Source organism: Excalfactoria chinensis, chromosome 18, assembly GCF_039878825.1.
Source record: "Excalfactoria chinensis isolate bCotChi1 chromosome 18, bCotChi1.hap2, whole genome shotgun sequence".
NCBI lineage: Eukaryota > Metazoa > Chordata > Aves > Galliformes > Phasianidae > Excalfactoria > Excalfactoria chinensis.
This window is the reverse complement of record NC_092842.1, coordinates 2,873,405-3,017,583: the sequence shown is the minus strand read 5'-3', so window position 1 is coordinate 3,017,583 and position 144,179 is coordinate 2,873,405. Positions and strand designations below refer to the sequence as shown.

Below are 144,179 nucleotides of genomic sequence, written 5' to 3'. Positions count from 1 at the left end.
AACTTGTATTAGTCCTTCAAAGTGACACAGCAATAAGAAGTATTGAATAAATTTGGCATGCAAGACAGAGAGCACCTGTTAACTCCCTGGTACCATACTGCGTTTGCAGAGGTGGCTGTTAAGAAAACAAATTTCTTTTTTGATTTGTAGACTGAACAAATTTAAATTGGAGTCCTTGAACACAGTCAGTGAACCTCATTGTGCTTTTTGTTTAAAGATCAGAAAAGGAGACACTCTTCTCAAGAAGATGTTTTAAATACATTGAACTCCGCAATTCGACAGTTCCGTCAGGCCCAAGCATATCACAAAAATACTATTAAATTCACATAATCACACAGTATTGCAGATTGAGGAGTCAGGTCTTGGTATACCTGTTCACTTTGAGGTAAACCAAGGGAAAGGAATATCTAGATAGAAATGAAAAACAATACCACGTGACAGTGCCAGAAATGCTCCGAGACAGGCTATTCACATAAGGGCTCCTTCTCCTTCAGTGGTTTGGATGGGCATTTGCATTTAAAACTAAATCAAATTAAGGACCTTCAGTAAGCCTCCTATATCAATGGCAATTATGGTCTCCAGTGCCTTCCATGTCTGTCTGTGTTGCAGTCACAGAGTATGACCATAACTAGATGTTCCAAGGAAGAAATGCAGCAAAAAAAATATATGTGCAGAGGCGGTGAGCAAGGAATTCTCCTCAGGGGAGTATTTACAACCCCAAATCAAAGTAACTGACTTGCACACTAAAACTCCCCAAGCTCCAGCTTCACCTTCAACCCTGCCTATGCTAAAGGTGGCAAATGATGAATTTCCCACTCTCCCTCTTTCAGATAATCCGTTTAAGATACTTTTTTTAATAAACATCCAAAGAGAGGATATATGAGGAACATTTAACTCTTTGTGTACTGTGATACCAGTTACTCCACAAAGCGGTCTTACCCTACTTGTGATCATGAGCACCGGATTGTACCTTTCTGATAACCTGCTCCAAAACAGCCTCCTAAGAGCCTGTTTGCTCAGAGTCTCATACACAAATCCCCAGTTTATCCACAAAATCACAATGATGAGCTGGTGAAAAGAAATTGAATTTTTAAGCCCCCCTTCCCCCTCCCCAGTCTTAATATTTCAGTTTGTCACTTTGCACAGGCTTGCCTTCACACACAGGAGCTATAAATCCAGCATGTCACTTTTATGATTATTAGTGGTTAGGCCTGATGAATATTGATATGTGGCAAGCGTTCTTTCGACATTAAATACATTTGCCAATTTTCCTCCTGCAAACTCCACCCGTTAATGCTTCATCCAATATGAATCAATATTGGTTTAATAATTAACATGTTTAAACATTTTTTAATGTATATTTCATGATGAGAAGATCTATGTTTATTTTATGATGATAAAATATTTAGGGCCCAGGAAATTTTACTGTGCTGTCATCACAGCGTTAGTTGGGTCCTTTTCATTGTGCCTAAGGGGCATCTCTCTGTCTTTCCTAGGCAAAGCCAAGGCAGAAAGGTTTCATCCCGTTTGCACAGAAGAGTTGTTTGTGTGGATCTGGAGCTATCTGAATCATAGAATCATTAAGGTTAGAAAAGACCTCTACGATAATCGAGTCCAACCATCCACCTACCATCAATATTGCCCACTAGACCATGTCCCTAAGTACTACATGTACCCTTTCCTTAAACACCTCCAGGGATGGCGACTTCAGGACTCCCCAGTGCCTAACTGCTCTTTACAAGCAGAAATTCTTCCTAACATCTATCCTGAACTTCCCCTGGCACAAGTTGAGGCCCCTCCTTCTTGTCCTATCATTGTTACCTGGGAGAGGTGGTTGATTCTCACCTCACCACAACCTCCTTTCAGGGAATTAGTATGTGATGGGGCTGGAAAGGAACTGGCATTGCCTTTGCTGCAGAAGGACAGTACCCACCATTGGCACAAGCTCAAAACAAGAGCAAAGGGATCTTACAAGTAGGAGGGGGACTGACTTTTTATACAGTCTATTAGTGATAGGACAAGGGGGATGGCTTTAAACTAAAAGAGAAAAGATTCAGGTTAGATGTTAAGAGTTTTTCTTTACTCAAGGGTGAGGCTCTGCCACAGGCAGCCAGGGAATCTGTGGGTGTTCCATCTCTGGAGGCATTCAAGGCCAGGTTGGATGGGCCCTGAGCAGCCTGATCTGATGGTTGGCAACCAGGCAGGGGGGCTGGAACTACATGATCTTTAAGGTCCCGTCCAATCTGAGCCATTCCATAGTTCTATGATTCAATGAGATGAACCAGGAGCTGATCTACAGAATTGTAACAGGTTTGGCTTCAAAAGTAATTCAAAATAGAAGTTCAGGTCTATGAAAACATGCACAAAGCGATCAAGGAAAGAAAGAGAGACTAACTCCTGCTCTGGGAAGACTTTAAAGAGCCCATGGTGCTTGCTGCAGAACGAAGGCTTATTCTTCCTCTTGAAGCCAGCAGGCTTGGCTTTCTACTGCAGCTTCTGTACTGGTGAAAGCAAGTGTTAAAACAAGTTTCCTGGAGTGGGAAATGTTTTGTGGGAGTTGAAAATCTTCCTATTTAACTGAAGGGGTTATTCCTTAGTACCTATGTAACAAGCAAAGGGTCTTGACAGCCAGAGAGAGAAGGAGAAGACCTGTAGGGTGGGAAAGACTTCAGAAGCACAGGTTTGTTACCGCATGGCCTTCGCTGTGTGTAGCTCCTCAGATCCTACAAGGCCTCACCACCACATCACCTTGCAGAGGTCAAAAGCACAGAGCCGTGCAAACAGCATGCAGGTGATGCATTGGCCTTGTGCTGGATTTTATACAAGGGTGAATTTTGTTCTGGCTGCCCAGGGCTACCAGAGAATGAGAGATAATGAACAGACTGGCTCTGAATTCACTGAAACCCATGAAGGTTTCCTGTGAGACTGTGATTAACGTGATGAAGATGATTATGTTTATTTCCATGTATTTGTTGAGAATTACTCAACTGGTCACAGTCCAGCAGCTCCTGATGTTCCACTTCTGGGCAGCAGGACAAATACGTTGTAGTACATCTGATCTGTCTCTAATCAGGTACCAGCACTGAAAACAGCCCTCATGGCAATAGATTGGAGTACTGTGAGCCATTTTCAAGGGGGTATTGATTGCAAGGAAATGCTTTTTTTGCAATATTTGCTACAGAATATTTTTATTCCAGAAATACATATATATGTTTAAAAAAACAACAACCCTATGTATCTATATGATAACTGGTAAGTCATGGCCTGAAACACTGATTGAACACTTAGGGAAAGGACTCAGCCCTGGGAGCATAGGTGAGGGCAATTCAGCTGTGCGACCCAAAGGAGTAGAGCCTGGCTACACCTCTCTTAGACCCCATTTAAGGCTGACTGCCCTGCTAGAAGGTTATCTGGTTCTGGTTGGAGTTCCTTCCCTTGTGGAGTCTTTCCTGTGAGCTGAGATCTTCAAAGACAGCTGAGCACCTTTACTTTTCCCTTTAAATATCATCCTATCCATGCTGGTCCCTTTGCTGTTACATTCCTGTATCACACTTCCACCAAGTTAATCCTTCTGATTGTAACAGTATCAAAATCCTATCATCTCCTGAAAAGAGAGATACGTATTTTTTTTTTTCTTATTTCCTTGTCAAGTTGTGTTTGTTTGGTAGTACATCCAGAGATGGAAATGTGGTGTGGTTTCACGCTTTGCTTTTGGAACCTATGTAAACTTCTGGCACTCACAAGAAACACAGCTCTACAACTTGACTATGCGTTTTGTGAAGCTGTTAGAACCTTCAGAGAAGGAAAAAAAAATCTATCAAGGGCACAGAAACCAAAGGAAGATAACACCTCTGGCTCAGGGAGTCCCTGAGCTGCTGCTTGCTGGAGCTTGAGAAAGAGTAAAAGGAAAATACAGCTACACTTACACTGGTATAGTCCTAGTGACAGTTTTTTGCCACTACTGAATAGAAGATACTGAGCTAGATGACACAGATCTCTTCATTTTGTTCTTATGGAATGATCTGGTATATTGGGGGGCTGGAATAGTTGTTCTCCAGTTTTCCCTTCCAACCCTGACAGTTCTGTGATATGTGGATCTGGGCTGAGAAAGGTCAGCTTGGATGTTATTCTTTTTGACCTGACCATAAAAACCTCCCTGACAAGTAAGGAGTAGAAAGGGAATGCTTCCACATCCTGTTTGACATCAGAGAACTTCCTGAAAGATATTCACAGACTAAAATAGTGCAAAACAACCCCTGACAGGTTTCGAAGGTTTTATTTAACTTCATTGTGATTATTTTCTGTGGTTGTGGTTAGGAGTAGCAATTATATTAATCCTTCTCCTCCAGGTTGTTAATCCGAGCAAAGCAACCTGTTGTGTGGAAGATTGCATGTTGTTAAGGAGCACCCTGAGAACATTTATTCATGCTTGGGGAGCACGTTCCTAATGCATGCACTTTTCATTTAGGCTGAAATTCACCCCTAGGAGGGGGGGGCTGTGCTCAAAAGCAAGGTATCACTTAATTCCCACTTAAGCCCTTCAAATCAGGGGATAAGATGAAAACCAATGGAAAAATCTACTGTTGCAGTTAGGAAGCCCCAGCACAGAAATCAGTAGGGCTTTGGGTGAGAAAAGATCGCTGAAATTGAAGTCTCTACCTCTGAATTTGATGGATCTGGGCTGTGTGAGAGATGGGAGAGAGGAAAAGGGGAGGAAAAAAAAAAGATGCTTGCATAGTTATGAGCTTGTATATTTATGCTCCAAACCTGAGTGCATAGTGTAAATCGGATAAGACAAGTAAATTGCACCCAACGAGCAGTGAAAGCAGGCAACAGCATTCATGCGGAATCTCAATTTACACCGCAGCTGGGGTCCGGAGGAGCTTCACTGCAAAAGCAGGGGGCTGAATTGCAATCTGCTTTTTTTTTTTCCCCCTTCCTTTTCTTCTTCTTTCTTCTCCCCCAGTGATTCGACATAGCAGGTTTGCTTCAGAGCAGCCACACAGCACCGCGAGGCTGCGAACCAGTCACCCGGTACCTGCACGATAGAGTCCCACATCAGAGGACGCGTTCCACATACTGCTAATAGCCTAAGAAAGATTTGCATGGGCACCGTGCTCTGACATGGATTGCTGTCATTTCCATGTTAATACGCTGCTGCTCACCAGCCAGCAACCTTTGTCCTTGTAAAATGCTCCTGTGGCTTTGTCACAGCAGAGCGGCTCAGGGGGCGAGCCGAGCAGCCTTGCTGCTTAATGCTAATGGTGAGATTTTTCCATCAGAAAACTTCCATGACTTATGACTTTTTTTTTTCCCCCTTTCAAATCCATCTGGGGCAAATTTCATCTCTCTGGGCTTGTTTGAAATTTCTGATGCATTGGCTGCACCTCACAGCATGGTGGACCACCCCATGAGATGCACACCCTGTGCATCACTGCCTCTCATGCCAGCAGATGCAGAGGTGGTCTTACAGGGTTGTGGGCAGATAACATGGGATGGCCTACCTGCACATCAGGGCTGAGGCTCATCTCTTCTCCCTTCCAACCGCCTTCAGCCAAGTGATCTGTCTAGACTCCCTTCACAGTAGGGAAAGAGGAACAAGCAATTCCACAGCACAATTCATATGACTTGCTTTAGACGTCTGCCTTACAGATGGATTGGGCTCTTGAAGTGACAGCTTCTCTGCTTTGATCACAAAGGGAGGCTCTCTGAGCTGTGGGGAAGTAGGACTGTACTCTCCACACATCTATACACAATCCCAGCATTGACAACTTGTACCCATGTAGCCCAGGGACCCTCTGCTCCCACAGCAGTTCCCACAGTTGTGCTCTCCAATGGAACAAGATCTCCTTTCCCTAAAATAACGTGAGGTCCCAGCTTGGAGGAGCAGAGCCTCATTTCTCTTGATCACGGTGGTTTGCTATGACAGATATTCCGATCTGTCCTTGTATAAATCTCTTCTGAAAAGCTGTCAGGCCATGTAAGAAAGAAAGATGGAGCTCCTTCTCACGATGTGCTGACAGGGTGCTGCCAGCTCTGGCACAACAGGGCACTGCGTGAGCATGTCTCGCCCCTTGCTCCTCTCCTCCTGTCCCAGCTGGAGCATGAGAAAGGCTTTTTTTGCTGCTTTGTCTTATTTTTCACTCCAGCAATAAAATACAATTAATATATATATATTTTTTTTTCCTCCTAGTTTTCTTACTGCATTTAAATCAGTGCTTGATTCCATTCTGTTCTTGCCAGGTGTTTGTTTACAAAGCCACTGCAGTTTGCAGACACATTTCCAGGGGAGATTTTATTCATATGGCAGCAGGCGTCCTCCCTGGAATGCACTGATCCAGACACTGAGTACTGACTCTCCTCCTGCATATAGAAGCATTATAACTCAGTTCTTTGCAGCCCACTGCTCAGAAGGGTCTTGGCAAGCTCTGCTCCCTGTGGTTGCTGCAGATCTCATAGAATCATAGGGACCATAAAGATTATCTAGTTTACCCTAAGATTACCCTACCATGGACTGGTTGCCCCTCTCCAGATTGTATTGCCAAGGGCACATCCATGGCTTTAGGCACCTCCAGGGATGGGGCACCCACAGCTGGCCTAGCATCATGCATGCTGACCCTTCACCAATTGTTTCACATCTGACAGCATACCCTGGAAGGAAGAAGCAGGAGATGCCCAGGAGAAAATTACTTTTAAATCTACTTTGGTGCATTTTCCATGTATGTCTCTCTCTGCGTGCTTCCAAGGTGCTCAGGTGTCACTGAGGGCACAAAGGTGTAAGAGAAAAGGTAAAACTGTGGAATCACAGTACGTGGATCATGTTGACCTCAAGGTAGTCATAGAATCATTAAGGTTGGAAAAGACCTCTAAGATCACCAGGCTCAACCCCAACACAAGCATATGTGTGTGGAGCACGTGTACGTAGTTCAGAGATGCACAAAAATGGGGGTGTTCTATATAACAACCAGAGCACACATCCACCTACAAAAGCAATGTGAGCAACCACAGGGTGTTTATTTTCTGGGAAATAGCCATCTAAAGATCTACAGCAACCTACCCTCTGTGCACAAATGTTCACGCAGAAACTCTTTCCCCTGGATTTTCTTGCAGTCTCTGGGGGTGGTTGGATGTGCCTGGTCTGCCTCTCAGATCTATCACATTCCAAGGCTTTATCCAGACCCTTTCAATGAGGTTTCAAATGTTTCTGTGCATGTTTCAATCAGTTCGGGCATGTCAGACAAGTAAGTGCTGTGGAGGTACCTGCAAATTACACCATCTGGCTGCCTCGGTGAGCCAGACGAGAACAGACTGCAGGGAGAGGGAGAACCCAGACCTTCAAGGAAAGCAGGGAGTGGAAAACTAATCATTTGCCAAGCAGGATCAACTAAAAATCACTCCAAATAATCTTACAGTGAAGATTTACCCGTTTCATTTTATTAACCAAATCTGGTAAGTGTGAAATAATTTCTTTTGGAGGGAACCCAGTCCACTGGAAGATCATTTCCAGCATAACCATCCTGCATTGGATGCCAGGAAAGGTCCCATGCAGCAGAATCTGCATGTTCCCAAGTCACCAGGGGAAGAAGCAATCCATAATGAGATAATAGTGGGTTCAGCCCAGCTGTTACAAATAGACAGCTCTATGGATAGATAACAGCTGACAGGGTCTTTTGTTTCCAAACCAGTTTAAAAAAGAATATAGGTAAATTTTCATGCATGAGTCTGCATGAAGTAATGTCATTTCCAGCTGAAGAATGGGCTGGTCAGGATTTCTGTCTTGCGTAGAGCATTTCAAGTTCTCATTAAAGACAAAATCACCTTTGCAGGTAGCTTTAAATCAAAACCGTAGGGTTATTATGGGGGAAGGGATATTTTCAGGGGGAAATGAATTATTTTCAGACAAAGCAGGCCTTTTCTTTCCAAAAGCTTAAAAGGAGCAGAAAAAAAATAAATTGTTTTCTATTAGAAAAAGACATAAAACCAGTTAAACAGGCTCAGAGTGTGTTCCCAGGCTGGGATGGATGGATGGATAGATGGATGGATGCCTTAAGCTGGGGGCAAGTGATTGGAGGAAGACTTTCTTGGTCAAGTTGAGGAGCAGGAATAGGGACCAACACAACAGGAGACCAACCACCCCTACCCAGAGCCAAAGCAAAGGTACTCATCTCTTGTGATACCCATCCAGCAATTTGCCCTCACACAAAACTCCTAGCAGGGAAAGCAAGGAGGAGGAACAAAAGCATTCATTTGTTGAGAAGAGAATGTTTTTATTGACTCAGCCTTCATTAAACGGCTCTCATTATTGCTTCAGTGTGAGCTGTAGGCACTGCTCTGTCTCTAAACCCTAATACCATCTGGGAAAGGCAAAGGGAGCCCGAGCAGCCCCTTGCTCCATCCCAAGCCGTGTTGCTGGGCTGGGAGGTGCTGGAAGCCCCGTGGCAGGGCCATAAATCTCACTCTGTCAGAAGGGAAGATTTATGCTCACAGCTTGGAAACGACGCCCGTAGCGTGTGCACATACACACACTCACATTCCCTCATGGCAAAAAGAAAATAATAAAATAATAATAATAAATACAGCAGCTTTGCCAGAAGTGAGGCTCGAGACAAGGTGCAGTCCCAGGAACAGCTAAATTGCTTTCATGACTTTCCAGCGGCGTTTGGAAGACAAATTGGGGGCTCATGTTTTAAATGTATCCCCAATTTGCATTTTGATTGGCTAACAGGCCATGCAAATTCCACGGTAAGGTATTGATCTGTCAAAGGCATCTGACAGTTTTCAACAATTGCTGAAATGGCTTTAAAACAGACCAGGGAGATCTGGGGAGGGAAAAAAAAAAAAAGAAAAGAAAAAAGATATATCAAAAAAACTCTGCCTGATGAGTGAGTTCTTTCATCTGCTAAAAGCTCTCCAAGCTCACAAGCCTGAGGCTGACTTTAAATAGAGTCAATGGAGAAATATCTTCTAGACAGGGGAATGACGAAACCCTCCCGCAGTCTTTCTGCCCCTTGGTTGCACACTCTCTGTATTTACCTCTCGTCTCTCTGTCCCTCTGGAAAAATGCCGTCTCCAGGCTGCTGCTGGGTTCCCTTGTTTGTGGAAGGTAGTTATACAGCATCATACAAGGTTGGGTTTCACGATGGTCTTCTACCCATATGGGATCTTTTCCAGATCGGACTCTAAGGCACTTTTGCTATGAAAGAAAGGGACTCTTCCATTCTAGGATGCTTAAATGAGTCATAAGGAGTATGGTTGCCAATCAGACACTGTTTTTTTGGATTCAACCAGGAAATGAAATATTTTCTGAGGACATGCCATAGGGAGGCATTGACTACCCTTAAATACAACATGGCAGTATTAAATGAAGCTGTTCACAGGCATCACAATGGACCACCACATAAACACCTTATCCAGAGCAAAAGAGGTTTTGAGAGGCAGTGGGAAGAGCACATTCACCTTTCACCAGTTTGTCACAATGCTTTGGGGACATGTAAGGCAACAGAGAGGGCCTCTCATTTTCCAGGGTAGCGCAGCTGTGCTGGGTTATCTGTCTCCAAACATTTTTTGTAGGTTTGAAAAATGGTCGTATCCCGAAGCAAGTTGCAAGGCTGAAATTTCAAGCCCTCTGCAAAGTCAGAATAAGTAAAATACATATAGAAAACCAATCTCTTTCAATCAAGTGAAACTTGCTCTTTAAACCTTTCTCTTTCTTTTTGTCATATATTGACATAGCAAACAAAAAACCTTTGAGTCCCATAATTTGCTAAGCTACAGAATGACAAAAGACATTACAAACTAGAGAGCTGTCATTTTCCATCTCATACTGGTGATAGCTTTTGAACAGTGTCCAAAAACTCCCTTCCCCAAAAAATTTCGAGTGAAGAAGATACTGAAACTGGCTGCAGCTCCTTCTGTGAAAAAGAGTTCTCAATGAATTTTCAGTTTTGATTGAGGGAACCCTGAGTGAAGCCATATCAAATAGGTCCTGAGAAACTGTTAGAAAAATGATGGATACCGAAAACTGAAGTTTCAGGCTACGAAGAGTCCAAGCAGTTTCTGATTCCAGAGTTTTAAAGATCTCACCCATTCCTTTCCTGTGCACAACAAAGTCAGCTGATTGTTGGGTGCCTTTTTATAGATCAGCTTGCTGACCTCTGCAGAGCCCTTAGGCCATCCCTATGCACAGTGACATAATAATGATGGATAAGAATCATTTACAGTTCGGGGGGAGAGGCAGAGCAAAAACAACATTTCCCAAGCCTGCCCCAAACCATGGAGCCCAGCTCTGCTCTGACCTGCTTCTTTTCCCAGAGCTCTGCATCACAGCACATTCCTCTCCCTGCCCTACAGCTTAGCTCACAGTTCACATCCTTTTGACCTCACAAGCATTGTGCAATCTGCCTAAGAGCCTGTTCCTCCTGCTGCAACTCTATGCTTTCCTTCTGTGCACACTCTGCTGAACGCTGCCATGTGTCAAAAGGTGGTCCATGTGTCAGGTGGTGGGATTGGCAGTGGTAAATTGACACTGATCAGGCATGGGCTGGCAGAGATCATGTGTACCTTTGGATTAGCCACGTGGAGAAAAAATAAGGTAATACATGTGGGGTGCATGAGTGTGAATTACGGGGCTGTGAAGACAACGCGTTGTTTACAGCAAGGTGCAATATCCACATACTTAGGATGTGGAACCTCTGGGGATGGTGAACATTCCCTCCATTCTTATTCCAGGTGAGATGATCCCACCAGGTGACAGCTGAGCCTGGTTTCTAAGTGCAGATGAGAAAGATCTGCAGTTGAGGAGCTCTGTCTCCAAGACATCCCTGAAGCCTCTGAGCCAGCTCTGCACAATGATGTATGGCTTTCACAGTTTGCATTAGCCTTGCATTAGTAATGACTGATGAATCTCTGCAATACTTGTCTTTGCATGCTCTGGATGGCCTCAGCAAAGAGCCTCAGTGCTCCACTTCTCCTCTACATGGCTCTGGTCTCACTGGATCTCTACTGTTAGCTCTTCCGCTGCTCTGCTTAACATTCAGTCCCCAGTCTTACCTCAGTGGCTCCCTCCCTGTGTTCTCTACCCATTTAACCCAAGGACATTAATGATTTCATCATCCACTTCTTCCTTAGCTAAGGCCAGTGGCATTGTATTCTTGAGAGAGGAAAGGCAAGCAAGGTATTTTACACTATTTTCCTTCTTTTCCCATGCCATCTCCTGGCCAGATTTCCCTTTGGCCTTAGCTAATCAGAAGATCCAGCTCAGAGAGTGGGGACAGCTGCCTCAAGGCACAGTTCAGGCCTCTTTCTCCTCAGCAGGTTCTTTGTAGCCGATTACACTCAGCCTTTAGCATCAGGTTCTTAGTTTTTTATTGCCCACCTCTATCAGGTGAATGGTGCATGCATGTCACTGCTTTTGCAACTCATAGGAGTTTTCCACTCGGTAATGATTTTTTTTTCCTTCCTTTTCCTAAATGTGTTGCCCCCAGCACAGGCTTGACATCTTGGTGGGTCAAAGATACAGAGGACGATATATAAGACAATGTGATTCCCACATGTAACTGTGCAATCGGAGCTGAACTTTTCTTTTCCTCGCCCATTCTCCCCTCGTCCCTTGTGATGGTCATTGGTAGCAACTTGTGTCATGTCATCCTGGACTTTAAGAATCTGCAAATCTATTCATTACAGCCCCCAGGAACAAATCCCATCAAATCACCAGTTTATAAACCACGTTTCAGATATGTTACACGAGCACTGATTGCAAAGCTGAAGACATTTCCATTTTGCCTGAGGCCAAGATTTTTAATTTAAAAAAAAAAAAAAAGAAAAAGAAAAAAAAGGACCCTGTCAGGGTCTGTGCAAAGGCTCTTTAGATATTACAACCAGCACAGTTTATTTAAAAATTCAATAAGGCAATTTTCATGGCACCGAGGAAGAAGAAGCAGTTCCGGTCTCTGCACACCCAGTAAAAAGGAAGAAGCAGCCGGTCTCCCAGATCCCTTCAACCTCCCTTCAGCTCTCCCCAGCCTATAGCCCAACAACTGAGGTACCCCTTTGGTTTGACTGGAACAAGGATATGGGAGCTGGAAATAGAAAAGGTCCTTTTAGAATAATCTGCTGCCCCAGCAGTCCCATTATCTAACACAGACCAAGTGTAAATGGTCAAATCTACCTCTGGACTTTGTGAGCCTGATAGCAACATTTAAAGGAAAGGAGTGGATAGCTTTGCAGGACATATCTATAAAAAGTAGACACAAGGCAAGCGGGATGCATATCCAAAGTGGCTATTCTCTGCTTTCTAAGCCCCATAAGCAAGTCCTTAGGATGCAGAAGTAAAATAGGTTTGCCTTGCTTAGACTAGTAGCCAATGAACACCCCCTATATGCTCTAAACAAGGAATGGAAGTATTTTCTGCTACCACATAGCAGTCACTATTTGTTTCTTAGCTTGGCGTAAACAACCTAGATATCCTTTAAGGCATTAGGATGCGCTCTTTGGAGTTTCAGGATATCCAATGCCATGGAAGAAAGGGGAAGCCAGAAGCAAGGTTTGCATGAAACAGAAGATGAAGACACCTCGTCCACCCATCCAGCCCAAAACCTCAGCCCACATACTCCTGCCCCAGAGGCAGAGGTGTGACTTCTCAACTGATGCTCATCCAGGTCTCAGCCCATCAGCAGAGGTGCTGAAAGACTTTCTGATCCTTCTACTAATGAGACCATTAAGATAAACACAGCGATTACATGTACCATTCCAGTCAGAAAGATGAGGTGGGTTTTTAATTAAGGTAATTACACTCAGCTGGAAAGGCTATTTACAAAGGCATTTAACGTCTCTATGCTGGCACATTGGGTTTAAAGATAGTACTATAGATAGGACCTGGAGCAAGTGCAATGTACTGTCCATGGGGACTACCAGACTCAAACTGCTGGTAGCAATGGTGTTTGCTGGAGAATCCTGATGCTACACATGTATGACAGACAATGTCCTGCCAATGGAATTGCTGAGGATAAGTTCATACTGCAGCATGTCCATCACAGCAGAGGATGCTGCTCTGCTCTCCCACTTGGGAGTTTTCAGAGTGTCAGAACATTCCTAAAGAGGATGAAGGCTTCGAACTTTAGAAGTGTTCCTAGGTCAGTAATTTGTAGGAAGTGGACAGTTAGTTGCTTTAGATCAGCTGGCATTTTGTGTTGGTATTGTTTTGGGTTTTTTTTCTTCTTATTGTACTTATATACAATTTCTATATGAAAAGTGATTCCAGCTTGAAATTGGGAATTTGACATTCTGTCAGTGTCATATTTCTGTCAATTCAGGACTTCTGTGAATCACAGAAGATGGGTTGGAACTGACCCTGGCCTGCAAGAACGTGAGGTTTTGACAAATCAATATTTTCCTACATGAGTTTCCAAAGAAGACTTCTAACCAGCTCTCGTTGTGTCCACTTCACTCCCTTTCCTTCCTCCTCTTTCTGACTGAAAGCTACTTACAAACTCAAACCCTCCCCCCCCTTTGTTGGAGACTTGTCCTTCACTTTTTTATAACAGCTTTGCTGAGTGCTGAGGGTCCACGGTAAGGACATCTCATTGTTTCCTTATCTGCAAGAAAGAACAAATCAACGTGACTTACACTTCACCCTTTCCCATTCAGCGCTGCTTCTCATTTTGTTCTGCTTTTAATATCATCTTTATTGCAAGTCTGTTCTAATGCTGCCTGTTTATTTATGGCTATTACTGAGACGATGCTTTAATTGTCGGATCAGCACCTCCAGTCCATCAGCAAAGAAGCAGGCAGCTCTCTATAAACATCGTTTTTATTTTGCTATGCCACATGCGCACACAACACACGCACACAATTAGGAACAACAATGGTGTTATTCCCGAAGAACCCTCGTTCCATTCTTTGTAATTTTACCCCCTCTTGAATAGGACGGCTTTTGTGCCTGTTTACTGTTCTTTCTGCGCTGAGCATTTTGCTTTGCAGATCTGGAAAGAGGAAATTTAATTAGAGTAGTATTCAGGATGTTTTTTATATATATTTTCTACCAATTAGCATTTCATTAAGGCAGTTAAATTGCATTTGCTAGAGACAGACACAACCCATTGCAGAGTATTATTTTAAGATCTCATTTCTTTTTCTCATCTTGCAAGCTGAAAATGAAATCAGGTAGTGATTGATTAATTATTAATTCATTACTAGTGATTGGGTTGGGATGGAGCTGGTGGGGAGTGTGAGAGAAAGTGCTAAGACACAATCTTGTTTTATTTCTTTGGACATCTCTGCAGGAGCTGCCTGAGATGGGCAGACTCATCCATCCTAAAGCCAAGTGTAGATGCTGGGCTGCCTTGGATGCCTGGCACTGACTTTGAGTACTCCATCCCTGAAGCATGGAGATGAGAAATAAGGAGTGGTGATGTATCAGTATCATTTCTAATGTATTTTTGGGTAAGAATCATCCCATCCTGTGGTTAAACCCTCTTTCTCATGATGCAGATGGTTAGTGGGGTGATCACACTGCTCTTTCTGGAGGGCTGGTGGAAGAATGCATCCCTATGTGCAGCATGCTTCCCCAGCTGATACCACACAACTGCGACGTGCATCTGCTTTGCTCTAGAAGGCTATGCTCTACATTCCCTTTAATGTCTGCTTGCTCCCAAGGCTCACTCTGTCCCTCCTACAGTTTGCAGTGTGGCTTTGTCTCTCTTCATTGCTCTCAAGGTCACCATTGATCAGATTGTGAGTGCTTTACAGCTGCAGCCTTGGATGGGCAGAAAGAGAAATTGATTGCAGTCAATTCAGCAGCAGATTGAACTGTATTGACTCGTCCACTGTTCATGCAGACGAGGAGCTTCGCTACCTTTTAATTACCATGGCTATCCCTTCTTGGCATCAGTGGGACAGCCGCACAGAAGTTGGGGGAAGGTGTTAATAAAGATTCAGGTAAAGGCTCTAGGGTGTGCAAGGATTTATCCAGACCCACTGGGACTGCAGGGGATAGGAGGACAGATTGCTGCTGGTGAGGGAGTCTGAGTGATCCGGTCTTTTTGTCTTTGTGCAGTGCTTCTTCCCAGTGGAATCTCTGCTACTGGGAGTGACTTCTATTTATTTTCCGTGTTGGAAACCAGCCATTTCCAAGCAAGTGGCACTCTGCTGCAGAAACAGCAGCTGCAGGTGGTGTAAGGGGTGTATCCCTTCGAGGCGGGCACATTTGGCAGGAAAGACAGAAGTTTGTTTGGCAGAAGTTGCGTTGAAAAACATTGCTCCCACTCTCCCTGCCTTTGTCTCAGAACACAGAGGAGGGAAGGGAATGCTGCTCCAAGCTCTCTCCAACAGCTGGATGAGGCAGGCTCCTGATGAACAAAGTCCTTGGGCCAAATGATGTGGCCTGTACTTGCATCTAGGGATCAGGAGGGGCTGGGGTGAGTTCAACTGATCCCAGTGGAAAGCAAGGTGGACGTGACTGATTTCCAGAGAGCTGCTCAGGCTTCTCACCCTGGATTCTGCTTCTGGCACAGTCAGTGGGCTCTGCCATCACCAGCTCAGGGATTCATTGCTATCATAGAAAGTGCAGTTGGCGTTTTTGAAAGGTGCAGGATTGGCAGCTTTCGATGATTGAAATCCTCTGTTCATCTGCTGAATTGATGCCAATAGTACCAGAAGCAGGAATGAGAGGAGAGCAGCAATTCCAACGGCTGGCAAATAACCCACTTTTTTTTTTTTTTTTTCTTTTTTAATAGTTAAATGGAAACCAGAACAACAAACTGACTTTCATTTAGGGCCAGAGAAAGAGTAGCTTTTTTGACTACTAAAACTGGTCTGAGTAAGAACAAAGATATTAAAGGGAATTTCAGATGAGTCATTTCAAGCCATGTCTAAAAGCAACATTTAAAAGACAAGTGGGTTAAAATGCTGGTTCCCCCCATTCTGACTGCGTTTGTCTTTTCCCCGTTTCCTTTTCCTAGAGAGCAGCTCAGACATTCAAATTGTTCCAAGCGTTTTTCAGTGACCAAATGCTGGTTTATCTTCCCACCCAAAAATAATATCCAAAATTGTTACTTCCTCTCTAGTCTTCAGCACTACTTGAGCTTAGATGTGGCACTTGAAAAGTGGCAAACACCAGCTGTGGTGTCTGCATTGCATGTCCAGACATGGGAAGATGAGCAAGGACAACAATTAGCGTTATACAAGTGCTGCAAAATTAGAATTTATCAATTCTTGTATAGAAGAGTGGAGTTGCACGGGACCTTCAGAAAGCATCCAGTCCAGCTGTCTGGTCACCTCCGGGCTAAACAAAGTTGAAGTGTATTATTGAGAGCATTATCCAAATGCTCCTTGAATACTGACATGAGGCATTAGCTGCTTCTTTCCGAATGATCATTAAGTGGAAGTTATCCCTTGTCTTAACAAAATGACAGATCCTCTGGATTGTGCAAAATGGGCTCAGCCCTGTACTCCAGCTTTCTTGGTGGAGAGTTTCTGTTGTCACCCTTAACTTATCAAGGATATCCATCAACTTCTGTAATCCATACTGAAAGCTAACACAGAGCTTGGCTTTATAGAGCAAAAGCCCTTCCTCCTGCCCTTGTAGAGGGACCTTTCCTCTCTTCTGTTCATCCCAAAGGGCAGACGTGAATTCCAGCAGTTTACAGCTCCCAGGGAGAGAATGTATAGTGATAATCTCCCCCAGATTCTAGCTGTTAAAATAAATTCTTCCCATGTTAGTAAGGCTCCCTGAGGCCTTGGGAGAACAGGTGCTCACTTGACCCACGTGTCACCTCCACCTAATATATCACATCAGCCTCAGGGGGAAAAATGCAGCCAAAGCTTCCTTCCCCACACCCATTCAGGGGAGGGCTGGCTCAGCACGGCTGCAGATGGAGACCTGCATGTGTGCTGGAAGCTGCACAGAATATACCTCTCAAGAGACAGGATTTGCTTATTGTGCCACTTAGCCAGGTTGCCTGCTGTCCTGCCTCCCGTGATGAATGGTTCTTTGGAAGGCTAGAAGAAGGTGTGTAAGGCATCAGTTCATCAGTGAGTTTGGAGGTGAGGCGTAACAGTAAATGTCCTTCTACCAGGTGGCCATCTGCTGACGTCTTGAAGAAGGCTTTTGGATTCTCACGGCTTTATCTCACAGAGCTAGCACTGCTGGTCTTCATCAGGGGCACGAACAGCTTCCTCTCATTTTGATTAATGAGCATTTTCTTGCACAACTCTGAGAAGTGAAAATAAGTGAGTTCAAGAAAAAAGAAGTCTTCAGGGAATATGTTCTTCCTAATTTAGAGAACCCCAGGTTATCCAGTGCTAACAACTCTTAGAATCACAGAATCATTCAAGATGGAAGGGACCCTTAAAAGTCAACTGGTCCAATTCCCTGACGATGGAAAGGGATACCTACAGGTAGATCAGGTTGCTCAGATTCTGGTCCAACCTGACCTAGAATGTCTCCAGTGATGGGGCATCCACCCATCTCTTGGCAACCTGTGCCAATGCTTCCCTACGCTTATTGAAAACAAACTTGCTGAGGTGCTCTTGATGCAACCATTGATGTTATTAATAAAGATATTAAAGAGCATTGGTCCCAGCCCGAGATGAGGGACACTGCTCATCCCTGATCTCCATCTGGGCATTGAGCCATTGACCCATTACACTGCCCTGTCCCATAGCAAACTTAAGAAGAAAAGTCTTGCTTGAAATAGAAAAGCCACTCCAAAGCCACACCAGCCAGAATATGCAATTATGGGCTTAAAATATAGTTTGCATTCTGATCTTTTTTGGTACAACTCAAACTCAAGGAGCACATACTTAATTAGGCACTTGATTTTTGTCCACACCTAATTGTGTGCTAATTATTTAGCAGATTATTAATTATTTGGCTAATTACTTAGACTAGAATCTGCACACAAGTGGTTATTCCAGATGATGTACAACATGGGTTAATTTCACGCTTCATGCCATGTTTATACCAAAGTCAAAAGGGCTTTTATTTATTCCATGACTAAAGAGCCATGTGGAGGTGACTGTGAAACCATTGTGCAACACAGGGTTCCTGGGAACCTCAGCTGGGAATTCTAAGTCAGCCAGCTCTATTCTCTTCCAGTCTTTACAAATTTGAAGTATGTACGTGGAAATCTTTGGCAGTAGGAAGGACCTTGCATGGCTTGTAAGTTTTTCAAGCTCTAGGAATAACGAATTGCAGGAAAAGCACATGCAGAGATGCAAGTGAAAAGGAATTGCTGCATTTGCTTGTTGTGAAATGATGAGCAAATGGAAACAGATAAGAAATACAGTGATGCTCTGAAAAGATTTCTGTCAGTTTCCCTGTTAGTGATTTACTTCTCTTTCTCCCTTCTCATGTCTGTAAATGTCGGATAATATTGATACTCCTTCAAGGACTGCTGTAGGTCAAGGGGGAAAGGAAAAGAAGAAAGACAAAGCATGGGAAGAGCAATGCCTGTGTCATGTCCTTTCAGTTCATGCCGAGGAACTGGAGAAGAAAAGACAGCCAGCTCTGCAATGTGAATTGAAAAGGCAGAAATAAAATTTTCATACAATTCTTACTTCATTCCCCTTACTCAAGTACAGGAGAAATGCAGTCCTCTGTAGTGGAGCTGGAAGTCTGTGTGCTTTTTCCCTCATAGCAGGCTTGCAAACTTTTCCTGAGGGCTGCTTGTAGAGCAAAGCTTGCTCACCATGGCCATCTGGGAGTCACTAGAGACAGACTGAGTATTGGTGTTATTTATTTCCCTGTTTGCTGTAACCAATTAAACAAAAGCTCGGTTCATAAACAGCAATAGCCTGGGGAGAGTGGGAGGGAGAGGCTTTGCAAAGAGGCATTTTATCTTTGACACGTGCTCCTGGGATTGAAGGTCGATGCGTATACGCCGTACCAGGCTGATTAGTCTTGACAACCATTCACTTAGTTTTATGAAATTATCAATTGATCTGTGATTGCAAAATCTAATCAATGCTTAAGAAATACAGTGGGTGGAAAAGCGAGTCAGGTTAGATCATCCTATATCTGGCTGTGCAGGATGGGGGCTATCCAGGAATGGCACAGCTTCCTGGAACAGAGATTGTCACTTCCCCCTTCACAGATTGGTGGGAGGACAGCTTTTGCTGTCATCCTGCTTATTTTCTGGATCTCAGGTCATCCTGTCCCTTTGTGATGTTTTCATACTGAGGCAAGGAGCACAGATTTACTCACTACTAAACTGACAGAGTTGTGGCAATGAGATTAATATTATGAAGATACTCATTTGGATTTGGCATTTGGGTGAATAGCTGCATTTGGCAACATTTTAAAGTTATGATAGATCTCTGTGTGTTGACTGTGCCATATCACCAGGAAAAAGATATAATGTTTATAGAATGACAGAATGGCTTGGGTTGGGAGGGAGCTCAGAGATCATCTAGTTCCAGCACCTCTGCCATGGGCAGCTGGATCAAGATAGTAATTATTGAAGGTACTTCAACGAATGCCGCAGAAAATGAAATCATCAGCTTGGAAAAGAGGAAACTCCTGGAGCAGAGCTCAGTATTTGAGCTGGAGCCTGAGGAGTGGTATCGGAAAGGAGAAGGGACCATATACACAGGGGAAAATCTAATAATCTGGTTTATTTGCAATAGGATGCAAGGCATCCTGAGAAAGTAATGGGAAAAGAAAAAAAAAAAGAAGGACTTCATCAGTAATGTGCACTGGTATCATTTTAATCAGATTATTGTGAACCTCATAATATCAATTCTATTCTGAAAGACGTATTCTGGTGACATATAATTATTGGATAGTTCATCTGTTAGCTAATTGATACAAACATCAAGCTTCCAATCTTCATAATAGAAAATAAAAGCTAGAAAATCCTACGTGAACACTTTGGAGGATCAGAAAATAGAAGGAACATAAAATATCCTTTCCCATTTCATGTTTTCTATTTGATAGAAAATATCCTGCAGATTGTAGAGAAAAATGTTGTGGGATTTTTGTTTGTTTGTTTGTTTGTTGAATGCTTGAACTTATCATGGACACTGTGTCAATACATGGATTTTTTCCTGGAGCTCTCCAATCTGAAACTGAACAGATCTGCTATATCACCATTCCGTTTCTAGCAGGATGCACTATTTTCTAGATATCTGCACTATTTTGTTGTGCTTTCTTTTCCTATTCTGTTTCTACCACAAACACCCAGCTCTGTCCTTTCAACTTCTTTGTGCTGTTACTGGAAGCGCCACGGTCAGAGAAATTATCTGAAAGTTGGAGTTCAGCATAAACCAATCATTAATTACAAGAATAACGGCCAGAAAAATGTTGCTGCTACACTTCTGTAAGCATTCCTGCTTACGGATTAGCCTCCCATTGCTGGCGAGGATGACAAGATCAGCACTGCAGGTGGGGTGATATTGATGAGTTTTGCCTGCTCTGACGAACCTCCAGAAGGCAGAAGTAACAGCCATTAAGAAGCCTTAGCGATATTATTGTTTCAGATGGGAACTGATGAAATTACTCAAATGGAAACTTGTTGGGGGGGGGGGGCTGGGGGGGTGGGTGCGGAGGTGAATTATCAGACTGCAATCTAGGAGCAATTCAGAGCTCTTGCAAAGATCAAGGTGATGTTGTACCATGAGTTGTTCAGACATGTATGTAGAGACATATGTGGATGAAGGATTTTCCAACCTAAATATGTAGATTTTTCAGAATCTAAAAGATTCCAAAATGAAAGTTCTTAAACTCTTTTCTCCAAGGTAACAATATTGACTGAAGAACACATGGCTTTAAGTGAAAAAATAACAAAAGAATTTGGAGAGGTGGAGTGTGCCTTCTTTTGCTGAGTAAGGAAGATTCATATTCGTTATCTCTCTTTCTGCTGGCTTAAGGAGGTATGAATGTACTGCTTATTTCTTTCCAAATGAAGGAAGCATCTATTCAAAGCAAATGGACAAAACCTTGACATTCTGGAGCTCCGTTAAAAGTGTTGGTTATAATGACAAGTCAGACTATAACAGAATCTTTTCTCTAAAACAAACAACAGGAAAAAATAAGTCCCATTTTGCAGAAGGGTTCAGAGTCACACTGGGGACTGTTCAAGTGGTACAATGGTGATAATTGAAATTGGTAGCTGTGATCTGCCAGTGCTGTTTTCCACCTTCACATCCTGGCTTTTCAACCTCTCTGGTACTCTACCAGCAGTTGGCAGAAAATATCTGTATCACTTAAATCCCACACCTTTATTTCCAATTTCCAGGTCTGCATTTCTTTTCACAAGGTAGAAGAGAAATTGGAGGGATGATCCCATGCCCTCTCCTGATCTGATTGAGGTGGCTCCAGCAAGCAAATGTATTTCCACTCTCCTTTTAACATGCTTTATACTTTAATAAAATGGAAAATCAAATTGCAAGAGAACAAAATGATTTTCATAAACACTGTTCTGGGCAAAGGGGTCCCTTAGATAATAGCACTTTTATCTCTGTTTTTGAATCTTTGGGCTGCCCTAAATGCATGTAATAACAGTAAGTCATTCACAACATGTACATTCTCACAGAATTACTGTATTAAACAACTATGTTAAACTGGTGGGAAGCCAAAGTATATTTTCTTTTATTACCTCTACAGACAGAACAGAAGTCCATTGGTAGAAAGTCGCCTTGCAGCTGCAGATAGAGATCTAAGCCTGTGGAGGGCAGCTTGGACAGTCATCACTAACTCAAAGGTACTGTGCAGTGGTCACAAAACCACAGTGGAGGGATGGGAATAAGAGGTGAAACTTGAGGTGCGGTAGCAGAAGGGGCTTTCTTCTATGGAGGAGGCTTATATTTACAGAGAGCAAGTCAGGCTGGAGAAATGGGGAGATGATGTTTCCTTCTTACTCCATAGGAGATATCAAAACACATTTCCAGACAACAGCCACTGCCCACACAGTATTGTGGCTAAGGTCAGACTTGGTCTCCAGCTGAATGAATTTTATCCTCAAGACTGAAGAGCAGCATCAATAGAGTTGTTGGGTCTCAAATTTCTTCTGCAATATGTTATCAGCAGGAGAAGCTGTAGATGAAGATGCATTCCAAGAGCAAAATTTGGTCTTTCTGCAGCACTACTGTGGGTTTTATGCAGAGGAGCTGGAAAGAAATCCCATTATCAGCACTGCACTCTGTGCCAGAGAGTACAGGGACTGCCATTTCTGCCTGTCTCTATGACTTATTTAGTATTAGTTAAGAGGACAAAAGAGTGAGCACAGAAGATGGAAGGGACAGGCAAACTATAAGGTGGATCCACCATGCCCTGTCCTACAGGCTCGATGTGAGGGAGAACTCTGTCTGGTACTTGGGTACAGACAGATCATGCAAGAATGAAGTAAAGACTGAATTAGAATCCCAGGATCTGGCCTTCTGGACATACCTGCACATCCCATGTTGCCAGGCTGAAAGTTTCCCTTTGTTTTTACTGCAGGTTATACCCATTGACTGAGAAGGTTTACTGAAGAAAACCTTTCCCCTGTAAAGTTTGGTGTTTTAAAAAAACCTTAACATTCTTGAATGAAAACCAACAAGCCCATTTTATCAGGAAATGTACATCCAGCTCTATTCTGTAGGTACTGATCAATTTGTATGTTTGTAACAAGTGCTGAGATGGAACATTTTGTCTCTGGTGAACATGGCTTGTTTGGGGAAACCATGTGTTTGATGGATTGCTCTCAGAGCCTTCTGTTATTAGAAATGTTTCCCCATTTGGACTCTAAGGGGTAGAAAAGGTTATCTTTAGTAGCAGGAAGCAGATAGATCACTGTGTGGTGGAAATACGTCCCTTCATGCTGAGACCTCTGTTAACTTTTTTTCCTGGGTACACTTTTTTATTACTCTGTGGATAAGACCCCTCAGTCTGTCAGATTCTAGTCTATAGAAATAAGAGTATTTCCACCTCTTTCTAATGGTATTAAGAAATAAATACATGAGGCTGAAGTTTTCTGTCTACCTGTGTGCACACAGACATATACCTACACTCCTTGCTCCCTTTCTGCAGAGGCGTTACTTCATTCTCACAGCAGATTCACAGCTTCTAGAAGGCAAAAGTGTTGCCTTGTCCCTGAACCTTCTCTCTTTGCTATTCAAAATTGCATTCTAAAATGACACACAACATTCTGCCACCAGATGTCAATTTCAGGATGCTCTCTGTAGCTGAGGCACGTCCTGGTTGAATGTTATTGTGAGTAAGCTCATATAAAGAGGAATTTGTCTACTGAGAACTGAATCAAGTGGTACTCACTATAGCAGTGTGGAGGAAACCCATTAACACCTTAACTAGCTATAATTATGTATCATGTATAAATAACATTTAAATATTCATCTAATTATGAATTATTAGTTGTCATTCTTGTTTATCTGATGTACTGTAATACATTTTGAATTTAAAATTCTTGGGTTTTTTCTATTTCTTAGTTTGAACAACCAAATATTCCTCTTTTGTGTGTAGAACCCAACCTAAGATTACAGAACTGGTCTGGGAGAGCTAAAATCTGTTCTGCTGATCGGTGGGGCCATTCTGATCAATGCTCTGACATTCTTGCTTGGATTTCCTTACATGCAAACAAACAACAACAGCAACAAATATGAATGCGATGGTTTGTGACACTGCTTGGCTCTCACTGGGATGAAAGACACTGTACTGAAATTCAAATATATTAATAAGAAATTCCTTCTTCCACACATTACACGAATATTGGTACTGAGAGGCAGCAAAAAGAATTAAACTCAACAGATGAAGAGAGAGACTCATTAAAAAGAGTTATAACAAATCAGTTATCAGGCATTTAAAGAAAAAACTTGTTAGAATAAACCTGTTAAATAAATCCTCAGCAAAGCTAATTAGGTCAGCGTTGCACTGTCACAATGGCTCCATTACTCCATAGAAGACTTGTATAAGCCTGTTAAAGGAATACACTAAGTATACAATAAGCCAGCTATTTAAAGGATACCTCCATCAGTTCATCCTCTAAATCTGACCTACCTACAGATTGTCACCGGTGAGGAATATCTCCTAGACTCCAAATGCCTATTGAAAACTGAGACCTGTGTGCTGTGCCATTTGTGAAAGAGATATCCATGGATGTGCCCCTTTTTCTGAACAAAGGGGCTGATGATGATGGAAGAACTATGTGATCGAGGGGTTTTTGTTTTCCTTTGTTTTCCTGTGTGGTACTCAAGGTGTAGATTAACCAACAGAACCTATTCTTGGAGCTTTAATGACAATATTGATCAGCTATTGGTGAAGCAGAAAGGAAAGAAAGAGAATAAAAATAATTACTTCACCCACCTATGGTGGCTTTTGTCAGCAGATGTGTAAAGATGGATGATTTGGAGATTAACAGCGCTTAACAGAAGCTGGAGATATCTGAGTTTATCCCTGCTTCTGATTTTGTGCAAAACACGTTCTTTCTCATAAACTGCAGGGGAAACAACAGGGTGACTAGCAGCTCCTTTTGATTTCACCTGTTGTGATATTGAGGTCTGTGAAGCAAGCCCTGCATCTCCCCTTGGGAAAGTCTACAAAGCCAGATGACGCTTTGGTAGTGCATGTTAGCATTCCTCTATTGTCTTAGTCTTGCTGGTGTGGGTAACTGCAGGAGTGGAGACGTGAGTGCAAACCATGATGCTTTCAGCACCGACATTTCCCGCACCAGCTGGGTAAAGCCAGTACAAATACATTAATGTCTGCTGCCGTTGTGCTCCACTCTGCTTGTAAACAAAAAGCTGGGTGTATAACTGCACTTAGCTCAGTTCTGGCTTCTGGGTGACAGTTGTAGAAACAACTATAACTCTGACAAGATGACAGAATTAGAGTGATGTGTTACCTCTTGTATTGCATAGATGGAAGCAAGAGTGAAATGATCCCCCTGAGGTAATATGGCCATACAACAGCAGAGCTAGAAATAGATTTCTGGTGTCCGAGTTGGTCCTGTGCTTCCTGTGCAATAGGTCACTCCCTCCAGAGGTGAACAGGTTGATTTTCCTCAAGAGATGTGGGAAGAATTAAATGCTGAGTGGCTTGGAGGAAAGTGGCCTAAAACTAGCAGGGAAAGAACTGTTTGTTTCTGGAGATGTTGCAAGCAAAAGAAAAGCTGGAAAAAAAGAACTGTCCACCTCAACTTTTTCTTAACAAAATGAAAATTCACTTTTGTAAGTGAGGAATGATACTGTTCAAGGCATCTGGCTACTGTATGATAACAATAATCCCACTCCTCAGGGTGCCAGTATGCACTAGCTCTCAACCTTGTGACTCACTGCATACCTGAGGCAAAGTGTGACTCCAACAGAGTAGCTTGCCAGGTATATTGGTTTGTGAGAAGACGCTGGAGATAGTTCTTTCTGGCCTGGACTTGTGTTGATGAAAAAGTGCAATTTGGATGCATGAAGCTGTTGCAAGTTGCTGAACTGCCTTGCCTGCCCCAATGTTATGGATCCTTTTCAATGGGAATGAAACAATGAACATTTTTGGCAATGAACATTTTTGGGTCTCCCAAAGAAATGAAACAAGTGTAAGAACATAGATACATTGGAGTGAAGAATAAGACAAAAAAGCTCCACTGAACATTCTAGTCCTTGCATTTGACTGCATGTAGGTTTCATCTACCAACACTTTTTTTTTTGAGTGGTTGAAGTGCTAAGTGATTGCAGATAGAAGAAGAGTGAGGCTTGAAGCCTTCTATGCAGTGTGCAGCTCGTGATGGTTTGGGAGTTACAAGTAGTTCGATTTCAAAAGCCTTAGTCCAAGTTCAGAAGGAAGCTAAGCTGCAGGTGATGAATACTGATGGCTTGTACTTGTTACTACACAATAGTAACAATGGTGAATATGAAAGAGTGCTAATAAAAAGGATAGATTTGTGACTAAGATGGGAAAGTCAGCAGATATGGATTCATTTGCTTGCATTCCCATGAACATCAGCAAGCTCCAGAGGATGAGACTCAACTCTTCTGACTTCACCCAACTAAAATTTCACAATTCAGTCTAAGCTGCTGATTATTTTCCCCTTAGAGACAACAGAGAGCTAGTTTCAGAAGGAAATTCATCTTATATCTAAGACAGTGTCTAAGATAACAGGATAATACCTCTTTCCAGTGACTGAGGAAAATATTTAGACAAATATCTGAAACCAAACATCTGTTCTGTTATAATTCCATGTTAATCCAGTGAATCATATCATTAATTTTGCTTCAGTTAACCCTGGCTAAGGACTTTCATATCAGCATGTCTTCTGAGCTGGTAAGTGATCTGTTCTTACTCTTTCCTGCCCACTGTGTCTTCCTAGAATTGACCTTATAGAGATCTCTGTCTTATTTTAAGCTTCAATGACAAACTACTATCACTTTGTTTCTTTTTTTTTTCACAAACCATCTGCTTTCTACCCAAGACCAGTAGTAAAAATACAAAAAAAAAAAAAAAGCAGCTCATCAGAAAGCTAAATCTCAGGAGATTGAAAATCTCATTCTGCAGCTCCAGAGGCTCCCAGTGCTCAGAACAAGCATCCTGAAAGATGAGTGCCTAGGACAGCAAGTTCAATTTTAAAGCTGTGGTATCTCTCTCCATTTGCTGATTTGAAACTGGAAAGTGATTTATCTCAATAGATAATTTGGGGATATGTTAATTTAGGTGCAGTGCAAAGATGGAACAGCACCCACTTGGAAAATTCAGTAAGTTCCGTGCCTTTCAGGCTTCTAGAACTGCAATGAGGATGATTCAGTTTAATGCAGAGGAGCCAGCTATTCAGAACTCCTTTCAGAAAAAACTAAGTTCTCAACCATTTCTTCCCACTCTCCTGGGACCTGTCAACATTTTTGCTTAGCTTTGACTATAAAGCTTTAATTCTACACTGGGCATGGTGCAAACAAGTCTCTGCCAGCTTCTTGCCTCTTAAACCTGACCTTTTGAGTCCACTCCCAGATTTTTTCCATCATCCATCAAACCAGCCTGGTATTCATCTAGCCACACAGCCCCCTGTATCACCCATCCAACTTTGTGAAAGTGAGGCACCTGCCAACCTGTTAAGGTATACCAACAGCAAATTAATATGGTTAGTGTTTAGGAGCTGAATATCTATGCAACAAACACAGAACATGGTCTAAATAAGATCAGTACTTATTGTGGTATTGTTTACAGGGGAGATAGGAAATATATTTCATAAGACACTAGAAGAGCACCAGAATGCCAATACCATGCTCACAGAGCAGGTTTAATCCATTTTTAGCCTGTAATAAACAAGGAAGTCTGCAAACATTGACCAGAATACATTCTGCATCCTCAAGGAGGGTAACACAAGAGGATACGTTGCAAGAAGTCTGCTGGTAGCACAAGAAACTCAAGAGTAGCATCTGATTATTATCAGGGACTCTGAAGTGAGTTTTTGCCCTAGAATCATAAATAGCACTGAAGTACCCACCATGTGCACTTGGCACATGCAGATACTTTTGCACCAGGAAATAACACTCGAAACATCCAGTGGAAGCTCACCTGAACATGGACACTTATTTCTGCTTTTCAGATCTCTCTGTTTCATGTAATGTCTTGCTAGGCTTTTGACAGTCCAAATTACTGTTTCTCTATCCTCACCACCATTTCTTTTTGCCTACTATTTGCAAACGGGAGACTATTTTTTTTTTACACCACATGTTACGAATTTCTATTCTCCTTCATATCCTCTCTTGATTGACTAGTTTCTATTTTCTTCATGGGAAGAATATTGTAATTTAAAAAACCCTAATCATTGCTTTCAAGAAGACTGGTGGAAGAGAAGAAGTGAGAATTGGACACGCTAAAATTGTTAACAACTCAGAAAAACTCCTCACTGGAAAAAGAAATAAAGATTCTTGTTCAATGGAGCTTTGCTGATCTGGGGTGAAGATCCAGGCTTCGTTCATTGCAGACAGACGGCGAGTTGAAATATCCAAGACTAAAAAGAAGAGATGACTGAAAAGAGAAAGCTACTGGAGTGAAATAATTTTGTTTTTAAAAATGGCATCCAGAAGCCTTATCTTTGACACATAAGAACAGACACATAGCTAAATATGCTGTAACCTGCTTAGGTTTCCAAAGCAGCAAATTAAACCAGTGGACTATGCAGTGAGTGTCCATTCAGATGAGCAAAGCTCATTGAACACAACAATACTGTAAGAGAACATGTTGAATACTCAATGCACCAAATAATCCTCTTTTGATAGAGAGACAGTAAAAGCTTTTGGAAAAGAGGAGGGAATAGTGTGTTTATGAACTGGGGTGGAAGAGAGACAAGAGTCTGGGGCAGGAAAATTATGAGCAAAACTTCTCTTTCCATTTTGCTTTGTTCTCTTCTTATAAGTTTATGATAGTGATGGTAATTCTTCTTTTCAGGCAGGACACTGATCAGAGGCTTTTGTTGACTCTGACCTTGTGGAAGAAGGTGTTACAGTGTAGGGAATTTTTGAGTTGTTATTTAGATCCTTGAGACATTTGGGATCACCTGCTTTCTCTCACTGACTTCTCACTGGAATATGAAATATTCATCTGAGTTGTCCCAAGTCTTGCTAGACCTAATCACACAGTAACCTTCCCTGGGGCAACTAGGAAAGATACCCAGTATTGTTCTGTGAGATGAATTTGTAAATCTCATGTGACAACAGCAGTTGTTCCTGGAGATTTTGCTTTGATTTTAAACATCCTCAACATCTCTCTCTAAGATCTAGGATCTCCCTCTCATTTCTGGTAAATGCCGTGATCAACAATGAAAATACACACTAGCGATAACCCCAGGCACTATTTATTTGTTTAAACAAATGCCTTGCAGATTTATGGTCTATATAAGAGCTAATCTCTCAAACCTCTCTGTCATGGTGTATGCCATTCCCCTGAGGCCTTGTACCAGGAAGATCCGTGAGAATTATTTCATTATTTTTTACATGAGCCAATATGATAAAATCAGAGGTGGTTTGCCAAGAAGCATGCTTTGCAGCTGAACTTTGCCAGGAAAAAAAGTAAAACTCAAAAGCTTTGGGTACACTGTAACTGAGATAAGCTAAGCCTCAACCCTATCAGAGCAGCCTGGATTTTAAGCAAACAGCTTCTAATTCTGCTTAGGAAAGATTTGCTGAAGATTTAGCTTAAGACAATGTTCTGCAGCCACAGGGGAAGGGCAGAACTGACAGTCCTTGCAGGCCAGAGAAAGGAGGTGGGAGGAGGGTATCTTCCATTGTCCTTCTTGCCCCATATACACCGCATAAAGTGGCTGAATGTTTTCCCCTCTGGCAACGTAGCACAGCTAATGATTTGTCTGAGAGGTCTCTGGCTAGAAACCTCACACAATGGTAGGGAATGTTAAATGCTCTTTCTGCACTGGGCTTTGCTGAGCTGCGGAGATTTGTCTGGGTGAGCGATGCCCTTGAGGCACCTCCGTCTCCAACTCGTTCCTCCCTTGTCTTTCTTGTATTTTTTGAAGCACTCAGGCAGTTGCCGAGGCCCATCCTGTTAATGTAAACCAAAGGCAAGCTGCGGAATAGTGGGAGATCCCATTCCCACATCACCTCCAGCTGTGCATTGGGATTTTCACCCACTCTGCCAGGCGAATCCAGCCCAGAAACGGAGTGAGGAGGCTCGGGGGAGAGCAGTTGGCTGCTCGGTGCCTCCTGAGGAGACTCAGCTCGGCTCGGCTCTGTTTGGCTACGTTGGGTTCCTCTCGCCCACTGCTGCCCGGGGAAGGCTCGGGGGGTTCGGGGCGGTCCCCGGGCGCCGCCGCCCTGCCGGGACGGAGCTGTCCATGGTGCTGAACCGCACCCGGCCGGCTCCTTCCGCCCTCCCCGAGAGGCGGAGGCAGCACAGAGCGGAGCCGGGGCTGGGGAAGCAGCCCCTGGGTCCTCCCTCCCTCCTTCCTTCCTTTCATCCAGCATGCTCGGATAATCGAGCCCTGCACTGTCTGGCTCCGGTAAGGAGAAAACGAGGAAAGGAAGAGAAAGGAGAGGAAAAGGAAAAAATATATATTTAAAATATTTAATGGATGGGGGCTGCCTGGAATCGTAATCAGCTCCTCTGCATCTTCCTCTCCAAAAACGGGAGGTAGGCAAGTTTAGATCCCCCCTCAAGCCCCGTCCAGCGGCCCTTCACCGTCTCATCCTCCCTTCCCACGGCCCGGGCTCCGTCTGGACGGAGCTTAAGCCCCTCCTTTTTGCCCCCCCCCCCCCCCCCCACCTCCCCCTCTCCCTCCTTCCCCGCCCCTTTCCTAATTATGTACAAAACACTTCTTAGAATAAAATGGCCAGGCTGGGGCTCCTCCCTGCTTTCCTCTTCCCCATTCATCCTCTCCAGGCCTCTCCAAGCCCCTCCCCTTGTGGCAAGCCCTGCCTCTCGCTTCCCTCCTGGAGCCCTTTTCATTTTTATTTCTAACCCCCTCTCCATTCTCCCTGCTGCCTCTGCTCCTTCCCCCTATGGCCACGAACTGAGCAGCAGAGGAGAGGGGAGGGGGGGGGGCACAGGAATAAGGAAAGGGGGGAAAAAAGAAATCAAGAATAAAAGAAAAAGCAAAAAGAAAGAGGGAAGAATAAAACGGGGATTTTTGTTTCCTCTGCCCTTAATGCCCGCGATCTGGATCAAGGAGAGGGATTTTCTGTCTGAGCATGAAAAGGACTGCTAGAGCCCCAGGATTTTCACGCCTGCATTATCAACCCAGCACCCAGTATGCAAGCTGGACAGAGAAGCTCTCCCACAAGTTCCTACCGAGCCGAATAAAACCCACGGGCGAGCAGATCTCCGCCAGAGAGGGACATTAGCATCAGGTAAGGCGAGCGCGGCTCTGCGGCTGCAGCGATGCCACTACCCCGGCGTCCCAGTCCTGCCTCGGCCGCGTTGTGTAACGCCCGCGGCACCTCCGCCCCCAGCCCCGCATATAAGTGTGCCTCTGCTCCGCACCCCACCTTGGGCAGAACGGAGTTCCCGGGGGGCTGGATGGCACGGGTCCTGTGTAGTGCTTGGTGGGGGGGGGGGAGGAAAGGAGCGTGGGGCCGAGCTTTGTCGGCACATGGGAGCACAAGGGAAGGACGCAGCCCTTGGAGGATGCCCGGCAATGGGGGTGCTCAGCTCCGGCTGTGTTGGCAGCGAGCCGGGGGTGGGAGGCAGCCAGGCTCCATCTGTATTCTGAGTATCGATACATCCCGGAGAGAAGGGGGGGGGGGGGACCGTCCCCAAGGAGATGGTGTCATCTCCACTTAATCCACAGCTCCGTTTTAGCAAGTGACAAGCAAATCGCGGAGGAAAAGGAAAGTCTGTCGCCTCGAATCTCACACTGGGCTGATTGCCTCTACTTGGAGTGGGGAACTGGGAGACAGCGGCTGAGCCGGGGGAGGGCAACGATGGCGGAGGGGCCGCATCCCACAGCGCAGGAGATTGGATTCTCCCAGCTCAGTGCTGTCGTGGAGCACAAGTTTGCCTTTTTCTGCCCATGGGGAATAGGATGACAGAGGGCATCTGCCCACCATGACATCATTCCCGGGGTCCGGCACAGCCTGGGGTTAAAATCCAGCTATGACCAAAAGAGTGTGGTGCTGTAGGTGTGAGCGTATCTTCTGGCTTGAGAGAGTCCCTCTGTGCTTTACTTGAGGGACGAGTAGGGACAGAGGGGTCCCTTCTTATATACGGTTCTCTTTTTGTGGAGAGAAATCAAGCAGCAGATGAAGCCCTGGCAGCGTTAATGTGTGGCTTTAGCCTTGTGATTGACATCTGCACTAGGTAGGACAGAAGGATCCTTCGTGCTTTACTCTGGCTGCTCATCTGGGTGCATAACAATAATTTGTTAATGGCAGTTAAGCGGCTTTTCTGGGAGTTGTAAAGAAGTATTTGAGGGTTATTGAGAAGCAGAGAAGCCAAGTCAAAAGGAGGTGATGCTCTGCTGCAAGAAATATAAAAGGAAATGTATGTTTTATGCCTTGAAAAAGAAAAAAAGATTGATCAGACCTTCCCGTGAGTGACAGCCAGACAAACCCAGGCTCTCTCACTCCCACACCGCACGCAGACAAGCAGTCGGGTTTTCCTTGCACGTTTGCACACGCTAAGCGCATAAAACACGCGTTGTGAACTCACCCCATCCACCCCAAGCTAAGCACAGCACCTCGGTCTCACCCTCGCATAGAAGCTTCACAGCCCCACATCTCCCCTGCACCCAGACACACGGTGCTGATCTACACATGAACACCGTAATGTGCAGGATTGAGCCGAGACTCTCATTATGTGAACCAAGGATTCAGGCGTTCACACAAGCATGCACACGCTGCCTTCCTTGCAGGTCTCCTGGTAGGTGATTTACTCCTTCACTATCGTCTTCTCCTTTGTAGCTGATTGCAGGCATTGATTTGGGGTTTGTCTGCCTCCAAAGCCCTTTGCCACTCAGCAGAAAAAGCGTTTTGTGAGTCTACGTTTGTTTTAGTGCTCTTTGCATGTTCCCAGGAACTCAGCACAGATTTCACTGCTGGAAGAGCAGAGCAGCAGCCAGGGACCAGGAAATGGCTTGGGGGAGCAGTGGCAATCCCACAGCCGTCATTCCCTCTCTGTTCAAGGACCACTCTGTGAGAACGTGAAGAGCTCTGCTAGAGTCGCATTGCTTTTTCCATCTGTGAGCAAAACCACACATGGATCTATAGCTAAATGCACGCAGTGCAGACTCTGCTTCAGTCTCACCCAGGTTCAGAGCAATTCCCATCCGTAGAGAGCAAATACAAGTCTATCTTTGCAAGCCCCCCCCCCCCCGAGTCAGAGCAGGCACAGTGCACACAGGGGAGGTGATGTCAGTGCATTAGAGGTATTTAAGCAGCATTCCCCTCTGACCTTCCTCCCCTTCCCCTTTCCATAGGGCCTAGGAAGGAGGCTGCGCTGTTCTCCCAAAGCAGGATTGTGATGAGGCCAACTGGAGTCTATGGTGAAACTTTGGAGAGGAGGAACACGGGGTGAAAAGGTGTGCTGTAGGTAAAAGGGTGTCCCAAAGGAGATGAACACAGAATCCTGATGGAGAGTGTAGCCCTGTTCCCTCCTCACCCGCACTGTTTACTATACTGGAAGTATGTGTGAGGCTGATGCTGCACACTCCCATGGAGCTCTGAATGCTGCTGTCTGTGCAGTAGAAATACCTCAGAGCCTCCTGATCTGCTTGGGCACAGTCCCAGTGCCTGCTCTGAGCTCTGCTCGGGGAAGGGCTGCACAAAGCAGCACTAGCCAAGCCCCTTCCATATCATCTCCCTGCCCGCCTTATGAGTTGGATGTGGATTTTTGGAGTTTACACCCAGGGTGTGGAGCAGCTGATGGTTTACTCCATCCTCCCTCCACCCCCCCAAAAAAAAAACCCAACAAAAATTAGCATTGCCAAAGATCAGGAAACGGTACTGCAAAACTCACGGCATGCTGCTCTTGGACTGGGCAACACGCAGGAACCTCTCTCGTGTTATCTTGATGGCAGAGTTCCATCCGCAGCCACGCAGCTCCTCGTACCGCTGCGCCCGTGCGGAGCCGGTCCGCGACCGCGGGGCGGGCGGCGCTGCTTTGGCCCAGGAGGGGGCGCTGTGGCTCCACGCAGCTGTTGTGAGCGGAGCAGAACGGGACTGAGTGGGGGCCGAGAGGAACCGAGCCGGACCGAGCAGGGCGTACCGCCCCCCCTGCCCAGACTGGGGGCCAGGGATGCTAATAAGTTGGGGGCGAGGGTGGGGGAAGTGATAAATAACAACAGGATTCTCTTCTCCTTCTCCGAGGAGTCCAGGTGCAAATGAATGAGTTTGGGCTGGATCCTGGCAAGTGCAGGAGTCCTGCTGAGGATCTGGCCCCAAGCATGCAGGAATCCTTTACCCGGTGATGAAATGCAGCTACGTCTGGGACAGAGCCCAGCAGCTTCTCCGTGCCAGCAAATACTATAGGGGAAGTGAAAAATCGCTTCACGCATTGAAAGTGCAGAGATGAACTTAGTGAGGCAGAATATAAATTACCCTGAGTTGGGTAGCTGCTGTCCTACGCTTTGATTTACGCCGTCCCTCTCACAAAACTACCATGAGATTTTAACAACCGTAAGGACCTTGGCCCATTTCCTCCCAGGGAGGACATCCATGCATGGAGGGAACTGGCTTCTGGTAGACCCATGGTGCTACTCTGATGGCTGCCCTATGGGGCAGGGATGGGGCAGAGTATCTTGGCTCTGTGGGTCAGCACAGAGTGCTCTGGATTTTTCCCTGCTCGGTGCTGCCATGCGGAGATGCAGAGCTTGATATGATGAGGCTGCAGCCTGAGGTCAGTGTGGGAATGGGAAATGGGGTACAGCTGCTGGGTTTGTATGTCCAGAGGGAGTCAAGCATGGGCAAGGATGGACTCGATGAACGAGGTGATCTTCAGCAGGGTTTGAGAGTAGGCATGAGACAGCTGTGATGAGCTGAATTGTTCCTTTTTGGGGAAGAAAAAGTGCTAGGACTGATGGATGGGAGGAGTGCAAGAAAGAGCAGAAATCAGAGAGGCAGGGGATGCAGGATGAGATGAAGAAAGTCTAAAGACTGAAGTTGACTTCGGGGATGCCAGATCAGATCCTAAGTAAAGGTGGCATGAAGATGTCCCTTTGGAAAGAAGCTGAGCATCAAGGTCTGTGTTCCCTCAGTGCTTGGGCTGGGGATTCAGCATGTCCACATGTTTGCAGACCTCTGCATGGTGAGCTGTTTGCTTGCAGCCTGGATGCAGGAAGGCCTGTGAGCAGCATCACAGGAGAGAAAGAGAGAAAGATGCTTACTTATTTTTTCTATTCGTTCTTCTAAAGTCATGTGCTCTACATCCATCTTACTGTTGCCTACAAGGCATAGCTTACCTACTCTCAGCACTGTTGCCATGTCTGTCACCAGGCCTGCTTGGGTGCTGGATCCCCATGGTGGCACCAAGCCCCAGCACCCTGCTGATGGCACGTTTCTGCATGTTAACACGACAAGCTGCAATGCTCTCACTTGCACCATTTCCCCTCCTATGTTGCTGTGCTGCTGATGCTTTGCCCTGTGCAGTGGGAATAGCTGTAAGTTGAAGCAGCAGAAGCTGAGCAGAGCAAGGAATCTAAATGGACTTCCTCAAATGGTGGCCTCCAGAGGAGGACAGGGTGAGCAGCCTTGGCCAGACGCTCTGTCATTGTGCAATATTGGTGTTAGTGATAGAAATGCTGGGAAGTAGCTCAAGTACCAGGAGCACCAACACAGCTTTCAATCCCTGCAATTTTTTCCTGTGTGCATTAGCAGCGAGCACTTTTGAACAGAATAACACCATCACAGTGACATCTTTCCTCTCCCAGGTTAACAAATCACAACAAAGCCAACTCTCTGCTGATACATACCAAGCAGTGACACAAAGCCTTGCAAACCAACCTGTAAGGGGCTCTCACACAAAAGGGCAGCTCCAAAAAAAAAAGAAGAGAGAAATTTGCTCCAGGGCATTTTGTTGGAAATGAAAACACAACTCGGGAGCAGAGGGAGCTCTCACACTCCCCTTTGCTCTCTTGTTTTGCATGACTTCCAGCAGAGCAAGGGGACCTTAAGACCACAGAGTAGCTCAGGTTCTTGCATTCCCTTCATGCCTGTGACCTGTCTTGTGGCTCTCTTGAGAGGAAGCGTGCTTTCTGACCATGTTTATAGAAGAGAAAACCTGGAGCCTTATGGCGGGTGTTCTTGTAGCTGGGACTTTTTGTCTCTATGCATATTGCAGCTGAAATGCACAGTGCAGTGAGTGCCTGTGAAAAGCCAGGAACTGCTTGCTGTAAGTCAGCACAGCCTGCCGAAGCTGGGGGAGTTAACTGGCTTCGTGGTGAGTGAGGATCTCTATCGCGGGGTTTGATTTAGAGTGTGATTTAGAATCTGGCCTGCTCTCTAGATTCTGCCATGTCTGTCATGGTTTTGGATGCAGTTTTGGCCAGAATTACTGAGTCGGCACAACTGATCCCATTTAGCCATCTCTTTACCTGCTGGAGCAATGTATGAGGTTGTCAGATACACTGCAAACATTGGAGACCTTTGTGATAATTTATCCTTGCGGTTGTGGATGCTGACTTGCTAAGCAGAATGGAAGACGGGGAGGGCAAGCTTTAGAACCATTGCCTGGTGTAAGCAATACATTCCAGACATGCTGCCAGGACCGGGAGAATAAATAAAAGATGTTTGTTGAGAGCAATAGTTGGAAAAGTGCAAAGAAGGACCATGGAAGGACAGGAGGAACTGAACTGTGACCCTGGGGAGGAAACCAGTGCATCAAGACAAGCAGGAGAATCGAGACAAGCAGGTGTGGATCTCTAGCTGGGCTTTTGGGATGGGTGGAATACGCAGCAGCCAGGCAGACTCTGAGTGCTGAAGCAGCCTGACTGCTTTCTGCATGTGGCTGCTCTTCAGGCAGGTACAGATGGTGAGCAGGTAGAAAAAGCCTCGGACATATGCTGGGGTATAAATGTGGCTTTAGGTCCTTCCTGGCTCAGGCCACCTCCTTGCCTACAGTATGAGGATGGTAGAGTTGTTCCAGGCATTTCTTGCACTGCTCAGTGCAGGGGGAGACTTGTACCTGTAATGTAGCCTTAAGACCAGCAGCTATTTCTAGAATTGCTTATGTCATGCCATCCAAATTCGGGGTTGTTTCTGCAAAACCACTCCAGGCTTCACTGTTTTGTGCCTATATATATAGTGCATTTACAGATAGATGTATCAGTAGCTTCCTTTGCTTTTAGAGGAGGAAAGTTAATGGTAAAACGTAGCGATCAGAAGTGAGTGTGCTGCTCAGGATGTATGGTGGTGAAATGGAGGAAGGAGTGGAACATCTGGGCAGTGGAGCTGGGTCGGACGGTGTTAAAAATGAGAGCAGCTCAGAAGTGATCTCACCAAAACAGTGGGAGGAAGCAACATGTGTTGGAATTGCTGCAACAGGGCGGGGGTGAAAAAAACACATCAGGGGCCAATGGAAGTCCTTCAGTTAAGAGGCTGAGACAGTGGAAGAGCTGTATGAGAGCTGCCACTCTGGGTGACATGAAGGGTCAATCCAGTGATGGCTTTGTGTCCCATGGCTGAATGGTTGGCCCTGAAGGGACTGGGGAAGCCTGGAGGAGAACTGTGTGCATCTGGCTGGGGATGTGCAGTCACCAGTTGTCTCACGACAGCTGCATGCAGTATCACTGGGAGCCCAGCTCTTGCGACCGTAGCATGCAGGCCACGTTTCTGCAGGATACATTACTGAGGGTTTAAGTATTGCTCAAGGAATATTGAACATGGGCTTTTAAATATGTGCTGAACTGTCACCAACCCAGAGCCATCATGTCTGCTGAGGGCCTGATCCTGCAGCCTGAATCACACAGACACATTTCCAATTACCGTGGGCATAATGAAATCTGATTCCAAGATCAAAGTCGAAGCAACTGCAAATCCATACGCGTGTAGAGTGCAGAGTGAATCATGTTTATGATCCGATGGAGTTCAGTGTCTTTGTTCCAAAATGCTGGTCAGGAAGGCAGAAGAAATATTCCCCAGGATATTATAAAGACTAACATATCATCAGAAGGAGAATCAATGGAGATTGATGGCAAATTAAATGGATACTTGAGACATTAAAAGGAAGGATGAAAAATAGAAACGATATTATAATTGAACTATATTAATATATTTTAAATTGCTTTACAAATATTAACAAGTTCAATGAGGAAAGACCGGAAAGGATAGTTTATTTAGTCTGGGGAAGCTTAGGACTAAGAAGGTACATTTGGGTTCCAGCACAAAAGTATCTGAAGGTTAGAGAGAAAAGCGATCAGAAACATTTTAACGCTTTGATGATACAAGAACAAGGGACGCATCAAAATTAAAGGGCACAACTTTTAAAGCAAATTAAAAGGAAATAGTCCTTTCTTCAGCCTATAGTGAAGCTACACAATTCCCTGCTGCAGGATGTCGCTGAGATGAAAGTCTGGGTGGATTTGAAGTGTAAAAGGGCTACACAACTTTGTAGCAATTAATAGCATTTGCAGCTCTGCAATCTAGGACGATGGTAATCAGATCTTATGCTTCAAAGCAAAGGCTGACCATCTTCTGGGGTTGGGAAGGACATTTTCTCTTTGCCTAGTAAGAGTATAATATGGTTGGCCTGGTAATATGGTTGGTTGTGGTAATATGACTGGTCGTGGTAATATGACTGATTGAAGCTAAGTCAGCAAAGAGATTAGCAAATTGCTTCTGTGGGTGCTGGATTAAGGTAGTATTCCTTAAAAAGGTTTTCATCATTGCCAAACAGAATATCAATCCAACAGTCTCTTCTCCTGTGTCAACTCCCACGTAAGTAATTGCAAAGATTACAGCAGATACTGAAACAGCACATAAAATGGGCGGTTGTAAGCAGCTGCAATGACCCTGAGCTGAACATTTCAGCTTCCCCTATTGCTGCTGTTATCTGCAGGACAGCACGGAGCCCTGAGGAGCCTGCAGTCTCCTGTGCAAGGTACTGTATGGGTGCGAGCTCTCTGCCCTTGAGGGCTTGCAGTCCAGACAGAGGAGTAGGAAAAGAAGGCAGGAAATGCTGTCACTACTGCTCTGTAGCAGGGGAAGTGCAGCACAAAGCTCAGGGATCAATTCAAATCCTATTACAGTCAGTGGAAGCATTTCAGTTTGTAGGAACAAGAGCTCATTCTTAGCCTTCACTCATTTTGAAGGTATTCAGTGGCAAAACAACAGAACGTATGAGAAAATGGGGCCTTAAATATTGCAGTAGGGTATGTTGAACACTTGGAAAATCAGCCTTTAAGGTGTGTGTGTGAATTATCACCTGGGCTCACAGGGAAAAGCTGCGGCAGAGAGAAATGACTTGGCACATCTGGACTTCCAACCAAACTGCTCTGGTAGGGGAGATAGCATTGACAGAGCCCTTTTGCATCCCATCTCATCCATCCCATATTACAGCCCTGTGCATCAGGGGTGGCAGGGGATGCTTTCTGAAGACCACATGTCTTGTGGCCATAAGCATCCCCAGGTGTGCAAAGAGATTGCTCTTCCTCAACCAGCTGCTCTAGGACAGGTAACTAAAGTGTGTTTCCTTTGAAAAGGTGGGAAGGAAGAAAAGCTGATGGCTGTGAGGAGAGCACATGCTGTAGGTGGAATAAAGCTCCAGGAGAGGTATATGGCTGGAGCTGGGAGGGAGAGGAGAGCTGGTAGGCAGGAAAACAAAGTTCACTGGTGCAAGTGCTAAGACAAATTGCCACGTCAAGGAAAAATGATTCTTTTACTTCCTGGCTTGCAAACAATATAGTGATGTGACAAGCAGGTGCAAATCTGCTTGCAAGGTGTTCTGTAGGTGTGATGATTGCTGTGCTTATAGGTTTGGCTGCAAAGGAGAAGGATGGACAACAGAGTTTTCATCCTGCAAAATGCATGAGAAAGATGCAAGCTGAAGAGTAGCTGTGGGTTGGATTGCAGTTTACCTGCATTATTGGAAGATTCATTTCTGATGAAGGGAGCGGAAAAGAGGGGGGAAGTAATATTTAAAGACAGCACGAATTGGAATCAGAGCTTTAAAATGGCAGTTGTGAGTTAGTATTCTTGAAGGACTTGTTCGAATGTGACTGCAGAGACCAGTGCTAGGTTCTGGTTTCCAACCATTTGCATGACAAATAGAGAAAAGGTAGAAAGGAACCAGCAGGTTTGGCTATGGTGAAATTCTGCTGGATTTGCCCCAGGGAATGAGAATTGTCCCTGCATTTCAAGTACCTGAAAGGCTTAAAACACTGACAAGGCTGAAAGGTGAGGTGCGGGTTGGAAAGGAGAATGGCTGGTAGGAATAAGCGGATTGTAAGCTAGGCTGGATAACTCAGGGATCTGCAATAAAACTGCACAGTGACGGATAGTGAATAAAAGACTATGGGTATATTATGGTTTACGGAGCACAGGACAGATGTGTCTCTAAGGAGACTGCGATAAGGAGTGGAAGGCAGCAGCGGATCGGGAGCAGCGGCTGTTTTGGGATGCAACAGTGCTGTGTGAATAAAGCAGCGCCGTGCCGAGATAGTTCAATTCTGATGCTGTCACCGACGTGTTATATATGACCTTGGGCAGGTCACTTAGGTTGGTACCTTCCAGAAGAGCTTTTGAAATGCGTGTGTTTCCGTACATAGGAGCTGAATTTCTTCATTCGAAGCTGCAGTTCCGAGCCCTCCGGCTCACACGGTGAATATGAACCACTCAGGGAACTCGGCTCCACATTTGGCATGAGGAAAAATCTGGATTTTTTGAAGAATTCAGCAACCCGTGTCCTCAGGAAATATAGTCCCCCAAAGACTGGTGTTAAGCAGTGCTGAGTCTTTACATTTCCAGTGCAGGGCAAAAAGCAGCTCTGGTTTGCATCTGACTCCCTACCACCTCAGCAAATTGGCTCTGTGTTTAGAAGCCTGACCTGCATTTACTTATCTTCTCATTACCTAAGAGCGCTAATGAAGTTAGCCTTTTGCTGGAATATATAAAGGAAGAATATGTTGATTTTACCTCTTTCCCTTTCCTGCACACAGATGTGGGCTTTTTGCTTGCACAGTGTGCGCAAGGAAGTATGCAAGTGCACGGATCCATGCATGCACATACATACTGTTCTTTGAGACACCTGAATGAAGATTGCTATTTCAGTGCAGTGTATTAGCTTTTTTACCAACTCCAACATGGGCAGTAAATAGCAATTAATGATAAAATTGCTTACATTAAAAAGAAGAGCAGAAGTCCTTCCTAGCAGTGGATTCTCCTGCAGTGCTTCTCATTACTTTGTTTGTTTTTAATTTTGAAAACAGTCAGTATGTTTTTCCATTGCTTTTTTTTTTTTTCTTCTTCTCACTTCTGCTCCTCCAGGCTGCTCATGGTGGAAGAAATCACTGTGTTAGGAAGGATGCAGCTCTGAGTTTGTCTCTGCCTTTGCAGCTCATGTCAAGGTAATGTGCAGTCGCATCTTCTCTGTTAATACAACAGGCTCTGAGAGGAAGGGAGGAAGCACAGAGCCTTGAGACCAGCAAAGAGCAGCCCCCAAACCCATCTTGTCATGGAGGTCAAGGATTGACCTCCATGTTGCTGGGGCATGATCCTGCCTCAGGTGCTATAGCAGACTTGGCCAGAAGGGCTGGGGACAAACACGCTCTGCTGTGCTTGCACAGCATTCCAGTTTGTCTGCAGATATCTGTGAATACAATTCAGTGTTAAATCCACTGGCTGCAGGAAACTAAACAGGTGATGCTTCCCTCAGTACTTCTAGGACGGAGACTGACACTGGGTGGCTGGGAGCAGAGCAGCATGCTTGAGAGCTCGGGAGTGGGAATGGAAGGCAGAGGATACACAAGGAATAGGAGAGCAGGATCCCCTGTACATGCTTCTACTGTTCCTGCAGTCTACACCTCATTCAAAGCACTCTTTGGTGGGTTAGATTAGGGATTGCTGATAGTGGTGAGCTGTGTGTTTTGTTTGAAGACATGCATTTGGATATCGCTCATTCAATTTTTCTGCAGAGACCTTATGCCTCTGGTTACATGTTAGAGGGGGCTGTGCTTAAAAAAACTCTTCAAAAGAAGAGAAAAGCAAGAATTCAGAGAAACAAGAGGTAAAAAGGGATGCTGTGACTGCCTCGAAACACAACAGCTGTACGTGGCAATTTCTAATGGAAAAAGTAAATCCAATCTCTCTGAGATTATTTCCTGGGAACTGTTCTCACATACTGGAAACAAGGATTAGCTCACTCGTTTTCCTGTAAATCCAACTGTTTTACTTTAAATTTTCTGTTAAATGTAGGTTTAGACTAGAGGAGAGTAAGGTACAATGAAATCAACAGCACAACGTGAGAGTTTAGAAATAACTCAGTTGTACTTCGACTCATTTAGACTTCTCCCATCCTGGTTTTTTTTCTGACAACCTCTATCTAATGGATTCAGCCTGAATTAATAAGCGTTGTCAGTCGATCCCATAGCACTTTTTTTTGTGCCTGATTTTAGTGCGTGTTAAAAATAACGTCTCGCGTCTTCGGTGCCTATGATTGCAGTTTCCTTTGTGCTACACACTGTTTAAAACAATTCATACCTCAAATAACTTATACTCAGAGGGTACAGAGCAGTGGGAGATAAAAGAGAAAAGAAGAAGATTAGTCTGGAGTCACAGAGTAAATCAGTAGTAGAAGCCTTTGGAGAAGCATACAGTCTTGACTTCCATTCCCCTGCTCTCTCACTAGACTGCAGATTAATTACAAATCTCTTTCTCACCCATTAGGTTTTTCTTATATTTCTTCTTCTCCAGCACTTTCTCATTCACACCTTCAATTCTTTGTCATTTTTCCTCGAATTCAGCTTTCCTTCCTCTCCCTTTCTGCACACTTTCCTTCTTTCTCCTCCTCTGTTCCTCCTGCAGAAGATGACTAATGAAGTGGCAAGTGTTAATAGTGTGTCCTGTCTGTGCCTGCTGCAAGGGTTGAACAAGGAGCAGGATGGGCAAAAGAGAAGAGAAGCAAAGAAGGGGGGAAGGGACAGATGTGAATAGATGTCAGCTGAAGGTGTGCAGGGATTGGAAGCCTTGGTTGATTGAAAGCTGGGATCTGTATCCTAAAGGCCCAAAAATAGAGCAAAGACTTACAGGGCAGAGAGATATGTGGGCGAAGAGGAACAAACAGCTTTTTCCTCTTTGCTGTGGCAGGACCTGAAGTCTGGATGTCTCGCATTCGATTTGTCTGGATGAGTTAGTGCACAGGGACTACTAGTGCTCGAGTAAAATCAGATGTGAGTATGCATATTTGATCAGACAGGGGTTACGGGTGCTCTCTGCGCGCTGGGCATTGCGTGCTGGCAGGGATTAGGCTGCCATCTGCTTGGTACAATGCACAGTATGGGGTCAGTACCTGAATCCGGGATGTTGCTGGAACTCCTGCCGATGTCCTCAAGTTGTGCAGAATAACATTTTTTGTCTCTGGAGTCTCTGTTGTGTGGTTAATGGACTGATGTGAACAGAGTGCATGGATTTAGGGAGGAGAAGCATTTAAGGACCAGATAGGAGATGAGACTGAAGAATCCATATCTGGGCTGGTACCTATAGCTCCCTGGAGAATAGAGGCCAAGCACTCAGCAGCTGGTGGGGGGGGACTGTACTGATACTCTGGGAATAAAGCCTGCAATCCAGGCAGGGGAAGGAAGAAAAGTGAGATGTAAATTAGGAAGACGCTTCCTTGAGCTACTTCGAGCCAAGAATATTATATCAAGAATAAAATGACCAAGAATAGTTGGCTGTCTTTGTAAACAGTCACATTAGACATGATAGATGACTTCGGGCTTATGCCTTCACAAGCACAGTAGACTTTAAATATCCTTCTTTGGAAACTCCTTCCAAACACCTTCGATCTCACAGGGATAAGCCAGCTAGCCATCCTTGTTCTTGTTCTGCATTTGATTTGCCACTCATAGAAAATTATTTATCTATCTAGTTATTTATTATCTAATTCTATGGCTGCAGTTGAGGAAAATCTATTTATTCCTTTTTCCACAGCAGTGTCTCTTTCTCCAGCAGCTCATACTAGCTGGTAGGTGCCCTGGGGAATGTCGAAGCAGAATTAATTAGTCATGACCAGTGATGGAGGTGTTTTTTTACATTTGGTTTTGGCTAGCTGATTGCACAGAGTCTTCCTGGGAGTCAGGCTGTTAGAGAAACAAATGTGATGCCTGCTCTGGATTGTTGTCAGGCAGTCACTTGGGAAGGATGCAGAGGTATGTGGGATCTATCAAGCAGTGGGGAACTCAGCTGTGTGCATGCTGGTGCAGGGAACCTGGCTCTTGCTTTGGTAGGACACTGTGCAGAATGATAGGCTACTTCAGCATGTCCTGTCCTGTTCCCAGCCTGCAAAGGTGTGTATCTGTTGGCATCCACAAGGGATCTTCTGGGTAGACCCTCATTCTAAATGTCCCCGTTTGGAACAGGAGGAGCTGTGATGCCATCTGACACAAGCCAAACTGAAAGTCACCCCTCCAGCATGCCCTCAACTGCAGCACTGGCCAACTGCACAGGTTGTGCTGAAGCTGCAGTGTTTGTTTTACAAATAGCTCCATATTCTTCCAGACCTTCTTCCCTCCCCTTGTAGAGATGAGCAGAGCATGTGCTATTCTTTCTGGTCAATGATTTCCTCCTGGCAATGGAGAAAGGTCAAGTGTCCATGCCAATTCTTTTCGATCTGTCAGCAGCCTTCAAATCCCCTGGCAATGAAGGGCTAATGATTTCCAGTACCTGGCTTGGATGGGCAATCTCTCCCTGCAGGAGCATCCTTCCTCTCCAAAGAGACTCCACAGTGCAGCTTGGCATCACGAAGCATTTCTCTCAAGGACTCTTCCAGGGTATAATTCAGTGCTCAGTGGTACTGATGCTGTCAAAGGGATGGGGCTGCAAAAGGGATGTGCAGGTGACAAGGGATGAGGTCACCCTTCAGGCTACTAAGTCCCAATTTTCAAATTTCTTCATCCTCTGTCATCTTTTTCTGCCTCCGACTTGTTCCACTGTTGTCTAACATGGAAACAAATGGAGGCACTTTGCTCCTCTTGCACTGTGGCAATGAGGCCAAGCGTACAGAAGCATTGGCTGGGAGGGAGCAGCCATTTGTGGGGCAGGGAGGTGGGAACATCAGCCCTTAATGGAAGTCTCAGACTTGAGCAGTGCCTTGCTATTAGCAAAAAAGCTGTAATCTATAGTGACAGACCAGCTGGAGCAACTGTAGACGACCAGGTGAATCTGCATGCGAAGATGCACGCTGAGCATCTGCATGGGGGGGATTCAGCATTTCAGTAGTAGAGCCTGGCTATAGGGACACATCCCTTAAAGAGGGAAAGCAGGCAGAAAAGCCCCTGCTACTTCAAATAAGCCTCCAAAGACAGGGGATGCTCATTCTTCAGCCTCTTGCCTCCCAGACCACAGGCAGCAGCAGGCGGTGCAGCCTAGTGCAGGGCCAAGCATGGAGCACCGAGCCTCTCTGCACTCCATCTCCAATTGAACAGCAGCAAATGTGCAGGGGCTATCAGGGACATTTTCACCCATAACATGAAGAATCGATAGAGCTGCTTCATTGCAGGCTGTGCTCTGTGTGGCCATTTTTGCTTCTCTTTTGCCCTTTTTTTTTTCAACCCACTTCCACCGCCTCCTGCACTGGCTTGATGGCACAAAGGCATGGGGAGCAATTCCCCTCTGCTATGCATGGAGGAGCAAAAATGGGCTCTAAAAGAGGGAGACTTCCAAGGAGGAGGAGGGATATATCTTTTAAAAGCCCGTTAGTGGTTTAGAAGCCAAAGGCCCCAAGGAGGTCAGTGTTCTTGACCTGTAACATTTAAGGCCCTGATGGTCGTGAAAACCACATATAAACCAAACAGAGAAGTTGGCTTTCCTATGTGTAGAAGAGACCTGAGTTGTGCTTTGCAATGACCGAGCTGACAGAGCTGCTCAGAAAATGGACAAATTATTTCCTCACAAAAATCTTACCTTTAGATTTCTGCTGTTTGTGTTTATGTTGCTTGTGTGGCTTTACGTATTCATTTATTTGCTTATTTAAAACTCCATTTTGAATCAGAACTTTGCTCTTGTGAACACAAATTTCTTCAGGCAGAAAAAAAGAAGTAATAATAATTTGAGACCATCAATATCTTCTGCTTCTGCAGCATTAAAATGCTACAGGAAATACTTGGCATGGTGTTAATAAATGTTACAACTAAAACACTATCAAATGCTCCGTGCACTATATAATGTATTTTAAACATATTAAGCATATATCAACACCGTACAGAATAAGTAAAAATGTCACAGCAAATTAATTGAAACAACGTAAAAATAATGTGTTTGTCTCCTCAAAATGAAACATTTTCAGTACAACTGAAGTGAAGAGAGAGAATCAAAATGATTTGTTTTGACACTTGGAACATAAAAAAGTTTGTCAGGATTGACACGTTCCCATGTAATGTTTCGATTTCAAGAGGACTGCTTTTTCCTGCGAAAAACTGTTCTGTCATAATTTTTTGACCAGCTCTACTTGCAGTCTATCTAAACAGACAAGCATCGCAGCCAAGACTCTCAAACGCTCCAGGTGGTCACAAGATAGATTTAGCACAGAGCAGAACAGTCTCGGAGAAGGAAATAAATAAAACTCACAGCTAGAAGTGGCCTTACACTTGGGTACCAAACTGCTTTAATGTTTGAGATGCTCAGAACGGAGTGATTCTGGAATCAAATCCTAGTGGTGGCTGTGGTTCTTTAGTTTATAGGGAAGTTCTATAGCAGGAATGATGCAATGATGGAAGAGGCTATTATCTGTGATGGTCAGATGCCAGTGCAGATTCTCAGTATCCTCTGGGATGTTTCAACTCTTGGCATTGGTTAGGATCTAGATACTAACAACCCTTCTGTGCTTCCTACATTAATATTTGGAAGTATGAGATGGCTTTATTATCCATTCATCCTTCCTTCTCAGTTCAATTCCCAGTATGGGCTCCTATGGAGTAGGTTGAAATGTAGCACTGCAGATAGATTGGCTCTGGGATTCAGAACTGGTAAAGAGAGTGTTGGCTAGGAATTCTCCCACTCTCTTGATGCACAGATTTTAAATCTTCTCATTATATAAAAGCAGTTTCAGGTTAATTTGTGCTTCTAATTTAATATGCTGTTCCAAATTAAGAGTTAATATGATATTTGATTATCTTTTTGCAATGAGATTCAACCTAAGGCTCATTGACTTCAATAGACCTTCCAGTAGAACCTGCAACTTCTGAGTGCTGCATGGATGCACGCCTGCTGCAGGAGATCTGCATTCAAAGGTTTCTGACTAATATTCCAGCAGCTGCTAAAAATAGAGTTATTTGGGGCTATTATTACATATTTTAGCTCACATTTATGGTCTGAATTTAAACTCTTGTGTATGAGTATGCTTTTAACTTCCCCTATAAGGGGAGGCAGGGCAATAGGAGCTGAATTTGAAGCTGAACCCACCTCAAGGCAGTGTCCTATGGACTAAAGAATCCTTCTTAAAGCCTTATGTTGGTGACTGAGTCATGTGGCACACTTCTCACTGAATAGTAGCCATCATGTAACTACCGAGGCTTCAAGCCCACCTCAGTAGCCATTTATCTAAACTCTGGTTCCAGATACAGCTCTGTTCAGCTCTGTTCCCCCACAAAAGTCCAAGCTATGCCAGCCTTATGAGGTCTCAGCCTGGCAGGACTCAGCCAGGGCTGAGAGATGCAAAAGATCCAAGTCAGGAAATGACTGAGGGGTAAAAAAAAAACCACCAAGGAGATCTATAAGTTGCAAGGATCATTAGGTAACCTCAGCTTCCTAGCATGCCAAAAACAGGCATTGTTTGCTTGCATTTCCAAGGGATCACTCTATGTGGCTGCGGTGGCATGGTGCCTGCCCAGGAATGAACTTCAGAACAACAGAAATATCACAAAGAATGTCAGGTGTGGGATAACAGTTGACCTTTTGGTTTGAACATTTTATTTTTCACTCTTCAAGGCAGTTTTTGGCATCGATTTTTGCTTACAGGTCCAAATTGTTGCAATGAATATATTAGAAAGGAAAGACCAGCACACTGACTGTAGTAGGCATGACGGCAAGAATCAGGGTTTAGACTCTGATCCAAGCATCTTGGAACTCAGTTTTCAGATTACTGTCTTTCTCAGTTTTAATGAGAAGGAAGGGTGATGTTGTTTAGTTTATTTCGTGGTGTTTTCAGGTGTTTCTACAAAGCTTTATTCCAAAATGCAACAGAAGTAAGAATTGCATTTGGACATTTCCTTTGTACATCATTACAGAAGTTGTTTTTGTTCGCTCACGACGTGCTGTTTAAGAAAACACATCATTTTGATTTTGGATATATATTACTCAACATGTAATGAAAAACAAAACACAGTCTTGAACCAATCCTTTCCAAATAGAAAACTCAACATTTTCTGTTCCAAAGAAAAGCTGACTTTATCAAAATGCTTTTTTTTTTCCCCCCTGTAAATCAACAAATTCCTACAAAGCGTTTTGCCTCTGATGAATTGGCATTTTTCTGACATAAAAATGAGCAATCCAAAAAAATTCTAAGCGGCTCTGTGGAAAGTCTTAGCTAATTCTGGAACAGTAGCATGAAGGTGCGTAGGAAGGGTATTGCAAGGAGATGTAGTGTTGAGCCGCGACTTAAAAAGATTTGGGTTGAATTCCTGGAGCACTTATGAAATGATTTGGGGCAAGCCATTAATCTGCCCCGTGTCTCAATTCCCATTCTGCAGAATGGGAAAAACAGCATTTCCCAACCTCAAGCTACTGCAAGGATAAAAACCTATTAACACTTATGAGATTGCTGGACTTTGATATAAGGTGTATAAATACTGAGGAAGACAGAAAGCAGAGCTGCATTTTTGTGTAGCTTTAGAATGAAATTATGGGGAAGTGGACTAGCTTGGACAATAATTTAATAATAGTAGAAATAATTTCAAGTTCGGGGCAGTGTTTAATAGAAATCACTGCTCACCACCCACCATATTTTTTTTTTCCTAATAAGCAGCTCAGAAAAGTGCGATTTATCATTATTATTATCATCTATATTCATTCTATCTCTGCCACTTCACAAATGAGAGGAGTTCCTCACAAACATCTACAAAGCTAGCTCATTATCCAGCCTCCCTATTTATAACTCTCATTTATGACAATAGCTATCAAAATCTTGCCAACAGTAGGGCTGCTGGTGTGCTGACACCACTGCTCCGCAGCACGCTGAGCGGTATTATCTCACTGTTCCCTTGCGTTTCCCCATCTGTCCCTGACCATCTGGTGTCCTTGGTCTTCTAATTAGATTGTAAGCTTTTGGGGGCATGGACCGCCTTCCTGGTTGTGCAGCACCTATCATGATGTTGTGCCAGTCCCAGATTCAGCAAGAATGGGGTTCTTCCTTCCATGTCAGTGTGCACGTGCAGAAGATAGCGTCCAGCTCCAGCTGATGGTGTGACTTGGGGGAGGTTGAACCCATAGCACTCTTCGGTTTCAAGCCGTCTCTGAACCTCATCATAATAACAATAGTAGTTGAAGTACAGGGACAGATGAACTCAAATAAGGTATGTAGTTGTTAGCAGCGTGATTCTCTGCTCATTCTAGGCAGGGAGCAATTAGTGGCTTTGCACAAAAGCTTTGCTTCCTTTCGACTGCTGGTTGTACTGCATTAATAAAGAAGGATACATAGGGTGATCTTTTGGTTCACTGAGTATTCTGACAAGTCGTAAGCAAAGTGTTGACAAACTGAAAAGAAAAGGACCTTTCTTCCTCTAAGTTATTAGGGGTCAAAAGAAATACTTTTTCTTAACTGTTCTCTCTTTAAGAGTCTGAAAGGACAAATCAAAAGGGGAAAAATCTATTCTTAGTAGTTGCAAACAGAAATTTGGAAACGCGTTCCCTTGGTGCTCTGAAAACCAGAACTGACGTTGCTCAATCATTATTTTTTTCAGCATGAACAATTTGGCAAAACAGAAGTGCATTCTTCAACTGTGATGTTATTACTAGAGAAGTATTTCTCATCACCTCTTCTTGCCATCCTTCACCCCTAAATTTCCCAGCTGATGAATGTCCCCCAGGTGTAACTGCTCAAACATATTTCCAACTGAAATGGGTAAAGAGTAAGCGAACATTTAGGCACTGATCAGAAACTCAGAGCAACCACTGACTTGCAGCTGCACTGCTGACTCCAGCTGGATATCAGCCATTGCAGTTTGAGCTATAATTTCTCAAGGGCAGAAATGGCCAAATTCTGTGTTCCCAGGGCTCAGACTTATCCTCAGAACTTTGTATGACTTAACAAACCTTGACAGATTGGCTTCCCCATCCCTTTCTGTCCATGATCCCTGTTTTCCCCTGGCCCTGACACGAGGGATGTCCTCAGATTAGTTGGACTGCTGGCCAGTGTTTCCAGGGACAGCTAATGCTGCCTCGTGGGCAGTAAATGCCTTCCAGCACTTTCATCTCTGAGTGGTGTGCAGGACATACATGTTGCTCTGTTTACAACCAATACAAAACCCTAAAGATGAAGGGCAGTGGGTATCTGTCTAGCAGGAGAGTGTGCAAGTTACCTTAAAGCAGGAATTGCTGAATAAAACCTAGAAGATCTCCCCTACTTAAAATTAAGTGTACACTTAAGCTGTTTGCTGAAATGAGGTCAGATGTTCCTCACTTTGCAGGGTCGAGCTCTAAACTAACATAAGCTGTTTCATCTCTCCCTTGACACTTCAGTCTTTTACTAATTTATCAGCATCCTAAAGCAGTGTGTGAAGTTGCTGCAGAACAGAAGTGTTTCGGATACAAATAGCAATTGTTAGCCTCTTCCCTCTGGTAAATGGCAGCAGGCAGAAACCTCTCTCAACCTGCCAAGAACGAAATGTGGGACACAAGAATGAATTATTGGTGCATGAAGCTTAAAGAGATAGGGAACTTATTTCTTCACTACGAATACTGTGTTTGGTAATTTCCTGAGTCTGCATTTCTGATGGAGAATAGTTTACAGCGATGAGCATGAGAAAACAGAAGGGATGTGTGCAAGATCAGTTTGACTCTAATAGAAGGGATAAGTGAAAGGTACAGAGGTTAGAAGAAAGGTTGAAAATCCCAGGAGGCAGAGGGAAAAAGGAGTGTTGAGAACAAGCAACGAACAGTCAGTTCCTGCACTCTACACAGCCTTCCTGATAAGAAAAAGATCTTGCAGAATCATTTTGTGCAAAATCTATCATTCTGAGCTATCTCACTGTAGAAAAATTACCTTTTAAGTGGCTAAGTAGACACTCAGCTTTATTCCTTTCTTCTTATTTCAAGAAACAATGGGAGTAACAGCATTTGCCTGCCTTACTAGAGTGCTGAGAGCTTTAATTAATGTCTCTAATTCAATTTGAACTCCTTGGATAAAAGGCACTGCCTTGTGACAGCAAAGGTATTGCCCAAAATAGAATATAATTAACACACAGATATCAATCACAATGAAATTAAGTGTACATTCAAATACAGCTTGCACTTTACAGACAGTACCTGCCTATTTTTCCTCCAAGAATCCTGAATACTTATAAGACAAGGAACATTTAATGTTCCAGGCTGAATTCTGATTATAATAAGGCCATCTTTATCTGCCTGATTAAGAAGGTTTGTAACACTGGTACTGACAGATATGCCTTTGTGATGGACAGTGTTGGAAACTGACCATAAAATGACTTGGAATCAGTACTTCTCATATTTTATATCCAGCACTTAGTTACTGTGAACTTTAGCCTAGGTGCTGGCTCACTCACTGATCATGTTTATTAACAGCTGTGATAATCTCATCGTTTAGTTCATCACCCAGATCACTGCATTACTGTGTAATACTCCAGAGTGGGAATGGGCTTTATAGCTTGGATTTTTTTAACTGCTGCTTTGCAAAGCTTGCTGACGCCTTGGGGTGGTTGCTTCTCATTGCTTTTAGGAGATAAACACCTAGTGTACCATGTGTGCAACAGGGCGGCGTTTTGCTAAGTGCTATACTCAGATGATGGCCTCTCTAACAAGATTGCAAATCTGTCAAACAAATAATACCGTATGTCCAAACTGATAATTGGAAAGTGAGGCGAAAGAAAGCATTTAAGGGCATCGCCCAAAATAACAGAGGACGTATTGGGCAGATTTGAAAAGAAAGCCAAATTCCTGGATCAAAATCCACTTCCAGCAAGACTGTCCTTTAATACAGAGATTGTGTCTGTGCCAGATTTAGCTTTCACTTACTCTTGGGTCTCCAACCCAAAGGCTACATACTTGGAGACATCCCTCCTTCCTCTTCTTCCCCCATATGCCTTGCACAATCCTCAGAACATATCATATGTCTGTGGAGCCTCATAACACCACATAACAAATTAATTTCTGATTCAAACTTGTTAGGAGTTAGATTGAATAGACCTCACATTATTGCCTCAGACGCAGAATAATCCCACTTCAGTAAGCTTTAGAGCTTCCACAGGGACCAACCCCATGGTGTGTATTAATATTTAACGTGAAACAACATCTCTACAGCAGCTACAGGGGGGAAAAAGATACTACTAAAAAATTAAAGTTGGTTTTGTGGTAGTCATCTAGACCCAGTTGTGCTCTACCATCCTCGCTGCCTCGGGCACCATTGCCTGCTCTCAGCATTGATACTTCCAGCCAGCTTCCAGACACGAGGAGGCCATTTCTTGGGATCTCAAGGCAAGTGCTTGTCATGTCTAGAAGTCTTGGTTAAGGCATCACAACACCACTCATCCTGACTCCAACCTAAAAAGAAAAGAAGGGAGGATGATGAAGAGGTGTGTGGGGGAAGTTAATGAATATTGCCTCTCTCTCATAAGCTGAAATTTCCCCAGTGAATGCTGCTCGTGGATGCGAAGACACAGAGGGATTTCTTTGAAACCCACTTCATTTGATTCTTCTCTTATTTCAGTTTATGCTTGTTCTGAGCTGGGAACTGGAGGTAGGCTGTCACTCCTCTTGGGTACGTAAGAGCTCCCTTCCTCTCTGCAATAGAAATTCAATAGGAAGTGAAATGCTTAAAGGAAAACTGATCCAGGCTGGCTGATGGAGGAAGTAGTTACAGAAGAGTTTAATGAACAGACAAGCAAGGGAGTTTGGACAATGTGTACAGATTGTTATCAGCAGCAAATCTACATACCCATCTAATAGCAAATAGGCTGGGCTTGCAGCTGCTCACTGCAATGGCAGCGTGCTGTGGGTGTGCAAAAAGCAGCAGGATAGAGAAACAGGAGAAACAAACCGCCGACCTGGAATTTGGAAGTGCCCAGGGTGGGATGTAGGTGGGAGCGTGTCCAAATAGCCACTTCGGGTTCATGCCACGTGTAAGTGGAAGCTGATATGTGCCATTTCTCACTGAAAGCACACCGTGTTCCCCTCAGTGTAGGGATAGAAACTCTCCAAGCCTTGTTTCGTAAGGTGAAATAGAACCACTCCTTTCTGAGAGGTGATGGGCCAATGTGCTGAGCCGTGTCGTGTTTATGGCAGAAATGGGAGGCAGAGGTAAGGGCTAATATTAAAAACGTCTCCAGAAGGGGAACAGCCTCTTCAGTTATGAGCTACAGGTACCGTTATTATTAATAACAGTAATATTCTATCTGCAATTGGAAAGAAGTTCATATGTGCCCAACAGAAAAAAAAAAGCAAACATTAGTTGACTTTCCCATCGTTAATTTTTTTCATTTCTTCATGCAGTGCAACAGCTGATTGTCGTTTTTAACCAGACTTACACGACTCTGTTTTGTCAAGTGCTGTTGAGCTCGCTGCAGCTCCGTGAGCACATGCTGTGCACACGTGCAGACTCCCACACGCTCAGTGCACGCATACTCCAGTCTCTCGTGCTCCCCATCACAGTCCCAGGTTCAATATGCCTGTGCAGAGACATGTGCTTGCTGCCATGGGTGGCAGCATTGCTTTGGTCTCCGTGAAAGCTCCTGAAGCAAAGGAGATGATGACCGCATCAGCTGCAGAGCTGGTGCCCTCTGGTCTATACAGTGGTGCTTACAGCACTGTAACTCTGATGTCTACATGCAGTGCTGCAAATGTATATCTCTCCTGGCTCTCTATGCTATATTCTGCAAAAGTGGGTGTCTATCAGCTGTCCTGAGGACGACCTTTGGCTAGGTTGGCATGGCTAGAGTGGGGTGGGCACACAGCTTCGAGGCCATTCTGCCTGCCTGGGCATCCCCACCATGCTGTTACATCCCTGCAAGGATGGAACTCAGCAGGGCAGGCAGATGGACAGGGGGTAGGAAGCAGGAGGCGCATGCCCTATGCATGGAGAGGAGAAGAGCAGCCTCACCAGCACCCTGCGATGTGAATGTTCTGCCCAGTGAGCTAGGGAGCACAACCCTGCAGGTGAGGCTGCTGCTGTACTGCATTCCCTTGCATGTAGCAAGCTGCAGGGGAGGGGTTGCTGCCAGGCATGGGTGCTGACAAACCAAGCTGCTCCCTTGCACCACTGGAGCACACAGCTCCATTTGGAGAGGGGCATAGTGCCAGCAGCGTTACCGCGGGGGTGGATGATCTGACAGCTGAAATGCTGGAAATGGGACTGAGGAGTCGAGGGCTCTCTTCCAGCTGTATCCATAGCTTGCTGCGTAACCTTTGGCAAGGTGTTTCACCGCTCTGTTTCCCTTCCCACTCATCATATGTCTTGTCTATTCAGACATTGAACACATTGGGATGAGGAGCTGGGCTGCCTGCAGCCATTATTTGCACAGGAGGGGGATGGCGTGCCCTGCACCAGGTGCTGGGGAGCATCCCCTTCAGCTCCCTAGTAAAATATGTTAAATATGTATGTTCAGCATGTCTCCCCACAGAGCCTTGATCTCGGGAAAAGCCTCAAGGTCCTATAGGGGTCCAAATAGCAGCAGCCCCTACCCCCTGCCTCCATACTCCCTGGCACCCAAGGAGCAATGCAGGCTGGGGTGATTTTTTAGCTTACAAAATTTGGCTGGATTCCATAGCTCTGTGTGTGTGTGTGTGTGTGTGTGTGTGTTTGTCTTCATGTGCTCGTCACTGAAACCTGGGTAATTATTTTGTTTTATTTCTTTTTTGGCAACACTTTAAAGTAAGAGCTGGGTCTTTATAGATTGCTCAGGTTGCACGGAGTATGGATTACAGGTCGTCAGAGAGACATGAAAGCAGAAGACACGTTTCTCTGGCACAGCATTAAAGGGACAATAACCGGGTAATTGTAGCCCGGGGTGCGGCCACCTTCTGCGCCCAGCCCTCGCTCATCTCCACAGCATTGCAGAGAATTTCACGAGGGAGATGATGGAAAAGCTGGGGTGAGGATGTCTCAGGTCAGGACCTGGTTATTTCAAAGGTGGTATGCGCTTGGGAGGTTAAAGGCGCCACTTAGATACATGAATAAAATGCTGCCAAATACTTCAAGCAGTAACACACAGGCAGACTTGAAGGCTTTTTAAATGTGATTTTTCATGTCTGTTTTCACCCCGAGAGATGACTGTCACAGGATCAAAGCAATTCCCATTTTTAAACTCTCTCTTTCTCTCCCTTCTCCCTCCCCTCCATTTCTCTCTCTCTTTCCTTCCTCCTCTTCCTTCTCTTTTTCAACAGGACTCCACAGAATGGAGCAAGAATGAGAGGAAAAAGGCAGACAGAAAAGCATGAACTGGAGGCTTGTTGAGTTCCTCTACCTCCTGTTTATATGGGACCATATACTAGTACAGCCCTCCCACCAGGACCCAGCTGCCACCAACCAACATGTCTCCAAGGAGTTTGATTGGCTTATTTCAGACAGGGGGCCTTTCCACCACTCGCGGAGCTACTTATCCTTTGTGGAAAGACATCGTCAAGGATTTACAACCAGATATAAAATATACAGGTATGTTGGTTTCCTACAGCACCTGTAAGTTTGAGCAGTTGTTAGGTAGTGGGCATGCAGCCAGTTCCCTTGGGATCAAGGCTTGTTGTCAATGGAGGGATGCATCACTGTACCCTCCATGCTTCTTAGGTTCCCCACAATCCTCTGGTGGCAATGCAAGCTGCCTCAGAGACTTGGCTGTAGTGCTGTCACGGAGTCTGAGAACTTCAACTCATGCACTTCATTTGTGGGGCAGATCCATTCACAGGCTCACAAGCATGTTTCTCAAGTCAGCGTCCCAAGTAGCAGACCAGGTTTCTGCACCAAATTTATGCATGTGCACTGCCAACAGCTTAAGGTTCACGTGGGCAAGAACACACATAAAGATGCACAGTGCATGTGCTTAAGCTGTCTGCTGCCTACTGCAGCCCTTTGCAGATGGCCCCTGTGCATGGGTTGGACTTGTCCCCAGAACCGTGAGCTTGGTTTGAAAGTCATTCAATTAAAAAACTACGGCAAATAAGCAGAATTTGGATTTCCCTTCGCCTTCTAGGTTTTGAAGCCTTTGTTGTTGCCTGTTTCAAGTGCTTCTTGGCAGCTGTGATATTTAGAAATATACTTATCTTTTTGCTATTTGAATATGAAAAGCTGGAGTGCTCATGTGAGCCTCCTATTACAGCAGCAGGCACTTTGGAAGGAAGGGGAATAAGCCAGCAAGTATCATGAGATTTGGGCTAAAACCCAGAGAGACTGCAAAACTCTCATAGACATGTGCACATTTACATAATTATATAGTCCTGTTGTGTTTCAGAAAGACACTTGCAAACATATCGACACAAACTAGTAGGTGGGAAAGTGTTGGTGAATAGCTTACAGGCAGCGTGCATGCAGATGCACACACAGACTACTGGGGTCAGGAGGAGCAGAAAACCCGAGTGCATGCAGTAGCATTCTCCCACGGGCAGAAAGCCAAAAGCATTTGCAGAGTAATAGCAACATGTGAGACATCATCTATGTGTGGGGAAGAAAAATGAGTTCTGCCTGTCCCATGGCCTCCAGCGAATGCAGCATCCCCTCCCCTTGCAGCAGCCCACAGAGCAGGGGAAGGTTAGCATGGCTTGAAAATATTGTCCTGGCTTGTTGTCTTCATTCAAAACAGCCTGGGGGATGTCAGCCCCAAAAAGCAGAAATTATTTTGCCATACTTCCTTTAAGGACACCTCACAGGCTCTGCTTGCATGGAGGAGCAGGGAATCAAGGAATACATGACTTACCTGGCTATGCATAGCCTCAGCTCCCACCCTGGCTGACAGCTTGCACCCTGATTGAGGCTGCGTATCCCTGCCCCATGCAGTGCCTCTGGAATTGGCTCTGCCCTTTGCTAAAGAGCTTTTCAGCCCTCAGTGCCACTGCAGCAGTCTGCATGAGCTGTTGTAGGAGGGAAATGCCTGCAATGTATGTGTTCAGACGCATCCAGGAACTGTCAGTGTAGGTCAGGGCAGAGATCCATCAAGCCTGGGATCCTGTCTCTGAGAATCACAGAGAAACAGGGCTGGAAGGACCTTGAGAGGTCATTTAATCCATGCCTCTTCCCCAAGGCAGACTCAGCCATACCTGTGTTGCATCTGACAAAGGTTTGTGGCAATCTCTCATGAAAGGTTTCCTGTGAAGGAGAATTCACACCCCAAGCAGGCAGCCTGCGCCGTCGCTTTGCTGTCCCCATCTTCATAAAGGAGTGAGAATTTTGCTCTCATTTAATGTGAAGCCTGTGATTTCTGGCTAGTGAGGAGAAAATTCCCCTTTGGTTTGTAGGAGACTGCAAAGGGTTTGGAGATCTATTTTAGTTCAGGGTGAATTTTATACATGGCAAGTGGAATTGGGGCTGCATTTCTTCATTTCTGTTAGGTATTGCCAAATTACTTATCAGAGAAACTTCTTGCATAGGGAGGACATGATGTTGTACCTCTTCAAAAGAGGGAGAAAATCTGGGGATGCATTTCTTGGCCATATATCATGACTGGGAGGTGTGTGCTTTGGTAGCATGATCTGGGAGTTGCTTTTGTACCCACTGCAGTCAGCAGGAGTGGGAGACCTTACTGCCTTCAGCCGAGCAGTGGAGGCATTAGGTCAGGCTTTGGAGGCAGTACTGATCACTTGGAAAGCTGGCCCATGTGTTTTTAAAGCAGTATCAGAATCAAGCTAGCTCTGGTGAACGAGTGGAGCCACTTGCAGTGATTCACAGCTGGACTCTGAGCACACACGCTCCAAAACATGTCATTGCACCGGGACCCACAGGGGAAAAATCTCATTTTGCAGGCTCCTTAAATTGACTTCAAGAATCTGTGAAGCTGTTGGGATTTTGTCAACTGCTTAATTCCAATGTAGAGGCCTTTTTTCCTCCCAAATGATGTCTCTCAATTGCTCTTTGCACTAGACTAGCCCAAGGGAGGCACATATTCTGCATTAAGCGTAGCACTCCTTTCCGTAGGACAGCAGCTGATTTGGAGCATGGGACTTTTCCTACATTGTCTTCTCTTTCAATGCTTCTTTTCTCCCAGACTTTTCTTTTGCTTCTTTGGCTGTTTTTTCGCTCAATCCAACAGCTCCATCTGGCAATTGTTGTTCAATGAGGGTTGACCTGACTACCGATCTTCTCCAAAGGTCACTAGCAGCAGATCTCAAACCAGCCATTGTGGCCAAGGCTTTGGAGTACATGTGAAATCAGACAAGGAGATCTCACCCATCCCTAATTGAACCTCTGTCACTTGTTTAATGGTGATTTCCCCAGTGTCTTGCTGTGCAGGAGCATGGATATGGTATATTAGAACTGTGTCATTAACACTGAAAACCCAGAGAGAGGAAACCACTGTTGATGTCACATAGCAGTGTAAGGCAAAGGGCAGCATTTTCCAACTTCTACAGGTGCAACATCAGACTAAAAACTGCAACACTCCTTCTTCCATAGCAGGTGATGTCCACCTGTCTGTCAGTGGTGAGGAAGAGCCTGTTTTGGTTAGCAAGGTTGACACTGCACGAACAGAATTGCTGTACAACAGTCTATTTTTTCATAGATCTAGATCCAGATCTACCATCTAGCCCCAAAGCAGCTCCCTGTTACAGTCTCCAAAGACCCATTCTCTCCTGTGGCATTTTGGCAGATTTCAGGACTCCTTTTAGCAACAGTTGAACCACTGATTTTACTGGTGCCCACACAGTCAAGGTTTGCACCTTGCATGATTTATCAGGAGGAAGACAAGTATAGGAGGGAGGTGTTTTATATTGAATTATGGACAGTGGGGTAGATACAATTGCATTAAGGAGGCACATTAATCAGCATCGATTCACACTAATAAGGCTGGTTTAGGGGGGCCTCTGGCAGGAAAATGCTGCTTTGATCATTATCTGTGCACTCTGATGCTAATGCAGATAGGGTGGCAGATGCTCAGAGTTGTTTGTAGGATGTCTGAATATTCATTATCACCATCCTTATTGTTCCTAGTCATGAGAGCCTTGGGTGCTCGATACTACACCAGGGCTGGAAAGTAGATGAAGCTCAGCTCGGCTTGACTTTGTGGCTGGGGCACTGCTTGGATCAGAAAGCACTCTTACTACCACAGGAGCAGGGCAGGATGAGCTCAGTTGTAAGCAAGAGGTTGGACTTGGGTCCCCAAGGGTCCTATCTCAATGATGTCTCTGTGATTCCCCTGATTCTCTAATGCAGAATGGGCACTAAACTGGGTGCTCATAAAGGGATTTGCAGTACTGAGTGCAGCTTTGGCCATGCTAGAGATTTTTACTTAGTCCTAGAAAACCCACACATCTGAGCAGCTGCATGCTCTCTAATTCCCTTGACAAAGTGTAAGAGAATTACCATGAAGAGAGGATCTCCACTGTGCACATAGCACAGGCCACAATTGACTTACAAATGCAGATGCTTTTCTGCTGTCGGGCCCGGTTCTCTGTGAAATGAATACGTGAATCTGTTGACTTCCAGGAAAAGACACTCCTTTTTGTTGCTGGGGAATCTGCTGTAGCATGGCCAGCAATGCCACTGCCCTCAGCCCCACACAGCAATACAGAGCCAGGTTGCTGCACGTCCTGCTGGTGCAGCTAGATGTGTGTGGCCTGTTCTTATTCCTAGGTGAGAAGATAATCCTATGTTCAGGCACTGGACATGCACAATCTGACTAGGTATATGGGAGCTTTTAATGACTGCTTTCAGTAGCTCCTAGTATAGGAATTTTGGTTTCCCTGGCCAGACCTTCCAGGCATGTCTCATGCAAAGCTGTGATTTCCACAGCCAAAGGACTGATCTGGCAGAAATCTAAGCCTTCAGGAAGCAAGCAAACAAACAAACAAAGTTAGTTTTTAGCCAGATCACTTCTCCAGTCTCATTCATTGTGTACCCAGGGACTATTAAAAGGATGGGGCTATAGGGACAGAGGCAGAAAGGGACTGATGAGGCTGCTGTTTTCAGCAACAGTGTGGATGAGAGTTGTGCTGAAGTAGTTGTGAAATGGCATCCTAAGTGTGGGCAGAGAAGCCCTATTAGAGCTGCTTGCACCATTGTTTCAGTCCATTTTGTTTCGGTCCATTTTTTTTCTTCCATCTCTCCACTCCTCATTGACTCCTTGCGCTGTTTCTCTATTGGATTGAATTTAATCTGCTGGTCACTAGAGATGTACAAATAATTGATTTTGTGGTTCACTGGTTGCATAGAAGAAAAATAACTTTTAAAATGGGCTGATCTGAAACCGATGTTTGTTCAGATTTCCAGTAAAATGGAAAAAAAAATCAAACCATTTCATTTTAGGTTCAGCGCTATGTTTAAGCTTTGCTGTTTGCTTTATTTATCTTTTAATCCCGTGAAAAACAGTATTTGTTTATTATGTGTCCCCCCCATTTCTTAAAGCATAACAGTTCACCTCTCAGCACAAAGCCAACTGCTGCCACTTAAGATATGTCAAAAGGGCAACACCTTGATTCAGGAGTGCTTTTTGTTGAGCTCTTTGGCCTGTCAGTGTGCTCACTTAATTTGTGTTGCATTTGCAAGTGGTCCCTCAGTCCTTGTAGCTAACAACGAGGAAAAAGAAACCAAGACAGTCTGATTGTATTTGTTGTTCTTTGTGATATCTCAGGTCTGACAGTTCCTCAGGGTTCAGCACTGCCTTCCCTTGGGTCAGCTTTTGGCGTCCTAAGGTAAACACACACACACACATACATACATACATACACATATACACATATGTGTATATATATATATATGCATTTTTCTCCCAGCACTGCTTGCCAAGGGAGGCACAGCCAAGACACAGCTGTAGAGTGACAGCTTTGCTAAGGGAAGGCTCACATTTGCTCATAACTCAGCTGGATGCTGAGACCCAAGTGCTATGGACTGAGACGAAGCATCCAGCACGGATGCAGTCACAGTTCCTCTCTCCCACACATAACCTGGCAAGCTTTCAGTCCCGTTTCAGTTGTTTGGATGCCTGCAGCATCCCCAAAAGCACCGTGAAGGTTCTTCTCAAGCAGCATTAAGGTGATGCTCTGCGCTGGTACAAATTGATAGGCACCGTTAGGCTTTTTAATCTTTGCTTCGGCTTTTTTAGTCATGCTGAAGTTCTGCTGACAAGGTTTTCCTATTAGTTTTTTATGCTCTCTGTTTAAAGGGGACATCAACTTTTATGTTTTCCAGTCAGAGGCAAGGCAAGGTTTTTTTTAGGAGAAGCAATGCAGCAATTGAAGGACAGAGGGAGCTGAGATGAAAGGAGGCTCTTGCCTCTGTGTGGAATGAGCAATGGGAGTCTGTACGGCGTTGCATGGCAAAAAATACAAAATCTCCATAGTTTACATTATGCATGTAAACGAGTGATGTACGTTGGTTTGTAATCAGCAAATGCCTTGTAAATAAATGTGTGTAAACCCAAAAATTTAAATCTATTTCCATAGTGCATGTAAACAATGAAGCCTTACAGTGTTCTCTTCAATGTAAATGTTAATCTGAAAATGACATTACTACAAGTTGATGCAACTTTACAAGAGAGCCATGATTTACATTCCTGTCTCACCGCCTCTTAACGCAGCAGCTCGGCAGACGTGAGCCCTTCAGAGCTGGGGGTAAACCTGCCCATCCCATCTCACAGCATCTCCTCTTAGCCACAGCCTTCATCCTTCATGCCATTCAGGGACAGGCGTTGTGGCGTTCCCTGCATAATGTGCCTCCCTGCCTACTGAAAGCTTTACATAGATTTGCATAAGAAGGAAAAGAGGCAGGAGGAGGGTGGCTTGGGCTGAGCTGTGTGGTGCTGAGCCCTGTGAACAGGGCTGCAGGAGCAGCTGTGCTGGCTGCAGGCAGATTCAGATGGCGAGGGCTTGCAAGCATCCCTGGCAGCTGTAGGAGTCAACAGAAGGATGCATCCCTCCCCTCCTTCCCTTTGATATTCTTGAGAACACAGGGCACATGGAGGGATAAATGGCACCAACCTTTGATATGATCAGAGTTGCTGAGATCTGGGGAGAGAACATCTCAGCAGGCTTTGGGGAAGAGTAGACCCTCATTTCAGCTTGGTGGCTCAAAGCTGTGGGGAATGGTGTAGGAACACTGATGATGAATCTGTGTCCCAGTAGGGTGCTGGTGGTTTGGACAGAGGACTTTTGCAGGAAAGCACACACAGGAACTGCACAACAAGCAGGGCACGGCACTAACTGGCTGCCCTGCCTGCTAACCACAATAAACTCCTCATTGAGTTTTGTAGGGTGGCAAACCCAAGCACCAAAACTTCCCTTGGGAACCCAGAGTCAAACACTGTAGCCATCCTCCCAACCAAGCACAGAAATCGGCATGGACAAATATTTTGAGTCACTGAGGCTTCCAAATAGATCTGCATCCTGCTGGGCTGGCACGGAGCATCCTGCACAGCCCCTTGAGGACCTTGTGCAGGGTTATCCCCTCTGCATGGAGGTGATGGCAGGAGGGCTCTACCCAGCTGGCCCCCAAGGCTGCTCCAGCTTGCTGCCATGGCACTAACTCTGCATGCTCATCTCAGAGTTCTTCAAACCAGCAGATGACAATCCAGTGGCTTGGGAATATATCTTAAAGGCTAACAAGCCAAGGCAAAACCTTTGCTCTTTTCTTTTTCTTCTTATGAGCAGATTATTAATTCTGCTTTTACATCAGGCAGATGCTTATTTCAGCAGAGAAGTTGTTACATTAAAAAAATATAACAAAAAAAACCCAACAACATATATCCTGTTAGATGCATGGGATAATTTTGTTCTGGCACCAGCAGAACTGGGAGATGGCATGGCTGTACCTATTATAGGGTTTTTTTTCTATTTCTGGATCCCTCTAATGTTTCCCATGGGTTCCACAAAGTATGGTTTCTTTTTCCCTTTTTCCTTTCTTTTCTGCTGATTGCCACCCACCAGCCTCTGTAAATGGAACAAGACACGTCCCACTGGGGCAGGCAGAGCCATGCAAACTGGCTTCCTGTGTTAAACGACTAAATGCAGGTACCAGAACCCAAGGACACCTCCAAGAAGAAATCAGCTTTGCCTGGTGCAGGGACAAAGGAGGGCACAGGCCAGCCCCTTGTGCAAGGCTCTCCTCTCCCAGCAGCATCCATTCAAGTCCATGATGAGCTGGTGGCAACTCTGTGTGCAGCCTGATCTGGCCCAGAGAGCCCTGGGCAGGTGACCCCAGCTCCTCTCCTGGGAAGCGGGGTGGAGGCAGGATTTAGATTCATGGGGAATGGGGTTTAGGTGATGCCGTTCTGCCCCATGTACTGTAGAGATGCTGTGAGCCAATCCTAAGCCTGGCAGCTCCACATCTTGGACAGTCAAGCTGCGTTTCACACCTTTGGTGCTTTGCAAGTTCCATCCTGACAATCCCATATTGTGCACAAGGGAAGCCTCTCACCTGCCCTGAGAGTTCAGCCCTCAGCTCTGACTCCAGAAGGATCCAAGCTAAAGGCAGCAAAGGGATGGGATTCTCTCAAGTATCTGCTGTGTATCTAAATCACAGCCCTGCTGACTGCACAGAGCACTAACAGCCTGCCTGGGGCCCTACTCCCGCAGTCATGTGATGACATCAGAATTTAAGCTTTAATTAAGAAATGAGTGTGGGGAGGGAGGGAAGAGTCTCTAGCCCTTATGACTGCAAAGGAAAGCTTAGAAACACGACCCGAGTGCGAGCAACATCTGCTTCAATGTGCAGCCGGCTCTCAGCAGAGGGAGAGCAGCTGGGAGGGAAAACTATTACATCTGATTCCCATCCAGGTCAGCCTGCTTGTGCTTCTGCTGGCCATGAAAGCACTTGCTTGGAGAAAGGAGGGTTCCTACAAAAGCTGGGCGATGGCAGAATTGCACCAGGCTGCTGGCTGCATTGTGCTCCTGCAGGCTCTGTTGGGTGAAGAAGAGCACTTTTTCAGCAGTGAGGTAGAAGTTCTCTGTTCCATGCTTATGGCTGGAGATGGTTTGCTTCCTCGAGCTTTTAGGGATTAATCCTTTGCGATTCCCCTATGGCAGGCAGCCCTTCAACACCTGCTGTCCCCAAAGCCCAGATGCTCTGATGTGCTTGGTACTGCAGCGGCCTTTTGTTTCCTTAGATAAGTAATACAAAAAGCAGTGGAAGAGCTGCTCCACTGTAGCTCATAGTTTGGGCCTGTCTGACTTACCGATAGGTCTGACGAGCTTCCTGACACTGACCCGTGTGCTGATATAACCAGATATCTTGTAATTTCTGCCATAAAAGTGCTCCAGGGGAAACTGCAAGCAAGGGATTCATGGACTGCTAGCCTCTGGCAGGTTGCTCGGAGCACAAGGATGAGTTTGAGCACTGATTTCAATAGCAGAGCATTGTGGGGCACTCAGGGGATTCAGCATGGGTGAGAACACAGGCACATATCCACAGATGGACGCTGCCTCCCCACAGCTAACCAAGGTAGAAGAAGGACATGGTGAATTCCAGCACTGTGTGTCAGGAGAGCAGAAGCTGTTTCCATTTTGCACGTGCCCCCCTGCCCAACCTTGCTCTCCTTTCTTCCACACTGATTCTTTTCCTCTCAGCAAAGGAAAACCCGCCTATGGCATACGCAGCAGTAAATATTTCAGTGTTAGCTTCCAGCTCTTGAGCAAAAAAACAGCAAGAACATTTCTTTTTACTCCCCTCCAAATGTCTGGGGCTGTCCCCAGGGAGTGCAGCCATGCAGCCTGGCTAACACTAATAAGAGAACTTGGTACACAGGGCAAACTGTGTGCTGCTTGACTAAGAGAATAAGAAGACAAGAAGATAATAAGAAAAGAAGGCTGCTACCTTCATCTCTAGTTAAAGATCAGTCCATACGAGACGAGGTTTTTCTCCTTGCACTTGACATCCCTTCCTCCCTGTTTTCCTTGCCCTGCAAAAATCTCTGACTTCTTTCCCTCTCCTGCCCATAAAAGACTCCCGACTGTTTCAGGGGAGAATTGGGTATTTGAAATCTGTGCCGTACTCCCAGCAGCCGCATCACATGGTGAAGCTGTATCTGAAGACTATTTAGTGTCTCTTCAAATCCCACACTTTCAGAGTCCTGTGATTATGTAAGAGTCTCAACTCAATTTCTGAAGTAAGTTTACAGCCCTCATAATTGCAGAAGGAAACTTGATAATATGACTCCTACATACTCAGAAAGCAGAAGGCGAAAAAAAAAAAAGGAAGAAAGAAAGAAGGAAAGAAAAAGCAAACCTGAAGTTGATCAGATTTAAAAAGTCTCATGAATTTTAAAACCAATCTCTTAATTCTTTTTTGGAGCCTGACTCATGATTTTCAAACAGTTAGCAATATGGCTGTAGGGATTGTAAAGCCGGTTTGTTATCTTGTTAGATAACTTACATAAAATATCCGAACCCGTGGAGACTCCAAGATTGAGTATTGCACTTGAGGACACAGCCGGAGAGAACAGTGCCTTGTCTTCCGTATGGATGCTGAGGACCTGCTTTTAATCCAGCTCTCTAGTCACTACAGCAGCATAAATATTTCCCAGAATGATATTAGCGCTAATCGTATGAATGAGAATAGCCATAATATTGATCTTCATAATACTTAGGTTATTAAGTTTGAGTTTGAAGGTAGTTTTGTGGGGCGATTCATAATTGTAAATCTCATCAGGCTGCATAAGCAGGGAAAACAAGTCATGGAGCAAGAGCATTGCAAACACTAAGAGAATTACATTCTGGAGTCTTCTATCCTACTATAGGATTGCAGGCTGAACAGACACATGTGGATGCTAGCAATGCTAATTGTGTGATAATCTCGGATGAGCTTAATTAATCGGGTGTTGCAACAACCTGCTCTGATGTTTCCTTCAAGCACGTGCATCACCCTGGGGCACTTTATTCCTGGAATATTTGCACACACATGCATCAAGACAAGGCTACTCCTGTGATGAGATGAAGGAGGACTGCCACTGTCACCACCGAGCAGTGGGCTCACATTTCCCAGCTGTGTTTACCCAGACTGGCCACATACAGTTTCTGGGTCATGCCCACTAGAGAGGTAGGGAGGGAGCAAACACACCGTGCTTGTAGATGTGCCCAGAGCCTCACAGATGAGAGCAGCAGTCTTAGAGGTGCATTCGAATGTTGGGGTGATGAGCATCTTGTGTGGCTGTAGTGGATTAAAGGAAATCTGAAGATACTCTTCTGTGAAATGGCTCTGTAGTAGGGGACAGAATAAGTCCTACCAGCCCTTCTAGCATACAACAAAGGAGGAATAAAGAGCACAGAAGAAGCTGAATGCTACTACATATAATAAGCTTACAAGATAATTGCCAACTGTATTTGGACTGATTTTTCTTCTGCAGAAGAGGCACAAAAGCAAGTGTATTGTTTTCACTCCTGGGGACTGAGATATTTTCACCATGCCTTTTGAAAAAACACTGTGCTTCATCTCCCCACTTAAGCATATCAGCTCCATTGGTGGCTGTCTCCTGCACGACTGTGGGTCAGCATCAAAGGTAAAGATGCTGTAAGCGCAGCTGCTGCCTGCTGTCTGCTATGGAAGCTGCTCAGCAATCTGTCAAAGTCTTGCAAGTGTTTGTACCACTGGGGTGGGATTATTTCTCACAGTGGCAGGGATTGCATGCTGAAAGGAAAAGAGACCCAGTGTGTTTCTAGAAGGACGGGGGAAGGCAAATGGCAGGATGACAAAGCCTTTGTGTTTTAGGTGTAATAATATTGCCTCGGGGAAGGAAATATTTTCTTCAAAGTGAGGTTTTGTCAACGTGTTTTGTTTTGTTGGCACAAAGTGTTTGAGGCTGATGAATTGGCTTCAGTGCGTTTGTGAAGTCGCAACCTCTCAGGTCACTGGTGACTACGGCAAAAGAGAGATCTAAGAAATGAGCCATTTTGACAAAATTCTGTCTGGTGAAAACATCACAAGCTGCTCCAGATCCTTCCAGAATGGAACGATGCCAGATCCTGCAGCCATGAAAGTAGTAGCAGCAAAAAGGCGTAATCTCCTGGATGGCTCCAGCCACAACTGCAGTCAGAGCTCCCCCGAATGTGAGCGATTTAGGCTTTGTCTGGAGACACAAAGCTGAAGTCCATCCCAATTACAGATGAGTTACCATCAGGTGCCACGGGGACATTGCAAAGGGACTGAGGAGTAACAGATTAGCCAGTGTGCGCAGAAATATTGAGCAACCCACGACTGCCTCCTATTGTGCTCGTGCCAGTGGAAATCCTTCTTAGTACGGCATATTTTATTCAATTTTTAAGAGCTCTCAATTTTTCATTTAGGAGGAGAAGTTGGAGCAGAGTCCAATCTGTAATCAATCAGCCCGCCTTTGCAGAGCGGCTCTGAGGAAGCGCTCTTGCTCTTTGGTCCTTTATCTTCTCTGTGAACTCACAGAAATTATATTTCTGAATGGGATTAAGAGTGAGGGAGAACTACATCCAGGGTAACACTCAATAAACCTTGCAGACCATCGTCTTGCAGTAACCAGCCCTGCTGAGTATATCCCCAAGCACAGCACTTCCGTCTCCATACAAAAGAAGCAGGTGATGCCTCAGAGAAGCTTGGTCCCCACTTTGAAAAGTCATTTAAGTACCTTTTTTAAATGGTGCTTAACTATCTAAGTGCCACATTCCTTCAGGTTTTAGTGGGCATTGTAAAATCAGGAACTTCTGAGCAGGATCTGTCACTGCTTTAACTGAGACTGTCTATAACATAAGCCATAGATTTGTTATGCGTGGTAATAAATCACTAGAAATACACAATTATAAAGGGAATAGTAGAAAACACAGACCATCCAGGGATCTCAAAGCTCTTTGCAGCCCTTACTTAGGGTTGTTTATAATAGCTAAGGATAAGACGGAGTTTTGTTTGTTTGTTTCAAATGAATAAATTAATCATTAGTAAAATATTATGCAGTTCATCAAATATATTATTCACCAGCTATTTGTCAAAATAACAGCTCACTCATATATTATCAGAGCTAAGCATTTATAATGTGTGTATATCTAGTCAGCAGATGATTTATTCAAGCTTTGGAGGAATGGGTTAGTTATTGACCAGTTTAAATCACGGCTCCCTTGGGAGGTGGAGATGTATTAGGCTGTGAGTTCCTGGCGAACCTGGAGCATCTTTTTTTGCTGCATTGCTGTTCACTGCCTGGCCCAACAAGCAGAGTTCTATGGCTGGGTTTCCTTTTGACCGTATGTCAATGCGAGTAGTTGTATCTCTGCTTATCTATAGCCTATGCCAAGTCTATCTTGGACAGGAAAAATTCAGCCACTGATTTAAGATCAAACCTTGATCTGAGTTCTCTACACTCTTGTAGGACCAGTGCCTGACTCCAACAACAAAGTCCTCATTCCTTCTTCCACATCTCAACTCTTCAGTATCTCTCCACCTCCCAGTTGCAGGAAAAGAGTGTTGAGGAATCCCTGCCCCCCCCATTCTCATTGCTCATGTGATTTCTGTCCTGCTGGTAAAGAACAGAGGAGCCCTTTACCAGGTTCCTCCCAGCTCCTCACTCGTGCCAGTGAGCTGGCCTCCTTCCAGCAGAGCCTCAGCAGAGCAGAGCTGTGTGACCGACAGTCACTGCCTCCCGCTGGCATTCGTGACCAGCATCCCAGAAGGCAGCTTCTTCTTCCATGCCTTTATTGGTGTCAAACATCGCAGCCTCTCCCTTGGGTTTTATTAGGAAAGCTGATGCCAAATCACCCAGCTTCCTCCTACTCGATAAAAAATGTTTATAACCCAGTAAATTCTAACATATCAGCAGCTTGTTATGGAGGGAAAAGGTCACTGGGAGAGAAAGAAACAAAAAGGAAGAGTGCCCTTCCATTGGAAATTCTGTCTGGGTACATGCGAAGGAGTCAGCGCCAGGAAAATATCTTTTGATATGATAAAGTCTCATAATAGAAAATGTTGCAGCAATACAGGCCTCGTTTCTTCAGATAAATATTTAATATAGATCACTAAAGATTAATCGAGTACAGAAAAGAGTCTCTCCGATGGTTGGTGTAAAGAAAACATCTTCTCGTTAATTTATTATGGAGCCTGAAATGAGAAAAATCCTATAGAGAGAAATGCAGGGTACGGTTTCCATAGAGAAGCAGCGCACCGCACCAGAATTTATTTAGTGTGTGGGCAGAGACCTTCCCAGAACCAGCTGCAGCGTGGCGTGCGCATGATAAAAAACCCCAGTGTAGGAAGAAGCCTCGCAGACTCATCCTGCTTTGCTGGGAGTTGTCTGACTCCTGCAGAGCCCGGTGTTCCCAGCAGTGGTGAGGTGGTGGGGCCACGTGCTCTCAAAGCATGCTGCACCCTGGATGGAGACCATCATCCTGGTCTGTGCTGTTGCAATGCAACATCCCAGGTGCTCCTCCAGGAAGGGACGTGTGGTCCTTTCAGGCCTTTTGTAGAAAGATGATGCCCAAAGTCAGTGTAAAGAGAGCAGCTCTCAGCACGAGTGTCTTAGCATGGTAGAATAACCCTGTTGGAAGGGACCCCTGAGGCCTAACTAATGGTAGGACTAGAGGGAATGGCCTCAAGTTGCTCCAGGGGAGATTCAGGTTGGGCATTAGGAAATAATACTTCTCCAAAAGAGTGGGCAGGCAGTGGAATGGGCTGCCCAGGGAGTTGCTGGAGTCATCGACCCTGGAGGTGTTCAAGGAATGTTTGGACATTGTGTTGAGGGACATGGTTTAGTGAGAACTGTTGGTGATGGGTGGATGGTTGGACTGGATCATCTTGCAGGTCTTTTCCAACCTTGGTAATTCTGTGATTCTATGACTGAGGCCAACTCCTGGCTCCACAAAGGACTACCCAAAAATTGGTCTGAGAGCATTATTCAGATGTTTCTCAAATTCTGGCAAGCTCATTGCCATGACCATTTCCCTGGGGAGCTTGCTTTAGCTGGAAGTCCCCATAGCATCTCCTTGCCAGTTTCTCCATGGAATCATGGCCATTTCACACTGTGCTCCTGACTTTTGGGCAACAAAGTAAGAATCCAGGTAACTAGTGTGAGCTTTCCATTTCTTCTCAGCTCCACTGTCATCAGTAAATGAAAGGATGCCATTGCTTTCTACAGATTCCACAGAAACCATCTCCCTAACCATACTGCAGCATTAAATAGAATGGTTACAGAGAATAATTCATAAATAGCAGCAGAGAGAGTAAAAAGCCAGGTAAGAAGAGGGTTAACTTGAGTTTTCTAGAACAAAAAGGACCCTTTGAGTCCCAGCCTCCCATCTCCTGCTCTGCCAGGCAGAATCCCAGCCCTAATCCTACAGGTCAATACACACCATCTCTTTGTACAGTGCATATCCCAGCTGCTGGCTGCTCCCTGAACTTAAGCAATATCCAAAAACCTGAATAATAATCCTCTCTAGCTCTACCACAGGCTGTTGGACATGACTCAGGTGTGACTGGATGGCAAGCTCTAGCCTGGGGCTGTGCAAGGGAAAGAATAACAGATTTTTAATGGCAGCAGGGACTCCTGCAGTCATCTAATGTAAAACTAATCTGCATTTAGAACAGTAATTTGCAGTGTGGGGAGCTAGTCAGAAGTGCAACAGCCCCCAGGACAACCTGGGGCTGGCAGAGGGGCTCCTGTTTGCATCTCCACAAACCCTGGGCCTGGCCGGCAGCTCAGCCACGCCACCTCAGTGCCCTCCTGCCGCAGTGACTCACACCTACCATCTAAGTAACACCAACATGATTTCATAATAAGTTTTCTATGCAGCTGGGATAAAATGCCAAACAGAATCAGAAAACAATCAGTCAGAGAAAGTCAGTGCTGCCGATATGCAAGCAACCTGTAATGGTTCAGTGCTCAGGAAGATTGAGGCTCTACATCCAGCCCTAGTGGCATGGGGACAGTGTGGCATGGCAGTGGGAAGGTGTGGGGAGTGGGTGCACAGAGCAACTCCCACTGGGAACCTATGGGTGCTTCCAGCCCAGAACTGGGGCTGGATGGAGGCACCTCATCGTGGAGACTGCTGATTTAACTGGGGAACAGCAAGCAGAGCAGCAGCAGCTGGGCTTGGTAGGTAACCATGATTGTTGGTGGGATGGCAGCAGAGGCTGAACTTTCCCAGGAAACTTTGGTACCAGTTCCTTTCTAGGTCTCACAGATTTTATTTTCTCCAATCTTTATAAGACTTGGGAGGGGATTCGTATCAGTTTTCCCTCCCTCTTCTTTGAGCACTTCCAGGTTTGAGTCACGTAATTGTGTAACTCACAGCTTCCATTTAAAAATTAAGAATAGTCTGTCTTTTAGGATTGCAAAGAAAAGCCAGAAAAGATGAGTCTTTAAATCTCAAAACACAGCAGGCAAATAAAAGCATCGCAGATATTGCTGTTTTGTTCACTAGGTAAATATATACTTATGCATATGCCTCAGAATCCTGGGGTCCGCTTCATTATTTCTGAGCAGAGGCTCAGAAGTGCCATAGCACATAAACCCTTATTCAGCCTTAGCTATGGCTTTAGCTGACATGCAGGGTGGGAGCTGGTGCTTTTCCTTTTTTTAGCCATGAGGGGAGGTCATTTCAGCCTCTGATCACCCCCAGACTGGGTTTCCAGTGCCTTGCCTTGGAGACATCCTGACTTCAACTTAACCAAAAAAAAAGCTTACCATGAAAGTGAGCTGTGCAGGCAAGAGGGGAAGAGCTGACCTCACAGAAGCTCCCACCCAGCCTCAGCAAAGGATTCCTGAGCCATGACAAAGGCACAAAGCAAAGACCTGCCAAGCCAAAATGAAAATCTGAGGCGTAAGAGCCCTTACTGAAGAACAACCCCTTCACTCTCAATTTCACTCCCTAGTAACCTTGAAAAACTAAAACAACTCCCCCACACAGCGGACTTCTCTTTCCTCCTTACATACGCTGAATGGTGAGGCTGCCTTTAAAAAGGCAGAGCCATATTCAGGGCCTTTCCCAAGCCCTAGATTCCGATGCAGCAGAGCAGCTCTGCTTGCAATGCAGAGCCCTGCTGAACCTTGAGATTGCTTTTGCATGTGGGGCTGGATGCTGCCTGCACTGAGGTCCAGGGGTTTTTGCTCTTAGGCTCCCCAGGACCTGAATTTGAAATGTGGACCTTAGCGTGCATGTGTATGTTGCTCTGCAGCAGAATTAAATGATTCCTGCAGGCAGGCACATAGGTGGTTCTGCAGGCATTGCAGGGCAGTTAGCAATTTGCATTGCTGCCCTTATGCTGAACTCTCTCCCATCCCTGTAGTTTTTCTGCCTACAGAGTTGGTAGAACAAACCCTTCCAGCTATTTTGGTTGTACCAAAGGTTCAGTTGGCTGAGGAAACAGTCTGGGGCTCCTTTTTACACTAAATCAGCCTCCTGGATCATATGGCTCTGGTATAGTCATAAAAAGGCAGGAATTTGGACAGTGTGAAGCAATGTGGATGAGCTGGAAGCCTTGGAGGTCTGCAGTCTCCTCTTCCAGACCAACTGCAAGTTCTCATCTACTGATTGGGAGACAACAGTGTCGGCAATCAGCATCACCTTCCCAAAGGAAGTGGTTTGCATTTCATTAGATTGATTTCACAGCACTGGAGTCCTATTACCATCTAGAAGATAAATGTCACGGGTGTGCATTTGATCCCTCTCACTTTTACTACAAACAAATCCACCATCTCCCTCTTGGCAGTATCACACACTTCTCCACTGCTTGCGCATGGTGATGTCCTCCCCAAAGGTCCAGGATTTGGGAACCACAGAATCATTTGAGTTGGAAGAGGTCATTAAAGGCCATCAGGTCCCACTCCCTGCAGCGCACAGGGACACCCACAGCTCCATCAGTGCTCAGAGCCCCAACAGCCTGACCTTGGCTGCCTGCAGGGATGGGGCACCACCACCTCTCTGGACAAGCAATTACTGTTCCACCTGCAGTGGTGTTTTCTGAAGTCATTTACCTCCTGCACTTCTTCTGTACTCCATCACCACTATGGGGCTGGGTCTGCATGTTGCTACTTTAGTCCTTTCAGCTGAAATGCTTCAGTCTGGCTCCAGACCTGGGTTAATTTTGTTCATGGCTGTGCTTCATGGCAGATCTCTTCCTTGGAAGAGTTGCTTGTCTTTTGCTGCCTTGGATCCGCTGTCTGCAATGACACATTTGTTTGAAAGTGCTTTGAGATCCATCAAAGTCACAGGTAACAGTTAAAGGAAACATGACGAGATTGGGAAATTGCTAAGCATATGCCTGAATAACCAAGTTCTTCAGAGCATCGCAAACAGATCCAAGAAAACAAAGGTATTTGCATTCACTCAGCCATGTTCCCTGGATAGGACATGACAAAAATAAAGCTTCTCCTTGATGAAACGTTGCACGAAAGGCAACGGTTGTCTTTTTATTGCAGGCCACTTTGCAGCATGCAAAAAGATTGCCTTTCTTCACGAGTTTGTGAATTTTTATTTTATTGTAGCCTTTTTATTTCCTCCATCAAAACATGTCTGAGATTGAAATGGCACGACTAGAAATGAAAATTAAATACATCAAAACTGATTTTGGTTGAAATGAGATTTTGGAGCGACTGGGGAATGTTCAAGGCTTTCTCAGTGCCTGTGTTCAGATTCGTTTATTTATTTATTTTGCTAAGGAGGGATTTAGTCTGAGGAAATGGGTCACCTTTTTCCTAGAGAAAATTTCTTCAATCTTCCTGTAATTCTGAACTGTCACAGGCTTTTGGGGGACTTGAACAAAACACAAAATGTCTCTGATTATGAATGGTTTGAGTTTTGCTGTAGTCCTTCTCTGCAGCCTAATTTCTCAGCTTTTACTGGTAACTTCAGGCCCAGTTACCATCTGCCTTCTGTGAGTTCTGTGAACTCTGTGAGAGGAGGCAGTCTCTGCAAATAGCCACTGTATATATATATCCTGGCTTGCTGGATGTCACTGTTGAAACTGGAAGCCTTAGTAATGTGTCTGGATGTAAAAGCACAGCTCGGAAACCAAGCAGATGTTGAGCCATGGAGCTTGGGGTGAAGGATTAGTCATGGGTGTCCCGAGGAACTGTGAGCAGGAGCCACCATTTACCTCTAAATGCAAACCAGCTGCTACATCATAGGATTAAAGTCGCAAGGATCAGTGTGGGAGCAGAAGGTGGTTTTGTTCTATGATGGCAGAACAGATTTTGCTCTCATTCCCCACATCCTTGTGAGTGCTTTCTGCACAAGGGGGTGACGAAGGATTCCAGCTGCTGAGCACTCTCAACTCCTGTGTTCTGCTAAGGCTGGTGACCAGGTGCTGAGTCTTGGTGTGCCTTTAGGTGCAGACACAACTGCTCTCCCCACCCTATTGCATTTCTGCAGGTCAGGATTTGCTGTGCACCTACATCCAGCCCAAGCAGAGCCCCCAGAGGAACCCCCAGGATCACCGTCTTCCACCTGAAGGACATTCCCCAGGCTAGAACCCCTTCCCTTCTCTTAACCTGGACTAAACCCCTCACCCAGCCTGCAGTACGAGGTCCCTGATGCAAACAGATGGTGTTGCCAGCAGGCTGGCGTTAGCCATCCAAGTCACCCAGCAGCACCCACTGCAGCATCTCCATCAGCTGAGAATGACTCAGGGGTGAGGGGTGGGCGAGGAGACAGCTTTGCCATCACTGCTCTGGCTCAGCCCGCAGGCACGGTCACAGTGCCCAGATGGGACATGCTGGGGGGCACAGCTGGGTGTAGGAGGGAGGAGGGGTTCTGTGTTTAAACAACACGTATTTTTTTTCCTCCTCTTGGCACGGTGAATTTGAAGCTTTGCCAAAACCACTGACCAGAGGGGGGTGATGGCTCCATTTTCTAACAACAGTTCAAATTTGGAAACATGGATGCATGCTGCGTTGGAGAAAATCCTGTGCTTTTTGAGGGAAAAAAAAAGGGGCAATCAAGGCTAAATTTCTGGTGCTTGCTTTCCCAGTATTGACAAATGCTTTGGTTGCTGGTAGTTCAGTAGTCAGGTACCCGTGCCCATAATGTGAGAAATTAAAGTTCAAGTACATGTTGATCACACTTTTTTTCATTCGAGTTTACTGTGAATCATGATAAGTAGAGAGCGAAGCCTGGGGCTGTGGTGTTGCAAGCTGAGGTTATCAGTTTGCTGTAGCTAAAATTAGGGGAAAATATCACCAGAAGTCCAAACATCGGTATCTTCAGGAAATGAAGCAAGTGCAGTTTAATGAAAACAACTTGTTCCAAACTGTGTTCTTGTTGCAGCCTTTGATTCATACTGCTGTGCTCATAAGAATACTGGTGGGCAGTGGTGTTTTGTGGCAGGGCAGACCTGGCCTGGTAAGAGGATATGTGGGATGGCAGGAGCTCACTAAGGCACAGCACAGGGCGGTCCTTCCCCAGGGGATTTTCTGTCTGCTCTATAAGTGAGAATGTCTGCCTGTCTTCCATTCGAAACTTGCTTTAAGAAATAGCAGAGTTAAATGTTTTCAAGTACTATTTAGCCATATCAGGAGGGTTTCCTGTGGATTTTAAACCTCTGTCCTACTAGATCCCAAACAAACACTTCAACACGAAGTTGTCTCCGTTGTTGTTTCTTACCAGGCTGACTAATTTCCATCTTTCTCCCATGTTCAAACTTAGTGAGGTCTCTCACCATCCTATGCCTTACCTTCCTCTCAGCCCTTTAGAATATGCTGAGGAAAGGAACACACAAAAAGAAGAAGGGAACTGGGAAAAAAGATTCTGCATCTCCTGTGATCGTTATCGTAATTCACAGTGAAGGAATGGGTGTCTCTGTATTATCTGTTTCAGTGCTTGGAGCACAGGACCTGGCAGCCCATTAGAACAGCTTCTTCGGTAGCTTAACAAACCACGTCTGGTTCAGACAGGCTTTTAGGAAGAAAACAGCAACAGAACAGACCTCTTCCTATTGTTGCTAATGTTTGTAAAGCTACAGCGGTGCTAACAACGCTGGAAGCTCCCATAGAGATGTCACTCCAGCTTCTAGCAGCCAGTATCAACTGCTATGTAAATTGTAGTGGCTCAAAAGAAGCGCCGTCAGCACAATGCTGAAAACAGCTGAAATGGTGTTAACAGTAATGGGAACTACTTATAAGCAAGTCTCCAGGGTGGAGGAAGCTTAAGTAGGCTGGTGTTGGAAAGGGCATCTCTAATGCCTGAGGTTTGTGCTGCTTGCAATGAATTCTGCACAAAGTGCATTATGGTGAAAGTTGAGTGGAACAAATGTCCCACAGGCAGTTGCACTGTAACCTGATGGGTGTAATGGAAGGGAATTGGACCAGCTGACTCAGGTGGAATATGAGAATGGATCAATAGATGACAGACGAGAGTAACTGGTGAGTTTACTCTGTGCTGAAGCAGTTTAGAAGTTACTGTATGTTAGCTGAGAGTGCAGAAATATCTAACATGGGAGCAACCTCATTCAGTGGAAGGGATAGTAACCTACCCTTCTGTGCTTGCTTATGGTTGTCTGCCATGGTGGCTGCTTGGATATCAAACCTAGGAATCATGGCCATATCTTGGATAGGTTGAAATTTAATACTGAGCCAACTTAATAATGACCAAAATTAATGACCTGTCTTTAAGCTCATACTCACCTGTGCTGAATCACTCTGCTTTGACTCTCTAGTAATCCATCTATTCCGGTTTCACCTTCTTTTAAATAGATCGATCTTTCCAGCACCCAACAATTACTTGCTGTCTCCTGAGAGATCCAGGTATAGTCACATCCTAACAGAGAACACAAGGCTCAGAGTCATGTTTGTCTGATTGGTTTTTAATTCACTGCTGGAACAATCTGTTTACCCAGATACTTTCAAGGTCACACAGAATCCACCTAACTTTGAAGTAATTTTCTTTCTTATTGTTTCTTGCAAACTTCGTGTCATTCTGCACTTATTATTCATCTCTCCTCCTAAAAAAAAAGAAAAAATGCAATTTTTTTCAGCCCCTGAACGATTTTAGTTTTTAATTTCAGAAAAATAGCAGAGAAACAAAAGCCAAAACTCTGTAGCAGGCTGAAGTGATTGCCCAGAACAGGGGGAGATGCTGAGGTCTCAGATACCTCAGCCCAGACCAAACATATGGCCAAAGTATAGACCAAGGAAAAAGAGCAGAAGGTTCTTCCACCGTCCTGAAGAACATGAAGGTGTCAGTCATCCTAAAGCACTCTATTTCTTCTAGATGGGTATCTGGAGTCAGCCAGGCACTGATGCTCTTTGCCTTGGGTTCGATCCTGTGCAAGTGTATGCTCCTAAGGGAGTAAAACTTGCATGGACAGCACAGCATTAATCAATAGATCAATAATCAATTTCTTCATCTTATTCACCTGCTGGCTGTCATATGGCAGCCTGTCTGCTGGCCTGGTTGTTATACACAGTGCTGTCAGATTTTCAGCTTAAATTATTCCTTTTTCATACTTCTTGAGCTTCTTTTTTTTTCTCTCTCTCTTTCTTTTATGGCAAGTCTTCATCCTCTGTCTAATTTGGAACTGGTTTGAATCTATGAACTGGAGTTTTCTTAAACAGATTAGGGGGGATGAGTGCCAAGCCCTCACAGGAAACTAATTCTTGTAGGGCCTTTGAAAAGCTCAGCTTTGAAGGCTGACTTCTTCATGCTGGCCTAGATAGAGAATGGGCCAGGCTGCAGAGGGAACTGCTGAAGGAATATTGCAGTGCTCAGCCTGGGGCTGTCTGGCATTTTGAGGGCACGGACTAGAAATAAAACATCACCAAGCCCACCATGACCACAGATAGCCAGCACAGGCTCGCATTAAGCCAGATCTGGTGGTAAAAGATAAGCATTACAGTGCTGCAGTCCTGCTCCTGCCCTGCCTCCATGGCATTGTTTGCAGTCCGGGCTCACAGCAGCCTGGACGAGCTATCGCCCTGGGGACTGGAGATAACTGGTACTTTGTGCAGCCCCTGGCTGGGACAATTAGATTGAGAAAAGGAAAAACAAACAGAGCAAACAAACAGAAATCCCAGCTCTGTTGTAGGAGCATCCAGGAGGATTTTAGAGGATGCTGGGCTCAGTTCCTGATGCTATAAAAAAGCTTCTGTTTTACCTGGGAGAAGTCTGAATACTGTCTGTGTTCTAGCTCACGTGCATACAGCTAATAACACTTCTCTGCAACATAGGGGTGCCCCAAAATGTCAGCCTGAATGATTGTGAGTTACTCGGATGATAACAAGAGGTAAACATGAGTCCAGGGAGATGTGTGTACACCAAAACCCAAGAGAACAAGAAGACTCCAGGAGCTCTCTATCTCTTGCCTGGCTTCCTTTCTGACATGACTGTATGTGCAGCAGGGCAGAGGAGGGCATTAAGCAATGTTTACAAGTTGCTATTACTGAAGAGAGTGGAAAGGCTCTGTCTGCTCACCAGAGAAGTGAAAGGTGATGGCTTTAAGTTAGGCCAGTGAAGGTTCAGGTTGGAAATTAAGAAGAATTTCTTCTAAGAATGGGTGGTGAATATTGGAACAGGCTGCCCAGGGAGTGGTGTTGTTCAAGAAGAAAGTAGATGTTACACTGAGGGACATGGTTAGTGGGCATGGTGGGGATGGGATGGTAGTTGAGCTTGCTGAACTTAGTGGTCTTTCCAACCTTCATGATTCTAACATTCTAGGATTCTCTGATCAGTGGAGCAGTCAACAGCTTTCGAGCTGTGTTCTATAACACGGACAAAGAACCACTGAACAGGAGGGAGCTGGTGTCCTTTCGCTGCCCAGTTCCCACTGATATATGCAGCATCACAGGAGCAGGAGGCATTGGGATGATATTGTGATAGTTATGGACTTTGTTCAGTTTCTCTCTATTCTGTTTTTTTTCTTTTCTTTTTTTTTTCTGAACAGACTCTGTCTCGTTCACTGTTTAATGCATTTAATTTCTTTTTGGTTTCAAGCAACGATCCCTGAGGTCTGTACTGAACTTATTTCTTCACTTACGTCCTTTGGTCGCCTCGGCTGTTTGAAGATGGGGAATCTAATTTGCTCTGACGGCCTTTCTTTTTCAGACTCCTCTCCCTGTTCCTGCCCTTGGATTCCCCTAGCCTCTCTGCTGCTGCAGTGGGGGTCTGGGTGATGTTCCCATTCTAGGCTTTTGATTTGTCTCTTCAGCATTTACCCCCCTTTTTTGTGTGTGTTTCCCTGGAGGGGTCAGAGAGCTAATGAGTGCAGGGGCATCTCCAGTGACTCTGTCTGTCTGACATGCATGGCCTTGATGGCTAGCTCATTAACACAGACACTGGAGGGGGAGGGGAGTGGGGAAGGGTAAGTATTTTCCCAGATACAGCCATGTACAAATGAAATGCATCCCCTTACTTGACAAAGGGGAAGGGGCTGAAATATGCACATCTGTCTCCCCGAGGCTACTGCATGTACTTCATCACTCACTTTCCCCTCCTTTAGGTACTAGCAGCGAGATACTACCCCTTCCAGCCATTAAGAGTAGACTCTCAGTGCTTTCACCAGATATTAGAGAGCAGACTGCTCTCCACTGACCTGGCAGGCATTTTCCAGTGTACTCTCCCCATTAGCAAGGGCTGTCTACACTGGCGAGACGTTAGAGCATAAACAAGTGCCTCTCCTCCACTACTCAGACGTTAGCTCATAGTTCCTCCTTATCCCGTCTCAACATCAGGGATACAGATCCTTTTTCCTCCATGCTAAGAGGTTTATCTCCTTTCTGAAGCCCATAAAAGCTTTCCCACTGGCAGAAGTTCAGATCCTGGACAGGGATTTCCCCTGAGGGTCACAAGGCTGTATTAATCCCAACCATCATTAGGGGGTTCCATCACAATACTGGTCAACTCTTTGCAACTTTTTCACCTGGAAAGCTAACAAACAACAAGATGATTTTTCTTTTTCATAAAGTGCCTCGAGACCCGTGGAGCCTCACCTGTGCTTTCCAGGCAGTGGAACTGATGCTGCTGAGAAGCAATGATCAGTGAAATGGTATCAGAGAAGGATTTCTGGAAGGAAGAGTTTCAGTGCCCCTCTGCACACAGCATCCATAAAACTGAGTCCTCCAAGGATTCACAGACTCAAAGATTCTGTGGTGACAAGCAGACGAGAGCTTGTTTGCTGGCCAGGTAGCATGGATTCTGTTTTGGCCAACAGCAGCTGCCTCTGTAGAAAGTGCAATTAAGTCTCACATTGAAAGTTAATAGAAAACCTATTCCTGGAGGTGTTTCTTCATAGATTTCAGGAGTTACTGGTTGGATTATCCCCCAAGGCTGGAAGTATTCTGCTCCCTGTAACCCTTTTTAATCAGTCACTTCAAGAATTCTCCCTTGTTTCGTGGCCATATTCATTAATGTCAAATCTGTTTTACAAAACTGAAGCATAATCTTGTCCTCAAGTGCATCCTATAGCACAAACTTCCATGGTTTACGTGGAAGATTGCTAGTATTCAGAGCATTGCTTTGAATATAAAATATTCTGGTACTGAGGAAGCCAGGTTTAAAATGTGGAAATGTATTTGTGGTCACAGTTAAACAACGCTGTATCATTTGACTGACCAGCCCCAGCCAAGCATTCAATACACAGGAAGAGAATACAGACGGATAGTATGCTATAGCCTAAAAAAATGCAGCTTAAAGAACGTCACTAAGTAAATCCAAATAGTGCATAAATTAGAGGGAATTGCAGCTGGCTGTTAGATATTCCATGTGCTGAAGATAAACATCTAAGTTAGCTGCATAAATTATTCATCATAACATATTTGCTCAGCTTTTCTCATCAGCTATGAAAGCCACACATCTAGGCAACTGGAGAGGATAACAGGACTGGGCTTTCACCTCCATGGTATGCCCTGAAAGCAGGTAGTGCTGGGGAGGATCTGCATGCAAAAGAATAAGCTAGAAAACCTCTCCTTTCAGTATGATGCTTTAGTGTGAATGTGGATGCTGCCCAGGACTTCTCTACTCTGTGAATGGGGGCTGGAATTGTCCCTTGGTAGCAGGCAAGGTTGTTGATAAGGCAGTGATTTCTCCCCCTTTTGCCTCCTGCTGCTGCTGTCAAGAGATTATGTAGGATCTGATATTAAAAAAAGAAACAACAACAAAAAAACCCTTCTTTTCCCCTCAAAACTTTGCTTACCAAAGTGTCATTTTCTTCTCTCTTCTCCCATCTGTACTGCCTACTGCATTTCCATCCACTTTCCTCGGGTTCTTCAGGGTCTTTCCTTGGGTTTGGGTGTCAATATATCAGTAAGACCCTACTTGAACAGCTGAATGCTTCAGCCACGTTGTTTTTTGCTTTGGAATAGATACTTTGATAGTGACAAAAGCAAAATTTCTATCATTTTTTTTCTGGCAACGTGAAGTATTCCCACTTCCCTTTCTGAAAGCATCCTGGCCATGGAGGGCTTAAGTATCTCCTGACTTTACTGATAGCACTTCCAGGAAGCAGCAATCTGAGAGCAAAAGTACATTTGATTTTACAGGATCTAAAAATGGTCTCTTTGGAGAGGAAGCACAGATGGCTTTTTTCCTACACTTACGGTCTTTATGGCAGGAACACGGGAATTTCTATTTATTATAAAACTTTGCCTGTCTTTTAGCATCCAGATCTGTACCTTCCCATGCAGTGTAACTGCTCTGTCAGTGAGAACTGCTCTGTCCTGATGGGACCGTTCCTACTTTGTGCAAAGGGGGTTTCTTTCTAGAGCCAGGTTTGGGATGATGAATGATGAAGGTACCCTCAACATGCAGGGTCAGACAGAAGCTCTCTTTACTTTTAAGGTTCTACTTATCATCAAAAGCAATTGTGGGACACACAAATGTGTCTCTTCGACAGAAACTAAGTGCTGGAGTTTTTATAAAGCAGAAGAAACTGCTCCATGCAATAACTTCATGGACATTGCTAATGCACTTGTTTCCACAGACAATTCTTGAGCCAATGTCTATGTCTTCTCCAGTCATGATCCAGGTGTGTTCTGTCCCTGCCCCTTTCCCTTCCTTTTTTGTTCTCCTTTTTTTTCCCTGGGAAAAACCTACACTCCTGCAGACTTCAAGGCTTGACATTACTGACTTTTAGAATGTTATCAGAGGGGTGTTCTGCTTTGGGCTATTTACTTGGCTTGTGAAAGCCTAGGAGCTACAGAGGGGGCATTAGCTCAGATGGAAGGAGACATTTAGAAGTAAAAAGCCACCACTTTGCTATTTTAATGAATGCAACTGCTGTTAGGCAGCCTGGGGTGTTGTGATGGTATGCAATCAAAATAAATACATGCATAATTGCGTTAAGTGAAAGAACCTAATACACATAAAATGGACTGGGTGTAGAGTCAACCTCTGAGCAGAAAGCTCTGCTTTGTGACCCTGGCTTTGCAGCTGACTGATGGCACCTCCAGATCTGCCTGCATGTCAGGTTCTCCTCCAGCAGTGTGGGACTGCAGGTGGACAAACACTGATAGAAAGTGCCGTGCCAGTGCCAGGTATTGTCATTCCTATTATTTAAATGCAATTTTGCCTTAAATCCCATTTACAGGAATAATTGAATGAAAAGAGACAGAGAAGTCTGTGACTTGATTATCTGGGAAATGGGTTAAGATAGCGCAGGTGTGTTGTAGGAGAGTGGTTATAAATAATATTCTTTCCTTTTTAAGAAGGCCTTGCTCAATATTTTTCAAAGGGCATTATGAGGTTTCTCATCTTCCAGGTGCTCAGCTGGTGATGCATTTCAGAGGGCTGGTTTTTAGTTCACAGGTGTGCAAGGTTTTCTCAAGGCACTTGCCTTTGTGTTGCTTCAAAATGGATACTTGCAATGAAGAGCTGCTCCTGCAAACATTTAACTGTATATATATATATATATATATTTTACCAGTTGCTATCAGTTTAGAAGAAGGGATTTGAAAATCAATTTATACTTAAAAAAAATAATAAAGAAAAACTAACAAAACTTCCATCTTCATCCAGTCCTTCTGCTTACATATGAATTGATGCTTTTAGATGGTTTAGCAAATGTGCTGTTTTTCAAGCTGTTCTTTTGCTGTACTTCCTGGTACTGAAAGATGTTTGGAGACAATGCATTTCCTTCAGATGAAGACAATGCATTTCCTTCTGTTTTGCAAAAGCAGTAGTTCTAAATACCAGGATGGCTTGTGAATGCGAGGACAGGAGGATACAGAAGTGGTTAGACTGCAGGGAAATGCAGCTCTCTGCCCGACACCTTTGGAGATTCCAAGGCTATCTCCTCACTAGCCCAGATCACAATCCCCAAAGTGTTTTGTTGCCTTGCAGTAATGTCTCACTTCTCTTCTCCTCCCCTCCCTTTCTGTCTAGCCCTGTAGCCCCACTTGTGTATCCATGCGGGGTTGTCCAGTGGGATCATCATCTCCTTCACCATCCCCCTTCCCTGCCCTCAGGGGCTCTCCTTGCCCCTCCAGACTCAGCGCCTCACTCCTCTTGTGTTCCTGTCTCGTCGTATAGGGAGTTTGCCCGTTGGAAGGTGAGGAACACAGCCATTGAGCGGAGGGATCTGCTCCACAACCCACTGCCCCTGATGCCTGAGTTCCAAAGGAGCATCCGCCTCCTGGGCCGGAGACCCACCACGCAGCAGTTCATTGATACCATCATCAAAAAGTACGGCACTCACATCCTCATCTCTGCCACCCTGGGAGGTAGGTGGACAACCTGGGCTCTTCTCTTGCAGCAGTGTTGGTATGGGTTGGAAAAGCTCTGCACAATACCTGTAAGCCATCGGGCATGTCACATGGAGGCCCCCAGCCCATGACTGTCTCATCATTAGGATTAAAAATCCCCCGGAGTACAAATAGCCTTTGCAAATGAATTCACAGAGCAACGCGTGCACGTTCAGCATCTGTGATAAGTGTGCACCTGTGCTCGTCTGGCAACAGTGTGCGTGCTGGTGTGCGGCAAGATAAACGTGCTTCATTTAGCTGGAGCCTGTCTGCTGCTCCAATGCCCCTGTCCTTAATTTGGCAATAGAGTGGGCTGATTCCTATTTTTGCACTATGAAACCAAATGCAGAGGGAAGACATGCTTTCTTGCTGGAACTGGAGGAGTTGTAATGAGCTCCAGGAGAAGGAGCTGGGCAGGGAGCAGGGGAAGAGATGGCCAGGGAGGTGTGGGCTGGATGCAGAAGGGAAAGCAGCAGCATGGGCCTGACTGATGGAAAATCACAACTGACTGATGTTCAAAGTGGACAGACAGGGACTGCAGAGAGGTTTGTATGTGCAGGCAGAATTTGTGACAGAAGACAGTGAACTGTAGGGCCATTAACCCATGTGAGTGCACTGCTGTTGGTGCTGCATTAACATTTTGAGTACTGAGAATAAGAGGGGTGAAAATCAGCATCTCCTCTTAAAAATTCATGATGATTTCTTTTTTCCTTATATCATTTTTATCATTCTTTACCGTTTAAGGGCATGCATTTAAATTCCTTTCCTTTGAGAACATGCATCCATCAGGTTGCTGCACTGGTAAATGGTTTTAATTTCAGTAGAGTTTGTTGCTGTTGCTCTTGACCTTCACCCTTGCCACACTGTGAAGTTTGTAGTGAACTTTGAGGGATTTCTGGCCGTCTGCCTATTCCCAAAGCATTCTGCAGATGCTCAGATGAGATGTAGATGAGATTAGATGTGTGCATGTGATTCATGCACAAATGAGGTGGTAAGTAAATTGGCGCAGCTCCACTGAAGGCAAATGACCCTTCGTGCAGTGTGAATCCTTCAAAGAACCTCAGGCTGCTCTTCCTGCCCAGCCACTAAACTTGGCTGCTCCATCAGCAAGAAATGTGAGAGAGAAGGTCTCCATGCACTAAAGTGCATGAGTGGTGCCTGCATCAGGCACTAAAGAACTTGCTGTAAGGATAAAAACCTCTTCATTGAAGAAATAGTTTTTAGGACTGAAATTTATAGAGCCCAAACCAGCCAAGTAGGAAACTAGGAAGGTGTTAAGAGTTCTCTGTTGGGGCTCGCTTTCCTTTCCATTGACACGCCTTTTTTGACTCGCCTCCCTGTTCACATCCCTGGAAATTTGAAATAAGAAAGACCTTTGATGTTGAAATATATTTTTAATTTTGCCTGGGTGAGGTTGTGAATTATTCACAGTGCCTTGTTTCTTCTCCTGATTTTACAACACAACAATTTTAAATATGCAGAGACTTGCAATGAGAACTGGTATTGGAGAGGAGAGCAAACTGCTCTATCAGCCCAGAGCACGGTGAGCAACAGTGGGGGAAAAGAAGAATTTATCTTGGCAGTGGCAGCCCTACAGAAGATGCAGATGAGGCTGAGCACACATTATGCAAGGAGGACACACTCTTAGCACAGTCTGTGGGCTAAACAAGACCACTGGGGCATAAAGCCAGACATGCACCGACCCTTCTAAGACCCCTGGGAGATCTCCTAAAAAATAAATGTTCCAGGACTCCTGCTTTGGATTACAGGGGTTTGTAACTTAGCCTCATGTCTTATGTTGCAAATGAGCAACAAATGCAGAGGAAATTTCTTTGCCTTTCAGTGCCATCTGTTGCACAGACCATGGGAGGCTCAGGCCAGCCCTAGGCAAACACAGATAGTTTCACACCTGGTCACATAAGGAACAGCCCCCATGCCTTTCAACCTATGAAGCATCCAGACTCTTGTAGAGCCTAAAATCCAGCTCTACTCTAGTTTAGATCTGACAAAGGAACTGGTGAAGGGTCGTTTTGAGGGCATCTGTGCTCCAGGATGGAGCGCACAGAGCTGAGAGCCAATTTGCAGGGAAAGCCCTGAAGGAAAGACAACTTTGAACATAGCATCCGCTTAATAAACGAGAAATTAAGACTTAATAATGCAGCAAAAGTCTATTAACCTCTCTTGATCTAAGGGTTGCTTGTTCACGTGCACTCTCCGTGGGGATGCTGTGCTTTTCCTGGTCTGCACACATATGCACAGAATAGGTTTCCAGCAGTGTTATCTCTGCTCAGCACCCTTCCCTCCTAGGGACTGAATTTGCCCTTCAGGAAAAGCATCAAATCTCAAGGGCTTTACTTTCCTCTCCTCCTTTCTTCCTCCCAGTGGAGGAGTTCAGACACCTCGGGGAGCAAAAGTGATGACTTCTGCAGTAAAACCTTTCATCTCCAGCACCTCAAAGCACTGGGTTCTCCTGTCTGATGTCTAGGAACTGTCCCAGTGGCTCATTGCCTGCTCTGTGTTGTCTTGGGGCCCAAGGCTGATGCTGACTCTGAAGCTGGTGTCACTGCGTGAGTACTTCAAGCCAGGCTTCCTGGTTGCTCTCTATCCAATGCATCTCCAGTCTCAGCATTCCTCTAGTTACTGTTCCTCAGAGCCTGCACTGAAAAGCTCACTAGTGTTGTGCTTCAGCTATCAGAAGGAGGAATCAGGTGGGTTTTTTTTCCCACAAATAGCTGCTTTTTCCATTTCCTGGTGAAATCTCAGAGTTGGTGCTGCCTGAATCCCGTAGGTTCCTCAGAGAGCTGTAGGTGAGGAGCATTATTCCACACCCTCCCTTTCCATTCACAGCCATGTGCAATGGAGGTGAAGCCCTATTTACATCTGCCGCATCTCCTCAAAGCTACACAGCCCGGTGAGCTGAGAAATACTTCTGCCTCAAAGCACACCACTTTGCTCCCCCAAACCTCTCCCACGAGGCTGTCATTCCAGTGGCAAATAAACTGCCTGATGAAAATTCACAAAGCCTGACCTTCCTTCAATCCCCTGCGAAAATCCACCTTGACAATGAGACCTGGAAATGCACTGACAGCAAGAAGGCACCTGGCACTCTGTGACTGCTGCTTCTTACACTGATCGCTGTCGTCTCATTGCTGTGTGCTTTTCTGGGTGTTTGCTATATGCACCTGTTGTGTCTCATTGGAAACTTGGATTTAAGTCCTGTGGGACAGGATCTTTCTGCTGTTTGTGTGAATGAGACAGAGCCTCGATCCCTGCTAAGGGCTCCATGCGTTGTTCAATGCGTAATGATGTTTAAAGTGAGGAGGCCATCACTTCCAGAGGCAATGAATTCATCAGTGGTTCATCTATCAAACCTCCATAACAGAGCTATGTAAAATGGCACATTCCTACCCTCAGCGTCTATTCTCTTCATTTATTAAAGTCAGAGCTTTGCATGTTGAGGAGACAGGATGGTATTCTATGCCTCTGATGGATTTTAATTTAGCTCATGTATCACAAGTTGAACTTTGAAGTAAATATAACTTCTCGGCTTTGTGTCCTTTTCATATATCATCTTTTAGATTCATGTTTCTGATAGCATTCAGGATGCCTGGTGCTATCTGATCTTAACTGCCTCGCTACCAAACTCCCTGTGTTTACTGGCACAAAGTCACCTGTTATCCCTTACCTATTATTTCTCTCTCTAAAATCCAACCAAAAGAGACACTAGGACAGGAAGCAAAGCAGAAAGGAGGCTTAACTTTCTCATCTGGTCTTTCCTCTGATTGCTCCCCTTCTCTCCCCCTCCATCCTTACCCTTTTTCATGGAAGCTAAACAGGTACAGTCAGTATTTGTTTGTCTTCTGTACCCACCTATATGCAACTTAAATCATTTGTTTCTACTGTATACCAGTGTAGAGAATTGCATAAATAGCCTCTGCTCCTGCCAGGTATGCATCATTCTTACATCTTGTTTTCCATTAAGAGAAGAGATGCACTTCCTACAGAGACCAGAGTGCTGAAGCTCTGCTGACTGATGAACACCCAAAGTATCATCTACTGGACTAAGCGGAGCTGATCTATGAGTGTAGTGGATCTAGCCTTAATGGTTGAATAGAGAAGGAGGTTCTAGCTCCTTAATACTGGTGAGGAAAGGTGAATCCATCTAATAGTGTTTTTTGTGTCAAGATTTTCTTCCTATAGGTGTAAAATAGGATATCATAGAATCACAGAATCGTAGAACATCCCAAGTTGGAAGGGACCTATAAGGATCTTCTACACCAGCTCCTGGGTTCTATCTTGTCTGCCCTACCTGGTAGCCTCCTGGGCCCCGCTGGCAGCTCCTTTTCTTCTCACTGCAGGAGAGGAGGCCCTGACCATGTACATGGACAAAAGTCGCCTCGACAGGAAGTCAGGAAACGCTACCCAGAGTGTGGAAGCTTTGCACCAGCTCGCTTCCTCCTACTTCGTAGACCGTGATGGCACCATGAGGAGACTCCATGAGATCCAGATCTCTACCGGAGCAATCAAGGTACTGTGCCTAGCTATATATTCCCATACCAATAATGCAGGGTTTTGGGACAGGGCTTTGGGAGGAAGCAGAAATTCTGAACAGAACTCCTTAGACAAGTAATGTCTAGAAAGAGGTGTGATGGTTATGTAGGCTAAGAGGTTTCCACTATCCGTGGCATTGACTTCTGGAAGGAAGAAAGGGAACAGATAACCCAGGTAAGCAATGAAGATAGGAAAGGAAAGGCAGTTTTGTGAAGTGGACAACCCATGCAATCCAAGAATATTTTCCCCTTGTGGCTAGAGGACTGATAAACATCTCTCTGATAAACTCAATGCAAGAAAAGGTGAAAAACGGAGTGTGGCGTTACCGAGGCATCTGCAATGAAATGGATTGAGAGAGCTTGAGGGTTGGAGCAGGAAGGAGGGAGAGCTGCTCAGAGCATACAAAATAGGGAAAATGGCTCTGCAGACAAAGGCTGACTTCTCTGAAAGCAATCATCCTATACTGGGGAGGGATTTTATTGTTGCGGAGTTCACTCCAGGGATGGTGAATGTGGATGGAGTTGTCATTGTTAGCCATTTCTGAAAGGTTTCAGCTCTTATTATTGTTCTGTGGTGTCTCATGGCTGAGTCTGTTCCCTCCTGGATGGGAAATCGGATTGAGATATTGAAACAGTGACAGCAGATAATCACCCTCTGTGAATTCAGGAAAGGCAACTCTCCTCCATGGCTGGAAACCAACAGCAACAGCCACAGAAGCAGCATTGCAGGTCATCTGTGCCTCCTTCTATCCTCAGTATGAGGATGGTGTGCGCATATGCTGTGGGAGCACTAGGTGCCATTGCAGGCTGGCAATCCATCTTACATCTTGTTTTCCATTAAGAGAAGCCAGGGAATAGTTCCTCTACTGGCTTCTGGTGTTCTCCACTGGAGATCCTCCTCATTTCTAAGCCCAGAGTAACATTCTGTTCCATAAGGAAAGCAGGCACAAGTCACTCTTTTCTTTCCAGCTCATGGGTGCCTCAAGCATTAGCCATGTCTGTTCAGTGAGGAGCCTATTTTCTCAATTATATAAGATGCATTTTGGATTGCATCAGCTGGTGGCAATGCGTTAATATATCACAAAGTCTGAACCTGCCTGGGGAAGACGTGCTGGAAGCAAAGGCAACACTCTGTTCTCTCTTCTTTACATCCTCTGCAGGTAACAGAAACTCGGACTGGCCCCCTGGGCTGTAACAGCTACGACAATCTGGACTCTGTGAGTTCTGTCCTTCTGCAAAGCACTGAAAGCAAACTCCACCTGCAAGGTAGGACACAGGAAGGAGGAAGAGGGGCAATCAGGGCACGGAGTGGGGGATGCAATGTGAGAGGGGTGATCTTTTATTATTTTCCCTGTTTGCTGTGATCACCTTCTGCAGTTCAAGTTCCTTGGGGGACTGGGGGAACTGGGGCTCAATGGGGCTGAGCTAAAGGCAGAAGAAGGTGCAGACTGGGCCTAAGTAAAGAAACTGGGTGTCCCCTCCTGTACTGAATTTTGACAGATTTCTGTGGATTGTGCATACACCAATACAAATAAATGGTCACTTTCGTCCATTAATATTGATGGGACATACTGCCCACATCTCACTTTGTCCCTCCGAAATCTATGATTGGAAGATCAACTTTTGGGACTCTCTAGTGAGCATAATCTTTGGGAAAAAGCACAGAAGTTGTATTTGGAAGCTGAAAGCCATGGCTTCAGTCCCAGCTGAGGAACCGGTCCAGAAGTCTACAGGCAGAAGTCACAACTGAATCAATAAGTTAATAAATGAAATAAAACATGCTGGTTATCAAGAAGTCAGCGTCAGTAGAAGGAGAAAATGTGATGGGTGCATAATTTCCTGAGGTTATTTCCAATTTTATTTTATTTTATTTTTTTTTTTTAATATAAACTAAGGAAATGTGGGTTTTAATTGCTCATTTGCCCAGATGTTTTTATTTCTGGAATCTTTGTACTTGCACAAAGTCTTAATTTTTCAGATGAATGGGCTACATTACATCGTCAGCTTTAAGTGTAATTTGGCAAGTGCTATTTTAATCTTGGTTTCAAAGAAACGGAGTTTAATTTACTGAGTCATATTATTGTTGTTGTTATTTGCCCTTAAAAATAATAGGCAGGTTGCTTTCAGTTTTCTTGTGATTCTTGAAATCAGTGAATTTTGGTACTTAACCTAATTAACAATAAGCAATTTGAGGCTTTTTGTATAGTGTGGTGCTGATTGTTGGTAATGAAAACCAAAGAATGACACATCAGCTAAGTAAGTAAAGAGCTAAATAGACTGACAGCTTGGTTCATAGGCAGACAAGTGGGTAAGTAAGTAAATGAGTAGATATCTGTTGGCTGTCTGATCCTAAAAGGAAGAGAAAAAGCAAGATAGCTGGAAGGGAGAAGGAGAAAGAAGAAGAGAGGAATTTTAGAAGAGAGAGGACAGGTAAGGTGGACAAGGCAGCAGACAGGGGGATGTGGCAGTAAGATCTAATGGTCAACAAGAAGTGGGTTTCATGGAGTTACATGGCATAATCCAGGGGTCAGACCCAATCCAAGGGAGACAGTGATGGAAGGAGGGAAGGCTTTGTCCTTAATAGGACAAAGTGACCTTTAAAGCTACACCTGAGTGTTTTTCTAATCTGGAGAGCGGCTCTTGGGATAATTACCCAGGATCCTTCCTCTGCTCTGAGAGGCCTCATTAGGAATTAGTCACAGGACTGTGGGTAATGGATCGTGACCGAGTCTTCTCCGATCTGATTAGCAGCCAAGCAAGAGCTGCTGACAGAAATCCATGTCGCTGCCTTCGCGTCGCTCAGTCTCTGAGGTTGGCTCAATAAAAGAGCAGCATCTTCGTGGCAGGGAGGATTTCTGTTCCTTGCTGCAGCCCAGGCCTGAGAGTAATGCTTCCAAAGCCGTGCTGTTTGGGTTCGGTGGATGGACACAGAGCTACCTCCATACCTGCATGCAGGGTTTGGGGAAGTCAGCCAGCCTGGAGGTGTAAGCAAGGACTTTTGGGCAGCCTGACCATCTCTGTCTATATTGCAGCATGGCACTGTTTCTACAAGGTAAAATCCCTGTGCTGTTCTAACCATTGCAACATGAATCAGGAGATATTGCTCACTGGGCAGTTTGTTATATCGAATATGGTAATAGAATATTAAAATTCACTTCACAATTAATATTAAAGTCTTCACCAAGATGGGCAGAGCTGTAATGACAACGAAAACATTTCAGCTTTTCAGCGAAACAAAACGAGGGAAGTATGAAAAACACACTTAGACCTTTCCCTGTCAAAAGTGCTTTTTGAGTCAACACGTTCTCACAAAATGCTTCAATGAAACTGCATTTTCAACAGAGAACTCTTCTATGGAAAATGTTTCAAATAGCTCTAATTTAGAGCAGGGGAAATTTACCTCTTTTAATGCAGGAAGCCTTTTGTATGCAGTCTAAAGCCAAACATCTCTCTCTAATAGATTTTCTAGGTGAATTAAGGACACGTTCCCTTGTCAGATACTTCACATTCTGCCTGCAGTTTTCAAAGCTGAACCTATACCTATGGGCCTCTTTAAAGAGAAACTTTATACTTCAGAATTCCCCCTTCTGACCAATGATGTCTTCAAAACCAAGACATTTTCCCCATCAGTAGTCACCATCAAACATGCCTTCTTCCTGCACCATCAGCTCCTGGGGCTTCCATGGAGGAAAGAGCCAATTCCTTGTGCACTTGGCTTGCACTGAGGTGTTCACCCCATGATTTCTGTTCCCAGTCTTTAAGGCCAGGTCAACTCCCTGCTTGGCTACTGAGAAAGGATTAATAGGTAGATGAAAATGAGGGAATAAATAGCAACATATTTGCATGTATGTAGGAGTCAAAGCCAATACCTAGGGAATGATACAGCTCCGTGGGATGCTTTGTTAGGGCTGGGGATGGCAGAGGTTTTTTCTGCAAGGAAGCTTTTGGCTGGAAGATCTCTAAATAACATGTAATTCCTGTCGTGCATTTGCTTGAGTTCTGAGTTTGGAAGAGGTACATGCATGTTTCAGTGGGTGGTTGGATTTGTGTGTTACATGCATTTCAGGCCTAAGCATGTGTTTGAGTATGTGCTTCTTGATAAGTGCTGCAATCAACTGCACAGGTTTCAGCAGAACTCCTTACTCAATTAGGTCAAGTATTCATACAGGTGCTTTGCTGCGTGTGTAGGAGGTCAGTATTCATGTTTCCACATATTCTGGGACACACTGCATATGTCTTTTCCAATGGAAAGTGGTTTCCCTGCATCTTTACTGGCTTGTTTTCACACCTTTCCAACTCCAGACTGCAAAGCCTGTGCCATTCGTAGCTGGAACCAGACAGCATGTTGGTGCTCTTATCTGAGTTAAAATTCAAACAGAAAACACAGTGAGCTGAAGAGCCTCTGGGCTTTTGGGCTTCATATTCAAAGGTTGAGGCCAGGGCAGGTTGCTCCTCCATGAAGCAGGGAGTGGAAAGATTTATTCATGGGGCTTGGACCATGCATAAATAGGGTCACTGCACAGCAAGGAGCCTGGCCCCATCTTCGGTGAGCGTGAGAGCTCAGGGAGTGCAGCAGCCTTCGGGCTCTCCAACCTTCTTCTCTAGGTCTCAGTTCTCCAATAGCTCAGTGCTTTCTTTCCGTTCCTCAGTGTTGGAGCCTGGCAGGAGGAACCATCCCTAATGTCAGTGTGGAGGTTTGAAAAGAGATCATCCTTCTGTGGTGGCAGCTTCAGATAAATCCCTAAAAGAGCCTGAATGTCAGCCCTTCCTGCAGTCAAGAGGAGGAAAACTATATTTTTTATTCAGATACATCTCAGCAAAGAGCAAAGCAACCTCAAAATGCTGCTGTTGCCCTGATCCTCGTCAGACTAGCTCTGTGATGTTTGCAGGGATGCTGTAATCTGCTCAGCCTCATGCATTCTCCCTACCCTCCTAAGGCCCATCTCAAAGCCCTGCCTTGTGTCAGAAGCTGAGCTCTGCCCCATGCTCATCCCGCCTGGCAGCTGACACTGCTCTGAGCTCAGCTGCAAATTGGGTCAGACAGGGCTGCCACCGGGCATGGTGAGCAGCAGGGGGAGAAAGGGATGTCCCCGTGGTTCCCCTTGCCCCCGGATGCCCCTGGGCCTGGGGGACCCTGCCAAGGCTGAGGTGTCTGTGTGGAACCAGAGGGCATTGGGCTGTGTGATGCTCAGGGGCCTGAGGTGAACAAGACCCAGCACAGAGGTGGTCCTGAACTCCTGGACGGCAGTGTGGCCCCTCCTGCCCTTTCTGCACGCTCTCACCCTCTGAATTATTGCCTTATTTTCATTCCACTCCAATGAGCTGTCAGCAACAGATACGGTAATTCAGAAACACAAACAGATGGGTAATTGACCTGCGCGCCTTCGCTGTGCTGGAGTTCAGCACTTCTGTTCGAGCCATAAACTCCACTCTGCCACTCTGCCATCCCTGGGCCATTTACAAGGGATGAGCCCATGGGCCTCCTCCCTGCCTTATGCATCCTGAGTGATGCTGACAGCCCCAGTGCAGGGAAACAGCTGTGAGTCCCCAAAAGCCCCAGGGCCATCTTCAGGGAGCCCAGAGATGGCGGCTGGGAGGAGGAGAGGCTGCAAAGGCGTATGTATGTGTTGTACACAGAGCACACAGGGAAACTGCCATCACGTCCTCGGGTACCCGAGCAGGCATCCGCCCACACGTGTGTGCCTGCACAGATGGATGGATGCACAAACACTCGCTGCAGAGAAAGAGAGCTGGGGATTGATCTCGCAGCTAATGTAAACCTTCTGAGCACCACTGAAATCCCTGGCACTAAATCCATTTGCACTTTTATAGGATTTGGCAAGTAGCCCTCCTAGCAGGGAGTGAGCTGGAGAGAGTCAGGTACCCAGCTCCTGTATTTATGCTGTGGGAGCTGGGCACTTAACTCTGCAAGGCTCTTTTAGAAATCCCTCCCCATGTTATTTTCCATTCTTCTGTTTTCCTTTTTCTGTTTTTTTTTTTTTTTTTTTTTCCTTTTCAGTGCATAGTCTTTGTTTCTGTGGTACCAAACCTATTTAGTCTCCCCCAGCACAACGTGATGCTCATCACTTCTGAACTATTGCTTGGCTGCAAAGCATAAAAACCAATACATGGGGTAAGGGAGGCTTTGCTATCAGCTGCTTCATACCACAGTAGGATCCAGGACTGGGAAGAAGAGGGCATCTGATCTCAGCTCATCTACTGCTTGCACCCAAGGCGTGTATTTTCTAACCATCTTCCTTACCCATGACAGCTCTGAGAGAAATCTCCCAACAGCTTTTAATTCCTCAGTATCGCTTCCTCAAGCTGTTAATGAAACAGGTTTTGAAAGCAGAGCAGATACCTGAAATGACCTTTTTTTCCTTCTTCTTTTTTTTTCCTTCTTTTCCCCCTACACTTGTGCTTCGTTCCCAGGTCTCCAGATCATCTTCCCCCAGTACCTCCAAGAGAAGTTTGTCCAGTCTGCCTTGAGCTACATCATGTGCAATGGGGAGGGCGAGTACATCTGCCGGAACAGCCAATGTGGCTGCCAATGCGCGGAGGAGTTCCCACAGTGCAACTGCCCCATCACCGACATCCAGATCATGGAGTACACTCTAGCCAACATGGGCAAGACTTGGACAGAAGCCTATAAAGATCTGGAGAATTCAGGTAATCAAGCAAAACACGTTTTCCAATCGATTTCTTTCAAACAAACTCTACTAGTTGAGAATCGTTTTCTTCCCCAGCATAGAGTTACGGTTTGGATAAAAAATAGATGATATCGAGCCCCAAAATATGATTTTGATGGTGAGACATTCTTGTTTTTTCTCTATGCACATACATATAAGACCACACACACAGCACATAGTGAGATGTGCAAGGAGATATTTTCCATGGAATATTTTTTTTTTTTAAATTAAAAATCTGATTTTTCAATCCAAACCAGCTCAGAATCTCTCTTTAATAGCCCTACAGAGAAACTTCCACAATATGAATGATGCAGAAATTGCTTTTCAGATTTGCATGAATGATTTATTCTGCTTTGGTGAAAGGCAATTCACGGGGAGAGCACAGGCCAGATGACACCTCATTTGAGACAGAGAGAAGGGAAAATGACTTCTCTCTCCTACAGCACCGATGTCTGTTGGTGTGAACATTTCTCTTCCTCATCTGCTTTCTCCCAGTGCTGTCAGCATCAGTGGAGTTTGTTCCATGTTGATGCTGAGGGGTTTGGAACTGGATGATCTTTAAGGTCCCTTCCAAGCCAAGCTGTTCTTTGATTCTATGATGCTGGCAAAACCCATAGTGAAGAGTGCTACATTTCTCATGCAACATGAGACGAAACAGCCTTGTGTTTGGGAGAGCAGTCAGAGCAGCAGCCAATGGCCCAAAGTTGATATATGAGCACCTGGATGACAGCTGCAGGGCACAGTCTATTGGGAGCCACAGGCTGGGGCAGTTCCAGAAGCAGCTGGAAGGCCTCAGTGGTTTTCAGGCTATTTCTGCAGATTAATGGATGGAGCGGGAACAACAGGGTAGAGCAGAGACTGAGCTCTGCTAGATCAGTGCTGTATAAAACCCATGTTACTTGTTGCTACCTCTGCTATGGGAATTTCCACACAAGCTGCTCAAGAGCCATACATTGGCCACCACTCATCAAGTCCCTTTCCAGGGGATCTAACCCAGACATGTTGACAGTTTGCCCTATGGAGGACAAAGAATTACAGTCCCCCAGTGGCTGTTTTACTATTGCACCAGGCACTTGTTGCAGTTGATCTAAGCAAAGACTGCAATAGATAATTATATTCAGTCTCCCTTGCCTTGAGATTTCCACACGGGAGGGTGTTTTTCATTTGCCATGTTAAAGTGACACATTGCAGTGCAGTTCTCTGCTGCACTGTGGCCATATTCCATCCAGTACTGGAGGCTTTTCAGGGCTAGATGGAGTGATTATCTTTATGTTTAAAGCTGCTGCATCTCGTTCATCATTTTGTTGCATCATGCGTGAACTCATCCTTTGAGATGAAAGTTGCTGTCACAAAAGACTATAGTATTAGTGTTTGGCTTCTTTGTTTTAATAAAAATTCCCAATAACTGGAGGATTTTCTTTATAATGAACAGCAGAAGAAAAATCTCTAATGACATCTGAAGGCTTTTTCAATAAAGAGGGGTGAAAGGCACACAAGCGCTCTGAAAGCAAATAGCATCCGTGCAGGAAGATGCTGATAGCCTAAAAGATCTATATTCTGTTTCTGATCTGTGTTGGATTCAGAATAAAACCCAAAGAAACAAAAATCCTGCAGGGGGGGGGGGAAATAAAGGGATGGTGTGATTTGGGAGAGCAGCTCCTCCAGAGGTGGGACCGTGGACCTGCACTGCCTGCAGTGATGAGTCATGCCCAGCAGTGGGGTGAGTCAGCAGAATGGGCCATAGGGCATTCTGGGAGACGTAGTCCCAGCCGTCAGCAATATTCTCTGCAGTGATAAATACAGCAGCAACAAAAGGAAAAACAACCTGATTAGTGAATTGGGATCCTCTGGGCTAAGAATGAACTATGCCCAGAAAAGTACAAGGCTTAAGCACAAGCTGGGCTGGGGGGGGGGGGGGTGGGGCCTCTGGAGATGGCTTAGAATATAACTAAATAATGAAGAAATGTTTTTTGGAAAGTCTTCCATTTTTCTTTATGTTTTCTCCCCCCTTTTTATAAAACAACACCGTTCAGCTGTTAGTTTGCCAGATTTCTTTGCTCATTTGTTTTTCCCCCAACGTTGCACTGCAGTATCAAAATGTGCACACCGCACTGAAATTTCTCCCTTCCCCGTCTCTATGAAAAATGTAGCACATTCATCATCGGAGGGGAAAAAAAAAAAAAAAAGAGCTTGGTCTTTTGCACAAACAGGCTTTTGAGGAAATTGATTTATAAGGGGAGGGAAGCAAATGCAAGGCTTTTACTGCTGAAAGGTACCAGGAGTAATCAGCATGGTCAACAGAAGCAATTATACATGATGATAGTTTCAGAGGACCACTGCATGGGAGAGAATCATTTTTGGGGAGGAGAAGGGCACCGAAAGCAGCATTACTGATGGTGTGAAAAGCTGAGGGATGATTAAAAAAGCATCTCCCAGTTATCCTTTGGGGAAGGAAAAAGACAAGCAGATATCCCGTGGATCATGATAGCGCAATGGTGATAATTATTTTTATTAGGTGCTCAGTTTCACTGTGTGACAAGTAAGACATGATCATCCATTTACCATCTATATAATGATCCCACCAACTAATGCATAGATATTCTTTGTTAAGCAGTTAAGAATGAATTGCAGATTGTTAAATAATAGGAAAACTGTTATGCAAATACATATAGTCTTATGAATTCACATATACGAGCTTTGTACAATAGGCTCTAAATTATCTGCTTTGATAATTCTATGTAATGCTATGGATTATTTCTTCTTTTTAGATGTCAGCCTTCTGAAAATGAGATGAAGATAAAATTTTTAAATACTGAGGAAAGGAAGGAAGATAGTATTGTTAACTTAGTGGAAAAGGGCTGTTTTTTTTCTCTGAACGCATTGTGGGTTGGGATGGGGGTTTGAGCCAACTTGTCACTAGAAGCAGTGACCATCACTAGCACTAAATCAGGTCACCTGTGGTTTTGTCAACCAGTCTAAAATAGGAGAGACTCTTTGTCATCTCTGGCCAGCCCGTTCCAGCACTGCGTTACCTCCAAGTGAAGTTTTCCAACAAGTTGCTTGAACTTCTCAAGCTGCAGATCGTGTCTGTTATTCCTTTTCATATCACCTGTCTCTAATGAGAAGACTTTCCTTCATGTTTGTAAACTGCCTTCTGAGAAGTGTCATTAGATTGCCCTTTGGTTTCTGCTTCACCAGATTAAAGAAGTGCAGATCCCTGCACCTGACCTGGCAGGACCTGTGCTGAGGCCCCTGACCACCTCTATTGCTCTCAGCTGTGCCCTCCCCACTTTCTCAACACCCACTTTTAATTGGGTGTCCCTAACACTGGACGTGCAGCCTCAGCAGTGCAAAGCAATAGGGAATATTTACTTCCCCTTATCTCCCGGATTTAGCCCCATACGCAGTTTGCCACAAGGGCAGAGGAAACGTGGTGTTAACCCACCTTCAGCACGGTGCTCACCACAAACCTGGGACTGTTCCAGCTGCTGCTGTCTGTTTCCAAGCTTGTGCTGATGCTGAGGCTGTTCTGCCCTGGCATCGAGCTTTCTGCTTTTCTTTATTGCACTTTACGAGGTTTTTGTTGGCCCACTCCTCAAGTTTCTCAAGGTCCCAGTGTGCCAAACAGTTTTCTGGTATCAAAAAAATGGGCTGTTTTCTACTGAGGATGTTGGAACCATCTGTCTCATCCACATGAGGATGTCCCAGCCTGGCAATCAGAGTCTAAGCAAACTACTTTACTTGGTTTGGGAAAAAAAAAAGGATCATAAACAGGAATGGTCATAAACACGAAAAGGATCAGATTCTCTGTTCTGTGATGAGAGAAAAAACAACACCCAGATCTAACATAAAGGGTTGTTGTTTTTAAATTATGATTATCAAGCAAAATCAAACAGAAATAAAGCGATCACAAAATAACATTTAAGAGCATCTTTTTGGATTGGCTGGATTCTTTTCCTTTGGCTAAAACTGATGCATTTTTGTTCTGACTTTTGTTTTCTTTTCATTGTTGCATAAAGTGACTCAATTAACTTCAAATGAAGAAGAAGAAGTGTCTTTAAAAAGCAAAAAAAAAAAGAAATGAGAGAGCAGGACATTTTAGTACAACTCAAACCATTCCATTGGGGATTTTCTTAAGCTCTTTTCCCCCCTTTTTTTTTTCCTAATGACGCAGCCAAAGTGATTTGACTTCCAGCAACAAATGGCATTTTAGGAGCATCTGAAAAACAAGTGAAATGAGCACTCTAGCTGAGGGTGATTACGGCTCCCTGCTTTTTGTTCACAGTCCCCAGACTATACCTCCCTGCTGCAGGGAATGTGTTGTTCTTTCTCCACCCTGTACACATTAACGGTATTATTTCATGGGTTTCATTTCCCGTACCATAGCAGCAATGGAAGCAGTGGGTTTCCTGGGGCAGAATAACAGTCCAGTGGGTTGACAGCCTTCAGCTCCCCATACATCATCGCTACTTCTCCATCCTGCACATGGAACTCCTTGTATCTTCATTATAGTCCTATAGTTCTATTCCTCCACTTATCTGTATGTTCCAGATGAGTTCAAATCCTTCATGAAAAGGCTACCTAGCAACCACTTCCTGACCATCGCGAGCATCCACCAGCACTGGGGGAACGATTGGGACCTGCAGAACCGCTACAAGCTGCTGCAGAGCTCCTTGGAAGCCCAGCGCCAGAAGATCCAGCGCACTGCCCGCAAACTCTTCGGCCTCAGTGTCCGGTGTCGGCACAACCCCAACCACCAGCTGCCTAGAGAAAGGTAACCTTCATCCCTCGTGGGGATGGGGTAGGGCTGGGCTTGGTGACCTAAACCCTGCAGCCAAAGTGATTGGACCGAGGGTGTGCTGGCATGGAGGTTTGGGGGAAAACTTTGCAACTGGCATTGAACAGAAACCCTGTGATGTTAGTACAGATGGAGAGGGCAGATTTTCCACTACAGCAACAATTGATATCCAATAGACACCTCCCGTTGGTTCTTCTCAGCACTGCCCTATGGCCAAATCTGTTTGCTTCTCAACACTTCTGCAGAGTTACATCTGTAGATTTTTATTAAATATTGCTTGCTGTTTATTTCTACATTTTCTGGAGTGAAGTGACACTGAAAATCTTGAGGGTAGAAAAGAGTCCAAGTGCCCTTTTCTTCCATGCATCTCTGGAAGCAGTCAGGCCAGGTTAACATTTGTAGTACTGGGTTTTAGCTCCTCTATTGCATATATATTCAAACTCAAGAGAAAATGAGCTGATTTTTGTGTTCCTATTATCATCCTGCCCACTGGCTGCTATACATGTTAGGTTTTCGTTTCACAGCGGTGCAGCCCAATTCAGGTCTCTTTAATATGCCAGAGTTTTCATGTCTCTGGACAAAGACTTGATGGTGTTACCAGGGATGAGGAGAAATATTTATTGTTTATGAAAAGAAGACTTTGGAGAATTTCCTGGTGTTGGCCCATTCCTACCAATTGGTTCCATTGCAACAAACCAGCCAAAGGGTGGAGGAGTCACAAGCAAGTCCAGGCTTTATTTTGAGTTGTGCCACAACAGCACAGAGCAGAGATCCACGCTGCTCCAAGCATTCAGCTAAATATGTCTTTAGCATTTCTCTTCTATTTTAAAAAGTCAGCCAGGCAGAAAGGGAGCCTCCAACTCGTATTATAGAATCTGGAGAAAGGAGGACAAAATGGATGATGGCAGCTGGGTTTTTTTTAACTGACTGATGTGCTTGATTTGTTTAAGTCAACACCACCAGGCATATTATCATTTCTTTTCTTATTTGTCATTCTGCATTTGCAGCTAGGCAGGGGAGGGGCTCGGTAGACAGCTCTGTGGTGGAAGAGGTATGCGTTTCATTGCTCTTTTCACACTGCTTGGAAATACTCTTATTTTTTAATTGTTCCCGTACAGAACAACAGACACTTATTGAGCATGCCAGTGGTATTGAAAGGATGGAGAGGTTCCATTAAGACCAAGCCTTTCTCCTTTTATATGCATTATATATTCAAAAGCAACATAAAAAAAGAAATAGGACTGCTGTCCATTGCCCTCAGAGAAAGGAGGGTGGTGTTTCCAACAGAAAGGAAGATTGGGGATTTTTGAAATTAATCTTTCCATAACCTTTTGTATCAGCTAAAAAAGGAATTATAAATATCCGTATTTGCTTATATTTTACTTAAAGCACCTCTTTGCTGCCAAGTTTGTTGGTTTAAAAAAGAAACTACTCCCCAGTTGTTAAAGCTTCAATATTGAATGGGCTCCTGTAGTTGTATTTTGAAATTCTGGATGTAAAATATAAATAACACTCAAAGGAGGGGGTTGATATGTGTTCTGGGCTCCAGCCATATTGTCATTAGTTAAAATACTCCACCCAGCTGCTGAGAGTGAACACAGCGATGTCTACCTCACTGCTCCATGCAGATAGCCCAAAGGTATCTGCACAGCAGCTAGTGCTGCTGGAACAGTGACAGGTGAGCTTGCAAAGGAGAGCTTCTTAAATTCCTACCTTTGTTTTTGCAATTGAGGAAATAAAGGGAAGGAAAAAGAAAGAGGAACCTGTTCTGCTGGATGGTGGTTGGGTTTTGTTGTTGTTCTTGTGCAATAGGTTTTAAATGGTAAAACAGGACCACCTGGCCCCTAGTTCCCAGCATTGTCAGGCTGCATGACTCCTGTGAGCAACTGCAGGAAACCAGTTCAACTTAATGCTTGCAGTTCTGCCTGGATGTCATTATTTTCATTTCAGTTTGGAGCGTCAGATATTAAAGTTGAACGTAAAATTGCTTCCAGTTACCTTTGTAGGCAGTTTTCTTTTTTATTAATTTCAAACGCTCTAGTGCTTTATATTTAAATTGGCAGAGGTAGCAAACATTAAGCAGAATAACTCTTGGCGCTGATATTAAGGGAGAGAAAGAGAAATTGATGACAGCTTAATGAAAGAGAAAATAATAAAAATAAAAGTCAGTGGCGACTCTGCTACTGACTCTCAGCTCTCAAACAGTGGCTCCTTTCAGCTTCCTTCTGTATCTTCGTTACATTCACATGAGCAGGAGCCATCAAGGGCAGTATTTCAAGAAGTTGCCTCCTGTCAGCCCAAGGGCTCTGTCTGGTTCTGTGTATATTTTTACCCTGACCAAGCTGGAGGATAAAATGGGGTAATTTTACCACTTTTTCTCACTCCATCACGCTTCCCATTGTCATGCTTGTAGCCAGTGCCCAGCTCTGCCCTGGATTCTGCATTTTCATTTAATTACATCACTTATTGCTACCATCAGCAGATGGTGGGTAGTTCTTTCCTTCGCTTGTGTCCTACTTGTGTCTTTGCTGAGCGCTAAGATGCACACACACAAAACACTTCCTGCTACAGATCTTCCATCTTTCCTCCACTAAGTTGATCTGAGGAACAGCAAAATTACTAGTTTGAATTGCACAATATCAGCCAAAACTCCTTTGTTGTTTTGCTCTGCCAACAGCTGGTATAAGATAAGGAAGGAAGGATAGCTCCTTTTTTCTCTCTCTTCTTTCCTTTTTTCTTCTTCCCTAGGGCAGAACACACCAGCTGGATAGGATGTGGTCATCTTATTCCAATTATTATAGCATCCTTTCTGCACAGCTCTCATCTCAAGAACTCGGTGGCATCATCAACACATGAAATCTGTATCATAAAGCTTCAAACTTGCAGGGCTCCAAGCAGAAGTCTCCTAGAAGCCAGGCAACGTCCTGGGCCCTTTTTCTAGGGACCAGGCTTTTCCATTGGCAGAAGAGCTCATGCTACCTCTGAGCATAGGAAGGCAACCCTGGCAGCCCTGTGCCACAGGAGGAGCGTGAAAATTGCCCCTTCCCAGACTCAAGGCTTCAGAATTTTTTGTGATAATTCACTTCATTTTTTCCCCAGTGTTTTCCCCAGTTTTCTTTGTGCTTCTTTTCTTTCCTGCCATCCCTCTGTCTTTCAGTTATTGCTCTTTCCAGCATCCCTAAGCCTTCTGCATTTCTCGCCTTTTACCTGCACATTTTCCCCTCTTTTTCCCTTTCTACTTCTGCTCCTCGATTATTTCTTTCCTTACAGCGCTTTCCTCTGTTTTACTCTCATCCCTCCTCTCACTCCCTCCCCCTAATCATCTTGCTGTTCTTTGCTGCTGTATCATTTAATGCCTTCTTTGATACAGCCTACAGCTTAATGATTATTCAGAGGTCAGGCGATGCAGGTGCCATGAATTTCACTAATCCAGCTCTGAGAGCCTCTGTCCATAATCACTCCTCCTGTTCTACAGGGACTGAATCCTAATTTGTCATTAGCCAGTCCTCTCACTGCAGTGCTACCAAGAACTTTTTGCCCAGAAGAGACAATGAAGTATTCATTAGCTGGGGGGAAGGCAAGGGGGAGGGAGCTGGATGAGGCTGAACGAGGCTTTCTGCTGGAGGCTGCAGAGAAAGGAGTTGCTGTGCTGAGATTTCCCAGAGAGGGGGGAGAAGGGGCAGCGAGGCAGCTCTGCAGGGCGGTCGTATGAAAAGCAAACGTGGGTTATGGTGTCATTCATTTGGAGGCAATGCAGGGCTGCGGGATGCAGAGATGAGGGTGCTCATGGAGCAATGATGGGAGTGGTGGGACCTGGGAATGGGTAAGCGTGGCTGGATGAGAGGCTGTAAGAGGAGATTAATTAGCAGCAGATTTTTTAAAGGAGAAGCCGTTCAAGCAGCTTGGTCTCTGTGCACCCTGACATGCATACTCTTTTCTGCTGGTTTTTGCACTCTGCACCGTGAGCAGAGGTTACTGTTGGCTTTGCCTCATCCCATTACAGAATCTGTTTTTAGGGACTGAGGGGGGAATTGCCTGTGATATGGAGATGGGCGGCTGCCTCCTGCCACTCTAGGAGTTCTGCTGCAATACCTGATAACACTTCAGCCTCTGGCACTGCTTTATCAGCTCTTCCCATAGTTGAACTTTCTCACCACTACACTGATGGGAGCAGTCAGGAGGCTGAGCCAGCCTCAGCTCTTAGAGCAGCTTGAAGAGAGAGCTCCCAGATGATCAGTGTTAACTTATGGCTATTTCTTAGAGGGCTTTTGTTCTCTGTGGGAGGAATAAACACCAGATGTAAGATTTAGCCTAGAAGTAACCTGGAATAGTTCCCAAATTTTGTAGCAGGGCATCAATGCCCTGAGAGCTCTGCTCCAGTTATATGCCTAACAGCACTATGACCATAGAAAGATGCCAACACCTAAGATTCTGTGAGGCTCTACGGTGCTAATCCTCTCTTCTTCGTACCTGCAGGACAATACAGGAATGGCTTACCCGGGTCCAGTCCTTACTCTACTGCAATGAGAATGGGTTTTGGGGCACTTTTTTGGAAAGCCAGCGGAGCTGTGTTTGCCACGGTGGCACCAGCTTGTGCCAGCGTCCCATCCCTTGCATCATTGGGGGCAACAACAGCTGTGCCATGTGCAGCCTTGCCAACATCTCTCTCTGTGGCTCATGCAACAAGGGCTATAAGCTTTATCGGGGTCGTTGCGAGCCTCAGAACGTAGACTCAGAGCGGAGTGAGCAATTCATCAGCTTTGAGACGGACTTGGACTTCCAGGACCTAGAGCTGAAATACCTGCTGCAGAAAATGGACTCTCGCCTGTACGTGCATACCACCTTCATCAGCAACGAGATCCGCCTGGACACCTTCTTTGACCCCAGGTGGCGCAAACGCATGTCCCTCACCTTGAAGAGCAACAAGAACAGGATGGACTTCATCCACATGGTGATTGGGATCTCCATGCGCATCTGCCAGATGCGCAACAGCAGCCTGGACCCCATGTTCTTTGTCTACGTCAACCCATTCAGCGGGAGTCACTCCGAGGGCTGGAATATGCCCTTTGGGGAGTATGGCTACCCACGCTGGGAGAAAATCCGCCTCCAAAACAGCCAGTGCTACAACTGGACCCTGCTACTGGGCAACCGGTGGAAAACCTTTTTCGAGACCGTTCACATCTACCTACGCAGCCGGACGCGGCTGCCCTCCCTGCTGCGAAACGAGACGGGCCAAGGGCCTGTGGACCTTTCTGACCCCAGCAAGCGCCAGTTCTACATCAAGATCTCGGACGTGCAGGTGTATGGCTACAGCCTGCGCTTCAATGCTGACCTTCTGCGCAGCGCCGTGCAGCAGGTCAACCAGTCGTACACGCAAGGTGGGCAGTTCTATTCTTCCTCCTCCGTCATGCTCTTGCTGCTGGATATTCGGGACCGAATCAATAGACTGGCACCTCCTGTGGCCCCGGGGAAGCCCCAGCTGGATCTGTTCTCTTGTATGCTCAAGCACCGCCTGAAGCTCACCAACAGTGAGATCATCCGTGTGAACCACGCTCTAGACCTGTACAACACTGAGATCCTCAAACAGTCGGACCAGATGACAGCCAAACTCTGCTAACCCGGACTTTTCAGTGGGACACATTGGTGACTGATCCTTTTGCTGTAAAAAAAAATAAAATAAAAGAGGAAAAAAAAAAAAAAAAGAAAAAAAAGAGGAAAAAAAAAGAAAAAACAAGTAAAAAGAAAGAGAAAGGGGGGGGGAAAGTAAAGAAGGGGGAAAAACAAAATTTGTAAAATGTAATTAATATACAAAAGAGGAAAAAAAAAAGAGGAAATTCTTCATTTGTTGAAAACTAAACCCGTTCTAGCAGCTGTATAAAACTGTCAGGCATGTTTGTTATTTCTATAATCCGTCATAAAAGAGTAACACCTTACTCTCTCTTGACCTTGGAGGTGTTGCTTGCTAGTCCTCAGGGGCAGCAGGGTAAATAAATAAAGGGAGAAGCTGAGAGAGGGGCAAATTTCTGTAATGAACTGTAAAGATTTCTGCTATGCAGGTGCCAAGACAAAGAGACAAAAACAAACAAACAAACACAAAAAGCAAACAAGAGTTATATGTAAATGTAAAAGAACTGCCATTATTCCTAGTGGGAGTAAATGGTTAAAGATAAAAGATATTTCTCCTGTTGAGATTTATGCCAGCTTTATGTTGAGTTATTCACCCAGTCCGTGCTGAGCTTTGCTGAAGGGCAGAATGTGACGGCAGACCTTTGAGAGTAAATCAGGTACCTCAATGGGGAGAAGACACAGCAGGTGGAAGGGTGGGTGCAGATCTGAGGTGGCTTCACTTTGGCATTTTCACCTTGGAAGACCAGAGGCAGTGTCAGCTCTTGCTGAAGAGAAGGATGTAAGTTTGGTTTTTAACCTATGTTCTGGTATGTGTAATAATGCTGGGAAACCGTCATCACTGCAAAAACCCAAAGAATAGGGTAAGAAAACATATTTCGAAGGAAACCTGGAGATGCCGAGGGGTAAAAGAGTGATTTTAGTTCTCTGGGGAAGGAAAAATTCTTTATATTTTCTTATGATTCTGTAGCTATGAAGAATATCCTTCTTTCACAGATTCTTTGTCCATAAAACAAACAAACAAAGCCAAATAGAAAACAGATGAGAAAGATTTTATTACGTTATCTCCAGAACTCACAAAAATCTGCTCTAAGTTTACAAAGATAAAGACAGATTTAAAAGGGTTGAGTTATCAGACAGACCAAAAACCTGAAATAACCAAAAGCTGTGTAAGGTTTTGCAGTGTGTGTGTGTGTGTGTGTGTGTGTGTATGTTTGGATATATATATTTTAAATATAGAGTGTATGAAGTATAGGTATGAGTGTAGGATCAGCTGAGCTGGTGATAGAGCCTGAACACAATGGGAAGAGAATAGTGGGTTATTTCTCTCGATTTCACTATTTTTAGTTAAAATTCTTTGTCAAAACTGCTTTTTCCTTTCAGAAGGAATAAATAAAACTCTCATCCTTCAGACTTGTAGAGCTGGAGGAGCGTCCCATGGAAAAGCAGGGCTGAGCAGGAGGCCTTGACCCAACACCCAAGATTCAGATCTGGCTCAAGACTTAACGTGGTGGTTCAGCCACCTTCCAAATTGTGCAGGTTTTGATCTTATTTGTTACGTTATCTTGGAATAACATTAGTTCTTCTGGAAAGAGCTAAATGCATTGTGGTGTTACTCATATGACTTCGGGGACTTAGGCAATTAAGTCTGGCTTCAGGTTTTGTTCAATTTGAGAGGTTTTGGTTGATGCAAATCAAAGCTGAGAAGGAGTTAGATACCTTGAGGAAAATAAACATTCACTGAACTCTCCTGCGGAACTAATGATTGAGGGCACACAAGAAACTATCTGTCTAGTTAGTAAGAAAGCAAAAAATAGAATCCTAGTCATAAAAGAACACATCAGTCCTTGTGCGTCCACCAAAAGGAGTGGATATGAATGAGCCTGAAGAAGATCGGAGTGAATTCAACAGAGATGTTTCTAGGGACATTCATCCATTTCAGCTGGTAGTAACTTGTGTCTTTGTGTTTTTCCCAACACACACTGAGACCTCTTTCTGTCTTTACTGACCAGTCCCTGCAAGAGATTGCAAGGTTGCCTTTTTCTTAATTAGTTAAATTTTTTTTAATTGTTTTTGTTGTTATTTTTTGGTCTTTGTTTGCATAGCAGAGTTTCATGGTTATAGACCCCCACCATTCAAACGTTTCTTTATAGCTGTGACATTTCCATGTCAGTTTTCCAATGAGGGAAAATTCATTGGCAATGGTACGCATGGAAGATAGTTTTAAGCAAATAGTGAAGAGTATTCATGGGAAATGAATGTCAAATTAGTAATTATGAGTGAAAATAATGTTCCTGGCAGTTTCATCCATCCAAGCAGGGAATACAAATATACTGTTTAATTTACATGTATGACCTGAGGAGCTGACACTGAAAAAGAACTATAGTTATTACTCTAAAAATACTGACTACTGCTTATGAGCAAACCTATAGCCTGAGATGCAGTCTGCATTCAATGATGGGATCTGTTCGTGGCTGGGAATAGTGAATGTGTTCACATAAAGTGAAATTAATTCGATAAATTGCTTTCCTATGAGGTAAGTATCCAGCTCTAGTGACTAGCAGCCAGAGAAGTTGCAATTAAATCTCAGATCTCGTGGGTAGTTAACAACACATGAGCTAAATCTTGCCTGGTGTTCGTGGGACTGTTAGAGATCAAATTGATTGCTCTCATGTATTTCTAATGATATCTGGGCACGATCAGCCCCAATTATACTGTGCTTTGACAAGGAGGGCAACACCACAGAATTTTAAATCACTGCTGTCCAGACATGACCCAAAGCCATGGCAGGCAGCAGAGGGGTTGGAGATGGGTTCCCTGAGATGGACAAGCGTTTCCACCATGACCGGGATATTGGAGTGTTGCAAATCAGACTAGGAATATGGAAGGAAGTTTAGCACAGATATGCACCGTTAGCATAGGAAGCTTACCTCATGAGTTCTCGATCTGGTGACGTGCCACCAAAGTATAATGGCACATCACCACAGTGATGTGGAGCTTCTGTGCAGTAAAGCTGTTGCAGCATGGCTGGATTACGTTTGGAGGTGGAATGAAGGTGAGATGTCATGGATCAATTCTCTTGTTCTTCAGGGGAAATGTAGCAACTGAGCAATGAGACACTGTTTTGAGCTCAAAATGCATGTCAGAAACAAAAAGGAAAAGCAAAACCAAATAACGTGATCAACTGCGCCTTGGGCAACACTGTCCTCTGCTTTTGATGACAGAAAAAGATGTCTGGGTCCAGTTTACGTAGAGAGAAAATTTTCATGCCCTACCTTTCAAATGTGACATGTTCGTAGTACCTCAAACAGAGCACACTGTCTGCATCCACTGCTCAGGCCCATCAGCCTTTTGAGGGAGTCCTGTCCAAGACCTCCACCTGGCCAGAAAAATATTTTACAAGACAGTGTAAGATTGGAGGGTAAATAGAGGACAATTAGATTGCACTGAGAGAGTACTTTCACCTATAACATTAGAATCACTGAGCAACATGGCTGACAGACCTTGCTACATGGGACAGGGTTATAAAGAAAAGCCAGATAGCAGATGTCTTAAAGGCTAAGAATGGCAAAGACCAGCAGGTAGAGCAGACTACTTTTAGCCCCCAGCTGCAGAAGACTTCTGCTATCAGTTGCTTCAAGTCACAGGAGAGAATGGACGAGGAGCTGATTAAGAAAAGTGCTTTTTAAAAGTTATTCAAATTTAGAGTTCCCAGCCGATGTGGCAGAAAGCAAAGGACGTCAGCAAATCTTATTAATATGCTGATGCTACGGCTTCAGAAGTGTACAGAATGCCCATTTGGATCAGGGCTAAGAGCACAGCATGGAGTTGCTATGGAGACATGGGGAGGCCATTAATTAGCTCTCACATGAAATCATCAGGAAGAGTCTGGACCATGGCAGCTCTGCCCTCCTCAGAAGCCAAGGGCACGGCCCTGCTGACCCCCAGCCTTCCCTGTGCAGCTCCCACAGCCGTGTCCTGGAGCAGACATGTCCTGCAAGCACCAGATGTGGGTGCACAAGAAGTAAGGTGGAGGTGATGATAGGGGTAAACAAAGGGTGCATGTCGTTCCCTCTCTTATTTTCCTCTTAGAAAGCCTATTTGCTGTTGCAGAAAAGAACACAGGAGAGGTGCTGCTTTTGGTGACAACGGGACTCATGACTGTGACCTCAAAAAAGACAGGGCTGGCCGCAAGGCTCTGACAAGCTCAGTTAAAAGTGTCAGTGTCTGCCTGGCTGAGCTGCACCCGAGAATGCCAATGCTTCTCAGTGCTGTCCTGTCCTCCGAGCAATTTCTGGCCATGCTAAACCAGCGTTTCCCTTCCCCTAAGGGAAACATGGGCAAAGAAGGGAGGTTTGTTGGCCACATGCCCAGCCTCCCCAAAGAGCCAGATCCACCTCCAGCCCAGGCTGTGCGTGCATGTTCCCATGACAGCTGTGACGGACTTCAGCTGCCATGCACAGGATGTTCTTTTTAGCCCACTTGCTAAAACACCACTCAGGAGGACATTTGGCAGATGGCATCTCCTGCACTAGAGCACACAGCAAGATCCCCAGCCCGACTGCTCAGCTCTCAGTGCTGAGTGGCAACCCAGGCTGTGCACTCCTGTCTCCAGCTAAAGGACTTTCCTCGATGAATCTTGCTGAAAGGGAAAATAGCACAAGGTTCAGGTTCTTGTCTGAAAGCAGAGACAGAGGAGGTGGAGATAGCAGTTAGGTGTCAGGGGAGAGGCATGAGGGAGATAAGGAGGTCATGAACAAGACATTTCCACATCCCTTCCAGCCTGAAGGGTTTGAAATGGACCTGCTGGACCCAGACAAATCATGGTCCTTGTTCAAGATCCCTTTTCAAAACTACACATCGACTAAGTCCCTCCCATCTTCTCTACACCTTCTTCTAGTAACCTTTCTTTTTTTCTAAGCATAAACTTCCCTGAATGTCATCAGGATTATTAATCTAATGTAAATTAGATAAACCTGAAAAACAATGAGGACTAAAATCTCTATAAGAAGAACTTGCCAGAAATTTCAGCTCCCTCTCTTGAATGTCCAACTTGTGACTTTTCCTGGCATGAGATGGGTGCTTGATACAAGTCCACTCTTCAAGCCAAGATGACTTTCCTTTTTTCTAACAAGAAAAAACCCGACTCTGTGCAATCTGTGCTCTGGGGATGTACTAAACAAACCTCACATTCAAAACTGCCAATAGCAATCTTGACCACCAGGAACGACTTCGTGCCATTAGATACATCTCCATGGGGCTCACGGATCCAGCCATGCCACTCTGTGCCCTCATTATTAGTGATGCATGGTAGAGGAGTGCAAGGACTGAGTGATTCCCATTGCCCTCCAGTGCTTGCTTTCCTCAGAATGCAGGCAGGAAAGAAATCTGACCTCGTGGAGAGACCTAGAAAAAACAGGCCATGGGTCCTTCCCCAAGAGAACTCTGAAAGGTATTGCTAGAAAGAATTAGAACTGCAGCAAAGCCTGCAGAGGAGAAGAATCTGATTAGGTGACCCTGAAGAGATACAGTCGGGCACGAAAGAAATGGGATTACTGACCTCACTGTGCAGTGAGGACTCTTCTACTCCCCAAACCAATCCTGTTGCTGACCCTACCCTCTTATCAGTTTTGGTTCAATAATGAACAATGCCAGCCCATTACCTTAGTATGTAAAACACAACGTGTAAGTACAGCTCAAACTTGTATTTTAATGCCATGGAAAAAATTCAAACAGATTTAGATGAACAAAGAAACAAAATGAAACAGGAAAATCACAAAGACACCTTATATTAGGTAAGATTTTGCCTGTGATATGTTGCTGTGAGATTGCTGGGAGTTACCAGCACCACAGCCTGCAGTACAAAGTGGTCAGCTAAATTATTTTGGCTGAAATTCTAAAAGAAGCCTAAAAGAAAAATAAAAGAGAATTGTAAATGCAATATTTCTGATGGAAATAGGAGCTAAAAGCACATGTTACTTTTCAGTTATCTGAGCCACACCTTGTTTTGACTACCTGCCATTCATCTCATCTAGAACATAGACTTGTAAAGGGGAAACAGGAGTTCAGCTTCAATGGCTTTGCAGAGTGCTCAGAGGCTCATAGGACAGGGTCTGCCAAGGGGATCTGAAGTCACGAGGTCTCAAAGATGCTGCCAGGAGCAGAGCAAAGAGGTGCTACTGAATTCAAGTTAAGAGACCCGATAACACGAAGCCAGAAACACAGCATGTATACGTTGCTTCTATATACATGAATATGTTTCATTATTTTTCAGTCTCAGCCATCAGCCATCAACAGACTGGCCATTATATCAACAAGAGAGACATCAGGACAGGAGGTGCTGTTCCAAATAGGCTTTTATTTTCCCTGACAGTTTTGCTGCCTGAGTGCCCCACTCACACAAGCACTGATAGTGACCTTGACAAAGATATACAGCAGTGTGCTACTATGGTGTGGATTTAGTTTCAATCTTGAGACATCCCAAATGCTCAGGTCAAGCCTGAACGCAATGCCTTTGCCTGATTTTGGTGCAAAGAGAAGCCAGTAACAGAAATATTCTAGAGGCAAAACAAACCTTATTTCAGCCTGTTTTCTGGGGCAGGCTTCTTGACAACGTGCAGCGCGTCTCTCTCTGAGTTGGGTTGTGGTGTAATTTAAGGCTGAATCTTGTTCTGCAATGTGATGACAGGATCAGATTATACAAATGTCATGCAGCTAACAGCTGAGATCTGGTTTTCAAGCTTCCCTAAGACACTCAGACTCAGGGTTTGGTTAAGTTTCATTCCAGAGTGAGAAAACAAAACCTGGATATTGTCTGGGTTGGGATTAGGCACCAATCCTGATCCTGCTGTGTTTTCACAAACTACTCAGTGAAGGGAGTTCACTCCTGACTTACTCCTGGATATTTGGCAACCACCTCCATGCTTTCAGTCTCTCTTGATATGAAAATCTAATCATGTTTGCTGCTCAAAATCAACTCTGGTGAAGACTAATGCAAAAGGCTCAGCCTAAGCAAGCAGCTTGCTCAGGAAATGTAGATAAGAAGCCCTTGCGGTTTGCTTTGAAAGTCAATAGACTTGGGTTTAGAGGGATTAGTGAGGGGCTCAGTCCTGTGTGGTGCTGAGCACTCTGGATTGCAATATTGAGCACGTGCATGTGTGAAAGTCAAAAGGACTGTTCAAAACCATGAATTAGGACCATGGCAACGTATTTTTCTAGCTCAGATCCATAGCTGTCAATAACTGGTAATGGGTGTTGAGTTCCAGGGGAATCCCACATCTCAGAGACATAAAGGCCTGGGAGCTCTGAGATCCTGAAGCAACTTGCTAGCCTGAATTACTTCTTTAATTTCAATGTTGGGATCAGTCATCCCAGGCAGTGGGCATTAGACTGATATGAACCCTTACATCACACCCAGAGCAGCCAGTGAAGAGCACAGCAAGTATCCAAACGGACACAAATTGCATCACTTCTTAATGAGAATTAATATCTCAGATGTGGCACCGGGGGACCTCAGTCACACACCAAGACACCAGAGTGGATGGCATTTTAGAGACATAACAAAAAGGAGACCTCATTTCAAGAAGCGTCTCAGGAGAGCACCAATTAAAAAGAAAACGACTGTGACACCGACTGAAGTTCCCAATCATTTTTCAAGGGTCAGTCTCACAGAGGAAGACCTGCCTGTCATCTGTTTGTTAGGGTATTTGTTTGCTGCCCTCTCTTCCCAGGAAATGCTGAACAGAAATGATTGCTTTTGTCTTTCTGCATCTCTTCCCATTTCCAAAGTGCTTTTTTTTACTACATTGATATTCCTCATGGGGTGAGCAATGTTTTGGGTATTTTTCAGGCCAGTATTACTTGTGCATTCATTATAGGCTCCAGTTAATGAAAATAAAAACAAAGAAACATTAAGGGAAAAAGAAAAAGCCAGTTAGGCAACAGGGGAATGAGAAACTTGTTCCCCAAAAAGCGTTCATTTCAGATTAGAAAGAAGGCAGAACAGACATTGAAACAGCAGCATAGGGTCTCATAGTGGCAGAGCAAAGAATAAAAGATGGGTCTGAGCGGTCATGCCCACACCATATCAGAACCCTTCAAAGTCAGCATCTACAGAAGAGTCAACTGGGACATTCAGGGTTTGTTGCCGGGGAGAAGGGAGCCAAGTAGCCAAAATAAATGCATCTACAGCGTGCTTTCTTTAGTTATCAACAGTAAAATAGCCCAGGTTTTTCTGAACTATCAGGTACTGGCCAGAGGCAAGGTATTAAACTTCAAGATACACAGTTGCTCTAATGGACCTGGCATATCCCAACTTTCTGAGCTCACCTGTAAAACAATAATGTCGTTTTCTTCTTCATTATGCATCACACATCAGCCTGGCTGCTCATTAACAGCTTCGACCTGAATCTGTCACTTTACAACAAACTCCTGTAGGATTCCAGGTTTACTGCCATATAACTGCGTTATTATACATGGAAGGCTGCAATAAGCTGATTACAAAAAAACCCTTTTTTTTTTTAAGACTTAATATGTACTTTTCTGACATCAGATAAGTACAAAATAAACCTGAAACTTCACCCAAAATGCATTATGCAAAGAAATCTGTCGCTATAAAACCACACAGGGCTCCTTTCGTCAGCCCCTCTCTGCATTGCCTTGGCTGCATGAGGAGCTCTGCTGTGGCAACTGTTAATTTCTACATGCCTTGAGTCAAACCATCCTGTCTATGATTCAGTTGGTACAAAGCAACCTTCCTCCTTAGAAATGCAGCTTTCTGGAGCAGTATTTGTGTGCTGTGGAGGAAAGTCCCAAAACTAAATGAAAAGCACCGTCAAAGTGTAGGGTGAGAGGCAACATTCCATCCCATTCTATTTCAGCTTGGGAATCTCAGGACGGCCTTACTCGAAGGGGAACTGTTTTAAATGACTGAAAGAGGTAATCCCAGCAAGGGCTTCTCTGCTGGATTTTGATTACTTCATGCTGGATGAGACAGAATTGGCCAAATGCTAAAGTGGAAGTGAAGTGTTTCAATAATTTCCCATAAAAAATGTCAACAAAAAATACATTGTGCTGAATTTGCCTTTCTCTAAGAGAAGACTGTTCAGCTGGGAGGGAAAAAAAAAGCCTTGGTCAGCTCCATCAGCAGAGTTGGCTGTGGGAAGTGAGGTTCATCACATCTGGGCTAATGGGGTGTGAAAAGTTGGCCTTGCTGAGTACACTCAGACCACTCTTACTGCTCCTGAGAGAGCCTGGGAGCTGCTGGGAGGAAGGATTGATCCGTGATCACTCTGTCTCCCGTCTACACAGCTGTAATCATAGAATGGTTTGGGTTGGAAGGGACCTTGAAGATCATTTAGTTCCAACCCCCCTGTTATAGCCAGGGACACTTCCCATTAGACCAGGTTGCTCACAGCCCCATCCAGCCTGGCCCTAAGTGCTCTCAGGAAAGGAGTATCTACAGCCTCACTGGGCAACCTGTTCCAGTGTCTCACCACACATACTGGTCCAGATGAGGCTGGGCTGTGTGAAGCTCATGGGTTTGTACCACTTGTTTGTCCCACACCTCAGTCTTCCAGCCAGTCACATTCCCCATGGCTGAGGCTGAAGGCATCACACAGCACATGGTGTCAGTGGTAGCAAGCAAAAAAACCAAAAACAACAACACATAAAAGATCAAGGATTAATGCATCTAATAGAAAAAAGATGTATAATTTTATACAACCCATAAGGTGTATATGCTTTCTATAATTTCCAAGCTTTGTAGTCCATAGGTGTCTCAGCACAGAGGACATGGGACATGTAGCAAGGGTTTGTGGTTGTGATGTATGGAAAGTCTGTTCTGATAGTGATTAAGAGCTATCCTGGATAGAGGGAACCAAAGTTAATACACCTGTGGACATCTACAATAGATATATGAGCAAAATATTCTGTAAACTGCTTTGGTGTTTCGCTTACAGGGAATGAGGTGATGGCACCAAAAAGAGTCAGCTCTCTCATGGGACCTGACTTCCCTGGGTGCAAGGCCTCAGAGCAGAATGGTGCCTCATCTGGCCAAGCTTTTGGAAGGGGAAAAAAAAAAAAAAGAATTATGACAATTGTCTGCAATATTTTACAGCAGGATTTTACAAGACAGAGCCCAACTTTAAAGGGAGAGATGGTATTTCGAGTGTTACATCTAAGCCATTGATAGTGGCAGGGTTTTGCAGTCTATGTCATACAATCAGGGAACAAAAGCCCCAGCTATCTCTATTAATCAAAGCCCATCTTTGCAATCATTTATTGGGTTTCTCCTCTTGTTGCAATCATGAACCAGCACAAGCTGAATTACAGTGTTCTTTATTAACTGGCACGGCTTGCTCCACCTTAATTAGTGCAGACCAGTGGAGCTAAGGTGAATGAGGTGAACGTTAGATGCAATTTTATCATTGATGTTGAAAAGACAACCAGACCTCAACTTTTCTCTCTGTAAGTGCGTGCCTTCCTTTTGTGAGATGATCAATAGCACTTCCAGTGGAGGAGGTGGGCAAAGCACCTTTTAGAACTGGTAATTGTGCAGGATCCAAATCTTTTCTAATAAAATCTTTCAAAACCTTGACAAAATTTCTACTGAAGGCCAGCTTTCCTAGGAGACCTATAATTATTGAGAGCAAAAGAGAAAAGAAATGAGAGTTACCAACCCGGTTCAGATAAATAGGACCAACTCAAACAAGGGATCTGAAAGACAGGGCTATGGAAAATGAAGCAGCAGAGAAAAAAACATAATCATGATAATAAAAGAACAAGGATCAATATCTCTAAGAGGAAAAAAACATTTAATTTTGTACAAGCCATAAGGTGTACACACACTTCTGTGATTTCCCAGAGGTCTCCTGGATGATTCTTTTTCCTTGTAAAACTCACATCTTTACACACCACATCCCCAGCTCCCGTCTCAGCAATACAAAATGTACATTCAGACCACAGGACATCCCAAGAGATTGATTCCCTTGATGCTGCTCTTCTTTTTTCTTTTTCATTTTTGAAAGTCAAATATTTATCATTTGGCATCTTCTGTGTTTTCCTCTGATCCTCGAAAGAAAAAAAGTCCCTTCTCACTGACCTTACTTGGGAAGACCACAAAGGAATAACAGCACCGTATTCAATGGAGTGGCTAGGGAAGATGCAGCAAGATGTTCAGCTTAAGGTTACAGATAATGCAAGATAGGAAAATGCCTCTCAAGCATCTGCTTCCCCCAGACAGCAGGAATACATCAATGTACCGAATTACTCAAAAGCCCAGTGTCTGGGAGGGAAAAATACCCATTCAGGTTGAGGGACACACTCACACCTTCCCATGCTTTTGAAAACATCTGCTAAGTTCACAGCATTATGGCAGAGCATCACTTATGTTGAAGCACTTGGAGGATTTGACACCTACTAAGAAGGCAGCAGATCAAATATTATACTTTGCACACTCAGGTTGGTGCATCCCATGGTCTTGCCTACGACATCCCTGAAGAATGCTTGTGGGAGGCGAGTTCTAAGTTTATCCTCATCTAAAGGCATTTGCCTTCCCCTAAATTTGACTGTAAGAAATGAAGGTGCTGGTCCTGTCTCCTTGCTGACAAAGTGTGATGTTGAAAACTGGTGAAACCACGCAGGGTAGTGTGCAAAAAGGCCAAAAGTGAAAACAAAAACCCAGTGACGTCTCTCCCTCCCACCACAAACGCACACAAGTCCTGTAGGAAGGAGCCCTTTTCCCACCCGCCTGCAGATGTTCAGGTTTTATCTCTTCCACTTTGTACAGAGGTGAGAGGAGAGCAGTCAAAATAAATGGATGAAACAGAAGCTAAAGAAGGGGGGAAATGCCCACATAGCAAGAACTGAAAACTTCCACAAATGCCCATATGAGAGTCAGATCATTGAGGTAACCCCAGGGATGGCAGTAAGGACAGGAGGGGGCAAAAAGGGGGAAAAAAACCTAAACCCATACACTGAAATCTCACTTGAAATAAGCAGGGGACTGCGGGTCCGTGCCAGCTGTAGCTCCCATTACTGCTGCTGTGTGAGTGGTGCTCATCATTCTGAATAGTTCAGGGATCTTTCAGGTGATTGCTCTAAAAATACCTTATCTACTACGGTTAAAAATAACTTCCTTCTTTCTATTTATTGACCTCCCTCTTTACCTGCGTGACCTCCCATTCCCAAACATCTCTCAAGTACTTAAAAATAACCACCTCTCTTCCTTCCCATCCTAATTTGATTAGTTTACATTAGTTTAACTGAGTGCGTATGGAAAACAAGGACCTATGATAGGAGCTTTGTGTTTGCTATTTAACACGGCACTTCATCTCATCCCTCCTCAAAGGAGTGAACCCAGCTCCTTGCACACTGTCCTCTGCAAGAGCCAGGTGCTGCCCAGTGTAGATGGGACAGTGTCTTCTCAGACACTGCTTAACTGCCACCTCTTATGGATTAAGTGGGACAGCTATAGGAAGCAACCTTGAAGTCAATGAAGAAAAAGAGTCCCGTAGCACCACCACTTCATGCTGACCTATCTCTTTAAGTCATCATATATAAGTTAATGTTTAAAATATAAGAGAATGTGCTTGTGGGAGTCTGCAAGGGTAGGCATGGGGAAGGCATCAAGCTCTGGACAGCCTGGTGGAGCTGTGGGTGGCCCTGCTCATTGCAGGGAGTTAGACAAGATGGCCTTTAAGGGTCCCTTCCAAATCAAACAATCCTATAATTCTATGATGTGCAGGATGTTTGTCCTGCTTTGATTCGGGAAGAAGATGTAGAATTAGACCATTCAACCTTTTTGGGAGGCAGGGTATTATTTAGCATGCAATAGTACGAAATGCAGGAGGGAAAAACATCGAGCAGAATAGATACAGATGCACTTCATTTAATTTAGTACTTTCATGCTCCTCGCTTTGTGATTGGGGACGCAGAGAACAGCAGCCACTCGGTGCTGCAAGCACAGCTTTTTATAAGGGCTTTGCAGTACCTTTAGCTCTATTAACACTTGCCGTATTCTACTCCCAGGCTTAATTATTCATCTTATACCCAAAAGTGCAGCTATGATTAAACTGAAGAGCAGTTAGGCATTTTCAAATGGATGTGACACTGCAGCACAGGAGAGAGGCTTCTTTCAAGGGTACAAACTTGTCCCTCTAGCCCTGCCCACATCTCCTCTCTACTGAGCCTAGCCTCTATGTTTCTCACTGCTCAGCCTTTTAAGCAGCCCTCCTGGTTTCTGTCTCCCCCTCTCATGTTTATATCCCTTAGCTCTCTTGTGCCATTACCTTTCCCCTCTGTTGATTTGCCTCTGCAACTGAATTTTCTCTATTGCTCTCTCTGCAGGCTTGGATGAAAGCCCATTGAAGACAATTGGAGTTTTCTTACTGACTTCTGGAAGATACTGTTGAAAGGACGAAGCACTGAGGATAACACAACTTAGATGCAGCTTTCTGCCTGGGGTTTGGGGATGGGCTAAGTGACTTCTACTTATCCTCCCAATAGGCTTTAGTTTCTCTGACTCTATGAAACTTGAGAGAAAACCATCTCAGCACCATTTTGAAGGACAAAGATCTGCCGATCCCAGGAGGAAGCACAAAACAGTCCTTTGAAAGGGTCATCTACTGCGAAGTAAACTTTCTTACTTACATACATAGCTCTGAATTTTGAAAGTAGCTCAGGGCAAATTTGGGTGATAGCGAAACTGGTTTATTTCTGCCAGAAAGTTAGGCTTTTAGTTGAAGCTAGTCATTTAAGCCATAGAAAGAAAGGCTGTTGCCTTCGAAGGATGAATCATGCCACCCACTTTAGGCACCGCACATTGGAAGAGGTGACTCACTCTCTGGAGATGCCTCCCTTTTTCTCCAGAGCCTGTAGATGAAGCCTGGATCACCAGCTTAGACACCTCAACTTTTAAATGGCTAAAACTAAGTACAAGTAATCTTTCCTGAAGAAGACACAGATATTAGCATGCTTCCCAGAACAGCACCAGGATGGATATCACACCACTGTTGTTCCATTTGTAGGATGCTTGAGGCAGGTAAAGGTCTTGCTGCCCAGCGGTAGGTCAGGCCAGGTTCAGGCTTGATCTCAGCTGAGCTCTATTCCAGCATCACCAGCAAGTTTGACTTGGTGTCTCTGACGCTACATCCCAAGATCCTGTGAGCAGATGGGAATTGAGAACAGCACTCAGCGGCATTTCCCAGATGTGGCTGCAGCTGGGCTGGCTGTGCCCATCCCTGCTGTGTTGGCCTGGAAGCACCAGTCCAGCACTTGACAATATTCTTGGAGCACAGCCAATTCTCTGATGACAGCACATGAGAGCAGTGTTCACATTTTCCATTTCCAGAAAGCCACGTGACAGAAAAGAAGTCAGAACTTGTACTTGCTTTTTCATGCTCAGAGTTCCTCCCTTGCATTCTGTTGAGTGCTGCATCATTATATTCATTTATAAAACTGACCTGAAGACAAATGCGCGCAAGCTTTCTTGCCTTCCCATTGCTATCTTGGAGGCAAGGCTCCAGTTTTTAGCCATATGACACAGTGAGATAAGCCTTACAATAAAAAGCAAACAATGCAAGGCCAGCCCCAGGCCTCCAAGTCGCGATCTCGGTTTGTTCAGCATTTTCCCAGAAGGTTGTTGGAGATACCTGTGGGTACGGCTGAATGCGGAGAGTCGACTCTGCAGAAGCAAAGAGCACAGCATTCTGGGTTATTAAACCATTTGTCTTACAGCCCTGGGGAAAATGAGTTTGCTATAGAAAGTCACTAATGGACCGAGTTTCCTCATCTCGAGCTTTCTTCTCTGTGTTTCGCTGCATCCCCAGCTTGGCACCATTGTAAGCATGAGCACCAACTTGTGTTGAGATGAGAGCGGAGACCGAGAAATGCAAAGAAGGGATGTGTCAGAAAAGCTATTTTTGAAACTGTCTCTGGCTCTTGACTGCATTATCTCCAGATCTGCCCTCAACAGTATTTTCTCATCGTTCATGGTAGGTTGAAGGCATTTTTCAGCACGGTGTTAAAAGAACATTGCAAATTCATCAAGAATTTCCCCCATAATTAACAAAACAGAAACAAAAACAGTTGAGACTGTCAAAAAAATCATTCTAAGAGCAAACTATATTCTCTATGGCACGGTAATACAGTATGTTAAATTCTTTCACTCAGAAGGGAATAAAGGATATTTGAGCATAAATGCATTATCCACATTCCACAATAGCACAGCCTATCCCCCTGTGGATAATGCTATTAGTGCTACATTTCAAATTAAAAAGCATATGCTCTTCTTCTTTCAAAAACAAGGGAGTGCTGCCCACTTCCTTCACTTGACTAAAAACAAAAGCTTTTAAAGTGATAAAACAGCATTCATTTGATAAAAACAACCATCTGCACCTGATTTAGCTGAGTGTTGGCTTTTAATGACAAATTGCTGGTGGGGGAAAAATTAAATGCAAGCAGGAAGGTTGACTTGATTTGACCACAGACTGGTTACTACTATCCCCACCAGTCCTACCCCTAATTCTGATGCCAAATCGTGACCTTAAAGAACAAATTTCAATCAAGGGCTCTTCAAATCATTTTACTTACAATCCCACAAACAATCAAGCTCCCAGGCTCACCTCCTCCCTTCTCAACCTATTAGTCTGCATTAGTTAAAGTGGGTTGCTTATTAAGTTTGTTGTTTTTTTTTTTATATCTTCAGAATAATTTGGAAAGACACCAAGGTCTTAATGTACCACATTTCCATAACGCAACGTGATATTAACAAACATCAAACTCCATCAATGATCTGTGCAGCAGGCATCCTTAAAGCATGTAATTAAAATAACAGAAGATAACATCAGCCACAAAAATAAATAAATAAGTAAAAGCAGAGGAGGGAACACAACTGCAGTTCTATGAAGAGGCCACACTGGGATTGTTCCTTTGAGGTTGGGATGTGGCAGCAACATGGGAACAGGGAAAATGTTGTTCTGGTAGTGCACCAAACTAAGAGGGATGTAATTTTGCATGGATCATCCTCGGAACAACAGCAGCTAGCACAGTCAGAATGGAAGATGGATATAGTAGAAAGGTGCTCCTCTAGGAACAGTTACGCAGAAAAAATCCACAAGTGTTAAAACTATTCCTTAGATTTTGTCAGTCGATGGGAAGCAACACCTGGCTGCCAAGAGGGCTTCTCCTTAGTAGACCTCAAAGGCTTTGCCAAGGAAGTCAGTGTTGGGTTCTTCGCATTAAACTCTCCTGGTGTTGTTCCTATGCCATTCTGCCAGGCATCCCCACACAGGTGGATGTGCCACAGTGGGACAAGAGGGTTGCTAACAAAACAATCAGTCCAGAAGCCAAAATTGTCACTATTTGCTCTTTGTGCTTTCCCATATCACTCAGAGTCCTCCACCTACTGGGCTACTTCCACTCTTGGAAGACTCCAGTCTTGGAGTGAAGTGGAAAGAGTACTTTCTTTCCAAAGCTTTCCCAAAGGCTGTGAGAAGTGCTGGTGGTTGTGCACACCACACCTCCCAATTTCTTTTCACTGGTGGATGGCTCGATATTTTCATGCTGGGAAGTGTGGTTGTGCATGTGTCTGCTGTTCCTGTTTCTAGCATAGCTGAGTACATCCATACACAACAGAACATGTATATTTAGCTGTTAAAATAGTATATATAAATCCCAGCACGTCATGATAGCAAGTTCATTTCCCACCAGAACATTCCATCCATTTGGGCAAAACTTTCTGCATTCCTAAACACGAATAGAGAAACCCAAATATATATTTTAAATAACATCAGAGAAGAGAGATTACAAAGAGCTTTTCAGATGCTTAATTAACTTTGGGGTAATGAAACTTCTTCTCCCTACTCTCAGCCCCTGGTAACAGGCAGAATAGTAAACCAGTTTGTCACCATTGCTCCTCAGTGCCAGAATAAGTGTGTGCTGTTCCCACTCCTTTGCCAGAGGTCACTGGATGCAATGACTTAAAGACTGTCGGAAGGAAAACAAGCGAGTGCAAACATAAATTGCAAGGAGGAAGCTCTGTCGTGACTGGGATAGAGGTGGAGGGGGATGATATCTTCTGGGGAAGGCAGAAAGAAAAGATGTGCATGGTTCATCCAGCACAAGACTACTTTAATCGCTTTGTGAGGGAATGGCTGCTCTCAAGGACAAATGGATAATACATGTTTCGCTCGGGCCGATAGTGAGATAGTGAGTATCTTTGAATGTACTGATACAGCAATTAAGTGAACTAGTGTCCTTGGGCAGCTGCTGAGGTTTAGGAAAAGAGGAGGTTTAGACAGCGCTTCAAGTCTTCCCTCTGTGCAGTGGGGATGAACAGACAACGTGCTACCGCGAGTGCTGGCAAGAGCAGAATGCCTTCTGGGGACATCATTCCCTCCTCCAGTGCTCTGCTTTGCAGCTGCAGAGCCTTGCTGCTGACCTGCTTGTTCCCTACCCTAACCTGTACCTTCACAGGGACTGATGGAGGGACACTTTGGTGCCATTCCCGTGTCAGACATAAAGGTGCTCCTTAGGGGTGTACAGCAATAACAGAAACCATGACCTTTTGTACCCTTGAGCTGCTGCGCATCGCAACAATCGAGCCATAAAATGTGCACCTGGGCTCACTTTCCTGTACAGCTTGGACAGGTCTAATTTATGGGGTGATATAAGCGAGATCCTAATTCTGTTATCCTCAGGTGCATAGGGATGGGTCCAGCACTGCCTGTGTACACCAGCAGCACAGGGGATCTCCAAAGACCTCTAGAGGAGCAGCAGCAGAACAAATGCTGCTTTGTCTGACCGCAGAAAACTGGGATGTAACCCCTGCTAAGCTGGAAGTCATTCCAGGCTTGATAGCGAGATGTACAGACCCAATATGTGTCTCCTACCAGGAATGGGCTGGGCACACGCTGAGACATCTGTTAGCTGATGAGCAACGGGTTGCAAGAGTTTCATGGAAGGGTGAAATAGACCACTTTCCTCCCAACTCTGACACATCTGCAAGTGTGCATTCACACTGAGCTGCTCTCCACGCTCAGGATAACCCAGAGGGAAGTTACATTGTACCTGTGCACCGCAGTGATTAACTTCTAGCCAAAGGTTTATTAGGCTAATTTTGCTTCTTTCTAATTTATTAGACTCATTTTGCCTTTCTGTGAATTATCCTCCTACAGCTGAGATCATTAATCCTTTGGATTTATTTGCCAATTTTTAAAAATTATTTATTTTTTTTTTCCCCTGGAATTATTTTACTGTGTCTTAACTTATTTGAATTGTAAGCTTCTGCAGGTTGTCTTTTTTTTGTTCAGTGTTTGCAGCCCATCCAGCACTTTGACTGGGAGCACACCGTCCCTCTGTGAGATATGTATACATAATAGGCAGTGCATTGTCAGTACTCTGTATCCCATGCTCGTGTTGCAGTGGTTAGTTCTGACACAGCCCGGAGTTCACATGCCGTGTCCCCATCCCCCTGATCTCATACACATTTCCCTATCAAAGCCCAGTTGTTAGGGCCGAAGCTTAGAAACAAAGTTGAGTTCCCCGTTGTATTCCCCAGCAGTCATTGCCGAGCGTGGGAAAAGGAGACACAGGAGCAGAGCAAACAACAGCTGTATTAATTAAGCTGTTATTTTTGGAAAGCATTTTGAGGTATTCGCTCATTGTTATTTGACTCCCTTTTGTGGAACACCTGTGCCTTGTGACCCCACCTGACACTCTCACCACCATCCTTGCTCTTTCAAGGCGTCTTTTATTGCCCAGACAAAGAGAAAAAGTAGATATTTGGATGTGACCACCACATGGGCCATTGCTAACATCTCTGCAATAGAAAAAGGCATTGCAGAATAAAGACATTGCCGGTATTATGGGGGAGCCAGGTGTGGGCAGGGCAAAATGGGCATCACACATTGCAAGGATTAAAGGTTGCTGGCCCTGGCTTTGGGCAGATTCTCAGCTGGTGTAAGCTCGAGTATCTTAAACAGAAAAATAGGAACTATGCCTATTCTGTTCTGTGACTTCATTGCAGTTGAAGAACACATGACGGGAAGAGACTTCAGTCATTACATCCAGTCCCTTGCTATCTCAGGCAACGGCACCACACAATCCCACTCATAAACTGATCGAGCTTCATCATAAAACCAGTCAGGCTGCTGCTTGCCACCCACTCCTCCTGCTGGAAGGCTGTTCTGGAGCTTCCCTCCTCTGCTGGCTGCAAACTCTTTCCAGCTTTCAAAGAGAATTTATTAAACAGAACACATTTCAGCTTGCTTTCTGAATGCACAATTTTAATCCAGCTTGGGGGGGAAGCACAGGATGAAGGCACTTCTTTGCATTTCTTTTTATTTCACAAATCTGGGAAAACCTTCCCCAGATATCAGAGCCCCCCTGCATGGATGAAAGGTGGGCATCAGCTTTGCTTCGCCTTCTCTTTAGGCATGGCGTGCAGGTAATGCCACTGTGGCTGCTGAGCTTTCCACCATTTCACTTTGGGTTTTTCTTCAAAGCTCATTTTCTCCCAGGAAGGGTTTTCTTTTCTGCATGGTGCAATACCCCGGGATAATTAGCAGCAAGAAGAAAACATCTTTATGAATGACGTGTCCAAAATCTCAGATGAACAACAAGAAAACTGCAGATAGTTTACTCAGGAGCGCATAGGATCACCAGGCCAAGCTTGAAGATCATTAAATGCTAAGAACTTCACAGTGAGCAGCAAGATGGGTTACTTCTGCCCTCTAGACCCCGAGTGTGTCATGGCATTATCACATGCAGAATAAATTAGATGATATCCATTAAAGTTCATCTAACTATGATACTTCACGTTGGGTGAGGTCTGCTGATGACACACTTTATGCATTAGACATCATTTTGACCATATAAATTAAGATGACCATAATAGGGGCACCTGACTGATGCCGGTGTGAGTATGGCTGCATCAGTTGTGGAATGGAAACCCGAGTCTGGTCTTAATCTACAGCCAGCTGGAGCTGGAGCCCTGCACATAAGGTGATGCTGCTCAGTTGTGTTCTCTGGGAGCACTGTGGGGCACGGACATTTAGCAAAAACACAGAAGCACACCTGCCCCTAACTGGCTTTGAAAATTGACTTCAGAAGCGTGAAATGGATCAATAAAAACATGAAATTAAATTGATGCGAGAGGTTGTGGAGAGATGACAATAAATGGCTTCACAGACTTGAATTCCCCCTCAGCTGGGATCTCCTGATCTTGGCCAAGTAAATAGGTGCTGCAGCGTGCAGATACGGGCAGGGGACAAGGGCAGCTATACAAGTCATCAGGGTCACCAACTGCTTAGACCTTATGGAGAACCCTACCTGAGGTGTCCATCAGAATTGTACTGAGTGGCAGCATATCAGATGATAAAATAACATCAGAGCAGGTGGTGTACATAATAACTTGCAATAAAACACAAATCTGGAGGAAGATTTTCCCTTATAGGCTTATTTTGTCAACTATTGTCCCACATTTACTTTCTTCCATCTTACACTAAGAAATAGATCCTCCCCCCGCATTGTGAGAAGCGCCTTTTGAAGACAAAAAAAAGATAGAATGTGAATAAAATAGTAAAATATAAAACAAACCCTGGAGCCCGTGGCTCCACTCACAGGTGAAAGGAGATTTCAAAGGGAAGCATTTGTAATTCAGATTCCTGAACAGCAGTGAAGAGCCCCGCTACTGACTTATTCCACTAAAGAGGCTGGGGTTGTGCTTCTCAACCACTGCCAGCAACAAGAACTTGGGAATAAGCACAGGTCATTGGTGTGCTCAAGGACACAGGCAAGATAAATGCACTTGAGTATTGAGAGCGGAGGGAGAAAGGGTGAAGATGGGGAAAACATCAATCTGTGTGCACGCGCTCATTGGTGCACGTGCAGTTTGAAAGGCTGGGCTGGTGAAACGTGGGGAATGTTTGTTACAGAGCTGGAAGGAAAAAGAAGAAAAGAGAAGGAAAAAAGAAGAAAGAAACCCCTGCCACAAAACAGCCATCCAAGCCCCTTCAGCTGCTTAGTCAAATCTTAGTCAAATGAATTTTGCAAGTCACTCAGATGACTCAGATCAGGGTATTGCTGCCTGGCTTCCTCCCACAGTCTCCTCTCATTGCCTGGAAAGGATGGATCCTGCTGCAGCAAGGAAACTGCCTTCGGCTGCTGCTGTCAACCATGTGGCTGGGCAGATGTTTGGACACCATTGGTGCTGCTTATACAGTACAGTGGGGGCCCAGCAGAGGAGCACATCCAGTTTGCATCAGCCTGCTGCCACTACAGTAGGGGTCTGACCAATGCTCCATCTGAGATGTGTTGGCTGCATCTATTGCCAGCTGCCTTAGGACTAGCACATTTCATCCTTCATCTTCTCAAGCAGTGAGTCTCCAGTGCCCACCTCCCATATTTGTCACTGCTGAGGACCACTGCCCAACCTCTGCTCCAGCAAAAAGACTCAAGTGAGTGCAGCAAGGTGAACTCAATGTGCTGATTTTTATTTGGAGGAGAAATGAAATGTAATAAGATCCCCATCCCACCAGCAGCCCCCTATGGTGCTGGTATTTGAATGAGAGCTGCACAAAACAAGGGGAAAATATAATAACAAGGGCTGTGCTGAGTACTCCCCACCCCCTCACCCCACCACTGTTTATTAAAGGTGAATTCCTGAGGGTGTTTGGAATCTGCCTCTGAGTAGCAGAGATAATAACATTGAAAGCTTTGATGAGACCAGACTGAGCTTCCAAATTTCTGAATCTGTATGAGATTTTGAACTCCTGAGGGATTAATATAGCCAGGTGAGAGAGTGGACAGCCAACCTATGTCTACCAACTGGTCAGACATCATATCAGAGCTACAGGAGTTCCTCTCATACCCCTCAGCTTCCTTCCAGCTCCTCTGTGGGCCCACGGTCCCACTTCTGAAGGAGAAAGGCAGCAGCAGAGCAGGGTGTGAACTGGTGGGGTGGTGTAGGGCTGGGGTGCCAGGCCTGCTGCCCCTCTGTTCACAGTGCTCAGCACTGTGAGCAGGAGAGGTCTTTCACTCTCTGCACCATGTCTAAAAACAAGTCCTTTAACATCAGGAACCACTCACATGGTTTTGTCTCACTAAAGGATGCTCCCATGGTTTTCTTTTTCTCCCATCAGTGTCCAACCCTCATCCAAGCACGAGCACAGAACCTCCAGGCTGGATTCCATTCACAAGATGGGGAATGCAGCATTTGCTCTCATACAGCAAAATCCAGGCTGTACTCAAAGCCTCCAGCAAACTTTATTTAAATGTTTTAAAATCCCAGGAGTCTGAAACTGGCTGTGTAGACATTTTCTGAGTGAGCCTGTAAGTAGCACACGGCTGTCTAACAAACAGAACCTCTTTTGAGTTACAGGGAGTAACCAAAGGTCTGTGTCTTAAACTTCTGAATTGTTTTCCCTCTGGCACTAGTAATTCCAAACCTTTGAAAGGCAAATCCTGAACTATAAACAGTATGTTGGATCTAGGTTTCTAGCAGCTATATCTGAAATAACTTTTCTTTCTTTTCTTGTGTGAATTGAGACAAAATGAAGTTGTTTCGCAGCTCAGTTTAAAATAGGGGTGTTACACAACTAGAAGCAGATTGAGAACTGGTCACTGGACACACAAAGAGGAAGAAAGCAGAAAGGTTAGGACCAGCTGAGTGGCATCCAGCTCCTTGGACCTCCTCTGCCTGACTTCAGTTCCCTCTGAGGCAGAAAGTCAGATAATAGGTTCCTCCCAATCCTGGGACTGAGGTCATGGCCAAACCAGCATTTGCAGAAGCAGAGCAGAAGGAGGGCTGCTCTCAAAACAAACCTTGTGTAATTAACAGGCACTGTAAACAAGGCAAAGCCAACATGACAGTCACAGCTGCATCGTCTTTGCTAAGCTTTGTCTCCTGACCAAGTGCAGACATCAGCATCCCTCACCTCACTGGGTGCCAGGTGCATCCTTGGATCTCCCCTGACAACTCAGCCCTGCCTGTTTCACATGCTAAACAGCCTTTTGCAGAAAAGACATCTCTGTCCATTTGTGGTGACTTTTGCTGAGTGTATTGGTTGTTAATATACAGGTGGTAGCAAATGTACAGAAGGAATAAGCAAAGGAAAACTCACCAGTGGTGGTGCCTTGGCTGAAGAAGGTGGGGCAGTCCTCACTGGTGAGCAATCTCCAAGAGATGCTGCCTCAGTGGGGGTCAGCCCTTAAATGAGGTCTCAGAGGGGATGGAGTCGAGCTCCACCCCTTCCGAGAGCACAGCTACAGCACTCTCACCTGTGCTCCCACAGCTGACCCCACACTTGCCTCAGCTGATTAATCAGAGGTTCAGGCTGTGATTGCCAATCTCCCATACACTGAGCCATCCTGGCGCTGGCAGCCAAAGGCTTCTGCTTGTCTTGGGTAGCTACTTCTCCTTTCTAATCTTGTTACCAGTCTCTACTGGATTGCCTGCTGCAGCAGAGCTCCCATAATGTTTAGCAGAAAAAATGCAGGGGAATGAATTCACAGGGTATGTGCATCTCCCCCTTCGTGTCTCTTCATGTGAAAAGCATTCCTGATTTCATCTTTCCTCCACACAGTTTTCTGTTAGTGGCAAATTTCACCTTTCTTGTACAAGGCCTTCAAACCATTCCCTGTATGAAACCAGTTCAATCAGGAGGTGTCCTCTCTGTAGAAACAAGCAAGTCTCTGATTGTCAACTGTCCTCAGCAGCTTTATTCTTCCATCCCCACCTACCCCTGTTTGGAAGTTCACTGCTGTCCTGTGGCTCTCCTTCCCCCATTAAAGCTGATGGTGCCTGATTCAGTCCCTGGGCAGAGGAGGAGCAATATAAAGTCTCTATGTGTGTGTCCTGAGTTGCCAGCCCAGCAACCCCTGGTGATGAGTTGCTGATCCCATGAATCACAGAGCTCTTAAGCTCTCTCATCCCCTCCAAATGCATCCCTTCACTCTGGATGATGCAGTGAGCTTCTAACATCTCTCTCAGTTGCCTGGTTACCAGGTTAACACTGATGACAAATGCTAGATGACAGTTTGTTTAACACTGCTTCCTCTGTGATCTGGGCTACAGCCCTCTTCATTCCTAACCTCCTGCGGTGTCAAGTCGTCAGATGCTGCAGTTCGGTGTCTCTTTCTAGCAGCCAAACTCTTGCGTTCCACCCTCACTTTTTTCTAATCTCAAGTGTCCTCTGATTGAATTTTCTTGTCACACTGTCACAGGCCGGTTTTGGCACGATCCCTCAAGAAAATCTGTGATTTAATACCTCCAACCTCAAGAAGATTGTAGCAGGAAATGCCCATGTGTTTCCCCTCCGCCTGTAATGGAAGAATATATAGCCACACGTCATTGATTCCTTGCCTCAGAAGTTCTCAATTCTGAGGAGACACGTCTGTCTTAATCTATGTTCACATATGCAGTCTGGATATTTAAACTGGAATGTAAAGGAATAATATTAGTAACAACTCACATAACTGCAGAACCTCTCTTTTCATCACTCATATGTAGATGATGCCCTATAAGATACAGGCCACTTCTCTTCTGAATATTTATATGGTTGAGCTGAATGTGGCTCTGTGTCTCTATAATGCAAATTAAAGATACTTTTAAACCCTGGTTTCCTTCTGTCTGAAAGGGTTTTCATGTCACTTAGTTTGAGCTTCTCCTGTTTGTTTTCTGTGCTTAGTATCATCAGAGGCACTGTTGAGTGTGTCTGACTTCTAACACCAGAACTACTTCTCATAGAAGATAACTGATCATTAAGTTCTCCCCAGCCTGTCTCAATGTGATCCTAACACACCTCCATCACTGCAGAGCATCATCCTCCTCTAAGCTCCGACGGGACCTCCATCATCTCAAGGCCAAAAGCACTCTACAGCTGAATGGCCATTTGGAGAGAGGTGTCTCAGCAGCTACACAAGAGGCATCGATCCAGCTGGCACATGGATTGACCAATATATATTTTATCTTCCTGTGCTGGAGCCCAGAGTTTTGGATGAATATGTGCTTAACTATTTATAATTGACCTTTGCACAAAAGAACATGAAATTTTTATAGCCTAAAGCCTCATTTATTAACTTTACTGGAGTGTAAAATATTGCTGTTTGCTATAAATTTGTACCAGGACAAACAATATATATGCTAATTAGTGGCTGCGCAGCCATTCGGGGGCGTATGTGCTCACCAGTCATTTCCAACAGGCAACAGCGAAGCATGGAATAGACAAATGACAATTGACTAGTTTGATGCTCTCTGTTCAAACAGTGAAGTCTGACGAGGTGAATTAATGGCGTTCATTATAACAAGTCCATTTCCTTTTCATTTCCTTTATAAATTAGTCCAGGTAACATGCTGTGTCCCTGAGAGAGCCGATCATAGGCAACCTGCTGAGATGCACCTGCAAAACCCATCACTCTGGAGTTCTTTCTTACTCAGCTTTTCTCTTCCTTTGTCCTCCTCCATCCCACCCATTCATCTTCTCTTTTTTCTCTCCTCCATCTGCCCTTTTTCCTTGGTTCTTTTCCTTTCCTTTTGATTTTACATTTCCTTCCTTGAATTTTCCTTTCAGTTCCATCCTTCTTTTCTTATTATTCCCTTTTCCCCCTTTTCTTTGTTATCTCTTGCTTCCTTTTCTCCTTGGTACCTTCTTCTCACCACATATTATCCTATTGGTAGCACTTTTGGTATCTCATTGTTTATAACCTTTGGATCACAAATGCACAGATATACCTAAAGCTCATCAAAATTCCATATGAAATACAACTACAGGAAAGAAAAAAGGAAAAGGAAGTGAGATGTGTTCAGCTCCTTGTGGCTGAATCAGCTGTTTCATGGTTGGCTGGAAGCAAAGAAGAGAGGTTGTAGGGATAATAAGAGGAGTTTGTTGGAAACATCTCTAACAGTCCAGTCTTAGCAGCTGCATCTGAAGATCTCCTGTACCTTTGAGTGCTTGTCACAAACAGATCAGTATTTACAGACCAAAAGGTAAGTGGAAAGCTGCTGGTGCGTCATGTCACTGCTCTCACTAGTTGTCTGAGGATGAGGAAGGGGAGGTCTATGTCATTTTTAGTCTGCATGGGCCAAATGTGGCATGGACCTGAACTGATCCTCCTCAGAAGGCAGCCCTCCTCTCCCATCTCCCTGCACCCCTCCAGGATACCACCTACAGCAGTAGCTACTTAGCCGTGCACCCAGACAGACAGACAGCCCTGCACTATTCAGACAAGACAGATGTGGCTGTGATGGGTGTCAATTCTGGCTGTCTCCCTGCTCAGGAAGGCTCATCCACTGCTCTACAGAAACCCTCACAAGTGTCAACAAGGACACGGCTTTCCATGGAACTTCACCCATGGAAGGAATTACATGCAGCTCCATGAATAGTGGCAGATGATCAGGGATTTACCATCAAAGCACTTGCAAGGAAGGATTTGGTTTCTCACCTCCCCCCTCCCCCCCCAGCTGTAAAATATCAACATGGCAGAAATTACTTCAGATTTTCTTTTGAAGAAGACAGGTATATCCCTATTCTGAAGCCCATGGGAGAGAGTAATGTGCCCCGAAATAGCATTATCTTGAAACAAATTGACATATCTGGAGGATCTTCACTTAAAAATAAAATTTCCAGCATTTTCACACTATCCTTCAAACACTTTGTGACAAAACTGAGTTTCTATTTGACTTTCTATCCTATCAATCCTATTGATATATTGAAACATCACACTGGAGCAAAATTCTGCCCGTGAATCACATTCATATTCTGCTATCAATGTTAAATAGGAGCACTTCCCTAAAACCACAAACTTTCTGCTTGCTGGGGAATAACAGAAACCCTGCTGTGAAGCTGTCCTTGGGTATGTGCAAAGGTAAACAAACAAATATTTCATTAACAAAATGGTGGCATAGAAAAAAAACACCAGTGCATCCATCTCTGAGCTTATCCATGTTAAAAGGAAAAAGCTCCCTTTAATGATTTTTGTTTTCTCATAGCTCCCCGTTAATATCAACAGCTTTGAAACATTTGCAATAATATGCTAAAAGCTCCAGGGTTCTTCCATTTTAACAGAAACAGCTTCTTGAGAACACTGAGAGTTTGCTCTCTTCTCATTTAAGGGCAGACTTTTGGTGGAAGCATAATATTGATGTTAAGGAAAAAATTACTTGAATAGGCACGATTTACCCTTTGAGGTTCAAATCTCCATCACTAGAGATCCCTTTTTACTCTGGGCAACATGATGGAAAGCGCAGCAATGACAGCAGAGCAGCAAAGTCCAGGCTGCACCAAGTGAGGACTTCCTCAAATGCAACAGCCACAGAAACAAAGGAGAGACACTGTTTACCCCAAAAAGGCCTCAGATACACAAGGATCTCTAACAAGATACCTTCATTGCCAACCCTTAAATGAGGTCTGGGAAGGGGTGGATCCTGGATCAGGATCAGAACGTTGCATGCACCTGTGCTGCCCTGGGTTGGCTCTGCCTTCCCTCCAGCTACTCAATCATGCTATGTCACTGACTTAGCATTTCCACTACAACGTGCCTCAGTTTCCCCCCAGCAGAAGGGAGGATGAGGCACTGCTGTTAAAACAGAAGTAGCATCAGATGGCCTTCATGTTTCATGACCCTTTGGGAAAATATGAGGACAGGGCTGAGCATCATCATGGTCAGGGTGCTCCGATGAGACCCCCAGCTCCAGGCCATGATGCTGTCAGGGCTGCAGGCAGCGCAGGGCCTGGGTCAGGACGGAGCACCACGGGAGAGCAGCAGTGTGAGCTGAGCTAACAGTGCTCAAACACCCACTGCCTTCAGAGCTTATTTCTTAAATTGCCAATCTTGAGGAAAAATTATGGGCCACATTGTGTGCTGATGTAGCTCGTCTCAGCTCCAGCAGAGCTATCGTAGGAGATGCTTCAACTGCAGCCGGAGTGTGCCCAGCTTTACGTGTTCAAACAGCGTGAGAGTAGCTGAAAAAAATGCATGAGGTTTTTATAAATACATTTTGAATTCTTGTTTATGTGTCTTCTCTCTTTTACATCTTCAGGCTATGCTGAGGTAGTTTTTTTTTCCCCAGCTGCATCTGCAGAAGGAAAACACGGCATGTTTTCTTACAGAAAAATGTGACTCTCTGTTAGTTCGTGTTTCCAAGAAATGAAGATTTACCTGAAAAACCAAACAAAGCTGATAACGCTGGATAGGGGGTGAAGGATGCACGGGATTTTGAATAGGGAGCAGTGATACGCAAGTTGCATCCTATTAATCCTTTGTATCGCAGATGCTCTCCTCAGCATCCTCCTGGGCACTGTATTTTACATGAGAATAAGTTGGAGATCTCCACCATCTTATTGGCACTTCTCCTCAGTCTCAGCAGGGGAATGAATATTTAATGACTGAAATTCTCACTTCCTTCAGCCATAGGCCAGGTCCGAACCAGAGCTGGCAGCCCCAGCCCCTCCATCACATCAACAATTCGGTATTGTCCCACTGCATTAAATTCATCAATAAATAGTTTAAGAGACCTTCCTCCCATTCTTTTTATTGTCATAGAGGAACTGAATTATTCACGTGTCCATAAGTTTAAGTATAAACTAAGCTTGATGACCATTTTTCTTTCCTTTTTTTTTTTAGACAAACAGTATATCAGCAAAGGTCATCATCATAAAAATATTGATCCACTTTGTACCTGGTACATTTGGGTTTTCCTGTGGTTTTGAAGCTGCCAACCTAAGCCTTCCTCCAGCCCTCCAGAACCCCTCCCCGCCTTGTGCCCCCTCCTTGTGTTTCATCACATGTATGAAGTGGCTTTCTGTATTATTTCATCTCCATTCAAATTAATAATGCCTAAGATTGGAGTGGCTCAGCCAGCTCCAGATCTAGACGGCTTTTCTGGACCACGTTCAGCACCCAGCAGGCCTGGCAACAGCATCCAGTTCTAACTGTTGGGAGGGAAGGGACCACTTTCCCCTGACTACTCCCGCACAATGGTTTTGCTGCCACTGCTAATATTTGAACAATGTGTTTGCCAATTACGTTAATACAAACAAGTCCCCTGGATTCCAGGGAAAAGGCTGTGCAAACCTGAAAAGAAAGAGATGCTGGAGGCCTGGCTGCTCTGCATATATTGATGCTAGGAGGCAGGAGAGGCAAGGCAAGGACAAGACAGAGAAATGAACCTTTTCTAGCAGGGACAATCTGGATTTGCAACATGGCTCAGCTTGGTTGAGTGTTGGGTGACTCCCCAAACTCACCCTGTGGTGCAGATAGATGGATGGGATAACAGAGACTACAGGCTGGTGAAGTGCCCCCAGGAGTCAAACACTGACTCCATGCCTTTGATTTCTCCATATATATCCTTTCAGTCGTCCAGGTGAAATAAGAGATTTTACATTTATTTTCCATCTCTGAGTGATCTGCTCTAATGCTGAAGGTCGATGTCCTTTAGCTATACTTCAGCAGGTAAATTCTCCAATGCCAGTGAAAGCACTGGACATGAGTGCAGGCTCAAATCACTACATATATACACATACAAGGGGATAGAAGTCTCCAGCATCTTGGAGACTACTTTCTATACTCTTCAGCATCCAACTGGAAACTGTAACTCTATCTACACTTGTGTTTCTTCTGACTTGCCCTGAGATGAAACAAGCTGAGCACCTCCAGTGGTGTAACAGATGTTAGAAGACAGCCCCAGCCCTCCACTGCCCTCTCAGCTACCCCGCAGTCTCCATTTAATGTCCTCATGCTTTAGTTCACCGTAGCCTTTCCAGTCCTGGCACACACACATACATGCCCACATGCACATCCTTGCATTGAAAACTGGCACAGACCTTGCCATTCCTGGTCCTGTGAAATAGCAAACACTGCACAGCTGGTTTAATAGTCTCTAAAAGGCTCATTTGGAGCTGTTCAGGGGCTAAGCCTCATCACCACGGCTCAGAGGTCTGCTCATCAAGCTGCCACCACTAATTGCCACCTCCTGCCACCACAGTGCTGAGGTCACATCTCTGGGAGCAGCAGGAGGGGTCCCACCTGGGGTCCAGCTCCCAACCAGGCTGCTGCAGGTACCCAGACAGCACAGCCAGCTGCTTTGCAACCTCCTGCTACCTCAAAGTTTCTCCCGTTCTTGTTTCAGCTCCAAATGCCCATCTGTCTCCAGCCATTTCTTAAATTATACCTGAGCTGCCTCCATTTGTTTCCTTCTGAACCTGCTCCAATATTGTGGGTTTGAAAGTTCACCTCCAACCTGGTCATTATTGGCTTTGCCTTCCACTTAAGAGCAATCATGAAAAACAGGAGGGGAGAGAAGCAAGCGAGAGTCCAGAGAAAGAATAAACAAATTACATGCCATCTGAGCTCAGAAAGGCATTTTCCAGCCCAAACAGAAAATGCAGCATGCACTTTCATTTTAGATCAGAAATAGGCATCTGTTGCTTTTGTTTTGTTTTGTTCTTTATAATGAGTCATTCTTAAGAAACTCAGAAAAGTAGATGGGGAAGGAATGGATTGAGGTGAAATCAGAGCAAAGCGACAAGCTCAAGGGAAGAGATCACCAGGTCGGTGCCCATGGTGATGCTCCTCCGCATGGGAATTCTCCTTGCCAGTGTTTGCCTCTGGCTGTCCACCTCTCCCAACCTCTCCTCCTCTATGAATCGATTCCACATCCCAGTGCTCTGCTCCTACATCCATCTTCTGCCTCAGGCTGATGATCCTGCCTCGCTCTGGCCTCTCTCTGCAGCATTCCTTTCTTTGCAATCCTCAGTGCCACTCCATTCAGTCCCCAAATGTTCCCTACCTGTCAATTTTGTCAATCAAAATTGTCACTTTTGCCTTTGCTTCCATGCCCCTCAGAACCTCCAGCTGCTCATTTAATCCCCTGACTCTCTTTTCTCTCATTGCAACACTCTTCTCCACTCTCACGGAACCATAGAATAACCCGAGTTGGAAGGGACCCAAAGATATCAGCGAATCCAACTCCTGGACTCCATTGAAATCTCAAATTCACCTTTAGCCCTCACCCCTAACCCTAGCTATTCCCTTTCAACCATTCATTCTCAGACCTGTCTATACACCCTAGATATACCAGCACAGACACTTTTGCCTCAGGGCCCACTGCTGTGCTGGCATTACACGCACCATCACACCAGGCTTTTCCCTCTGGAGCTCACTAAAGCATCCCTTGGGTGACCAGCTCTGCTCTCCTGAGCACCATCCAGGCTGTGTTCTGAAGCCCTAGCACACACAGAAGGGAGTTTCTTCCCTCACACAAGCTTTCTCCCAGTGGTCAGTCCAGATGCATGAGATTAGAGGAGGTGGAAGCTATAAAAACTCACTTGCAGGAGAAATGCAAGAAAAACCCAGGCAAGGTCAGGGCATAACTGGCACTCACCCAGCAGCTGTAAGGGCAGCAGTGCCTGGGAGGATAGCAAAGAAGTGCACTGATAGGGGGGTAGGCAGCTAGCTATGGATACCTAAAATTATCAATGCATACAGATACATTAAAATACAGTTTCTCTTCTTTCTTCCCTCATTTTCCATCAATACCATTTTATTTTTGTCAGGGGGGTGGGAACAGCTGTGCATCTGCAGCAGATCTGGAGCAACATCTCAACAGCCCAAGTGACAGCAGCCTCCGTGAGCTTAAAAATCCACTTACACAAACTTCTTTCCAGCCTTATTTCCAATGGGTCTTTAAACCCCTGCGTGCAACAGGATGCTACACAGAAGGGTGTTTCTATGGACATTACTTATTAGAAATACATTGAAATGTATTGAATGAGACCCCTGTAAAAGTCTGTAGAGATAACAATTCATTGGCACCAAAATAAAATCAGGAGCAGCTTGTTTGAGAGAAGTGTAAATGGGAGGAGATCAGGCTTTCCTGTAGAGTTAATTAGGAAATCTCCTGATTAAACTCTGACTTACGTTTCTCCAAGAGGGCATTTCCTCAAAGGGTAAATCACTGCCATGATTTCCCTATTACACGTACCCCCATAGCCACTGGTATCCCCAGGGAGGGAGATGTCCCCTTTTGCCCTTAAGGGTGGAGAACAGAGAACTGCTGGTACGACACCAGCTGGGCGCTGCTGTGACTTAGCAGGGTTCATTTCTTCCTTCTTCAGCACCCAGAGCCTTGTGGATGGCTGCAAAGCTCCTTGAGAGCCCAGTGGAACATTTAAAAGAGGAGTCGCGGCATTTCCTTTTTAAAGAGCTGTTCTGTCTCCAGCTAAAGTGCTGTTGTAGCTCACTTCTGGGAGGCAGAAGCCTCCTCTGGCTGCGTGATTCTGCTACTTCAGGCTGGAGTCCTTGGGGAACCACCTTAAACAGGCTGCTGTGACAGCCTGATGGCCCCCAGCAGCCTCTCGGCAGTCCTACTGCTGCCTGGGGATGGGGCGATGGGGATGGGGATGAGATGGCATGGCCAGGATGCAGCCCCAGGGATGGGCACTGCTTTTCACCTTGGGGTTATCTCCACACACTGGACACCAGCAGCAAGTTATTTCTCTTGTCCCAAAGCACCAAATTATCGAGCACTCAAGCACAGGCAGCTTGCAGCTATTTTGCACTTGAGCAGCAGCCAAGGGAGCTCCCCTGCCCTGTGCTGCCATGTGGTTCTTTGCCACTTGAAGAGCTCCAGCTGCTCGCTCCCCTTCATTCCCCGCAGCCCTTCCTTGCCCCCTTTTGTGACCCCACTCAGACTCCCCTCATTCCCCACTGTGTGCAATGACTCTTCCAGCTCTCAGCAGCAGAATGATCTCTTGCAAAATCAGGCTGGGCGTTTCTCTGCAGACCTGAGATGCTTGCCATGGAAAACACCCACTCGCTGAATGTCGCCGTGGGTTTATTATCTGCTGTGTGATGTTTTGTGACAGTTATCATCCCCAGCCCATTTCTGACCTCCTTCAAGTCGATAACCAAAACAGATGTCTTACAAGGACTGCAATTCTGGGCTTCCCTTTGCAGTAGCACAAGCACGTAGACAGAAGTGAGGGGGAGAAAAAAGGTGAAAAAAATAAAACAAAATCCTCAAGACTTTCACACTATGAACCATAGCAACAGCACTGAAATCTCTGTCCTCCCTTTGCTTCCTCCCCAGGGGAGCAGGTCCCTTGCTGTGCTGTGTGTTAACTCAGGGACCAAGAATGTGGCAATTTGTTATGGTAGATGCTTCTGACTTGGGAGGGACTTCCATGGTGTTTCTTGGGATACTGAATAACTCCAGCCTTTGCAGTCACAATATTTTGTATGGATCAAATCAATTTCCCCTTTCTCTTTCACATAGATTACTTCATTTCTTGTAAACATGATTATTACAGGTCTGCAATTCGAAGGAAAAAATTAGTAAGGAAATCTAAACAGCCAAAGAGACAAAGCCGAAGTGCATACTGACACCCATTCATTTCCAATCTTTTGCCATAAAATATCATTATCCTTACAATGAGATCTTGATTTTTATGAATCTGCCACCTGATTATTGGGGTTGGAAGTGCAACTACCTATTGTGAACAGCTGAGCTTCTTTGCAGCAGTAAACACTAGCTGTGGTAATGGGGATTAATTGGTGGGATGGTGTAATGACCCAAATAATGGGGTGTTTGGAATGTCTTTCAGAGCCTTTATATCTCTGTGGGTCTGGAAATGAACCTGAGAGTCAGATCTTCGGGTACCAAAAGGATGGGGTCATCATCATCTTCACACAGAGCTGATGGGATGGATTGAGGCATGGCAGTGTCAGCAAGCAGCAACCCTGGAGAGAGCAATGTGGGCATCATACCAGGCCACCTTTCACTCCCTGCTAATAATTAATTACTCACTTAAAACTAGGTTTCATCTCCTGGCTTTGTGTCCATAGGAAGCCACTACGTTAGCCTGATTTCTGCGCTCATTATCACACTCCAATCCTAAATAAACATGCAGGTAAGTGATAACATCCATCAAGTGACCACACAATGAGAAAATCCATTGCAGGGTGTATTTTTTTTTAACAGCGCCATTGAACATATTAAAAAGGCAGCAGAGCAGTAACCTTGAGATAAATGATAACGTGGTTTTATTTTTTATTTAGGGGGGAAAAAAAAAGGATGACACAGTTTTATCATATTTATAATAAAAGTCATTGACATAATAAAACACTCCCATCACATCAGTATTCATTTCTGCAAATAGAGCGCTGACGTTTTATAATATTAACATGTGTTATAAATGTCACTGATATATTAAGATTTTCAGTCTCTCTAACCAAAAATATAGAGAGATGAGTGAGGAAGAGATGACTAATTCTAAGAGATTAAAGGGAACGTTTTCTCATGCAATTAAATCATCTGCTGATTGTGAGCCGAGGAAAACACATAGAAGTCCTGTTCTGTGACTGCAGGTTTTACCACCAGCACAGTGATTACCTGGAGTGATGGGAGCAATGGGAGAACTCTGCACGTTGGGAATGCATGAGTTGGAGATGTGTTGCAGAGAGAGCATCTCATAGCAGCAGATCTGTGCTGCTGGGGCAGCTCAGGCTGCTCAGAACCCTCACAGGGGTTTTTTGGGAGCCTGCTTGCAGGGCTGGAATGAGATGATTTGGAACACCTCTTCCAAACCAAGCTGCTCTGTGATTCTGTGATCCAGAGCCAGAATGAGGTCTTCATTGCAATAAACCCCCCCTTAGGGATAAGCTGTCAACAGGGCTAGATCCAGGAATGTAAGCTGCTAATGACGAAGTGATAAACACTCTGAGTATAGTTAAACAAGCAAGGAATGACAGAGTCCCTCGATACTATGACTAATTCTTTCTAATAAAACCTCTCTACGTTTCCAAGGTCCCATCATCCGTATAGGTCAAATCAGGCATTGGGCCATCAGCCCTGCTGCTCTTGGTTACTGCAGGAGTGGCTGATCACAGGAAACTCTCCAAGGTTCCTGCTGCTTTGAAGGGGTCCAGAAAGGTTTATTTGGGTCACTGTCAGGGTTTCCTCCCCCAGGAGCCCCAATTACAGCTGTGTCAATGAAGGAGAAATGTAAATCCCTATCTGCAGATGAACTCACCGGTGCCAACAAGAAGCATTTCTGTTATAAAACACCATGTAAAATGACAGAGACCTTGGACAGCAGAGAGCAGGAAACAATAAACATCCCACAGCAGGGAAATGAATTTCTTCCCTGCCTGCCTTTCCTTTTCGCTGCATTGCATGGGAATGGAGAGGGCTAGAATGGCCAGGCCAGGGCTGGGAGACGGAGGGAGAAGCAAAGGCAGCAGAAATGGAGATTTTGTACTTACTAAAGCAAGCTATTTTTCAACCTGCGTTCAGCTCTAAAGTTCACCGCTGAATTATTAAGTGTGGCAGGCTAAGAATCTGTTCCAGCAAATAACAGCTATATTTCTCTGGGGGAGCACGGGAACCCGAACCTCAGGACTGTGTGTGGGGCAGAGCAGCTCTGGCCCCAGCCCTCTCCCACCACCCCAGGATGTGGTCCAGGTGCAAGGTTCAGTGCTTCATCCATGCCCTGCCCCACACCTGACTGACTCTTGTCCCAGCCCTAATGCCACCCAACTGTGGGGACATACAGTCTTGTAGTAGGCAGTAGGGGAAGCAGATGGTACAAATAAGAGGGTCCAGGCTCATGCGACGACTCCGCCTTCTCTAAGTGAGATATTTACCATTGCTGATTTGCAAGAACACGACCTTGAGGAGGTTTCATTGTGGTTATACCACAGCAATGAGGGGAAAACCCAGAGCTGCTCTGCCATTCTCAAGCCAGCATCGCTGAGAAGAGGGTGTTTGATCCCCACTGCGAAGATCCTTCTCGCTACTGAAGTACTGAAGACTTAATTATGTTTTCAGATGATAACTTAGATTCAGCAGCACAAGCAGCGTTGTAAAACAGGGAAGCTGACTCAACGAGACACCCAAGACAGCCCAGCCCAGCCCCTTCAAATGCATTGCACAAATGATTGCTTTTCCTACAAGATTAAAAGCTGAAGCAACATGAAGGGTTAGTATGTTTCACAATGAATTCTGATTTATCAGACATGATTAGTGGAGTATGAATATGGATGGGATTCCTAAAAACAAAAGAAAGTTCACGCGGTTTATCTTTCTTTAAAAGATTAATTTAAACTCAAGGAGCATTAGCAGCAACACAAATATATTTTGTGTAAGATCAGGAAATACAAAGAGGAAGGAGTTGACAGCGAGGGAAGAGATAAACAGGAAAAATCAGGTGGACTCAAGTAGGATCGGTTATGTCATAGGATCATAGAATTATATAGAACTCCCTGGGTTGGAATGGACCTCAAGGATAATCAAGTTCTAACCCCCTGCCACACACAAGGCTGCCAACCTCCATGTCTAATACCAGAACAGGCTGCACAGGGCCCCATCCTATCTGGCCTTGAACATCTCCAGGGATGGGATGTCCACAGCCCCTCTGGGCAGTCTGGGATGTCCAGGGATTTGCTGTAGCCTTACATAGTAAAGACAGTCTTAGAATGAAAATGAGTTATCTGAAATATATTTTTACTTCTGTTATTAGCCCTTGTGCTTCAATTTACTCCTGAGCTGGTGATCCAGATAGATGGATCTGGATATGTTCTCTCTCAGACACACAGTTTTGTTTTTCTCCTCCTATGCCCTGACTTGGCCCAGAAGGTCTGGCATGATGAGGGACCAGGGGGCCAAGGAAAGGCCCAGCACAGCTCTAGCAGGACATCCTGGAGAGGAGGAGACCTTTTAGAGCACAGAGCTGGATGCAAAGCTCAGAGCTGTGCCCTGTGACAGTGATAAACACATCTGGGAGCTGACTGCAAACTCACTGAGGCCATGCATGGCCAGTTTGGACCCTGAAGGTTGTAGAGGTGAACTTCATCTATATTTTTAAGCCTAAATTCCAGCTTTTCTGTCTGCCCTGCTTCAGGACAGCTTCCAGGTGGTCCCCATGAGGCAGCACAAACACCAGTGATGATGTTTTCATGCTATGGATGAGAGAGCTGCTCCTCTGCTGTGAGGGCCATATACCTCCAGCAAATATAATATTTATCAAGATAGCACTCTGTCTAAGCATACAAGGTCTCCTATGCACATCACCATGGTATCTGAGTGTCTCATTTATTATAGAAACAAACAACTCACTTCAGAAACGAGTTAAGGTTGCTAAGTGACAACAATGTACTTACTTATCACATCATTTGCAAAACCCTCACACTTAAAAGCAAGAAAATGAATGATTAAGGACTCCTGAAACTCTATACTGCCCACATAATAAATATATATTTTTAAGCTGAGTACAAAAAAGTGGACGTTTTATTTCAGCCAAACAACCCTTTGCTCAACCTGCGAATTGTCTTCTCCCTATTATTTCCTCCATCTTTGTGTGATATTTTTATTGCATTGAATTGGATGTACAAACATTTTCTTATGAGAAATACCCATAAGTGGAAAATAAGATTAGTTAGTAATTCCAAGTGCCACCTCTAAGGGCTGACACTGCTTGTGTAATAAGCAAATACGTGCAAATTTTTATGGGAGGAAAAAAATAATGCTGTTTGCTTGCTAATCAACCTTAATGTTGTACTTGTTCTCCAGATTACTCAAAAGGCTTTGTTTTCTGTTCCAGAAATTCTAGCAATAGTGAAAAATATCCCTCCTGGGTTAGAGTTGAGATTATTGAGGTGTCTTACAGCACACGTCCTTGTCAAAACAGATAATGGGTAAAAATAGGTAAAATCCAAGTTAATCTAAAGTTAAGGAGAACTTTGACATCGTCCTCAGGTGGGTCAGGATTTCACCCTTCATATGTTTTATATAAGCAATAAAAGATGTATGAAGCTCTTAATTATTAATCTCCTGGCTTTTAAGCGCTTGGGTTTAGTACCTAATGCAATGGGGACAAGTGGTGCTGAGGGACCGTCGCTGTTACTTCATTGTAACCTGTTTGAGAAACAAAACTGCTGCTTGTTTCGGGTTTTCCTAAATCACTCGGATGTTTATTTCCTGCTCTTCTACCTTCTATATTTGCATGGATTAATTAAGGTGTAGCACTTCCTTCATTTGCAGCACACCAGAACCAGGTAGCACGGGAAGACGTGAATCTACATCCCCAGAGGAACCTCTCAGGCACTGGGTGATCCCCACTGGGGCTGTGTCCCCCTGCAGACCTTTGGCTGGAGGCATTTTTCTTGCTGAGCTGTGCAGCATTCTGTATTACCAAGAAGACGAGACGTAATGGAGAGGGCAGATTTCTCCAAGCATTCTCTTTCCCTTCTCTGTGCCACTGCAGTACAGGCAAGGAGAGTTTCTAAAGGATTCAGTGCCCATCAAGCTGTGCTCTCTTGAAAAATGCAGCCACTCACATTGAGACCTAAATGGGAGCTGGGTAATGTGGCTTTGGTTGCTGGAAGAATTAGTCAATGACAAAAGGGCAGTCACAGCAGCTCTTCTCCATTAGCTTCCTCTTTTCTTCAACAATATCAATTATGGAAGCTCTAGCCCAAGGTCCCAAATAATAGCTATTTCTCTACAATATTACTATTTTTGCACATAAAAATGCCTTTTGCATGAACTACTGTCAAGGTCTAATCTAATCTATTTATCTGTATTTACAAGGCACTTATCTATTGGAGTATCTAAGTGCTCCGCACAAACACAATGCTGTTAGCAAAATATGGCATTATTCCAGTACTCTGCATCCCATTGAACAGTCTCCTGAGCTCAGATCTTCCCTCTTGGAAAGCACGATGAGAACCTTGGTCATGCAAAAAAAAAACACTACAGGCCAAAATGGTTGGCAAATTGCTTGTTGATTTCAGTGAATTTAGCATCAGCAGACTTTAAGCTGTGTGCCTCCTTGTGCTGGTACAGCAGAGGTCTATGCCCAGCACCGTGTATTAATGTATGACCTGGCCTCCTCTTCCTTGTCCTATTCACTCCTCTGCCACAGCAGCATTTCCAGGCCAGCAGTGGGCCCTGTGTTCCTTTCACTCACAATCTGTCTCTGGGATATGTGATACGGTTAGACAAGAGAAGAAAAACAGACAGAAACTATTGGTCATTAACACAGCAGTA

General features: G+C 44.8%; 1 protein-coding gene across 3 annotated transcripts; it reads left to right on the top strand.

Moving 5' to 3' along the window:
• The first annotated feature begins 30,342 nt into the window (after window positions 1-30,342).
• Window positions 30,343-107,012, top strand: BRINP1 (BMP/retinoic acid inducible neural specific 1). Of its 3 annotated transcripts, none has more exons than XM_072352635.1 (8): window positions 30,343-30,774; window positions 55,117-55,384; window positions 83,113-83,450; window positions 87,830-87,999; window positions 89,182-89,287; window positions 94,454-94,690; window positions 99,262-99,484; window positions 103,985-107,012. In XM_072352635.1, exons 2-8 carry the CDS (start codon window positions 55,167-55,169, stop codon window positions 105,123-105,125), a joined length of 2,433 nt encoding a protein of 810 aa, XP_072208736.1. In that variant the 5' UTR covers window positions 30,343-30,774; window positions 55,117-55,166; the 3' UTR covers window positions 105,126-107,012. The 3 variants fall into 3 exon arrangements, with proteins under 3 accessions (XP_072208736.1, XP_072208737.1, XP_072208738.1); XM_072352636.1 differs by having other exon boundaries at window positions 30,351-30,774; window positions 83,260-83,450; window positions 103,985-106,941; XM_072352637.1 differs by lacking the exon at window positions 30,343-30,774 and adding an exon at window positions 40,837-40,919 and having other exon boundaries at window positions 83,260-83,450; window positions 103,985-106,948.
• Window positions 107,013-144,179: the final 37,167 nt, after the last annotated feature.

What these genes read in the sequence shown, in the direction of transcription:
- BRINP1 (XM_072352635.1), top strand. Translation starts at nt 55,167, where the DNA reads ATGAACTGGAGGCTTGTTGAGTTCCTCTACCTCCTGTTTATATGGGAC. An exon ending in AAGCAAACTCCACCTGCAAG is followed by an intron (nt 89,288 to 94,453) that starts GTAGGACACAGG and finishes CTTCGTTCCCAG; the next exon opens with GTCTCCAGATCATCTTCCCC. An exon ending in TAAAGATCTGGAGAATTCAG is followed by an intron (nt 94,691 to 99,261) that starts GTAATCAAGCAA and finishes TGTATGTTCCAG; the next exon opens with ATGAGTTCAAATCCTTCATG.